Here is a 121,896-nt window from a genome sequence, read left to right as displayed (position 1 = left end):
CCAGGGCCTCCTACTCCTCTTCCTAGTCTGATTATAGCCAGTTTGCGCTGTTCTGTGAAGGGAGGAGTAGACAGCGTTGTACAAGATCTTCAGCTTCTTGCCAATTTCTCGCATGGAATAGCCTTAATTTCTCAGAACAATAGACTGACGAGTTTCAGAAGAAAGGTCTTTGTTTCTATCCATTTTGAGCCTGTAATCGAACGCACAAATACTGATGCTCCAGATACTCAACTAGTCTAAAGAAGGCCAGTTTTATTGCTTCTTTAATCAGAACACCAGTTTTCAGCTGTGCTAACATAACTGCAAAAGTGTTTTGAAATGATCAATTAGCCTTTTAAAATAATAAACTTGGATTAGCTAACACAACGTGCCATTGGAACACAGGAGCGATGGTTGCTGATAATGGGCCTCTGTACACCTATGTAGATATTCCATTAAAAATCGACCGTTTCCAGCTGCAATAGTCATTGACAACATTAACAATGTCTACACTGTATTTCTGATCAATTTGATGTTATTTTAATGGACAAAAAAATTGCTTTTCTTTCAAAAACATGGACATTTTTAAGTGACCCCAAACTGTAGTGTACATTTTAAGTATGGGTGGTCCATGGGAATTGAACACACTATCCTGATGTAGCAAGTGCCATTCTATACCAACTGAGCTACAGAAGACCACTGATTCAAAGAAATAAAGAAACAAACAAACAGAATATTATCTTACAAGTTGTTATAGCAACCCATAGGACTCTTTAGTAGGCCTGCAGTGAGGACAGTTTTGAAGGCAATGCATATATTTACTCTGCTGTCAAGGCCAATTTAACAAGCTAGACCAATATCAAATCCTCAGGCCTCATATATCTCTCAGTTTCTCCTCTCTGCTTGCAAGAGGAGAGTAGAAAAAAAACAACAAAGAGAAATAATATGAAAAGCACAGAAGCCAAACAAGAGTCAGTACTGAATAATAGATTGTGTTTGTCTTTGCAGTTGTATGTGAAGACCGAGGGTTGGACAGAGCTCATGCCCATGAGCTGACCAGACAGGTCCAGTCGATTGCGTCTGGGACTGACCAGGAGCAATGGGGAGGGGTTGGTGGAATGGAGGACTGGGGCAACAGTGAATCCAGAAGGTTTAATTTATCCCTGTGATACTATATTGTGTGTTTTCATTTAGCTGCTCAAGTGACCAGAGGCTTCTTCACTGGGGCACAAAACACTGAATATTGTATACATTAGCCTCCACGAGTATACCGTTCGTCTGTCTCGACATCTAGCTTGAGATTTTAATGGCTCACGAGAATAGCATACCAAGGTGGTTTAACATGATGGTTAAAATTGTCTTGATACTGATCACATGCTTTTTTCTAATTGCTCAACTGTATGGTTTAGTCAAAAAAGGAAAGTATGTTATGAGGCATGGTTGCATTAATAGATAATAGAAACACCTACCTAAGGGAATCGTATGTGTATGCAGTCATGTAGTATGAAAAGATACCCACTGACGGCTATGGAGTGAGACAAGGTTGTTGCTGAGGGGCCTAAGTAACACACAGTAAGCTGTGTTCTAAGAGAAAAACAATGTACATTTACCTTTATTGTGAGTGTGCCAGTAATGAGGCATATTGTTCTGGGGAAAATGGCAACTTCTCCTGAGGCGCCATGTCTACTGAATGTGGCCCTGATCCTTGATAAAACAGAGGGCGCACCAATCAATCTCTCTAGGTTGCCCACAGCCAGAGAATGCCACGACACCACATGTTTGCCTTGCATCATAGTAACAAGTTAACACACAGACAGCAGAGTAACCATCCTCAAGCAGCCTCCAGCTTTCCTTTAATCAATTCCCAAAGGCATGGGGAACTATCGAAGTCAACTATCAAAGAGTTAATGGAGGCGTGGAAAAAAGTCAATACCTCTCGTTATACCTTACAGAGGTGAAGGAACCCCATATGCACGCACACATATGCACGCACACACACACACACATGCACACACACGGACACATAGGCTTTGGAAAAATGAAATCCTGGACTATTATAGAAAACATTATTGCTGCCTTGTATGAAGATGTGAAATTGGTGTTTTTAATTTATGACCCATCAAATGAGTGGAGATTTTTGAGTGAAGAAATCAATTAAAATGACTTAGAATAATGTATCCAAATGTCCACTAGATGTCCCTTGTGCACCATGTAACACAGTGGGCTATATCTCTCCAAAGTGGGACTCAAATTAATAAAATGTTTTGTTTTGATAGGCTTAAAGTAACTGTTCAGTTAAAATATTTTGTTTAAAAGCTCATAATCTGTCAACCCTCATTCTACTAATTTATTTTATATTATCAACTAGGGTCATTTTGACCCCAAGAAAAAACTATGGGAAAACCAACAATTATAGACAAATCCAAACTTAATTCTTATCAAAACGTCATTTGACATGTAAATAATGTTATCAAAAAAATAACAAAAACAGAGTGTTGTTTTAGCAAATATACAGTCAACTTGCATATTCTGTCAAATTAAAATAGAAACGTTTTCCTTCAATAATGTGCAGCTTTTTTCCAAAGTAGGACCCACGCTAGTACTAAAGAGCGGAAATTATTATTATTGTTTTATTTTTATTGTCACATACACCAGATAGATGCAGTGAAATGTACCATCATTTGATTGTAGTATCATTTCGTTTTTAGAATGTTTAAGTAAATATTAATTTTACCTTATTTATGTGGTACAAACACTGTCATTTAAAGGGGCGGTACACTAAAGTTTGAAATATACTTAATTTTATTGGCATTCATCCTGAAAGAGAATTACCAAAAATATGGATTTGTTTTCTTTATTTAGTTACCCTAAAACCAACATTAGCGTTGCTGCTAGTGAAACAATGGGAGTGGTAGGGCCTATGTCAAGAGGCTTCAAAATGCATGCGCAAATCTTCAAAGTTACTTCAAAGCAAATGTTATAGCAACCCAAATACCATATCAACTTGCACATATAGAATATTGGAGGATATTATAGGAAATCTGGTATTTAAATAACATTTTCCATATAATAACAATTTTTCTTTATTTTTACTATTTTCTACATTGTAGAATAATAGTGAAGACATCAAAACTATGAAATAACACATATGGAATCATGTAGTAATCAAAAAGGTGTTAAACAATTCAAAATATATTTCAGATTTTAGATTCTTCAAAGTAGCCACCCTTTGCCTTGATATAAGCTATGCACAATCTTGGCATTCTCTCAACCAGCTTCATGAGGAATGTTTTTCCAACAGTTTTGAAGGAGTTCCCACATATGCTGTGCACGTGGCTGCTTATCCTTCCCCCCTCGGTCTGACTCATCCCAAGCCATCTCAATTGGGTTGAGGTGGGGTGATTGTGGAGGCCAGGTCATCTGATGCAGCACTCCATGGCTCTCCTTCTTGGTAAAATAGCTCTTACACAGCCTGGATGTGTTTTGGGTCATTGTCCTGTTGGAAACGAAATGATAGTCCTACTAAGCGCAAACCAGATGGGATGTCGTATCGCTGCAGAATGCTGTGGTAGCCATGCTGGTTAAGTGTGCCTTGAATTCTAAATATATCCCCAACAGTGTCACCAGCAAACCACCCCGGCAAAATCACACTTCCTCCTCCATGCTTTACTGTGGGAACCACACATGCGGAGAGCATCCGTTCACCTACTCTGCATCTCACAAAGACACGGCGGTTGGAACCAAACATCTCAAATATGGACTCATCAGACCAAAGGACAGGTTTCCACCAGTCTAATGTTCATTGCTTGTGTTTCTTGGCCCAAGCAAGTCTCTTCTTATTATTGGTGTCCTTTAGTAGTGGTTTCTTTGCAGAAATTTGACAATGGAGGCCTGATTCACACAGTCTCCTCTGAACAGTTGATTTTGAGATGTGTCTGTTACTTGAACTCTGTGAAGCATTTATTTGGGCTGTAATCTAAGGAGCAGTTAACGCTAATGAACTTATCCTCTGCAGCAGCGGTAACTCTGGGTCATCCTATCCTGTGGCGCTCCTCATGAGAACCAGTTTCATCATAGCGCTTGATGGTTTTTGCGACTGCACTTGAAGAAACTTTCAAAGTTCTTGAAATTTTCCGCATTGTCTGACCTTCATTTCTTAAAGTCATGATGGACTGTCATTTCCCTTTGCTTATTTCAGCTGTTCTTGCCATAATATGGACTTGGTCTTTTACCAAATAGGGCTATCTTCTGTATACCAACCCTACCTTGTCACAACACACCTGATTGGCTCAAACTTAATAAGAAGGAAATACATTCTACAAATTAACTTTTATCTCACTACATCCCCATATGCCATGTCTTGAAATACGCAGACATACAGATTAAAAGTTTGCATTGTAATACTTCTGGCAGCCAACTTTCTAGCTCCACCCATAACTATTGGACATTATTGAGTCATTGTTAGTTTACACTTAAAACATTACTCTGCCATTGTGCTGTAGAATTTGTGAATTTTGTGTCTTCTGTAATACATTTTGTACATTAGTTTACACTGGATTTAGCGTACATTTTCATTAACTGTACTTTCGTTAGTTAAGCTCCAACATTTCCTCCATCTTGTACCAACATTAGTTATTTTTAAGACTTGGTTCCAATAGTTTATATTCTAAGAGATTGTTGGATATGATCACTGCAAGGTTTTGTATATCTTACCTATCATATGAACATGCTTCTGTGGCGCAAATAAGATTCCCTAAAGTTTGCTCTGATGTCCATAAGATTTCATATTGAAATGTTATGATATTTAACTTTTATGTTGCATGTATTTGAAAATATCTACATTGGTCAGTCCAAAATTGCTTACTAATTCTGTCATGGAAATAAAAGTATTTCCTGTTACCAAGTCATTTACGATTTCCATGCCTTAATTTTCCAAGGATTGTTCCATAGGGTTGTTTTAGGGAGTGATATTGGTTCCTGTAGAATACACTAGTATGGTGTTTAGTATATACAAAAGTATATACTATACATACAAAAGTATGTGGACACACGTTCAAATTAGTAGATTTGGCTATTTCAGCCACACCCGTTGCTGACAGGTGTATAAAATCAAGCAAACAACCATGCAATCTCCATAGACAAACATTGGCAGTAGAATGGCCTTACTGAAGACCTCAGTGACTTTCAACATGGCACCATCATGTCACATCCTCATCTGTTTCACCTGTCTTGTGCTTGTCTCCACCCCCCACCAGGTGTCTCCCATTTCCCCCTGTGTACTTATACCTGCATTTTCTGTTGATCAGTGCCCAGTTTGTCTTGTCAAGTCTTACCAGTGTGTTTTCCAGTATATCTAGGTTCTGTTTTCTAGTCCTCCCGATTCTGACCATTCTACCTGCCCTGAGCCTGCCTGCCGTACTGTCCCATATTGACGCTGTCTTGGATTACCGACCCCTGCCTGCCTCCTGTTTTGTAATAAAGAACTGAGAATCGAACTAAACAACTCCGAATCGAACTGTCTGCCTCCTGTCTCTGCATCTGGGTCTTATCCTGAGTTGCAACAAATTTGCAACCTTTGCAACAAATCAATTCATCAAATTTCTGCCCTGCTAGAGCTGCCACGATCAACTGTTATTGTGCAGTGGAAACGTCTAGGAGCAACAACGGCTCAGCCACGAAGTGGTAGGCCACACAAGCTTACAGAATGGGACCGTCAAGTGCTGAAGCGCGTAGCGTGTAAAAATCGTCTGTCCTCAGTTGCGGCATGATGTGAACAGTACGAACCTGTCACTACCAAAGTCTAATGGTTTTAAATGACTGTTTTGTATTGTCTGGAAACTCACTTGTAGAATTTGCTTGCAGTAGGTCTCTTAAAAAAGAGAAGCCGTGCAAGGTTATTAAACAGAGGTGCCTAGTTATTCTTCTTTTGTTGATATCAGGTAACGTGCAACCTAACCCTGGCCCTGATATGCAATGTCTCCAAACCGACTCCGAATTTAAATCTTGCTCTGGTTTTGGTATTTCTCATTTAAATATATGCAGCCTGTTGTCCAAAATTGATGGGGTTAGGATTTGGGCTAAGTCAACTGATACTGATGTAATTGTGTTTTCTGAAACCTGGCTCAGCAAGCCTGTTCTTGATAAGGATATTTGAATAAATGGTTACAATGTGTTCCGCACTGATCGAGTTAAGGTGGGGGGGTGGCTATATATGTAAAGACTAAATCTCTTGTACGTGTGGCAAAGTCTGAAACTATTTGTCTTCTCTGATGCAACTTATGACTAAACTTTACAGTGAAATGATCTTGATTGGTGGTCTCAACTGGTGTTGGTTAAAGCTGGTGTCTGATGATTTAAAAATGTATTGTAATTCTATGAATCTTACCCAGTTGTTTAACTCACCCAAATCTCAAATGTCCAGAGAAATCTACCCTGATTGATTTGATATTGACAAATGTTCCACATAAATATTCTGCGGTTGGTGTTTTTTGTAATGATTTAAGTGACCGTTGTGCTGTTGCTGCTGTTAGAAATACTAAGGTTCCTAAGACAAACCCACACTTTATTTGTAAGAGAAATTATAAGAGTTTTGATGAGCAGGCTTTCTTTCATGATTTGTTTTATTTTGACTGGAGCAAGATTGAGCTTATCCCTGATGTGGAAACTGCCTGGAAATTCTTTCATTATGTTTTTTTCCAAATAGTAAACATACATGCCCCATTCCGCAGGTTCAGGGTCAAAGGGCGGGATAATCCATGGTTTTCTTATGAGCTGTCTTGTATTATTCACGAAGGTAATCTAGCCTGGGCTAAAGCAAGGAAATCATGTTCTGATGCTGATTGGCTTCTTTTTAGGAAATTACGAAACGAGTGTTATTTTCTTCTCAGGAAGGCCAAGTCTGAATATTTTGTGTCTGTTAATAACCTGAATTACCCTAAAGATTTGGAAGGCTTTAAGTCTATGTCTGGAAACAGTAATGTTATGAATTGCCGTCATGTGTATTGAAGGACTTTGTTGCTGTATATGACAAAACTGAAATGCTGAATTGTTTCAATGAGCACTTTGTATCACCTCATAGGCTGTTTGATTCAGTGTCCTCTGTCTCTGTACAACCCTGTGTGGATGAACCAGCAAGAGCTGGTCAAACTTTTAGCTTTTTGCCATTCTCAGTGCAGGAGGTACATAAAGCCTTGAAATCCTTAGATCAAAGTAAGCCTGCAGGTCCTGATCTTCTTGATCCCTGCTTTTTAAATCTGGCAGCTGATTTCATAGCTGAACCACTTACATATCTGTTCAATCTAACCCTGGAATGTAGTCAAATTCCAAAGATCTGGAAATCAGCATTTGTCATACCACTTTTAAAAGGGGGAGATCCAACTATTTTAAATAAGTATAGGCCGATCTCAAAGCTGTCAACACTGGCAAAAATACTTGAAACCCTTGTTAATGAACAGCTAAAATAGTTTTTATATACTAACTCTATTTTATCAATGTACCAATCAGGCTTCAGGAAGAAGCATATCTCAATTACCACAGCCATGAAGGTTTTACATGATATCAATTAAGCCCTTAACAAAAAACAACACTGTCAAACTTTTTATTGATCTCTAAGGCTTTAGACACAGATGATCATGCTATACTGAGTCAGAGATTGTCGAGCGTAGCTCTTTCAGAGCATGCAGTTGCATGGTTTGCTAACTATTTGCATGATAGTGCACTCAATTTGGCCTCAAGTCTGTTAAATTGTCTGTAATGGTGTGCCCTAGGGCTCTGTATTTGGTCCCCTTTTATTCACTATTTATATACAGTTGAAATAAAGGGCGCCACCCGGCTTCCCACCTGGGCGAGCTGGACTGGCCGGCTGAGGCGTGACAGCCTGACAATCCCGCTGCAGAGTAGAAGTCCCATGGGCCGGGTGACACATGACGTGGGATGGGAACCTGCCGAGCCAACCGGGACAAGGAAACCTCTCGAGCCAGCTAGGGCATGACAGCACGACGAGCCAGCATAGGCACCCCTGGTTCCATCAATGGCGGGCCACGGGTACGATGTCACCAACAAAACAAATGGACCGGCTGAGGCATAAGAGCCCGACGAGCCGGCCGAAGCATGACGTGGGATGGGAACTTGCCGAGTCAATCGGGGCAGGGAAACCTCTCGAGCCAGCTAGGGCATGACAGCCCGACGAGCCAGCTTAGGCACCCCTGGTTCCATCGGTGGCGGCCCCCAAGTCTGACGTCACCATCAACAAAACAAAACCCTAAAAAACGTCCTGATGTTTCTTGTAATGGTAGTAGCTTTCTATAAGGCCCAACGCAGCAGATGAGAAGCAGGTACAGGGAGTGAACCATTTAATACAGATGGACATGCAACGGAACAGGGACAGCGTATGGACATAAACACGACACAACAAACAATGCTACTACAGAGAACAACACAGAGGAGCAGACATATATGCAGGGGCAATCAACAAAGTGAGGGAGTCCAGGTGAGTCCAATGAGCGCAGCTGCGCGTAATGATGGTAACAGGTGCGTATGATGACGGGTAGCCTGGCACCCTCCAGTGCCAGGGAGGGAGAGCGGGAGCAGGAGTGACACTTAACAAAAAATTTAAGCTGAAGTTGGGATTTTACTTTAGAAATAAGGCCTGTTTTTCTTTTGAAGTCAGAAGGAGGCTAGTATCAGCTACATTTATGCCTATACTAGACTATGGGGTATTTTATATATGAATGCTTCCGCTCATGTCACGACTTCTGCCGAAGTCGTTGACTCTCCTTGTTCGGGCGGTGTTCGGCGGTCGATGTCACCGGTCTTCTAGCCATCAACGATCCATTTTTCATTTTCATTGGTTTTGTCTTGTCTTCCCACACACCTGTTTTCAATCCCATCCATTACCTCTTGTGTATTTAACCCTCTGTTTCCCCTCATGTCTTTGTCAGAGATTGTTTCTTGTTAGTATTGTTTTTTATGTGTATAGGTGCGCGACGGGTCTTCGTACCCATATTTGTTTGTTCTTTTCTTATTAGTGTTATGGAGGATGTATTTGGACTTTCATTAAAAGACTCCATTTTACACTCCGTTTGACTCTCCTGCGCCTGACTTCCCTGCCACCTATACACACGACTCTGACAGCTCAGCATTTGAGATCAATTGACACCGTTTACCATGGAGCATTGAGATTTATTTTAAACTACAAAAGCCTTATGAACCACTGCACTTTATATACCAGGGTTGGCTGGCCTTCTCCAGTCAATCATAGGCTCAGTCACTGGTATACTGGTATCACTGGTGTCTTTACAAAGACATTTTACCATTTTATTTGTGCATTTTTATAATCTCCGCATATGTGATTCCCACCGTGAAGCATGGAGAAGGAGGTGTAATGGTGTGCGGGTGCTTTGCTGGTGACACTGTCAGTGATTTATTTAGAATTCAAGGCACATTTAACCAGCATGGCTACCACAGCATTCTGCAGCGATACACTATCCCATCTGATCTGTGCTTACTGGGACTATCATTAGTTTTTCAACAGGACAATAACCCAACACACCTCCAGCCAGTGTAAGGACTAATTGACCAAGAAGGAGAGTGATGGGGTGCTGCATCAGATGACCTGTCCTACACAATCACCCGACCTCAACCTAATTGAGATGGTTTGGGATGAGTTGGACCATAGAGTGAAGGATAAGCAGCCAACAAGTGCTCAGCATACAGTTGAAGTCGGAAGTTTACATACACCGTAGCCAAATAAGGTAAATAAGGTTTAACTTGGGTCAAACGTTTCGAGTAGCCTTCCACAAGCTTCCCACAGTGAGTTGGGTGAATTTTGGCCCATTCCTCCTGACAGAGCTGGTGTAACTGAGTCAGGTTTGTAGGCCTCCTTGCTCGCACATGCATTTTCAGTTCTGCCGACAAATTTTCTCTAGGATTGAGGTCAGGGCGTTGTGATGGCCACTCCAATACCTTGACTTTGTTGTCCATAAGCCATTTTGCCACAACTTTGGAAGTATGCTTGGGGTCATTGTCCATTTGGAAGACCTATTTGCGACCAAACTTTAACTTCCTGACTGATGTCTTGAGATGTTGCTTCAATATATCCACATAATTTCCCTCCTCATGATGCCATATATTTTGTAAAGTGCACCAGTCCCTCCTGCAGCAAAGCACCCCCACAACATCATGCTGCCTCCCCCGTGCTTCATGGTTGGGATGGTGTTCTTCGGCTTGCAAGCCTCCCCCTTTTTCCTCCAAACATAGCGATGGTCATTATGGACAAACAGTTCTATTTTTGTTTCTTCAGACCAGAGGACATTTCTCCAAAAAGTGCGATCTTTGTCCCCATGTGCAGTTGCAAACCATAGTCTGGCTTTTTTTATGGCGGTTTTGGAGCAGTGGTTTCATCCTTGCTGAGCGGCCTTTCAGGTTATGTCTATATAGGACTTGTTTTACTGTGGCTATAGATACTTTTGCATCTGTTTCCTCCAGCATCTTCACATGGTCCTTTGCTGTTGTTCTGGGATTGATTTGCACTTTTCGCACCAAAGTACGTTCATCTCTAGGAGACAGAACGCTTCTCCTTCCTGAGCGGTATGATCGCTGCATGGTCCCATGGTGTTTATACTTGCGTACTTTTGTTTGTAGAGATGAACATGGTACCTTCAGGTGTTTGGAAATTGCTCCCAAGGATGAACCAGACTTGCGGAGGTCTACAATTTCTTTTGATTTTTTGATTTTCCCATGATGTCAAGCAAAGAGGCGCTCAGTTTGAAGGTAGGCCTTGAAATACATCCACAGGTACACCTCCAATTGACTCAAATTATGTCAGTTAGCCTATCAGAAGCTTCTAAAGCCATGACATCATTTTCTGGAATTTTCCAAGCTGTTTAAAGGCACAGTCAACTAAGTGTACGCAAACTTCTGACCCACTGGAATTGTGAAATAATCTGTCTGTAAACAGTTGTTGGAAAGATTACTTGTGCCATGCACAAAATAGATGTCCTAACCAACTTGCCAAACCTATATATATATAACTATATCAACCACTCCAAGCATTTTTTGGAGTGGTTGAAAAACTAGTTTTAATGACTCCAACCTAAGTGTATGTAAACTTCCGACTTGTGATCAATGTTCAATGACTATGTACATACTGTAGGGCAGCATTCTCTAAGAAGCAGGGTTAAGTACAGGGTGGTAGCCGGCTAGTAACAGTGACACGAAAGTTCAGGGCAGTGTACTGGGCGCCTTCTTCATACTGTCTGTGCGGATGGACCGTTTCAGGTTGTCAGTGATGTCCTTTACAGACACTTTTTTACTTGAATTGCATTACAAACACTTTTAAAGGTAGGCCTAGGTTACATTTCAATGTACAACCTTACATTGCACTTCAATTCAGTCATCAACATTAAGTGTGGGATTTTCTGTTGTCTCAATGAAGTTGCAAGGAGTAGGGCCGAGCCTAAATGACTCAAACATAGACAAAACTGTCTACAGTTAGGGATGGATGGATGGGAGGATGGAACTGAGCGAGTGGGAAATGGAGTCCCTTGAGACGGCAAGAACGAGATGTATATCAAGAGAAGTGCACTATTATCATAAGAAGACGTATTTTTTTTATTTTACCTTTATTTTACCAGGTAGGCAAGTTGAGAACAAGTTCTCATTTACGACTGCGACCTGGCCAAGATAAAGCAAAGCAGTTCGACACATATAACAACACAGAGTTACACATGGAGAAAACAAACATACAGTCAATAATACAGTAGAAAAATAAGTCTATACAATGTGAGCAAATGAGGTGAGATAAGGGAGGTAAAGGCAATAAATAGACCATGTGGCGAAGTAAATACAATATAGCAATTAAAACACTGGAATGGTAGATTTGACAGTAGATGAGTGTGCAACGTAGAAATATTGGGGTGCAAAGGAGCAAAATAAATAAATACAGTAGGGGAAGAGGTTGTTGTTTAGGCTATTTATAGATGGGCTATGTACAGGTGCAGTGATCTGTGAGCTGCTCTGACAGCTGGTGCTTAAAGCTAGTGAGGGAGATAAGTGTTTCCAGTTTCAGAGATTTTTGTAGTTCGTTCCAGTCATTGGCAGCAGAAAACTGTAAGGAGAGGCGGCCAAAGGAGGAATTGGCTTTGGGGGTGACAAGTGAGATATACCTGCTGGGACACGTGCTACGGGTGGGTGCAGCTATGGTGACCAGCGAGCAGAGATAAGGCGAGAATTTACCTTGCAGGGTCTTGTAGATGACCTGGAGCCAGTGGGTTTGGCAACGAGTATGAAGCGAGGGCCAGCCAACGAGAGCATACAGGTCGCAGTGGTGGGTAGTATATGGGGCTTTGGTGACAAAACGGATGGCACTGTGATAGACTGCATCCAATTTGTTGAGTAGGGTGTTGGAGGCTATTTTGTAAATGACATCGCCAAAGTCGAGGATTGGTAAGATGGTCAGTTTTACGAGGGTATGTTTGGCAGCATGAGTGAAGGATGCTTTGTTGCGAAATAGGAAGCCAATTCTAGATTTAACTTTGGATTGGAGATGTTTTATGTGAGTCTGGAAGGAGAGTTTGGAAGGAGTTATTTATTTATAGTTAGTATATTTGGATTACGGAGGAGGAATGGAGAGAGAAAGAGAGGCAGAGGAGGTCGAAGCGATAGAGGGAGGAAGAGGGTGAGCTTGAATTGGTTAAAACATTTGGAAAAAATTGAGATGGTTTGTTAGAATAATGGTGGTAGTGGTAAATGTGAAAGTGGACTGGAGGGGGAGATTCTCTGTGTTTGTGATGCTTGTTATTTGGTTCGATGCAGACAGGGTGTCCTGAATGGAGAAACAGAAGAGTCGTTGTGTTTTGTTTTGTGTGATGTTGAGTCGTTGCTCGACAAAGTGATGTTAGGATATATCAGTTATCCCGTACAAGCTTTTGTACCGAATACATAACGTTGTTACAAGGTGTCAAGCTACTGGGCATGTGGCAGCAGTGTTTAGGAGGGAGGTTCCTAGGTGTGAGAAGTATGCAGAAGGGCATGAGACAAAGGTATGTGTAACATTAGGGTAAGAAGCAGTATGTTTTAATTGTAGGGATGCCCATGGGCCTGGGAATCAAAAATGTCTGGTGACAAGAGAGGCAGGTTGAGGCTACCAGGGTTAGAGTAGTGCAAAAGTTACTGCATGCTGAGGCAGTGAATAAAGTAGAGGCAGATGGGTCAAGTGGGAGGGATCCTAAGGGGAATGGTGTGAGTAGTAGATCTGTACCAGTACAAAGGGATTGGCCAACAAGTGATATATAGTTCAGTAAGATTGGATTTTTCTTGTGTTTTATAGCAATGATTATCAACTGTACTACAGGGATGGAACATACAGTAAGTCACAGAAAATTGAGGTTGTGGTGGCAGCTGCAGAGAAGTATTTGGGTGTAAGAGATTTGACGTCTGAAGAGTTACAGGGTGTGTTGAGTGGTGGTGTCCCATCCTTTCAGGTTGTTGGCCTGAGGTATGACTCAATAGATTTAGTGGAGTCGGGTGGTGGGTTTTAATGAGTATGGTAGGGTATTTGTTGGTTTATAAGCAAAGTAAAAGGTGTCTAGTTGGTGGCGGTAATGCAACATTTATTGGATGCCAACCGCTGTTGAACCTCATCAAAGAAGATGGATGGATTGATGGATGGTGGGGGTCTGGATAGATACCTGAAAGATGCTTGGAGGCATGTCGAAATAACGTCATTGTGTCACGCAATGTGCGCCATTTTGGATGGGAAAAAAATCACAGACGATTTCCGTGATCTGATCCCGACTCTTCACCTTGCTTGTGGATGTTGACTATTTTTACCCCACGCAAGTTGCATTGGTTGAATAAGCAGTGTTCAGTAATATCAAACTCTGCTAAATGAAACAATGGCAGGTAAGCTACTTTTGTAGCTAGGAAAGGGTCCCCATACCACTCACTCGTTGCTGTGTGGCCTGAATGCAAGTTTTAACTAGGCTAGCTAACGTTAACTGACAACACATCATTTGACTAAATGGGTTGGTGAACTGGCGCTAATTATTTCAATATTGTTGTTATGCAGGAGTTGCCGGTGGAAATGATTTTCAGTGGTGTTTCTCACAAGTGAAGGGGGCAATAGATGAAGATGTTGCGGAAGGTGAGTAGCTAATGGTAGCTTGCTACACGTTAGCGTTTGAGCTCAAATGTGATACTGTTAGCTAACTTCCGCCAACTACGCCTTTGACTGACTGTCTTTTCAAGAACAAAGATGTCATGACACTGCATGTATATAAGGAGTACTACTGGGCAACGCGGAGTTTGTTTTTCTAACTAACTAGCTAACGTTACCTTAGCTGGCTTCTCTTGCTTACGGTCGGCTAGCATTAGCAAGCTAACGGTATAACTACCCAAACAACTGTCCCCAGTAACTTATGTCCCGCACATTTATGTAACATATAATACGAATTAGGCAGTCAGAGTACGTATTAGATATTGTAATTTTTGTAGGCTAGTAAGATAAATCCCCTGTCGTAAACTAACGAGTTATCTTGCTAGCGTAGTTATTAAGTTAGCTAGTGTGGGTGCGATTTGTCAATGACGTCAAAGGTCTGCGTCGGGAACATGGCAAGTATACCGTTTTTTAAATTCGTTTTTTATTGAATTTCTATACATTTTGAAGGATACAAATGTGTTACAAAAATCTATGCGCCCTTCCTAAAAATTCTAACACGAAACATCACAAACAGATAAACACAAGAACAGAAACACCTACAAGGTTTTTACATTCAAATAAATTTGAATAGCTTAGTGTATCAATTGATTTCATTGCCTTATTGTTACAGAGCATAGTATTCAATGTTGTAAAGCAATTCTTTAAATCTACCTTGAAAAATAGTGAAAATGATGTTGTTTTTTAAAATAAATGTTATGGATGTAATATTTGGCAAGACTTATATTCAAATGAATCTCTACCTTTTTGTTAGTGGATTATCTTATCAAAAAACTAAAAGAACCTCACAAGCTTGCAGATGAATGTCCCTACCAAATCTTTTACCCAAATCCAGCTGAAGATCCACCCAGAACATAGTCACATACACACATTGGAAATACAAATGCCCCAAGTGATTCTGGCCCAGATTGACAAAATTTACATTTCTCATAAACACTTCTAATATATTTACTGATACTATGAGTGTTTCCCTCACTTTGTTAGTGAGCACATATTGTATGATAAAGTACTGGTGCTTTTATGACAACTGTGAACTAGAAGGGGATAAAAACAAGGTCAAATTATTACGTTTGTGATATGCAGGTCCTTAAGTCGGAGCTCTAAAAAAAAGTTTCCGACTTGGAATTCTGAGTTGGATGACCGGTCAAAATGATTTTCCCAGTCGTAGCTAGTTATTTTTTTCTCAAGTTCCCAGTTGTTTTGAACGCGGCATACATTCTGATAGGGAGAGAGTAACATTTGTGTGTTTGATTCTTTCAAAGTAGAGGTAGAAATGTACAAACTGCTCTGTCGACTACATTGCATAGTGTGCACCCATGAAAGTTTCACCATGATTGTTTTTTGTACCAGGTGTTGTCATTTTGCTGATGTGTGTCTAATGTATAAGGATAACCCTTAAATGTATAAGGATAACCCTTATACACTTAATCATGCTCCAGAATCCAGATTTTATGGTACATGTCCTCCTTTCAGCTGATATCATCTCAACGGTTGAATTCAACCATTCTGGAGAGTTTCTAGCAACTGGAGACAAGGGAGGCAGAGTTGTCATATTTCAACATGAACAGGAGGTGAATTTTATAATTACCAACTACATTTATTTTCATAAACACTAGCTAAGTTTCCATCCAATTGGCGACAGATTTTCATGCAAATATTCTAAATCAGCATTTTCCCAACAGGGATGATTCCATCAAATTGACTTGTTGCGGATAAAAGGCTGTGCGTGATGACGTAGTGCACATAAAAATTACTTTTGCGGTTAAATTCCCATGTACCGGTTTGCATCCCATTTTCAACTCTACTGATGTTTTTTTCACACAAAAAAGTTGCGTTTATAGCGAACGTGTCCACTGGTATTGGCACATGCGCTCTACAGCTCGCAGATACTGTGCAGGTATAGCCTAGGCTACATGAGATTAATATTGACAAAAGAGACAGATTCCACCTCCATTTCTTGCGTAATACATTATACCGACACAAAGATCCCACCTTGTCTAGCGTGTTTTGTTGACGTTTGGAAAATTGACCGCCAAATTTGCTGTTTTCGTCAGACCTGTAATGACATTTTTTTTTTTTATCCTTCGTTCTTTACTCGCATAAAAAGGTTGGATGGAAACCTTGTTACTGACATACATTTTGGATTCAGCTATGATAGGTTGTTATGGAAAGAAATTATGAAAATTCTAATTATATTACATGTTTAATATCAACGTTTGACACGCAGTGCACGTCTACTTTTCTCTTTCAGTGTAAAAATAGACCACACCTGCGAGGGGAATACAACGTCTATAGCACATTTCAGAGTCACGAACCTGAATTTGACTACTTGAAAAGTTTAGAAATCGAGGAAAAAATTAACAAAATAAGATGGTTACCCCAACAAAACTCTGCTCACTTTCTGCTCTCAACAAATGGTAAGAACTTTTTGCTTGAACCTACTAAGCTTTTGGTCAGGTTGTCTTCAGCCTGAACATATACGTTTTTGTTTTATACAGATAAAACGATCAAATTGTGGAAAATCAGTGAACGAGACAAGCGGGCTGAGGGTTACAACTTGAAAGACGAAGACGGACGTCTCAGGGATCCCTTTAGAATTACCTCCCTGCGGGTTGGTTTAATGTTGCTTGACCGTTAAGATTTCAGCAAACACTGTACAAGAACAAACACACGCAGCATGCTTATCGCTTCCACCTCTGAATAAATCTGTCCTGTGTTTATAGGTACCAGTGCTGATGCCCATGGATCTCATGGTAGAAGCAAGTCCTCGGAGGGTGTTTGCCAACGCTCATACATATCATATTAATTCCATTTCTGTAAATAGCGATCATCAAACGTACCTCTCCGCTGATGACCTAAGAATTAACCTATGGCATTTGGAAATCACTGACAGAAGCTTTAGTATCCTTTGTCTGGAAAGTTATCTGTCCTGAAGTCTTCAGCATCATGGCTTTTAGATGCAAATGTTAGCTTTGTCCGAACTGCCCTGTATTAGCCTATATGATCCTTTTAGACTCATTTCAGTTAATTTCCTTAACAGTGTGTTCTCAGACATTGTAGACATCAAGCCTGCCAACATGGAGGAACTGACAGAGGTGATCACAGCTGCTGAGTGCCAGCCAAACCAATGCAATGTATTTGTGTACAGCAGTAGCAAAGGCACCATACGCCTCTGTGACATGCGAGCAGCAGCACTCTGCGATAGGCACACTAAGTGTGAGTATCCGTAGAGCCTTGTTCTCTGCATTCTAAATGATGTTCATTCACAGATAAATGAGCTTTGATTGTCTGTCATTTTGAGTATCTCTCCATGTTTGTGATTGTAGTCTTTGAGGAGCCTGAGGATCCAAGCAGCAGGTCGTTCTTCTCTGAGATCATCTCGTCCATTTCTGACGTGAAGTTCAGTCACAGCGGGCGCTACATGATGACACGGGACTACCTCTCCGTCAAGGTGTGGGACCTCAACATGGAGAGCAGGCCAGTCGAGACATATCAGGTACTAGGGCTGGGAATTATCAGGGACCTCAATACAATATCACTATACTTAGGTGCCAATACGATATGTATTGCGATTCGATGTTCCAAACATATTGCTCACCATATGTCTGCTGCATAGAGACGAGAGAGCCATGAGAAAACGAGTTTTGATCAGTCATGAAAATAATAAAGTGCTAAAAAATAAATTCCCTATTTAAAAATAAGATGAAGAACAAGCTATGAAGGACAAATACTGAAGTTTTGGTGCAGGTACAACCAACTAGTGCAAAAATAAACTTGTAAAAAAAATAATATCACGATATGTAACTATCCATTTTTCCCCCAATCACTATAAGATACCTAGCTTGCTCTTCCTAGTGATAACATTACAACTAACATCATTTTCAGTGTGGTCTGCTTACCCACAATTATCGAGTTGGGTATAAGAAAATTGTTGGAAAGACGCAATTATTTTCCAAATACACTAATCAACGTTCTCCCGTCCAGGTTCACGAATACCTTCGCAGCAAGCTCTGTTCGTTGTATGAAAATGACTGCATATTCGACAAGTTTGAGTGCTGCTGGAACGGTAGCGACAGGTGAGAAACCTGAGCACTTTCTCTGTTTTAAGGCAATCTGCAACTACTATGTTGTTCTTTGGACAACTTTTCTGCCAATATGTAAGTTTTAATTATTCATTTCTTTCATTTCTCAGTGCAATCATGACTGGCTCCTACAACAACTTCTTCCGGATGTTTGACCGCAACACCAGGAAGGACATTACACTGGAGGCCTCCAGGGAGAGCAGCAAACCGCGTGGCACACTCAAACCCCGCAAAGTCTCCACTGGAGGCAAGAGGAAGAAAGACGAAATTAGTGTGGACAGCCTGGATTTCAACAAGAAGATCCTGCACACCGCCTGGCACCCCAAAGAAAATGTAATCGCTGTGGCGGCCACCAACAACCTGTACATTTTCCAGGATAAGATCAACTAAAAAAAGAATTGGACTCCATCCTGAGGACAAGGCTTTACTGTTCCTGCGTAGTTAAGCCTAGTGGTTTATTCGTATCAGAAACTAACAGCCCTATCGTCCTCCTGGTGGCACTTTTCTCCTTTTGTTGCTGCAGGAGGTTGATTGGTCTGCCTGTTTTTTATTTTGAGTCAGAGGTTGATTTTGCCTTGGGTGAATCGGTGCCAGGGCATAGATCGGACCCTGAGAGCCCACCTTATGTTGAATCAATGGAACGGCACTCCCAAGAGGTCAAACTCTTGAACATTGGTGTTTGTGTTGACATTTTCAGCCTTTATTTCATAATCTAACAACCAAACTATGGAAAGCCCTGAAAATGACCTCTTGTCATTGTTATAACACCCTCTTTTGGGCCTTTCTAAAACATGATATTTCCTGGGTTTTAGGCCTACCTGTTAACATTCCCCCATTGACCATGCATTCAGGCCAAAGCACTTGCAACAGGTCATGAATTTGGAAAGTGGACCTTTTTCTTTTCTCTACCCACTCCCTCCTATCCCCAATTTATCCCCCAGACATGGTAATCTCACTGACTGTATCTATTCAAGTACACCTTTATGGTGTCATCCACTTAATAAAAGTAACTAAAACTACAGCTATGTGTTTTAATATTTAGAACTGTATTAAATCATGTTCTTAATTGCTTTGCATGTTTTTATGTTGTGGAGGTGGAAAAAAAATTCTGTCACTGCGGTCTTTTGAGTAGTTCTCTCAAGTTATCTTCAAAGGAACTACTCCGAAGTTTCAGAACCACCGTTTGAGACCGATCATGTGCAAGTGTCGAGATATTTATTTGTGTTGCTCTCATTTAAGATACAGGCTGGAAACTTCATGGGAGGAGATGCAAGACAAAGGGAATCTGCAGCCTTAATACCTACGTCTATCAATGACAGCTACTGGTTATGTCCCCAAATGTTTTACAAACCTTATGTGCATTATTTTTAAATTCTATTTTATAGATTTCTCATTACTGCTGCTATTTGTGGCTGTCTGTGAAAACACTAGGTATATAATTAGTCAGAGAAAGAGTACTGCACACCATACCGCTCTATTGATATACAGATTACCTCCAAAACATGGAAAGTTGATAGTTCTTCGTGTAGTAAGAGGACATTCCGACAAGCCTCTTACATGTGCCCTTAAATCAGTTATTGGGATCAAAAGTGCATACTTTGTTTTCCAAGTTATCAATGCAAAAATGAAGGTTGAATTGACATATGTACTGATTACAACATTAAAAACAGGAACAGTGGTAATAAAGCATTTCTCTGTTTAATAATTAACATGGTGGCAATGTATTCACTTGTTTATGTTGACCAAAGTTAAATAAAATAAAATCATGTTCATCTGCATTATGCCTCCATTCATTTAAACAGGTGAAGTGAGTCTGATGGTATACTGTAGATGTCTATTCAGTAAGTTGCAGTGTTCAGAGAAAATTATGGCATGATTTCAAATGCAGCAGGTAGCCTAGCGGTTAAGACCTTTGCTGGTTCAAATCCCGAGACTAGGTGAAAAATCTGTCAATGTGCCCTTGAGCAAGGCACTTAACCCAAATTGCTCCTGTAAGTCACTCTGGCTAAGAGTGTCTGCTAAATAACAAACATAAATGAGTACTGAAAAAGTACAATGTAAGTAGCAAAGCGATCAAGTTCTCAAAGAAAATTAGTGAAGGAAATATTTCACAATTCATTTTCATTCACATGAATCATTCCCTTGAGCATAACAATCAGGCAAACCACAAACTCGACATGCAAAAGAAAATGAGATAAACATGAATGCCGATAATCAGCCATCGATATAAAACAACATTCTAAATACTGCGAGGAACAAGGCAGCACAAGCAGTTCCTGATTCAAGGCATTTCTGGGAGAAAGAAGCAGTACAAAGTATTCACCAAGGTGAAGAAGATAAGATTTGAGGCAATCAGCTAAAATGGAGAATGCTACAACAACCCCTTCTCCCTTGATTCTGAAGTTGTCCCATTTGAAGGCATGCCAGCTGTATGATTCCGAAGTTGTCCCATTTGAAGGCATGCCAGTTGTATGAGTCACAACAGGGGTGACTGGTGTCAGAACGCAGCATCAGCATCAGAAGGTGCTGAGACATCTCCCAATGTATATCCTGAGAAGACAGAATAGCAAAGAAAGGTCATTAAAAATGTTCATTTGATTGAAGTAAAAATTCATCATGGCTGCAAATTTAAACCACCAGAAGACTTTTTTATTTATTATTATTTTTAATGGCTGCTGGGTAATTTCATATGCGTTCGTGGGCATAAAATTGAGCAGATGCTGCACAAGTACACTGATTTGCAAACCAAATGGATGGTCTAGCGCAGTGGTTCCCAAACTTTTTATAGTCCCGTACCCCTTCAAACATTCAAGCTCCAGCTGCGTACCCTATTGCACCAAGGTCAGCGCACTCTCAAATGTTGTTTTTTGCCATCATTGTAAGCCTGCCACACACACATTATACAATACATTTATTACATATAAGAATGGGCACAAATAATAATAATCTATCATTTTGCTCTTTATTTAGCCCTCCTACATATAAAACCTTATTTGTTCATCAAAAATGGTGAATAACTCACCACAGGTTAATGAGAAGGGTGGGCTTGAAAGGATGCACATAACTCTGCAATGTTGGGTTGTATTGGAGAGAGTCTCAGTCTTAAATCATTTTCCACACACAGTCTGTGCCTCTATTTAGATTTCATGCTGGTGAGGGCCGAAAATCCACTCTCAAATAAGTACGTGGTTGCAAAAGACATCAGTGTCTTAACACTGCAAATTGCCAAGGTAGGTTACTCTGAGCGCAGCCCTATCCAGAAATCTGGCAATGGCTTCTGATTAAATAACATTTTCACATAACCGCTTGTTGCAATTTCGATAAGGCTCTCTTGTTCAGATATCGGTAACTGGACTGGAGGCAGGGTATGAAAGGGAAATTGAATATAGTTGCGGAGAGTCCCTGTAATCCTAGATTCAGATCATTCAGGCAATAAAAAACATCACCCAGATGGGCCAATCGTGTGAGAAACTCGTCATCATGCAAGCGGTCAGACAAATGAGAATTATGGTCAGTAAAGCTCGTGTCTCATTTTTTTTTTTTAAACGTGTCAATACTTTGCCCCTTGATAACCAGCGCACTTCTGTATGTTGTAAAAGCGTTACATGGTTGCTGCCCATATCATTGCATAATGTAGAAAATACACGAGAGTTCAGGGGCCTTGCTTTAACAAAGTGAACCATTTTCACTGTACAGTCGTGGCCAAAAGTTTTGGGAATGACACAAATATCAATTTTCACAAAGTCTGCTGCCTCAGTTTGTATGATGGCAATTTTCACACAATCCAGAATGTTATGAAGAGTGATCAGATGAATTGCAATTAATTGCAAAGTCCCTCTTTGCCATGCAAATGAACTGAATTCCAAAAAAACATTTCCACTGCATTTCAGCCCTGCCACAAAAGGACCAGCTGACATCATGTCAGTGATTCTCTCGTTAACACAGGTGTGTGTTGTGAGTGTTGACGAGGACAAGGCTGGAGATCACTCTGTCATAATGATTGAGTTCGAATAACAGACTGGAAGCTTCAAAAGGAGGGTGGTGTTTGGAATCATTGTTCTTCCTCTGTCAACCATGGTTACCTGCAAGGAAACACATGTCGTCATCATTGCTTTGCACAAAAAGGGCTTCACAGGCAAAGATATTGCTGCCAGTAAGATTGCACCTAAATCAACCATTTATCGGATCATCAAGAACTTCAAGGAGAGCGGTTCAATTGTTGTGAAGAAGGCTTCAGGGCGCCCAAGAAAGTCCAGCACGCACCAGGACCGTCTCCTAAAGTTGATTCAGCTGCGGGATCGGGGCACCACCAGTACAGAGCTTGCTCAGGAATGGCAGCAGGCAGGTGTGAGTGCATCTGCACGCACAGTGAGTCGAAGACTTTTGGAGGATGGCCTGATGTCAAGAAGGGCAGCACTTCTCTCCAGGAAAAACATCAGGGACAGACTGATATTCTGCAAAAGGTACAGGGATTGGGCTGAGGACTGGGTTAAAGTCATTTTCTCTGATGAATCCCCTTTCCCATTGTTTGGGGTATCCGGAAAAAAGCTTGTCCGGAGAAGACAAGGTGAGCGCTACCATCAGTCCTGTGTCATGCCAACAGTAAAGCATCCTGAGACCATTCATGTGTGGGGTTGCTTCTCAGCCAAGGGAGTGGGCTCACTCACAATTTTGCCTAAGAACACAGCCATGAATAAAGAATGGTACCAACACATCCTCTGAGAGCAACTTCACCCAACCATCCAGGAACAGTTTGGTAATGAACAATGCCTTTTCCAGCATGATGGAGCACCTTGCCATAAGGCAAAAGTGATAACTAAGTGGCTCGGGGAACAAAACATTGATATTTGGGTCCATGGGCAGGAAACTCCCCAGACCTCAATCCCATTGAGAACTTGTGGTCAATCCTCAACAGGCGGGTGGACAAACAAAAACCAACAAATTCTGACAAACTCCAAGCATTGATTATGCAAGAATGGGCTGCCATCAGTCAGGATGTGGCCCCGAAGTTAACTGACAACATGCCAGGGCGGATTGCAGAGGTCTTGAAAAAGATGGGTCAATACTGCAAATATTGACTCTTTGCATCAACTTCATGTAATTGTCAATAAAGCATTTGACACCTATGAAATGCTTGTTATTATACTTCATTTTTCCATAGTAACATCTGACAAAAATATCTAAAGACACTGAAGCAGCAAACGTTGTGGAAATTAATATTTGTGTCATTCTCAAAACCTTTGGTCACGACTGTAGTGTCCAAAACGTCTTTCAAGCCGTCAGGCATTCCCTTGGCAGCAAGAGCCTCTCGGTGGATGCTGCAGTGCACCCAAGTGGCATCGGGAGCAACTGCTTGCACGTGCCTTACCATTCCACTGTGTCTCCCTGTCATGGCTTTTGCGCCATCAGTACAGATACCAACACGTCTTGACCACCAAAGTCCATTTGATGTCACAAAGCCATCCAGTACTTTAAAAATATCCTCTCATGACGTCCTGGTTTCCAGGGGTTTGCAGAAGAGGATGTCTTCCTTAATTGACCCCCCATAAACGTAACGGTCATATACCAGGAGCTGTGCCAGGCCCGCCACATCTGTTGACTCATCCAGCTGTAACGCAGAGAATTCACTGGTTTGTATATGGAGCAGTAATTGTTTCAAAACTTCTCCTGCCATGTCACTGATGCATCGAGAAACAGTGTTGTTTGATGAAGACAATGTCTGTATAGTTTTTTGGGCCTTTTCCCCCAGCATTGTCCCAGCCATATCCACGGCAGCAGGAATAATTAAATCCTCCACAATAGTATGGGGCTTGCCTGTCCTAGCCACTCGGTAGCCCACCATATAAGATTCTTCTAGCCCTTTCTTATTAATGGTATCTGTTGCTTTTACACATGTCTTACTACTTGAAAGTCGTTTTTATTCTCGCTCAAAAAACTCTATGTGATTGGATGTTCATTTTTTGACTAGGCTACCTGTATTTGACATTGTATTGTCATTTCGCTGAACACTAGATGGTTGAATTTTATTCTTGGCAGTGAAACGAGCTACTCAGGTGAGAAAAAACTTCACCCAAATGTATAGCCCCATTGGAAAATATAAATGTACTGTTTTGTACTCTTATTTTTTACATTTTTTAAAATGTGAATCACATTGCGCGTAGCCCCTGTACCCCAGTTTGGGAATACCTGGTCTAGCGAATCGATTTGTACCCTAATTCTGGGGTAGGGTAGCCTAGAACACTTCTACAAACTATTTAAGTAATAATATGTTAGTAAATACCATTATAGTATTCAATAACATTTGCAATTTTTATATCAAAACCTACGTAAGCATTTGCTGTTTTATTAATTAGTTATTTTGTGGTATGTATTATTGCAAGAAAGAACAATTGATAACAACCCACATTTGATTGTATTTTATATTTCAAATACGGTTTGAACTGTTCGTGACCTAGTAACCTCTATGTGAAAGTCGAGCAATTGGCGTGGGACAGTTGGGACTGGTTTTAGACTGATCTCTGCAATTAATAAGAAAAAATACACTATCTCTCAGCTGCATCTCAAATGACTTTATGGTCTGCTGTGAAACAATACATTTTAATTGCTAAATATTTCCAATAGATGGCAGCATAAGACCATGATCAGCAAGTTATAGCCAACAAGCAGCAATATGATTGACATGAAATAGCATGCAACCAAAGACTATATGTCCCATGATTTTCAAAAAATGGTCATTCATTACTTTACAGTTACACACATACACACACACACACACACACACACACACATACATACATACATATACTACCATTCAAAAGTTTGGGGTTATTTAGAAATGTCCTTGTTTTTGAAAGAAAAGCAAAAATAATTGTCCATTAAAATAAGATCAAATTGATCAGAAATACAGTGTAGACATTGTTAATGTTGTAAATGACTAATGTAGCTGGAAATGGCAGATTGTTATGGAATATCTACATAGGCGTACAGAGGCCCAAAATCAGCAACCATCACTCCTGTGTTTCAATGGCACGTTGTGTTAGCTAATCCAAGTTTCTAATTTTAAAAGGCAAACTGATCATTAGAAAACCATTTTGCAATTATGTTAGCACAGCTGAAAACTGTGTTCTGATTAAAGAAGCAATATAACTGGCCTTCTTCAGACTAATTTAGAATCTAGAGCATCAGCATTTGTGGGTTCAATTACAGGCTCAAAATGGCTAGAAACAAAGGACTTGCTTCTGAAACTCGTCAGTCTATTTCTTGTTCTGAGAAATGAAGGCTATTCCATGCGCGAAATTGCCAAGAAACTGAAGATCTCGTACAACGCTGTGTACTATTCCCTTCACAGAACAGCGCAAACTGGCTATAACCAGAATAGAATGAGGAGTGGGAGGCCCTGGTGCACAATTGAGCAAGAGGACAAGTACATTAGTGTCTAGTTTGAGAAACAGATGCTTCACAAGTCCTCAACTGGCAGCTTCATTAAATAGTACCCGCAAAACACCAGTCTCAACGTCAACAGAGAAGAGGCGACTCCGGGATGCTGGCCTTCTAGGCAGAGTTGCAAAGAAAATGCCATATCTCAGACTGGCCAATAAAAATAAATGATTAAGATGGTTGACAGACACTGGACAGAGGAGCTCTGCCTAGAAGGCCAGCATCCCGGTGTCGCCTCTTCAATGTTGACGTTGAGACTTGTGTTTTGCGGTATTATTTAAGGAAGCTGCCAGTTGAGGACTTGTGAGGCATCTGTTTCTCAAACTAGACACTAATGTACTTGTCCTCTTGCTCAGTTGTGCACCGGGGCCTCCCACTCCTCTTTCTATTCTAGCTAACACAATGTGCCATTGGAACACAGGGGTGGGTGATGGTTGCTGATAATGGGCCTATGTACGCCTATGTAGATATTCCATTATAAAAATCAGCCTTTTCCAGCTACAATAGTCATTTACAACATTAACAATGTCTACACTGTGTTTCTGATCAATGTGATGTTATTTTAATGGACAATTGTTTTTGCTTTTCTTTCAAAAACAAGGACATTTCTAAGTGACCCCAAACTTTTGAACGTCAGTGTACATGTAGGTAGGGGTAAAGTGACCATGCATAGATAATACACAGCGGGTAGCAGCAGCATAAAAAAGGGGTCAAAGCAAATAGTCCAGGTAGCCATTTGAGTAACTAAATGTGCTTCTCTTAAAAAATAAATAAAAATAAAACTGTTTTTGCTTTGTCATTGTTGGCTATTGTGTGTAGATTGATGGGGGGGGGGGGGGGGACAATGTAATACATTTTAGAATAAGGCTTTAACTTAACAAAATGTGAAAAAAGTAAAGGGTTCTGAATACTTTCCGAATGCACTGTAAGGACACTTGGCACCAGAGGTGCGGATGTTTACTTTCTTCATGAGTTGTTATTTTTCAGTTTCGTCCTAAGAACTGATTGTAGTGGTAAAATAAAAGTTTGACATTTTTTGGCGCCATTTAGGGGAAATTGAATTCTTAGCACCACTTTAGTCAGAAGAGACTCTGCGACGGTTCATTTCAATGAATTTGCTGTGGCCTCATGCTAGTGTTCCAACTCAGCCAACGTTCTTTAGCCATTTTTCAGACTTTTATTGTCCAGCCTGCGTCTTTCTTTTTAAGCCAAAACCATGCCCGTTATGCAGAGGGGCGTTCTATGCGTCCAGGCTACTTTTGGCGGTAGGAGGTGGAGATAGGGTATCCACAGGAAAGTGTTGTTTTCCGACTTTTTGTGACGCCGGTACTAGGTTATGTCACTTGTATTTTCAATCTGTTGACACACTGCACAATAATGTAAACAACAGCCAAATGTAATCAACTGAACAGCACGTTTCATAGCAATCAGCTGTTAGTGTTTGCCTTTAGGTTAGTCTCAGCCATATTGTGTTTGACACATGCGAATTGCATCAGTATCGGAAAAAAAAGGATACAAAATATATACTATACAGACCTTCATACTGAAGGTCAGGTTGATAACACTACTCTGTGGATATTTTGTCTCACATCCCTACCTGCAAAAAGGACCAAGCACACGGACAACCGGTAAAGTACCACTTCAGCATTCTGACTTGTAGAGGTCGTGAGAGGAAACGTTCCTAATCCAAACACTCATTTCTGCCCGACATAATTTTAAATATGCAATTCAACGTTAGGTCTTCCTCCTAGTTAGCAAGCTACATATAATTAGATATTAGCTAATGGGATCTCTACGTGGCCATCTGGCAAAACAGCTTTGTTGATGTTAGCTAGCTAACAGGCCACATGACCAAGGAGCTATTGAAATTTAACATTTTGAAAAATTCATGTAAAAACGTGTGAGATAAAAATAGACAAACTAAAGGGTGTGCAATGTGTAGGCCCACTGACTGTGCATTCTGAACATTGTTTGAGTCCAGTAGGTCACATGACCATGGAGCTATTGAAATTAGAAAGTTTGAAAAATTCATGTAAAAACGCGAGAGATGAAAATTGACAAACTAAAGGATGTGCAATGTGTAGGCCAACTGATTGGACATTCTGAACCTTGTTTGAAGTCAGTAGGTCACATGACCAAGGAGCTATTGAAATGAGAAAGTCTGAAAAATGTATGTAAAAACGTGTGAGTGGAAAGTGGACAAACCAAAGGGTATGCAATATAGAAGGGTAGTCAGTGGACATTCTGAACTTTGTAGGTCACATGACCAAGGAGCTATTGAAATTCGAATGTAAAAAAAGTTTGTACTTTGTACTAACTAATTCAACTATGAATACAAAATGCTGCTCACATTTCCAAGTGTTTATTAGCTTTGGAAAGCAAATTAATGTCCACATCGTGAAAATAAGACCTGTGCAATGTTGTGTGCAATTTTTCCAACATCATGACACTTATTTGGAGTCTGTGGCTCAAGTGGTTTGAAAGCTATTGAGGTTTGAATGTGCGAAAATCCGCCGAATATCCAACTTGAAACTGTCTTTACCTCTGTAAGTTATGAGCAACACTAGGCAGCAGGAAAACGATTTAATGTAAGTACCTAACTGATGGGCTGTCATTGATGAACATCACGCATGTGCTGCTCATATGTACAACACAAACAAATCATTTTATAACTGACCTAAGATAGACCACTGCCTGTTGTTTACGATGGGAGCAAATGAATCATAGTGCCTGGGCAGAACAAGCAAGGTGGGCAGAGCCAACACAAAATAGTGAGATCCTATTGGTGTGTTATAGCATGTATTTGCATATTTCCGATAGGGAAGGCCTACTCTGTGAAGTGCGCGTGTGCAATAATCAAGGAAGTGTATAAACCCTGGATGATTCCCTAGGGGAGTTGTATTGGAGACACCGTCCAGCCATCTTGGTACTCCTCAATTGTAAAAAAAAAAAAGATTTAGGAAGCTATAGAAATGCATTTTATTAACGTCTACATTCGTTTTTGACACGTTTATTCTATTACAGACACCTTAATGCATACTTTTAAATTATATTATGTGAGCTAAACATACCTTAAGGAAACATTTTTCATTTTGTATTTCCTGTTGTATTTGTGAGTACTAATGTTACTGTCCCCACTACAAAAAAAAAAAAACTTAAATGAAAGTAATTGTGTCCTTTAATTGAAATACTGTAGAATTCCATTCATTCAGTACTTAGTTAAATAAAATATAAATCATATGAAGGACTGCTCCTACTAGGGAGTGCCAATATGGCCAACCGGTGGCTTCAAAGTCTCTCGATGGCGAATACATAGGATCTGATCCAGGGCTTTTATACTTCATTGGCAATAACTCAATTCGCCCTTGCACTCCTGCTAAAGAACGCATTTTTTTTAAAACTTGGGCAAAGGCTTAAGTCTACAAAAAGTTATCCACTCTGTTCATACAGATTCTAGTTTTGGAAACCGAAAACTGTATTATTTAATTGATGAGAAAATGTGTAGAATGTCAGCCAAATCCATCTCGCTCCATCTTTGACCACTGCTGGGTCATTTGGACTTCCTCTCATCACCATATTTGGCAGTGAGTGGCAGCGGCAGAATGCTTCACATTTATACATCCAGTGAAATATCTGGCTCATTGTTCTATCTGTGGTACAAACTTGAGTCACCACTATAGCGCCACAAATAAGGTAGTTAATTAATTAATTAACTCCTTAGGAAAAGCATTGTGAGCAATGATGTCCATGGTGAAACATGCAGCAACTTTTTTTAGGTCAAATATTCTTATTAGAGAAATAAATACTAATATAAATACTGTATAATAGAGAAGAATGTCACTTCTTTTCATGTCTCTTTGGAGGAGCTCATAGAGAAACTTTTAATTAACAGATTCACAAGTTATATTTATATAAATAGATGAATCCCTATATCTGGAAAAGAGATAGAAGAAGATTAGAAGAACATTGCCATAAGATCCTTGAAAGCAGTTCAGTAGTTTGTCTCTGCAGATGGCAGTGAAGGTCGATATGGTAAAGTGAATTCCTGGTCTCTCTCTCTCTCTCTAAGACAAAGTACCTTTTTATATTTAATGAAAAAATTGTTTAAAATCAATGGTTTCTTTTGCTGAAACCTGAGTGTGCTGTTTACTCACCGCAACCATATTAGTCTGGCTTATTGGTCTATCGAAAATTGGCTTTTTGTTTAAATTTATGTCATTAATGGACAGATAATGTACTTTGCATTTGAAAGGCTCTGGAATGAAGACAAACTTAATTTGAACAACTTGTGAACAGTGGTGGTGTTCTCTAATTCTAGGAGGATAGGTAATATAGGGAGCTGTCATAACAATTATATGCCAGCTACCTCAAGGTACTGGATCTTGGCAGGATAAGTTGGTTGAAGTTGGGCTTTTTGCTTATTGTGAGGACTATTGTATTACAAATTGCCCCCAGATCAAAGCTGTCAAAATCGATAGCCATTTTAATGTATACTTGCTTTGATTGAAATTAAATTAAACTAGCTAATTAATATAGCTTCAAACAATGGGAAACTGATCATGATGCAAAAACTGTCCCTTTGGAATGAGAAGGTTTACACTGGATCATTTTAATTCATTTATAGAAATATATCTTTCAATTCTCTCTGGGTGATAGTAAGATGGATCCTTCAAGGCAGCTCATTAGTTGGTCTGCAGATGGCAGTGAAGGTCCTGTATATATATATATATATATATATATATATATATATATATATATATATATATATATAAGCACTCTGTGTCCTCAACTTGCAGCAGGCAGCCAAGTTTCCTGTAACTCAGTCAGAATGGGGATTTCATTTTTTTCCCTACACTTTCCCATAGCCACGGGAAGTAAGGGGTGCTGATGGTGCTGCAGCACTCCCTGAAAAATATTTATAATATTTTACTGAGTTACAGTTCATATAAGGAAATCAGTCAATTTAAATGAATTAATTAGGCCCTAATCAATTGATTTCACATGACTGGGAATACAGGTATGCATTTGTTGGACACAAATACCTTTACAAATATGGGCCTCACAATGGACCTCAGGATCTCGTCACAGTATCCCTGTGCATTCAAATTTCCATTGATAAAATACAATTGTGTTCGTTGTCCGTAGTTTACGCCTGCCCATACCATAACCCCACCGCCACCATGGGGCACTCTGTTCACAACTTTGACATCAGCAAACCACTCGCCCACACAATGCGGTTGTGAGGCTGGTTGAACGTACTGACAAATTCTATAAAACAAAATTGCTTATGGTAAATAAATTAACATTCAATTATCTGGGAACAGCTCTGGTGGACATTCTTGCAATCAGCATGCCAATTGCACGCTACCTCAACTTGAGACATCTGTAGCATTGTGTTGTGTGATAACTGCATATTTTAGAGTGGCCTTTTATTGTCACTTGCACAAGGTGCACCTGTGTAATGATCATGCTATTTAATTAGCTTCTTGATATGCCACACCTGTTAGGTGGATTTCTGGGATCTTTTATTTTAGCTCATGAAACAAACATGGGACCAACACTTTACATATTGCATTTATATTTTTGTTCAGTATATATAATGAGCACCCAGATGCTGCGTAGGCAACACAATAATATCAGACAGAGACAAACTGGCCCGGGGATACATTTTTGCGGGCCGCCTCTCCGTTGGCTACTATTTTGCAATATTAATATTCTCAGAGCAGTCTTGTTGATACAAAATGTTTCAATATTCTCAGAGCTGCCTGGTTCGTTCGTTGATGCAATAATAATGACACTGTCATAGTACACTGTATGGTGACTTCATATAGCCTATAGTAGGGGGTCTGTAACCTTTTTCATATGAGTGACAATTTACAATTTATCCTACAAATTTCTAAAGATCTGCGTGCCAGTTATGATTTTCATATAAGCATTGTAGGCTACTAATCTGTGCCAAGAAAATGTATAATTTCCCACAAACAGAATAGCCTAATTCTAGCTGGCTACTAGACAGAGACTCTGTCCTTTCAGCCACACCCCACGGAGCTCCACTATGCCTAACTGTACCGAGGCGCTGTCCATTCAGCGGTGCTGAATCATCGGCGCAGCCTTAATGTATAGATTTTTCTTCATTTATCGAGTTTGTTTGTCTTTTTGTTTGTCCTCGTCGATTGTAGGCCTAAGTAATTCCTTTGATGTATGCCTTTTATTTCAATGCATATGTAGGATTCATCTGGCAAAGTTAGCATTAGCAGTCAGCTGTTTTATGCTCCGGTTACTTTCACATTGACGTTGGTATTTGAAGTCAGCCTTGATAGCGTGTACTATGCATCTATTTCATGTTGTACTGTATGTCCTGTTCTTCAAGCAGGCTGAATGAGTCATGTAGCCTATGTATAATGAGGTTGAGTAGTACATTGTACACGCCATTCCACATACCTTTAAACCTAAAATTGGGAGGACATTTTTGTTTGTTCTCCAAATAGCATTTTAGAGTTTTAAAATTGTGTAGAAGTACAGTACAGTAAGTGTATTTCTACACACCCCACTTTGCCATACCACCCCCAAAGTACTTCCTGTGGCTATGCCCTTGCCCAATTTGTTAGATATTATGCACAGCTTGATAGCAAACTTCCTCAACATGTGATTTATCATAGTAGCAGGCAGCAGCAATCGAAATGATCAGATTGAAAACATGCAAGGAAAACTGATTGGGTGAAATCATGAAGCGAGTGGAAGGAGAAATACAGTTTCACTCTATCCAGTCAGAGCAGCAGGATCGACGTACAGCCCACCCTTCTCTTTACAGACAGCCAGTTTAGTTATTTAAACCAGTGGTTCCCAATATGTGGGGCCCGCCCGGATCAGCAGGGGGCACATGTTTCTCTGTTTTCAAAACTAGAATCTGTTACGAACAAAGTGGACAATGTTTTGTAGACTTTACCCTTTGCCCATGTTATAAAAAAATCTGTTCTTTAGAAGGAGTGCAATGGCGAATTGAATTATTGCCAATTAAGTATATAAACCCTGGATTGCTGATGCTATGTATTGGCCATTGAGAGGCTTTGAAGCCACCGGTCGGCCATATTGGCACACCCTAGTAATAGCAGTCCTCCATAGGAATGAATGGAATCCTACAGTATTTCAATTACATGTTTCAAGGACAAAATTACATGTATTAAAGTATTTTTGTTGTTTAAGGTCCCCAAAGCACATACATCCCTGGGTCGCTCCTCTTTTCATTTCGCTGCAACTAGCGACTGGAACGAGCTGCAAAAAAACACTCAAACTGGACAGTTTTATCTCCATCTCTTCATTCAAAGACTCAAACATGGACACTCTTACTGACAGTTGTGGCTGCTTAGCCTGATGTATTGTTGTCTCTACCTTCTTGCCCTTTGTGCTGTTGTCTTTGCCCAATAATGTTTGTACAATGTTTTGTACTGCTACCATGTTGTGTTGCTACTATGTTGTTGTCATGTTGTGTTGCTACTATGCTGGGTTGTCATGTATTGCTGCCATGCTATGTTGTTGTCTTAGGTCTCTCTTTATGTAGTGTTGTGGTGTCTCTTGTCGTAATGTGTGTTTTGTCCTATATTTTTATTTCATTTTTTATTTTTAATCCCAGCCCCCGTCCCCGCAGGAGGCCTTTTGATAGGCCGTCATTGTAAATAAGAATTTCTTCTTAACTGACCTTGTCACGTTCTGACCATAGTTCTTTTGTGTGTTTTCTTGTTTTAGTGTTGATCAGGACGTGAGCTGGGTGGGCATTCTATGTTTTGTGTTTCTATTTTGGGTTTGTTGTTTGGCCTAATATGGTTCTCAATCAGAGGCAGGTGTTTGTCATTGTCTCTGATTGGGAACCATATTAAGGTAGCCTGTTTTGTGTTGGGATTTGTGGGTGGTTGTCTTCTGTCTTTGTGTTCTCTGCACCAGATAGGACTGTTTCGTTTTGCCACGTTTGTTATTTTGTATTTGGATAGTGTTCACGTTATCGTCTCTTTATTAAAACATGTTGAACGCGGAATACGCTGCGTCTTGGTCCGATCTCTGCTACACCTCCTCTTCAGATGAAGAGGAGGAAGGCTGCCGTTACAGACTTGCCTAGTTAAATAAACATTTTAAAAAGTAAAAAAATTGTCATAATACCCATAAAATCTAGCGGTCAAACAAGAAAATGGTTCCAATCATTTTAAGTCCATACATTTTTCACATAGGGGATTTTAGAAACACTTAAATTAAGGGCTGTATTTTGTATAGGCTTACCCTGGCGTGACGTTTTAATAACTGTATAAATCTCTCTAGGTCAAGGTGGCTTTTATCAATATATTCACCTGTATTTACCCCCCCAAAATGAAATGCTTATTAGCTGTTAATGTAGCTATCATAAAGAACTACAAATGCCTTGATGATATGGACGAGACTGCCAAATCAAGGCAAAGGTAACAATCTGTAGATTAATGTTTGCTAAATGAAGTAATGAATCAATTGCCAACATTACTTTAAATTGACAATCCTGTGAACTGTCTTATGCAAGTTTTAAATTGACACAATACCTGTCGGCAAAGGTGTCAGATAGAGATGTGCAGGAGCTTGCATGGATTTGTAGTCTTGCATGATGTCTGCTTTGATACTAATGAGCATTTTCGAATCTAAGAGTAAATAGAGCTGAATATATTGATAAAAGTCACCCTGTCCGAGAGAGGGTGGTTATCAAAATGTCAAACCAGGGTAAGCCTACCGAAACACAGCCCTTATTGGAAGTGTTTCTAAAATTGAATGGTGGAAAAACGATTGGATCCATTGGCCCTGTTTGACAAATAGGTGTTATGGATATTATGACACCTCCGCTGTGGGGCTCTATAGAAAATGACAGAATGTGGTCTATCTTGGGTCAGTTATAACATTCTTAGTATTGTACATGCATGATATTCACCAATGACAGCTCATCAGTTACTAGGCAATCACGTTTCACAACATTTTATCATAATTTTTTCCCTGCTGCCTAGTGTTGCTCATAATTTTTTAGCTTACTCATGTAATCAATTAAAATGAGACCAAACTATTTAATAGTTAATCGACACAGTGCAACAGGTAGATTTGAACGTTTCTGAGATAATAATGGTGTTCCAGAAGGAAAATCCATCTAAGGAGAGATTGCAGGGTAAGTAGCTAATGTTAGCTAGCTAACATCAACAAAGATTTTTTTGCCAGCTGGCCATAGAGACCCTATTAATATCTAATTCTATTTAGCTGGCTAACTAGGCTGAAGACCCGATGTTGAATTGCATAGAATTCTATGTCAGGCAAAAATGAGCGTTTGGATCACAAAAGTTTCCTCTCACGACCTCTACAAGCCAGAATGCTGAATAAAATGAAACTTTGTCTGTTGTACGTGTAGTTGGACCTTTTGCAGGTAACGTTAGGAATGTGAGACAATATATCCAGAGAGTGGTGTTATCAACCCGCCCTTCATTATGCTGGTCTGCATATTGTTTGTATTCGTTTTTTACTTTCAATACTGATGCAATTCGCATGTGACAAGCACTTGCACTATATGGCTGAGCATAATCGAAAGGCAAACACTACCAGCTGATTGCGAGGAAATGTGCTTCGGTTGATTACAATTCTATATATTTTGCCATGTCTAATGAGTATTCATGTGATATTTCAGTGACTCAAACATCACAACAAAATCTATGGGCTAAAAAACTTAGCTGATATGTCCTAGTTCAGGTATTCCCAAACTGGGGTACGCGCAATGCCACTGGGGGTACGCCAAATAAAAATCTGTTATGAAACATTTCTTTCCCATTTCTAACAGCCCATTTCCAATTGGGCTATACATTTGGGTGAGTTTTTTCTCTCGCCTGAGTAGCCTCGTTTCACTGTGATAAATAAAATTAAACCATCTAGTGTTCAGCGAAATAACAACATTAAGTCAAATACAGGTAGCCTATTCAAATAATTCCACTAACGGTGCGCATGTAGCCAAACATAGCTGCTGCTCAATCCGTTTGCTCGAAAATGGATAAATGGTTAAAAAAAAATAACTCCCAGCAGTAGTGCTACTAACAGTAAAAAAGTACTACAACTGCACCTGTCGATGACACAAGTTGTTCTGCTTCCACGAGCACATCCAATACTAGCATCAGTAATTCTACATTTGTTGTTAGCCCAGCTAGCATGGACACTGACAGTTGTGAATCTGATGCAGCCGAAGAGAACAATGGACAGGAACGTTGGACCATCGAAGAGGCGCAAATATGACGAGAACTACATTGATTTGGGGTTCACTTATATTGGGAGTAGTGCCTTTCCTCAGCCACAGTGTGTTATATGTGCAAAAGTAAAACATCTCACAACTCAATGAAACCACTCTTGCGCAGTCATTAGAAACAAAACAAGATGTGTTCATATCTGTACTGATGGCGCAAAAGCCATGACAGGGAGACATAATGTAGTGGAGTGGTAATGTGCATGCAAGCATTTGCTCCGGACGCCACTTGGGTACACAGCAGCATTCACCGAGAGGCTCTTGTTGCCAAGGGAATGCCTGACAGCTTGAATGACGTTTTGGACACTACAGTGAAAATGGTTAACTTAGTTTTTTAAATTGAGAGACGAGCTTAAAGTTTTCTTTACTGACCACAATTTTCACTTGTCTGACCGCTTGCATGATGACGGGTTTCTCACATGACTGGCCTGTCTGGGTGATGTTTTTTCTCGCCTGAATGATCTGAATCTAGAATTACAGGGAAACTCCGTAACTATATTCAATGTGCGGGACAAAATTGAGGCTATGATTAAGAAGTTGGAGCTCTTCTCTGTCTGCATTAACAAGGATAACACACAGGTCTTTCCATCATTGTATGATTTTTGGGTGCAATGAACTCAAGCTTCCGGACAATGTCAAATGTGATATAGCGAAGCACCTGAGTGAGTTGGGTGCGCAATTACGCAGGTACATTCCCAAAACGGATGACACAAACAACTGGATTCGTTATCCCTTTCATGTCCTGCCTCCAGTACACTTAACGATATCTGAACAAGAGAGCCGCATCGAAATTGCAGCAAGCGGTTATGTGAAAATGTAATTTAATCAGAAGCCACTGACAATTTCTGGATAGGGCTGCGCTCAGTGTTTCTTGCCTTGGCAAATCACGCTGTTAAGACACTGACGCCCTTTGCAACCACGTACCTATGTGAGAGTGGATTCTCAGTCCTCACTAGCATGAAAACTAAATACAGGCACAGACTGTGTGGGAAATGATTTAAGACTGAGACTCTCTCCAATACAACCCAACGTTGCAGAGTTATGTGCATCTTTTCAAGCACGCCCTTCTCATTAACCCGTGGTGAGTTATTCACAATTTTTGATCAACAAATAACGTTTTTTTTATGTAAGATGCCTAATAAAGAGCAAAATGATTGATTATTATTTATGCCCTGGTCCTATAAGAGCTCTTTGTCACTTCCCACGAGCCGGGTTGTGACAAAAACTCACAGTCATTCCTATGTTTAATAAACGTATCGTATAGTATGTGTGTGGCAGGCTTACAATGATGGCAAAAAACAAGATTTGAGAGTGCGCTGACCCTGATTCTAGAGGGGGTACGCAGCTTGAGGTTGAATGTTTGAAGGGGTACAGGACTATAAAAAGTTTGGGAACCACTGTCCTAGTTGATCTGGACATTTCTGACAAGTTATAAATAACTCTCTAAAGTAGGCTATGACTGAGATGACAAAAGAAAAACTTGACTCTGAGACTGGTGTTTTGCGGGTACTATTTAATGAAGCTGCCAGTTGAGGACTTGTGAGGCATCTGTTTCTCAAACTAGACACTCTAATGTACTTGTCCTCTTGCTCAGTTGTGCTCCCACTCCTCTATCTATTCTGGTTTTAGACAGTTTGCTCTGTTCTGGGAAGGGAGCAGTACACAGCGTTGTACGAGATCTTCAGTTTCTTGGCAATTTCTGGCATGGAATAGCCTTCATTTCTCAGAACAAGATAGACTGAGTTAAGGGAAGAAAGTTCTTTGGTTCTGGCCATTTTGAGCCTGAACCCACAAATGCTGATGCTCCAGATACTCAACTAGTCTAAAGAAGGCCAGTTTTATTGCTTCTTTAATCATAACAACAGTTTTCAGCTGTGCTAACATAATTCCTATAGGGTTTTCTAATTATCAGTTAGCCTTTTAAAATTAGAAACTTGGATTAGCTAACACAACGTGCCATTGGAACACATGAGTGATGTTTGCTGATAATGGGCCTCTGTACTCCTATGTAGATATTCCATAAAAAAAATATTGTTTCTGGCTACAATAGTCATTTACAACATTAACAATGTCTACATTGAATTTCTGATCAATTTGATGTTATTTTAATGGACAATTTTTGTTGCTTTTCTTTCAAAAACAAGCACATTTCAAGTGTCCCCAAACTTTTGAACGTTAGTGTACGTGTAGGTAGGGGTAAAGGGACTATTCATAGATAATAAACAGGGTTGGGTTCGGTCCGTCAGGATGTCCAGGATCCAGTTTCAGAGGGAGGTATTTAGCTTATGCGCTTTGATGATGAGCTTTGAGGGCAGTATGGTGTTGAACGCTGAGCTGTGGTCCACGAACAGCATTCTCACATAGGTGTTCCTTTTGTCCAGATGGGAAAGGTCAGTGTGGAATGCAATGGAGATTGTGTCATCTGTGGATCTGTTGGGGCGGTATGCGAATTGCAATGGGTCTAGGGTGTCTGGGATGATGCTGTTGATGTGAGCCATGACCAGCCTTTCAAAGTACTTCATGGCTACAGACGTGAGTGCTACGGAGCGGTCGTCATTTAGGCAGGCTACCTTGGTGTTCTTGGGCACAGGGACTATGGTGGTCTGCTTGAATACGTGTCCTGGTAATCTGTCTGGCCCTGTGGCCTTGTGAATGTTAACCTGTTTAAAGGTCTTACTCACATCGGTTATGGAGATCGTGATCACACAGTCATCTGGAACAGCTGGTGCTCTCATGCATGGTTCAGTGTTGCTTGCCTCGAAGAAACCTTAGAAGGCATTTAGCTCATCTGGTAGGCAGGCTTCACTGGGAAGCTCGCGGCTGGGTTTCCCTTTTGTAATCCGTAATAGTTCACAAGCCCTGCCACATCCATCTAGGGTTTATAGAGAATGGTGCAACAAACAAAACAACTTCCAGCCAGTGGCAGTCCTGTGGGCAAAAACAGCTTGATGATGAGAGAGAGTGGAAGGAGAATGGCAAGTGTGACGACCCTGCCACCCTGTCTGCCGTATTCTCTCTTTGTTCTTGTTTCATTATTAGGATGCCGGTGGGCGGAGTTGGGAGGGTCGTCAGCTACATGGGAAACACCTGGGCCCGGTGTCTCCCAGGATAAATACACCACTTCCCCATTCATGGGAGAAGCTCTCTCCAGTCAGACACAGACAGATTTTAGTTGTGGCCTGGTTGTGGTTATTTGGTTTGTTTGTGTTGGCACCCTTCAACACCCCTACTTATCACATGTATACACGCAACCACTCACCTACACTACTGACTACTGACTACACATACCATTGTTAATTGTATTTACTTTACCTTAGTTAATAAATATAGTTTGTTATTCCTTATCTCCATGTGGTCTCCCTTTTGTTACGGGCTTTGAGCCGGTTCGTGACAAGTGGGGGCTCATCCGGGATCTTGAATGTATTGTTTGGGAGAACGTGGAGTTAATGTTAAATTTTGTAGGTGTTTTGTTTGCATGTTTTGTTAGTTTGAGTTTGATAGGCCCAGTATTGGTTGCCTTTGTTGGTTTGGTTTGTCTACTGTGTTGGAGAGAGTACATTGGTTAGTTTCCAGGGCCCTGCCCAGCCTGGAAACTCTTGCTCTACTCGCTGTTGGGACATCGGTCTGAGGAGGTGAGTACAATCTGCTGTGTACCTCAGTGGGAGATTTGGATAGGGTAGTACCATTTACTACCCGGAGCTATAGCCTTTTTTCCCTGATAGGCTTAGCGACGTGTTTCATTTTTGGAATATGTTGGGCATGGATAATGTTTGTTATTTTTGTGTGGTGTCTGTGGACTGAGCAGTTGTCTCGGGGGCACATCCGTGGCTTGGTGGAATCTACCAGCGTGCTGGGGGGTTTATTTCCTTGCCAGCGGGCTACAGTGCGTAAATACCCACCACAAATCCGCACGAAGACTAGGGTTGAGTTATTGTAGGTTTTGGAGAAACTCTGCTTCTCCTCTCTTTTCTGTGGTGCCCAGTGTGATTGTCATTTCTCTGGTTGTGGTCTGGTGTGCTCAGCAGAGGGGAAGAGCGAGATTTTTTTTTTGTAACTATGGCGTCTTATGTAGATGAGTTCATTCGCTTTCCATCAGAGGAATTGTTAGAATTAGGTACTAAAGAACAGCTGTTGAAGGTCGCTGAACACTACAAGGTTAAAATTAGTGATAAACGTCTAAAGAATTCTATTAGGTTGATATTGAAGGCCAATCTGATGGAGAGTGGTATTCTTGAAGTTACCACTGGGCCAGCCTCTGCTGAGGACTCTTCGTCTCCCCGTAACTTTACAATGGCCATTCCATTGGTTAGTCATGGTAGTCTTCTTTTTGAACAGCAGAAATAACTGCTTCTGTTACAGCTGGAGCATGATCGTGGAGATGGCTAAAATCAAGTTGCAACAAGAACGGATAGAGTTGGTTAGGGAAGGCAAGATCTCAGGGGAGAGTTTGCTCTGGGAAGGTGACCCAGATTTACCTAGGGGTCGTTCCTCTTTTGGTCGTGCCCTGGACACATTTGATATTGTTGGGAACTTACGGTTATTGCCTCAGTTTAATGAAAAGGACCCTGAGAGATTATTTTCGTTGTTTGAGCGTGTTGCTGACGCTAGGAGTTGGCCTGATTCTGACTGCACCTTAATGTTGCAGTGTGTGCTGACTGGTAAAGTGCAGGAAGCATATTCCTATTCCATATTCCTGGTAAAGTGCAGGAAGTGTATACGACAGTGCCAGTTATGATAAGGTTAAAACGTCTGTGTTACAGATTTATGAATTGGTCCCTGAGGCTTACCGCCAACGATTTAGAACTTTAAAAAGGGATGATAAACAGACTCATGTTGAGTTTGCACGACAATTATCTTTATAGTTTAATCGCTGGTGTTCCGCCTCTGCAGTTGTGACTTTCCAAGGGCTGTGTGATCTGATTATGTTAGAGCAATTTAAGGACACAATCCCTGATCGTATTGCCACGTATATTAACGAATGAAAAGTAAAGAATGTCGCTGAAGCTGCGGTTTTGGTGGATGAGTATGTGTTGACTCACAAAAGTGTCTTTGCAGAGCCCCGTATTCGGAATGAGTGGGGGCGTTCGGATAGATTTGGGCTTCGCTCACCGAGATACTTTGGTTCACGGGCAGAGTTCTATTCAACTAGGGTTGAGCCTGACTCCCGTGGTAAAGCTGACTTTGGGCTAGAGTGTCACTACTGTCAAGGTTCAGGTCATTGGAAAAACGAATGTCCACTTCTCAGGTCAAAGGGTGCTTACGCTAAATCTAAGCCTACCGCGTTAGCTGCACCTGTTCTACATCAGTTCATTCATGACTCATTGCCTGAGGTCCAGGAGCATGTGAAAGTCCATATTGATCCAGACTATTTACCTTTCATTATGGAAGGTTTTGTGTCTATGTTAGGAAGTAAGGACCTAGTGCCAGTGAAGATCCTGAGAGACACAGGTGCTTCTGAATCATTTGTTTTGGAGTCTGTGTTACCCTTTTCTGCTGAGACCGATTCAGGGAATCGTGTTCTAATTAGGGGAATAGGTTTGAACACTCTGTCAGTTCCATTGCATAAACTGATGTTGGATTGTGGGCTGGTGAAGGGTGAAGTTGTTGTGGGGGTGCGTCCTTCGTTGCCTATTGAGGGTATCGACGTTATCCTTGGGAATAACTTGGCTGGTGATCGGGTATGGCCTGTCGTGTTTCCATCTCTAGTGGTTTCCACTAAGCCGTCATTTGTTAGGATTCCTGATGAGAGTGTAAGTTTTCCAGAGGTGTTCTCTGTGTGTGCAGTGACACGTTCTATGAGCCGTGGCGAACTGGTCACTGCGCCGACTAATAATAATACAAAGAAGTATGTCACTGTTTTCCCTGTTATCCCGTTATCTGTAACCCGCTCAGATCTAATCAATGCACAACGGGATGACTCCACATTAGAAGAGTTGCGTGACCAAATTGTGCCTGTGGAACAGTTGGGAGATGTCGCCCATGGCTATTTTCTCCAAGAGGATGTCCTGATGAGAAAGTGGGTGTCTCATGGTAGTTGTTTTCTGGGGGAGGCAATTAGTCAGGTTGTTGTACCAGTTAAGCTTCGTAAGTTGGTGTTGGAAACTTCTCACAACGACATTGCTGGACATATGGGGGTGAGGAAAACCTACAATTGCATATTAAGACATTTCTTTTGGCCTAGATTCAAGAGGGATGTTTCTGATTTTATCAAAACTTGTCACACCTGTCAATTAACTGGTAAACCTAATCAAGCTATTAAGCCGGTACCATTGTTTCCTATTCATGTACTCAGCCAGCCTTTTGAGTATTTGATTATTGACTGTGTGGGTCCTCTGCCTCGTTCTAAAAAGGGTAGTAGTTACCTGTTCACTGTGATGTGTCAGACCACTAGGTTTCCTGCTGCCTATCCTCTCCGATCTATCACGACTAAGTCTGTGTTAAAAGCTTTGACTCAGTTTCTCTCAATGTTTGGAATCCCTAAGGTCATTCAGAGTGATCAAGAATCTAATATCACCTCTAATCTGTTTGGTCAGGTTCTTCAACAGCTCCATATTAAACACAATTTGTCTAGCGCCTATCACGCGCAAAGTCAAGGAGCACTGGAACGTTTCCATCAAACACTTAAGTCTTTGTTGAGAGCTTATTGTACTGAGATGGATAATGATTGGGAGGAAGGGTTGCCTTGGTTACTGTTAGCCGCTAGGGAGGTTTCACAGGAGAGCATGGGTTTCAGTCCAAATGACCTTGTGTTTGGACATAGGGTGCGTGGACTTTTATCTGTTCTCCAGGATGACTGGAAGTCTCCCGAGCCTCCTCAGTCCCTGTTATCGTATGTGTGTGATTTCCGGCGACGCCTGTACGCCGCTGGTGAAATGGCTAAAGAGAAGTTATCATCTTCACAGGAGAGGATGAAGGGCATATTTGATCGCCGAACTGAGCCTCGTCAGTTTAGTCCGGGTGACCAGGTTCTTGCTCTGCTGCCAATTGTTGGTTCTCCTTTTCAAGCCAAGTTTCAAGGTCCATATACAGTGGTGCGTCAGTACACTGAGCAAAATTACCTAGTTGCCACTCCAGAACGGAGGAAAGCACACCAGCTGTGCCATGTAAATTTGTTAAAACCCTATTATGCACGTTCCTCTGAGACTGAACAGTGGGAGTCTACAGAGGACGGTAAACCTGTTCTTTTGGCTGATACCGATGTTTCCTTGGGTTCTTGTCATGCTAGATCTGTGCATGAGGAGGACGATGTGCCTGGTCCTGATGATTGTATATTGCAGGGTAGATTGAAAAATTCAGAGACAATGGATATTTTAGACAGTCTTCTCACTCACCTACCTGTTGATGGGAGGAAAGAGATGGTTGGTCTGATTCGGAGATTTCCAGGTCTATTTTCTGATACACCTACGCGTACAAACTTAATAGAACATGATATTGACATTGGAGATGCTGACCCCATTCGTCAGCGGTTCTATAGAGTTTCTTTAGAGAAACTGCGTTGTCTGGATGCTGAGGTCAGGTACATGCTAGAGAGTAAGATAGCAGAGCCTTCGTTTTCCAGTTGGGCTTCTCCCTGTATCTTGGTCAGTAAACCGGATGGAACAAACCGATTTTGTACGGACTACCGTAAGGTAAGCAGTGTCACAAAGCCAGATTCATTTCCTCTTCCTCGGATGGAGTACTGCGTTGATCAAGTCGGAGCAGCTAGGTTTGTGAGCAAATTTGACCTGTTAAAAGGCTATTGGCAGGTGCCACTGACGACTAGGGCACGTGAAATCTCTGCCTTTATTACACCCTTTGGACTGTACTCGTATTCGGTTATGTGTTTCGGTCTGCGTAATGCACCTGACACTTTTCAGCGACTTATGAACAGGGTTGTCGCCGGTCTGACCGGGTGCGCTGTTTATTTGGATGATGTAGTGATATATGCAGATACTTGGGAAGAACATCTGTCCCGTATTCAAGCCTTGTTCGAACGTCTGGCTGCGGGTCACCTCACGATCAATCTGGCTAAATGTGAGTTTGCTCAGGTGACCGTTACATACCTTGGAAAGGTGGTTGGGCAGGGTGAGGTGCGGCCTGTTCGGGCTAAAGAGGTAGCTATTGATGCTTTTCCACCACCAACTACTAAAAAGGAACTGATGCGTTTCTTGGGCATGATTGGTAATTACCGTAGTTTTTGTAATAACTTCTCTACTGTGGTCGCTCCCTTGACAGATATGCTGAAAGTAAGGCTGTTTACGTTTGGTCTACTCGTTGTCACGACGCTTTTGAAGATGCAAAGAGGTTGCTTACCTCAACTCCGGTGCTGGCTGCTCCTGGCGTGGATTTGTCATTTACCTTGCAGGTGGATGCTAGTCATGTGGGAGCAGGTGCAGTTTTGCTGCAAGCAGATGTGTCCGGGGTTGAGAGGCCTGTTAGTTTCTTTTCCAAAAAGTTTAACGATTATCAGTTGAACTATTTGGTTATTGAAAAGGAAGCGCTAGCACTCATCTGGGCGCTACAACACTTCGAAGTGTATGTCGGGTCGGGGGTAGTACCTATTGTGGTCTACACCGACCATAACCCTCTCACTTTTTTGAGGTCCATGATGTGTCCGAACCAGAGGATAATGAGATGGTTTTTATTTTTTACAATCATTCCATCTCGATGTGCGGCACATCCGTGGGACTGAAAATGTGATTGCTGATGCGCTCTCTCGTGCGCCCTGTTCCTAAATGGTTACGTGACTGACCATTGTTTCGTATTGTCATGTTCTCTCTGTCCTGTCTGTTCCCTCATGGTTTTTTCTTCTTTCCTCTTAAATGTTGCTTCCTGTGCGACGGTTGCTGAGGTCTGGGGAGGAGGTTGCCTGGGGCAAGGCTGGTATGTTGTTCCGGGGTCCTTGTTGGTCCCCGGTTTTATGGGAGGGAATGTGACGACCCTCCCACTCTGTCTGCCGTATTCTCTCTTTGTTCTTGTTTCCTTATTAGGATGCCGTTGGGCGGAGTTGGGAGGGTCGTCAGCTACATGGGAAACACCTGGGCCCGGTGTCTCCCAGGATAAATACAGCACTTCCCCATTCATGGGAGAGACTCTCTCCAGTCAGACACAGACAGATTTTGGTTGTGGCCTGGTTGTGGTTATTTGGTTTGTTTGTGTTGGCACCCTTCAACACCCCTACTTATCACATGTATACACGCAACCACTCACCTACACTACTGACTACTGACTACACACATACCATTGTTAATTGTATTTACTTTACCTTAGTTAATAAATATAGTTTGTTATTTCTTATCTCCATGTGGTCTCCCTTTTGTTACGGGCTTTGAACCGGTTCGTGACACAAGAATCATGCAAGCCAATAGACGGGCCACAAGCAAACAAATAACCGCGCAGTACAACAGTGGTGCGCAGAACGGCATCTCGGAACTCACAACTCGTCGATCCTTGTCACGGATGGGCTATTGCAGCAGACAACCATACCGGGTTCCATTCCTATCAGCTAAAAACAAGAAGAAGCGGCTACAGTGGGCACACGATCACCAACACTGGACGATTGAGGAACGGAAAAACATTGCCTGGTCCGACTAATCCCGGTTCCTGCGTCATGCTGATGGCTGAGTCCATGGACACATCCTGCCTGGTTCAGATTGGTGTCGGTGGTGTACTGGTGTGGGGAATGCTTTCCTGGCACACGTTAGGTCCCTTGATGCTAATTGAGCAGCAAACCTTTACAACACCTCCAGGCTGTTCCACAGTATATATTATAATTCAGAAATGTTCACAAGTTGTTCACTGTTTTCACAAGAGACAGACTGACACACATTTTCTGTTTTGACTGAGTTTGAATAGCTCTCACTTTAGATTTGGGACTGCAGAAATACTTTACTAATGCTTTATTAGTGTGGGAGTAATGATTAATAAATGGTGAACACAATTAATAAATGCCTTATAATTGGTTTATTACAGACTCCATCCAGAACCATCCTAGTTGTAAATGAATAAACACATTGTATATTAGAAAAAGAAGAAAAGCACAAAATAAATGCCTTATAGACGAACATTGGCTTATATAATATCTTAGAACAGCCTAACTACATATTTCAAATTAGTGCATTTCAAGTGTTCCTCCTTGTCAACTTCAGATAAGTGTTTAAATATTAGATTGCATATAATTCTATAGAAGAAAACAGAGAAAAAAGGAGAGAGAGAGAGAGACTGCCAGTTCCTTAATGTTTAGACTGTAGCCAATGGCTACATTAAGGACCCGGCAGTCTCTTTTTTCCCTCTCTCTCTGTTTTCTTCTACTGAATTCAAAATACAGTACAACATTCTGTGTTTGTCAATGAATAATGCCGGGACTAGTGTTGTGCTTCGTTTGACAGTGCCGTGCGCATATACGTATATTTCTGCCAGGAAGTGACAGGCCTTTCAGCGAATGAAATAAGTGGGAGACAGGAGGGACTTTCCAGCCTTCAGTGCAGTGGCAATGTAATGTAATCCAATACTATAGTCACTTGTTACTACAGATCATAAACTCACTCGCTGAGTTAAAGAGACTGAGACTCAGAAGCGAATAAACATTGATAAAACAAATACATAGACAGTCCACGAATGGACCTTTATTGTAATACACGATGACGTGTGTTTAGTAAAAAGCACTGTATAAATGTCTAGTAGATGGCTATTGCCTTACCTATGTTTTATAAAAGCCAATCGAAAGACTTGTTATTGCAAGTGTACCACAGCAGATGATCTGTCATTTCTCACAGACACAGCACTCGGCCCAGCAGAACCAGAACTTTTACTAAATAAATGTGTTAATTTCATACATTTAGCAACGTTGGCCTCTAACTTTTTCAGCACCACCCTTCTGTTTTTCTGTTTCGACTGAGTGACTGACAGAGTCAGAGCGGGTCTCACTCTCTCTGATGAAGAGTGTTTGACTTTGAATATGAATTTGTGCCAGCTCAGCCAATCAGAAAAGCGGGCTGCCAAAAATGCTGTTATTTAGGTCAGAGGTCACCTTGTGGGAGAAGTTGGAGCTCAAGGATGATCGACAAGTTTCCCACTAGTAATTACCAGTTGGTGGGCCATTCAAATAGATTTTTCGCAGTCATATTTGGTAAACAGAGAGAATGATAGAGATATCATCTATATATACTGTCACACCCTGATCTGTTTCACCTGCCTTTGTGCTTGTCTCCACCCCCTCCAGGTGTCACCCATCTTCCCCATTATCCCCTGGGTATTTAAACCTATGTTTTCTGTCTGTCTGTGCCAGTTCGTCTTGTATATTCCAAGTCAACCAGCATGGTTTTCCTGTGCTCCTGCCTTTTCTATTCTCTTTTGCTAGTCCTCCCGGTTTTGACCCTTGCCTGTTTTCTGGACTCTGTACCCGCCTGCCTGACCATTCTGCCGGCCCTGACCTTGAGGCTGCCTGCCACACTGTACCTCCTGGACTCTGAACTGGTTTTGACCTTTTGCCTGTCCACGACCATTCTCTTGCCTACCCCTTTTGGATTATTAAGAAATATCAAAGACTCAAACCATCTGCCTCCTGTGTCTGCATCTGGGTCTCGCCTTGTGCCCTTATATATACTGAGTGTACAAAACATAATATTCAGTTGCACCCCCTTTTTGCCCTCAGCACACATTCAATTCATCAGGGCATGGACTCTACAAGGTGTTAAAAGCATTCCAGAGGGCTGCTGGCCCATGTAGACTCCAATGCTTCCCACAGTTGTGTCAAGTTGGGTGGTGGATTGTTCTTGATACACAGGGGAAACTGTTGAGTGTGAAAAACCCAGCAGCGTTGCTGTTCTTGACACCCTCAAACCGGTGCGCCTGGTACCTACTACCATACCCGGTTCAAAAGCACTTAAATCTTTTGTCTTGCCCATTCATCCTCTCAATTGCACACATAAACAATCCATGTCTCTATTGTCTCAATGCTTAACAATCCTTCTTTAACATGTCCTCCCCTTCAACTACTCTGATTGAAGCAGATTTAAAAGGTGACATCAATAAGGGATCATGGCTGTCACCTGGATTAACCTGGTCAGTCTATGTCATGGAAAGAGCAGGTGTTCTTAATGTTTTGTACACTCAGTGTATGTCACATTATGGCATCTGTGAGCGCACGGGCAGTGCCATTGAGGCTATCTCCATTGTGGCCATCTCCATATTTTTCTACTACATCTAGTTGGCAAACGGAAAGGGTGCATACTGCCAGCTAATGTTGTTCAAACATGTATAAAGCCAAGGTTTGTGATTTACTGCCACCTACAGGAATGTTTGCTCACGAGTACCACAGTATGAGTCATAATACCCATAAAACCTACACAGGGTAGTGTGTACTGCCCAGTACATCACTGGGGCCAAGCTTCCTGCCATCCAGGACCTCTATACCTGTGTCAGAGGAAGGCCCTAAAAATTGACAAAGACTCCAGCCACCATAGTCATAGACTGTTCTCTCTGCTCCCACACGGCAAGCGGGACCTGAGCGCCATGTCTAGGTCCAAAAGACTTCTTAACAGCTTCTACCCCCATGCTATAAGACTGCTGAACAGCTAATCAAATGGCTACCTGGGAATTTGCATTGACCCCCCCCCCCCCTTTTTTTTTACACCGCTGCTACTCGCTGTTTATTATCTATGCATAGTCACTTTACCCCTACCTACATGTAGACATTACCTCGACTAACCTGAACCCCCGCACATTGACTCTGTACCGGTACCCTCTGTATATAGCCTCGTTATTGTTATTTTATTGTTTCTCTTTTATTTTTTACTTCAGCGCATGTGACAAATACAATTTAATTTGATTTAGTAGTGCTCTTTTTCATTCTATCAAGCAGTCACACAGCAGAGAAGCAGATGGATGAGCACTTCAATAGTAGAAACTATGCTTGGCAGCTCATTTGCAGATTGGACTATCCAATTCCCAATACCGTAATGCTACCTAATATACTGTATGCATTGGTTCTATGTAGAACTGTCCCCTGAGGTGGGTGCTGTGCTGCAGAGATAAAAAATATAATTAACCATTGTATCACATTCAGATAAAATCTGAAGGGAATGCCAAGATACAAACATTAAGTTCTTCAACTTACTATGCTATTACAGTGGTAGAATTTTTTATCTCCACTGTGTATAATAAGTTTGTCATCAATGAGGTAGAGGCGTAGAAAATGGTTAATGTACCATATGTTATATCTGCTAAATCTCAAGAATATTGGAAATGAACTCTAGTACATAAACACACAATCAACGTGCTGTTGCTATTTCATTAATTTTGGCAGTGATACGGTACTGTTTGGCAATAGAGGTACTTTTGCTGTATGTCCTTACATTAAAACAAATACTGCAATAGCCCCAACACAATATAGCCTATCCTACTGCATACAAAGAAAAGACTGAAATGAATAAATCTATGTGCCCATCAAATCAAATGTACACTAATCTACTTATGTGCACTCAAGGATCAGGAATCATCTCTTTTCAGAGATGGTCCATAGATGAGTATTTGATTTTTCAATATTTTCGGTATTTTCAATTCATTATCAATATTTTTTTATTCATGATATATATTGGCACAACTCTGCTCAGTGTATACAACAATGTGTATTGGCTTAATTAAGCCTTCATCAGGGTGTCCGAAACTCTGATGAAGGCGTGAGCCGATATATGTTGGTGTATTTTATTTTTTAAATTGCTTGGCCCACACATGAAGTGTTTTTTAACTTTCAAACTCACACAAGTGCCTCAAATTTCTCTTTAGCTTTTCTAGTACTATTCCCCGCCAAGAGCACCTGTACTTGTTTTGGAATACCTAAAGCGCTCCTGCTACTTATTTTTCTTCTGCTCAGTATATGCTGATGATAATCCACCTCTCTTCTCATGGCATTCATATCAATATGTTGACCTTTCCAAGCCATTTCAATTATGATAGCAGCTACACTTTGTTTTGGTCTTGCAGGTTCTTTGTTTGATTCGATACACTGCTTTACCCTCTCAGTATTCCTGGCATGTGTTCTGACACTTTTTGCCTTGGTTTCATACTTTTTCAAAATTTTACAGGCGCTCCTCCCCTAAACCTGTTCAGTATTGTGTTTGACCCTCTCCTCAGTGCGTGAAACCCCCTCCAGCACTGACTACACCAGCAATGTTTCAGACACAGTACAGTCGACTTTTCCAGAATCACTGTGACTTAATGTGGCTTAGGGAGTTAAATGGGGAGAGGCAGACTTGAGATCAATGTGAAAATCGTGGGAACTACTGCCATACACAGCTTATAAAGCATACAAGCCTGGGTGTCATAGCCATAAATTGCGGCCCTGTTCGAGGGAAATAAATAATTGACGGAAACCCAGAAGAAAAAGTGTATGTGTGTGAAAGTGTGGCAATGAGGATAGTGCTACAGTGCTAGCGTAACCAGGAAGAATAAAAACTCAGTGTTGAAATTATGCTAAATCAAAGTGATTTTAGGTTAAAAGGCCATAATTGTTTTGCAAATACATGTTTAAAAGAGCATAACTTATCTGTGATGACCGCATTACTTTTATCAACTGTAGGAAGAACTGCTTCATCTAGTCAAAGGTTCAACAAATACTGTCTTTGTTTCCACAATTTCCTCTTACTACTTTGAGCAATTGAGATTAATATACATGCATTCACATTCAACCTTTTTATTATCTGTTAAAAACTGCTCAACCAAAACGTTTAATTGTAATGTATGCACAGCTGGCAATGCATGGCACATGCCTTCATTATTCTCCTGGTTGTTATTTTGATTAAAAGAACTAAGAACATCCAGAAGCTAAACACGATGAATGCTAATGACTTCGGATATATTCCATATCCTCTGCAGATTTTGGGAAGTCAAGCAAATTACATCTTTAGAGGATCTGAGTTTCTCAGGCAACATATTCATTATGTCTCTCCATCTGTCTCTCGCTCTCTCTCTCCTGCCCTCTCCCTTGGTCCTTTACTCTGATAGGAGGCAATCTATTGTGTTAACTGAATGGGCTTTTAACATTAGAGGCAAAAAAGTCATGAGTGATCCATTTCCTGCAGATCTGACACCTGCCTCAGGAGGATGATGATGGAGGATGATGGAACAGAATGGGGAGAGGGGTGCAAACTACAGACTACACAAATCTTCCCTCTAATCTGATGGGAAAGTGTGACCACTTCCGTTTCAAATGTGTTTTTGTTTTTAATGGTCTTCAAGCGCAAAACGCACAAAAACAGTAGCTATATCCCAATGCAATGTCACAATATGATGACAAATTACATTGAAACAATGTTGATTCAACCAGTTTGTGCCCAGTGGGTTTTGTTGTGTACATTTGACATGTCAGATGGTTCGTGGGAATCCATCAAAGATGGGTCTAGAGTTTAACATCTGCGGTGACTGGTGAGTAATAGTTGTTGTATTTTAAGACTGGCTACATGGCTAAACCCAAGTATGTGTACCACAGGAATGTTAAACAGCAGAACTGCTGTAGCTGAGGCATATTCTATCTATTGGAATAAGAAAGGACTGTTGGAGCTGAGTTATGATAATCCCTAATGGTGTGTATTTTACTGTGTGCCTTCCTTCACTGGCAAAAACATTCAAATGAAATAACACATATTTAAACTGATAATGAGAATGCCACCATAATTCTGTTGTACAGTATAACACTAGAAGAACCAGTGCAAACGGATTTCAAAGGGAAAAACATTGACTAGGCTCTAATGTTTCCACAGAAGAAAAGATAATCCTAATCAAAGAAACTGTCTGACGTCAAGGCCGGCCTAAATAAGTCTGTGAATATTACATCACAATGCAATTACACGCACCTTAATGTTTGGAGTGCAGGGCCAATAACATTTGGCTCTTGATATGTTTCTTGTTTGACTTGGGGGAAGGATTTAATGATATCTGCAACTGTAGCATTATCATTTCTGCTGAGCTGAACTGAGCTGTGTTCAATATTGTTGTGCCAGCCATTACCTTGTAGGCATACTTTCCCTCTCATTTCATTTGCATTGTTCTCACTGGTAGTTTGGTGGGGGGAGGCTCTTTGAAGGCAATGCAATTTGTTTTAATGAGAGTTTCATCACCCACTTGAGAGAAGACGATGAAACACAAGGAGATAATGGCTCCTCAGAATACACTTATGTTCCAATGGCCCTCCTGAATAGGGCTTTATGTAATGTTCATGTTCATGTTGATTCTCTGCCATTTCGTGTTGATTTCAGTGCTATATTCCCCTGCTCGTGTTCATAATATGTCATTCTCAAATAAGTTTTTATACAAAGGCTTATTTCATACAGAGACCATTTCTAGTCCGATTAGCCTGATGAGCAACAGAACATGTTGTGTGATGAATTTATGGAGAGTTCCACAGCATGTTGCATAATTCTCACTTATGTGATAATGTAAGCAGAACAATTACTGTTATAGTATGGGAAACCCGTTTTATTTCAGTCACATCGATAAGGCGATAGAGTTCCTCTATTGTTTTTTCAAGATCCCTGAAATGGTGGCGATAAAGTAAATGCAAGACCCCAGAAAGAGGGAAGTGAAGGCAACTGCATGCACATTTTGATTTATGAGCAATAGAGTTAATTTTGCTATGGCTCATCGACAGGGGTTGCAGTGACTCATGTGCATCACTAACATAATTAACTTCTCTCTGATGGCAGAAATCCAACATCCATCACTTAATGTACTGTTTAACTTTAAAAAAGTGATAACCTCTTTTTCTTTTGTGTGCATCATGAATATTGGCAGGCTGTGCGTGAAAGATTATAAAAAAGAATACACTGTATACAGTATACACCATAAAATCTGTTGATCGTGGGTGGATTATTGGCATGGTGTTTCTTCTCTACTGATAAGGACACGGTAGATGATTCAGTTTATCTTGCCCTGTGGGAACCCAGGTTATCTCTTTCTGTTGGATCCTCTGGGTCTGTGCCTCTGTGCAATATGGTACATGAAGGAAACGCAGTTGTGGTTGAAACATGATTGTCCTTATTCAATAAGTAGAATGCAATGAAAACGATTAGAGTGCAGTGTTGTAAGTTTGAGTATTTGTTTTCTGGAACATTTACTTAATGTACAACAATACCCCTAAAACTCAATGGGTACCCCAACGAACATACACTGATAGAACATACTGTAAAATTGAATACACGTTTAAATATGTTTATTCATTATACATACATATGCTCCTTGTTAATCTGCACAGCTAATCGATTATGCATGACTGAATTATAGCCTACATAATAACATTAAGCATCCTCCATGGAGATACAAGCCAGCTGCCTCACTACATAAGCATGAAGTAATAAACATGGAATGTCAAATACATGTAAATGTATGTGGTGGGATTAAAGATTGTAATGATCTCAAAACTGTTGTACATTGACACACGTGTACAAAATTGATGAAACAAGTATTTCCCAATAGGTATATTTTCTTTCCATGAGAAACTGTACATGACTCCAACTTGTAAACAATTAAATCTGTATTCAGACAAGAAACAGTAGCTAGTCCAAAACAAGTATATTCATAGCCCTCGTCTATCCTTCTTGCAAAGGATTTTTTTGAAAGACCTCCTAAAGTCATTGTTGAAAATAGTGTAAATGACTGGATTCAGCGAGCTATTGCAGTATCCGAACCAGAAGAAGAAATTGAACAATGTCTCAGGGACACAGCAGGACTCACATATGGCGGTGAGTGTGTACGTGAAGAAGAAGGGGAACCAGCAGACAACAAACACTCCCATGACCACAGCCAGAACAAAGGTGAAGCGCTTCTCTCTGTTCTGCCTTCCTTTCCACCGGCTCACTTTCACACACTGGTGTGCATCATAATCTTTAGGGGACGGGTCTTCTAGTTTCACCTGACTCACTTTGGTCTTTCCCTTTCTCAGCTTCATTTTGATGGAGCACTGGTTCTCATTCCCATCAGACGAGGAGCACTCTTCCTCCACGTCGATTCCATTGACCTCCTCACCCTCCTCCCCTCCATCTCTACGTCCTTCTCTGTTCCTTCTCTCCAGGGGGTCCTGCTGAACTAAGCCATACTGACTTTTATCTGGATTATTGTTTTCCCTTCTCCTTTCACCCGCAGGGGCCCTAGTTCTATTCTTTGCAACCTGGTAAATTCGAACGTACACCAGAATCATGATCACACAGGGGGCGAAGAATGAGGCGGTGCTGGAGAATATGATGTACCACTTCTCCTCATTGATCTTACATGTGGGACCCTCCTCTTTGGCTCCTTCCTTCTCCATTGAAATGAGAGGTGGGAATGATATAATAGCAGCCAGCACCCACACGAATAAAACTATACATTTGATCCTGCGTGGTGTCCTTTTCGAGTTGTACTCAATGGCTTGAGTGACTGACCAGTATCTGTCCAGACTTATGGCACACAGATGCGTGATGGACGAGGTGCAGAACAGAACATCCAGGGCCAGGTATATCTCACACCACACTTGACCAAAGTACCAATATCCCATCAGTTCATTAGCCAGAGAAAAGGGCATCACCAGAGTGGCCACTAGAATGTCTGCACATGCTAAGGACACTAAAAACAAGTTCTGAGGGGCTCTTAGGGCCCGGCTGGTGAACACAGCAATGACCACTAGGACATTACCGAACACTGTGAGAAGAATAAGGATACCCACCAGTATTGTCAGAGGCACAGAAGTCTGCACAGTATAAGGGAGCCTGCCAGGCAAAGTCTTGTTGCTGTTGGTCAAGTTATCACACCCCATAAGGATGAAGCTGGGGTCCTTACAAGATAAGTCAACCAATCCACTATTATGGCACATTCGTTAATTAAGCGTCCCACAATAACGTAGCCTTTAATTTTTGCCCACTGGGGAGAATGTCATATCAACAATCTCACATACAAATGATCTCAAAATGTGGTTTTACTCCTTTTTTTTCCAGCATCCAAAAACGTAGTTTTCTCCATTTACACATTCAGGAAAAAAGTGGTAATTCGTTATCCTCTGCCTTCGAGCTTCAAACACTTAAAATTGTCCCACGTTGTGCATGGAATAGCATCGACAGGATTATATTTCTCTACCACTGAAACAGTAGTTGGTGAAGCAGATATGTATGTGGCAGAGGAGGGGATTGCCGCTTTTTATATGGTGTTGAGCCTCATCTCCCTAGTCAGTATATCTTAGTGGGAATAATGGGCGGGGTCCAATTACTATCGGAGCTACAGAAGAGTTTCATTGTTGCTTTCCCAATTGTACATTGACAAAATACCTTGTCATTCCAAATATTCTGCAGATATATCTATATATTTTGTATTTTGTGACTATGTCTAGGCTAGTGTTTATTAATGAACCACATGAGATATTAGTAATCTTATTTCATAATCTCAGGTAGCCTAGTTGTTGAGCCAGTAACCAAAAGGTCGCTGGTTCCAATATATACCTTTTTTAAATGTAACCTTTATTTTAACAGGGAAGACATATTGAGACCTGGGTCACTTTTACAAATGCACCCTGTATATACAACGCAAATATACACATTGAACCCAAACTATATATATATATATATATATATATATATATATATATATATATATATATATATATATATATACACAGTGCTTTCGGAAAGTATTCAGATACTTCACTTTTTCTACATTTTTTTAAGTTACAGCCTCATTCTAAAATGTATTACATTTTTCCCCCCTCATCAACCTACACACCATACCCCATAATGACAAAGCGAAAATAGGTTTTTAGACATTTTTGCTAATTTATTCAAAACAAAAAACTAAATGCCTTGGGGATGCTGTGGGGATGTTTTTCATCAGCAGGGACTGGAAGACTAGTCAGGATCGAGGGAAAGATGAACAGAGCCAAGTAAAGACATATCCTTGATGAAAACCTGCTTCAGAGCGAAGGTTAATCTTCCAACAGGACAACGGCCCTAAGCACACAGCCAAGACAACGCAGAAGTGGCTTCGGGACAAGTCTTTCAAGGTCCTTGAGTCGGCCTGCCATAACCTGGACTTGAACCCGATCAAACATCTCTGGAGAGACCTGAAAAATAGCTGTGCAGCAACACTCCCCATCCAACCTGACAGAGCTTGAGAGGATCTGCAGAAAAGAATGGAAGAATCTCCCCAAATACAGGTGTGCCAAGCTTGTAGCGTCATACTCAAGAAGACTCAAGGCTGTAATCACTGCCGAAGGTGCTTCAACAAAGTACTGAGTAAAGGGTCTGAAAACGTATGTAAATATGATAAACGTGTCTAAAAACCTGTTTTTGCTTTGCGATTATGGGGTATTGTGTGTAGATTCAAAAACTATTGAATACATTTTAGAATAAGGCTGTAACGTAACAAAATGTGGAAAAAGTCAAGGGGTCTGAATACTCTCCGAATGCACTGTATATACACATTAAAATACAAAAACACAGTCATGGGAAGCACAAATAAACCATCACAAATCACCCAGAAAAACAGTTACATTACTCCACAAATAAGTCACCAATCAATACTTGAAATTTCCTGAAAGGACACCAGAACATTAAGATGAAATGCATTTTGAATTTTGTTCCAGTAATACGGTGCATTAAAACTAAAAGCAGATTTACCTGGCTCGGCGGAGACGCTAGGAACCTTGAGTTAATCCAAGATTCCCAGAGCCAACTAGGTGAAAGATCTGTTGATTTTCCCTTGAGCAAGGCACTTAACCCTAATGGCTCCTGCAAGGCTCTCTGGATAAGAGCGTCTTGTAAATGACTTATTTTCATGTTAAAAAAAATGGTAATGACAGCAAGTAGCCTAAGTTAATTGCTGCAAACAGTAGGCCTAAATAATAGCTTCATATATTATTATGCACTCTAATCTACTCCAATTTCAGAGCACTCTCTTCTGAGTGTGCCAAGAGCACAGAATAACTGATTCATTTACGAAGGTGCAACACCCATTGAATATGACTTGTGTCAGTAAACCATTCTCCTCAGCCAGAGCGTCCAGTGTGCGCTCTGAACACTATGAGAGCAAAACACTCTGAATTTATGAACAGACAATCTGACAATGCTCTGAATTTACTTTACGTAACAGACACACTGGAGGCAATTTACGAACACATCCTTATATGACTTGTTGAAGACATACTGACGGCTCTTATTTAATGATGCGTTTGTAAATTCATTCTGGCTATCTACTGTGACTTTAGAGTACTCTCGTCTAAGTGTGCCACAGTGCAGGATAACTTATGAATTTACGAACCTGCAACACTGGACAAATATGACCGGTGTCAGTAAACGTTGGCAAAAAAACAGCACAGTTAACACCAACGCTCTAGATAACATGAAAACAGCCTAACCAGCTCTGCTAGTGGAGTAAAATGGTCAGAGTAAGGTGCTCTCTCATTTGTTTCTGGAGGTAGCTACTAGCAAGCTAGCCAAATTTAGCCAGTTAGATTGGGTGCTCCTGGAGCGAAACACTCTGAATCTACAAATGGACAATCTGACAATGCTCTGAATTTACAAACGGACAATCTGGCAACGCTCTGAATTCCTAACGCCCAGAGCGCACTCTGGCACTCCAAATGGAAGTTACGAATGCACCCAACATATTATAGAATAACTGTGCTTTCGTAAATTCACTCTGGCTATCTACTCCGACTTCTGAGCACTCTTGTCTGAATGTGCCATAGCGCAGAATAACTGATGAATTTACATACACACAACACCGCTGAATATGATCGGTGTCCATAGTCAGCAAAAAAAAAAAAACGTCATTCAGCTGCGGTTACAGTCACCAATGCTCTAGGTAAAATGAAAACAGCCTGACCACCTCTGCTAGTGTAAGTACAATGGTCAGCGTGAGGTGTTCTCTCGTTGTGTTGCTCATTTGTGTCTGGACGTAGCTAGCAAGCTAGCCAAATTTAGCCGACTGCCGTTGTGAGGTCAGAACGCTCTGATCAACCCTACTCCTCCACCAGAGCGTCCAGTGTGTACACCGAGAGTGAATCACTCTTAATTTACGAACGGGAAAAGATTGAATTTACGACCAACCCAGAGCGCACTCTGACACACTGGAGACAATTTACGAACACACCCTATGAGTTACAGTCAGAGTTAACCTTTTACAGTGAATTCGTTAGAGTGTCGATTCAAATACCAATTGTCCATTTTAAGTACCATGGACAGAATTTATTGGGATAAAGCCCCATCTGCTGACAAAGAGCGATATTACACTTTGGCAGACTACTATCGCGAGAATAACATGTTATAAGAAATAATCGACATTTCCGGTTTATTTTTAAGATATTTATTTTTGCTGATTTCTGAGAACCTATTTCAGTAAAATCTGAATATCCTTATTTATTCAGTTGAAACATACAGAAAGGTAAGATTATTAATGAACATTTAGCCGTTTTAAATGTGTTTTCTTTTGCAAAAATGTCACTGTGTTGTGATGATGGCCTACAAATTAACTAACGTTAGCTATCTAGCGGTAACGTTAGTTAGCTGACATTCTTGCTAGCGATGCCTATTTGAAATGTATTTGAAAGTTGATAACTAGATTTGATACCTATCAGAGTAAGAAAATAAAGAGAACTAACGTTAGTTACCTGAGAAACGAGTGCTGTAAATGTGTTAACCCTCCACCGAAATTTAACTAGTTACGCCAGATAGCCAATTAAGCTAACTAGCCAGCTGGAATTTGTGTAGCTACACATGGCCAAAAGTATGCAGACACCCCTTCAAATTAGTTTATTCGACTATTTCAGCCACACCCGTTGCTGACCGGCGTATAAAATCGAGCACACAGCCATGCAATCTCCACAGTCAAACATTGTCAGTAGCCCATACTGAAGAGCTCAGTGACTGTAAAATGGCATAGTCATTGGATGCCACCTTTCCAACAAGTCAGATTGTAAAAGTTCTACCCTGCTAGAGCTGCCCCGGTCAACTGTAAGTGCTGTTATTGTGAAGTGGAAACATCTGAGAGCAACAGACGAGAAGTGGTAGGCCACACAAACTCACATAATGGGAGTGCTGAAGTGCGTAACACCTAAAAGTCATCTGTCTTCGGTTGCAACACTCTACCGAAGCAACATCAGCACAAAAACTGTTAATGAAATGGGTCTCCATGGCCAAGCAGCTGCACACAAGCCTAAGATCACCATGTGCAATGCCAAGCCTTGGCTGGAGTGGTCTAAAGCTCGCCACCATTGGACTCTGGAGCAGTGGGAACTTGTTCACTGGAGTGAGGAATCTTGCTTCGCCTTCTGGCAGTCTGACGGACAAATCTGGGTTTGGCGGATGCCAGGAGAGTGCTACCTGCCTGACTGGAAAGTTTGGTGGAGGAGGAATAATGGTCTGGCGCTGTTTTTCATAGTTCGTGTGAGGCCCCTTAGTTCCGGTGAAGGGAAATTTTAACGCTACAGCATACAATGATCTTTTAGACTATTCTGTGCTTCCAACATTGTGGCAACAGTTTGGGGAAGGCCCTTTCCTATATCAAATCTTATTTGTCACATGTGCCAAATACAACAGGCCTTACCATTAAATGCTTCCTTACAAGCCCATAACCAACAATGCAGTTCGAGAAATAAAGTAAAATAATCAAGTCAAAAAGTATCACAAGAAAATTACATAACAATAATGAGGCTATATACAGGGGGTACCGGTACAGAGTCAATATGCAGGGGTACAGGTTAATCGAGGTAATTTGTGACTATGCATAGATGTAATGTGACTATGCATCAATGTAAATTGTCTGGGTGAACATTTGATTAATTGTTCACCAGTCTAATTGCTTGGGAGTAGAAACTGTTAAGGAGCCTTTTGATCCTAGACTTAGCGTCTTGTTACTGCTTGCTGGGCGGTAGTGGAGAGAATAATCACTTGGGTGACTGGAGTCTTTGATGATTTTTTTGGGCCTTCCTCTGATACCCATTGCCTAGTATGTAGGTCCTGGATGTTAGGAAGCTTGTCCCCAGTGATGTACTGGGCTGTACTCACTACCATCTAGCGCCTTTACGTTCAGATGCCGAGGAGTTGCCATATCAGGCGGTGATGCAACAGGTCAGGATGCTCTCGATGGTGCAGCTGTAGAACCTTTTGAGGATCTGGGGACCCATTCCAAATCTTCTCAGGCCTGAGTGGGAAAAGGTGTTGTCGTGCCCTCTTCACAACTGCCTTGGTGTGTTTGGACCATGATAGTTTGTTGGTGATGTGGAGACCAAGGACTTTGAAACTCTCGACACGTTCCACTTCAGTCTCGTCGATGTTCGGCCCTCGACGCGTTCCACTTCATTCTCGTCCATGTTAATGGGGGCCTGTTCGGCCCTCCTTTTCTTATATTCCACAATCAGCTCCTTTGTCTGTATCACATTGAGGGAGAGGTTGTTGTCCTCGCACCACACTGCCAGGTCTCTGACCTCCTCCCTATAGGCTGTCTCATCGTTGTCGGTGATCAGGCCTACCACTGTTGTCGTCAGCAAAGTTGATGGTGTTGGGAGTCGTGCTTGGCTATGCAGTTGTGGGTGAACAGGGATTACAGGACTAAGCGTGGACCCCTGAGAGGCCCCAGTGTTGCGGAGCAGCTTGGCAGATGTGTTGTTGCCTAACCTTACCACCTGGGGCTGCCCGTCAGGAAGTCCAGGATCCAGTTGCAAAGTGAGGTGTTTAGTCCCAGGGTCTTTAGCTTGATGAGCTTTGTAGGCACTATGGTGTTGAACGCTGAGCTGTAGTCAATGAACAGCATTCTCACATAGGTATTCCCTTTGTCCAGGTGGGAAAGGGCTGTTTATCTGTTGGGGCGGTATGCGAATTGTAGTGGGTCTAGGGTTTCTGGGTTGATGGTGTTGATGTGAGCCATGACCAGCCTATCAAAGCACTTCATATCTACTGAGGGCTATGGGGCGGTAATCATTTAGGCATGTTACCTTCGCTTTCTTTGGTACAGGGACTATGGTGGTCTGTTTGAAACATGTAGGTGTTACAGACTCAGTCAGGGAGAGGTTGACGATGTCAGTGAAGACACTTGCCAGTTGGCCCGCGCATATCTTGGTAATCCGTCTGGCCCTGCAGCTTCATGGATGTTGACCTGCTTAAAGGTCTTGCTCACATTTGCTACGGACAGCTTGATCACACAGCTAGTATGAAAGCTAAACAGATTTTATCCACAGAGCCCTTTTGCCCTTTGTTAGGTAACGTAACAGTTAGAGGTCGGCCGATTTCACATTTTCATAATAATCGGTAATCGGCCTTTTTGGACGCCGATTATGGCCGATTACATTGCAATCCATGAGGAAACTGTGGCAGGCTGGCCACCTGTTACGTGAGTGCAGCGTCAAAAGGACCTTGTGGCTGCAAGAAGCCAAGATACTTTGCTAGCTAGCATTAAACTTATCTTATAAAAAAAACAATCAATCTTCACATAATCACTAGTTAACTACACATGGTTGATGATATTACTAAGTTAACTAGCTTGTCCTGCGTTGCATATAATCAATGCGCTGCCTGTTAATTTATCATCGAATCACAGCCTACTTCAACTTCGCCAAACAGGTGATGATTTAACAAAAGCGCATTCGTGAAAAAAGCACAGTCGTTGCACAAATGTCTGACCATAAACATCAATGCCTTTTCTTAAAGTCAATACACAGAAGTATATTTTTTAAACCTGCATATTTAGTTAAAAGAAATTCATGTTAGTAGGCAATATTAACTAGGGAAATTGTCATGGTATATGCAACAGTTCGGGCCACCTGGATCGTTGTGAACTATGTGACCGTAATTCATTTGCCAGAATTGTACATAATTATGACATAACATTGAAGGTTGTGTAATGTAACAGCAATATTTAGACTTGGGGTTGCCACCTGTTCGATAAAATACGGAACGGTTCTGTATTTCACTGAAAGAATAAATGTATTGTTTCCGTTTTTGACCATATTATTTTTTATTTTTTATAGTTTCCGTTTTTGACCATATTAATGACCTAAGGCTCATATTTCTGTGTGTTTATTATATTATAATTAAGTCTTTGATTTGATATTTGATAGAGCAGTCTGACTGAGCAATGGTAGGTAGCAGCAGGCTCGTAAGCATTCATTGAAACAGCACTTTACTGCGTTTGCCAGCAGCTCTTAGCAATGCTTGAAGCACAGCGCTGTTTATGACTTCAAGCCTATCAACTCCCGAGATTAGGCTGGCAATACTAAAGTGCCTATAAGAACATCCAATAGTCAAAGGTATATGAAATACAAATGGTATAAAGAGAAATAGTTGACATGTTATAATTCCTAAAATAACTACAACCTAAAACTATTTAACTGGGTGTATTGAAGAACTGGGAATATTGAGCCACCAGCTTTCATATGTTCTCATGTTCTGAGCAAGGAACTTAAACGTTAGCTTTTTTACATGGCACATATTGCACTTTTACTTTCTTCTCCAACACTGTTTTTGCATTATTTAAACCAAATTGAACATGTTTCATTATTTATTTTAGACTAAATATATGTAATTTATGTATTATATTAAGTTAAAATAAAAGTGTTCATTCAGTATTGTTGTAATTGTCATTATTACAAATATATATTATATTATTACAAATATCAGCTTTTTTTGGTCCTCCAATAATCGGTATCGGCGGTGAAAAATCATAATCGGTCGACCTCTAGTAACAATTCTCTATGATGTGCAACACTTAATGATGTTATTAGGCTATGTGTGCTTGTTATTTGCTACCATTGCTTTGTTTCAATTGTATCGTTTTACCCCCCTGCCCTCTCTTTCATTGTGAATTTTCAGATGTCAGAGGATTTGTTGAAACAGTTGGGCAGCTACAAAGCACAGTTGCAACAAGTGGAAGCCGCCTTATCAACCGACCCTGAAAATGAAGACCTTCTCAAATTACAGAAAGACTTATCGGTAACTAGTCAGCCATCTGTCACCTGTATTGGCCATGAACATTTGAGATTTTACATCATTAAGTGTCAATATGTTTCTTAGTCTGTCTGTTGTCTAATGTGATTATTATCCAGGAATTGAATGACCTCAATTACGTATCCTTCACAGGAAGTCATAGACTTAACAAAAGACCTCCTGACGTCGCAGCCCTCCGAAGGTACTGCTAGTGCCAACAGCTCAGATGCAGCCCCCCTGAAACATAGGTGGAGCGTTGGGGACAGGTGTATGACTGCGTGGAGTAAGGATGGACAGTGAGTATCACCCAGAAGCTCCTCAGTCCATAGTCAACCTGAATATTCAACTGTTTCGTTACCAATTTTACAATGTCGTCTTTGTTCGTCTTGCTTGCACATATAGGGTCTTGACTTCATTTGACCTACACTATTCAGATGTATTTGTTCAGTGAAGCAGTGGTATACATGACAAGACTATTTTGCAAGAAGGGCCTAGCCCATGAATAAGAACAATAACAGAAACTCTTAGAATCTGTAATTCTTTATAATTGTGTAGAAGGGCTTGAGTCTTGCTTGTACTCACCTGCTTACAGCCGGGATTCTTTGACAGGGTGTATGAAGCTGAGATTGAGGAGATAGATGGTGAGAATGGCACGGCGGCCATCACATTCTCCGGCTACGGGAACGCAGAGGTGGTGCCACTGCAGAACCTCAAGCCTGCCGAGGAGGGCAAGCACTCTGAGGATGACGGGAAATCCAAGTCTAGGTAGGAGAGACGGCGAATATGTTAATTAAATAGGTCCTGTGTTGGGTCAGGAGTTTCACTTGTTTCCAGTTCTTGATGTCCAGAAGAGTCCATGGCTGATCTAAAATGTACATTTTGTGTTTGGGTGTGTGCGCCATGACAGGAAGGAGCAGATAGCAGACCAGAGGGAGTACAAGAAGAAGAAGGCCCAGAAGAAGGTGCTGAGGATGAAGGAGCTGGAACAGGAGCGAGAAGACCAGAAATCCAAGTGGCAGAGTTTTAACAACAAGGCCTATAACAAGAACAAGAAAGGACAGGTATATTCATCTACTTTACACACTAGAAATGCCGGGCCCTGAGCCAATAACATCCTAACAGTCTAATAAATACATTTCATACATTCTATTGCAAAAATAGTGCTTTGGTTGTATTTATGAAGATCTTAGGTAACATTGGAATATGCATCCCCCCCCCCCCCCCCCCAAAGAATACAAAAGCATTTTCATTAGTTTGTTCTAAATCAAATCAAAGGTTATTGGTCGCATTCACATATTTAGCATATGTTATTGAGGGTGTAGCGAAATACAGTGCAGTAATAGCTAACAATACACAATAATACACACAAATCGAAATAGTAAAAGAATGGAATTAAGCAATATTAGGAAGAGCAATGCTGTAGTGTTAGTGGTTATGGGATGAAGAGACAATATGGATAGAATATGTAGTACATCTGAAGAATAGTATATGTACAGCAATAGTTAAATAGGATAGGCCTTGACTAGAATACAGTATATACATATGAAGTGGGTAAAACAGTATGTAAACATTTTTTTAAATGACCAGTGTTCCATGACTATGTACAAAGGGCAGCAGCCTCTAAGGTGCATGGTAGAGTGCCCAGGTGGTAGCCGTCTAGTGATGGTGACTAAAAATAAAGTTTTTCCAGTCTCTCAGCCCCAGCTTTGATGCACCTGTACTGACCTTGCCTTCTGGATGGTAACGGGGTGAACAGGCCATGGCTTGGTTGGCTGAGGTCCTTGATGATTTCCTTGGTCTTTCTGTGACACCGGGTGCTGTAAATGTCCTGGAGCGCAGGTAGTGTGCCCCTGGTGCTCTATTTGGTAGACTGCATACCAGACGGTGATCTCATGGTGCATTTGTAAAAGTTTGTGAGGATCTTAGGGGCCAAGCCAAATTTCTTCAGCCGCCTGAAGAAATTCACCACACTATCTGTGTGGACCATTTCAGATTGTCAGTGACGTGTACGCCGAGGAACTTGAAGCTTTTCACCTCCTCCACTGTGGCCCCGTGGATGGGGGCGTGCTCCCTCTGCTATCTCCTGAAGTCCACGATCAGCTCCTTCGTTTTGTTGAAGGGAGGATATTTTCCTGGCACCACTCCGCCAGGGCCCTCACCTCCTCCCTGTATGCTGTCTTGTATTTGTTGGTAATCAGGCCTACCACTGGTGTGTCGTCAACTTGATTTTTGAGTTGGAACAGGAGGGGGCTGAGTACGCACCCTTGTGGAGGCCCTGGTGTTGAGGATCAGTGTAGTGGCAATGTTGTTGCCTACCTTCACCACCTGGGGGCTGCCTGTCAAAGTCCAGGACCCAGTTGCACAGGGTGGGGTACAGACCCAGGGCCCCGAGCTTAATGATGAGCTTGGAGGGTACTATGTTGTTGAATGCTGAGCTGTAGTTTATGAACAGCATTCTTACATAGGTATTCCTCTTGTCCAGATGGGATAGGGCAGTGTGCAGTGCGATGGTGATTGCGTCATCTGTGGGTCTATTGGGGCGATATGCAAATTGCAGTGGGTCTAGGGTGTTGGTTAAGGTGGGGATATGATCCTTAACTAGCCTCTCTAAGCACTTCAAGATGACAGAAGTGAGTGCAGCGGGGTAATAATCATTTAGTTACCTTTGCTTTCTTGGTAACAAGAACAATGGTGGACGTCTTGAAGCAAGTGGAGACAACAGACTGGGATAGGGAGATATTGAATATGTCTGTAAACATTCCAGCCAGCTGGTCTGTGCATGCTCTGTGGACGCGGCTAGGGATGCCGCCTGGGCCAGCAGCCTTGCGAGGGTTAACATGCTTAAATGTCTTACTCACATCGGCCATGGAGAACGAGAGCTCACAGTCCACAGGAGCAGTGGTGACCCACTGTGTTTCCCTCGAAGCGGGTGAAGAAGGTGTTTAGCATGTACGGGAGCAAGACGTCAGTGTCTTGCCATCTAACCACGGTTTTTGGTTTGAATAGGTTTTAATTGTCAGTGGGAACAACATGCCCTATACACTTCCTGACGGACTCAGTCACTGTGTCAATGTTATTCTCAGAGACAACCTGGAACATATCCCAGTCCATGTGATCAAAACAATCTTGAAGCATGGATTCTGATTGGTCAGACTAGCATTGAACAGACCTTACCACTGGTACTTCCTGTTTGAGTTTCTGCCTATAGGAAGGGAGGAGCAGGATGTAGGTGTGATCTGATTTGCCGAAGGGAGGGTGGGGCAGGACTTGTAGCTTACCCCGAAGGGAGAGTAGCAATGGTCGATAGTTTTTGAAGCACGATTGGAGTGGGCGACGTGTTGATAGAACTTTGCTAGTGTTTTCCTCAGATTCGCTTTATAAATGCAGCTACAATAAATGCGGTCTCAGGATATGCGGTTTCCAGTTTGCACAAAGTCCAGTGCAGTTCCTTGAGAGCCATCATGGTATCGGCTTGAGGGGGAATATACACGGCTGTGACGATGACCGAAGAGAATTCTCTCAGGAGGTAATGCGGTCGGCATTTGATTGAGGTATTCTAGGTCGGGTGAACAAACAGACTTGAGTTCCTGTACATTAAAAACGAAAACACAAACACCACAATTCAGTGGTATATCCATCGCAAAGAAATCAATTTTTTTTGGCATGTCTGAAAGGTCCAATGCAGCCGTTTTTACCTCCAATGTCAAATAATTAATTAACGATATTACTGTGATTTCAGTTAAAATTGTCAAAAATAGTGTCTTAGCAAAGGGCAATTTCTCAAGAAAGAATTTTGCTAGGTATGTCTGAGTGGGAGGGGAACACTAGAAATGAGCTGTTATTGGCAGAGAGGTTTGGAACTCTTTCGTATTGGTTGATTAACTCATTTACTGCCTGTTGATGTCACCAGGCAGGCCAAAACTCCATCCCACCAAAACAATCTGAAATTTCAGGTGGTCTTTTCAAACAGCTCTTACGCTAAAAGGGCATTATGATTTTCACAGTATTATTCCATCCTCATAGTTCAGAAATGTATATAAAACAAAGGAAAAGCACTTTTGACTGCACTGGGCCTTTAAGATCCTAAGACAATGCATTTTAAAAGAACAGAATAGCATATTTTAAGTGTCATGTCATTGCATGTCATTGCTTTGTAGCCTAGGCAATATGTTGCAGGGAGTGCTCACATGTTGAAAGCATGGATTTCTAGTTATTCATGGGAAAAGTTATCTTTAGAAATACAGCCCATCCACTCAAATTTGAGTTTTGTGAAAAGTTTTTTTTTTTTTAAAGCATAGATATGCTCTCTGATGGGTAATATTAATCTGAGCTGCATGAACCTCTCTGTAAGATTTGGAAAAGTAGCTTTTTGGTAAGCTCTGTTCTCTTTGTCAATTACACATTTCTCGCTGTTCATCAGTTTCTTCTTTGACAATTGATAATATGGTCACCCATCAGACTTCTGTCAATTTAATCTTGTCTTTAGGTTACATCCAGGCTGTATCACAACCGGCCATGATTGGGAGTCCCATAGGGCGGCACACAATTGTCCGTGTTTGGCCGGTGTAGGTCGTCATTGTAAATAAGAATTTGTTCTTAACTGACTTGCCTAGTTAAGTAAAATAAAATGTCTGTGTGAAGTTGGTTTAGCTGTAGTTTCGATGGGCTATAATCAGATGGGCAGCGAACTCTCATGTGAAGGAAGGGCAGGGGAGAAAGTGACATGTCTTCCATTTTCTCCCCAATTTTTCGTGGTATCCAATCGCTAGTAATTACTACCTTGTCTCATCGCTACAACTCCCGTACGGGCTCGGGAGAGACGAAGGTCGAAAGCCATGCGTCCTCCGAAGCACAACCCAACCAGCCGTACTGCTTCTTAACACAGCGCGCCTCCAACCCGGAAGCCAGCCGCACCAATGTGTCGGAGGAAACACCGTGTACCTGGCCCCCTTGGCTGGCGCGCACTGCGCCCGGCCCGCCACAGGAGTCGCTGGAGCGCGATGAGACAAGGATATCCCTACCGGCCAAACCCTCCCTACCCCGGACGACGCTATGCCAATTGTGCGTCGCCCCACGGACCTCCCGGTCGCGGCCGGCTGCGACAGAGCCTGGGCGTGAACCCAGAGACTCTGGTGGCGCAGTTAGCACTGCGATGCAGTGCCCTAGACCACTGCGCCACCCGGGAGGCCCCTTCCAAAGACTTCTTATAACACGATCGGTTTGTAATCAAAATTCTAACAACGTCATTGTGTTGAATATTCCTAAATAAGTCTATTTAAGGATGGAGGGGGACATGACTTAAAAAATTGCAGAGGTATTACCATCTTAAATTCATATGAAATCAAAATGACTGTGCGCTTCGTGTTAAACGAAGTAACTTTTCAAATGTTATTTGCACATTTTCAGCTGTTGCTTTTTCGCAGGAGAAGTATGATCATATGTACCATTATATGGTTTTATATTGTTTATGTTGTCATTTATCTTTTTATGTTTAGAGATGTAACAATTTACTGAGATTTCCATTGTCTGTTGCAGGTGAAGAGGAGTATATTTGCATCGCCGGAGAGTGTAGACGGAAAGGTGGGAGTAGGAACATGTGGCATTGCAGACAAACCTATGACCACGTATCACGACACATCCAAATATAACGTCAGGCATCTAATGCCACAGTGACCGAACATTTTATCTTGGTGTAAAAGTATCCTATTGTATAGTAGCAAGATCATTGCTTACCGTTGTGTTTTTATGGTTTGGGTTACCCCAGTAAAGGAGATTTGAAACAAATTGCTTGCTCGCCATTGGTTGTCTCATTGGGAAATTGTCCTTACCAGTATATCACATAGAACAGCAGAATTCTTAATAAAATAAATGACCACTGTAATGGAGTTGCAGCACAAATAATGGTTGTGGTGAAATGAGTCTGGGTTGCTGTGTCCTTCTGAATGCAACAAAGGCCAAAAAACTATTTCCATGTTTTCAATGTTAAATCTATAATAAATATGTATCAGGTTGAACTAGACTATAATATACATTTTTACAATTTAGTAATAAGACCCTTTTTTTAAAGCAAGTCATAAAGCTAATTTTACATCTCAGTTTTGTACATTTACAGGGAAACAAATAGTGTTTTTTGTTTAGAGGTAAGATGTTCCTCTCATTTTTCCCTGAACTTGGGCCTTAACTTAAGTCTGAAGAATGTTTCATATTGGTACTGAATGTTGTTTAACACAGGTCCTCCAGATGGCACTAATGTATTTTTTACCATCTTTGTTCTGTGATGTATGTCAATGACCTTATGCCACTGCTGGTGATATAAGCTTTTTTTTAAAAATTTAAATCAGGGATAAGTTGTGGATTCTCCTATTAAACCTTCATGTTTGTGTGATTTATTGTGAGGTTGTGTCTATGGTGCTTGTGCATAAGTGTGCAATCTGCAGATCTAAATGTTTTGTATAGAGAATACATGATTTCAATCATGAAGAGTATGTATCTTATAGCTTTGGATACCACAATAACAAGGAATAACGGAACACTGTATAGGTACATATGGTGGTAGAGGTTTATTGATCAAGTTTTCAAGGGACCATTACCATGAACCACACAAAATAGTAGCAGGGGACCAGCAATATATTCTTTGTAAAAGTCACCTTTGATGGCTGATTTAGCACAGGAGAGTGTTCAGAGACACTTTCTTAGTCCAAGTCTTTTTCAAAATGCATTTGACAAATTACCCAAAACTGACATTGAATAAATTCCTGGAACTAAGAAACCTGTGCAAGAGTCAATTTAGCCACGTTAAGACACAGTTGGTGGTGATAATCTTTTTAGTTGTACCACAAAAATATGGGTATGGTCATAAGATGAAATGTCCAATTTGGTTAGTGGAATAGTCTTGCAGTGTGGTTTTTGTAGACAAATACTCAAAATATACAGCTTCAGGGTTTTAACTTTGGAATGCTTCTCAACTACAATACAAAAAATAAGTTACTAAATGACGATGTGATTCAAAACTCAAATTACATTCTGCCATGTGCTATTGTTCATGCTACAAAGACATGAGCTCTCAAAATGGGTCAATCCAAAGCACATGACAATACAATTGAAAGTTACATTCAATACACATGCACCATTACTTTTTAGTTCCAACTTTTACAGCCATTTTATCTTACCATTGATTACTATTTGTAATTAATACATCTATTGAAGTTGCATACAAAACAAGCAAGTGGTGTTGGACGGACAAAATTGTGTGCCAAAAACAGCCAACTTAAGAGTTGACATAACTGTCAATAAGTGTTATTGCTTCAGAATTGTGCTTGGGAAGTGCGGGATAGCTTATAGCTGCCTACCGTGTACAAACAATATTACTTTTGAAATCTCAAGGGGGATTGATGTCAATCATCTCACAAAAGAGGCCACTGAGTGATACTTTTAGCCTGTCCTGTACCATTGCACTAGCTTTTGTCTGGGATAACTTGTCAAACAATGCTCAGTTCAAAACCACAACAGACTTAACTTTACATTTGTCAACACATCTAAATAATAATTCAAGTGTGACCAAGACATACAGTACAACACAATAAATATTGGAAAAATAAATACTACATTTCTCAATTATATTCTAATAAATTAGGAATAACATTGGTGACTTGTGTCAAAGATTTCAGGTGTAATTGTGGTTTATTCAACCTGTAGGTACCGTATTAGAGAACCGGTTTGGAGTGCAGATATATAAGCGCGACTGACCTGCTTGGTGATTGATGAGAATAGTTTTTTTATTAGAGGGTCATCTGCTAGAGGTTTCCAAAGTGGGGGGGAAAGTGGCACTGGTGAGCTTCTGGCTGGTTTTGTGGTTTTTGTGCTGGTTTTAGGAGGATACAGGTAACATTAGACTGTAAGTGCAGTCGCCCACATCAGTGGCAAGATTTACAGTTGTTGTAGTAGGATTAGTCCACTTTAAAACTGCAGGTGGGGTTTAGCTTTAAACTACTGGTTCTTGGGAGGAGAAGGCTAGTTTAGACTGCAGGTGGTTGATTTTTAGGCTGATTAATAAGAGTGGTCCAGTTTTAAACTTCAAGAGGAATTGAACTTCAGGCTGGTTCTTTGTACAGTACCAGTTATAGACTGCAGGTGGAGTGGAGTTTTAGGCTGGTTCTTAGTAGAAGGCCAGTTTAGACTGCAGCTGTGGATGAGGAGCTTCAGGCTGGTTCTTAGGAGGAAAAGGTCTGTTTAAGACTGCAGGTGGAGTAGCCCTCGTCGCTGGCCAAGCTCTGCCGACTGCTGTGGTCATCCAAGTCACTGCAGCCACTGGTGCTGATACTGTCCAACTCTCCATGGGAGAACTCAGTGCTTTCCACGTCCACCTCGATCTCTTCTACAGAAATTGGGGTGAGATACATTTTTTATTATGATCATCCCACACTTAGTAATCAGATAATCTTATTGATTGACAACTAATGCTTGATGACACCAAATGCTACATTATAGACTGTAACAAATGTAAATTATATTTACTGGTTTGAAATGGAACTGAACCAAACATTTTCTTAGTATAATATACAGTGCCTTCAGTAACTATTCATACCCCTTGACTTATTCCACATTTTGTGTTACAGACTGAATTCAAAAAGGGTTACATTGATTTTGTAGGTTAGCCTGCCCTCTTGTGGATTCATGAATAACTACATGTATGAAACATATTTCTCTACATAAATTAAGTCTAAAGGCCACCGCATGCTTCCCATCCGAAACAGTTCGGAACAGTTTCTGCGTATATTATGATGACATTTTGTGACATTTTTCTTAATTTTGGTCTTCACCAAAGGATCTCTCTGTACTTTGCTCCATTTGTCTTTCCCTCGATCCTGACTAGTATCCCAGTCCCTGCTGCTGAAAAACATCCCCACAGCATGATGCTGCCACCACCATGCTTCAACGTAGGGATGGTGCCAGGTTTCCTCCAGACGTGACGCTTGGCATTCAGGCCAAAGAGTTCAATCTTGGTTTCATCAGACCAGAGAATCTTGTTTCTCGTGCATTTTAGAATCTTGTTTCTCGTGCATTTTACTGAGGAGTGGCTTCCGCCACTCTACCATAAAGGCCTGATTGGTGGGGTGCTGCAAAGATGGTTGTTCTTCTGGAAGGTTCTCCCATCTCCACAGAAGAACTTTGGAGCTCTGTCAGAGGTACCATCGGGTACTTGATCACCTCCCTGACAAAGGCCCTTCTCCCCGGTTTACTCAGTTTGGCCGGGAGACCAGCTCTAGGAAGAGTCTTGGTGGTTCCAAACTTCTTCCATTTAAGAAAGATGGAGGCCACTCTGTTCTTGGGTACCTTCAATGTTGCAGATATTTTTTGGTATTTTTCTGTGCCTCAACACAATCCTGTCTTGGTGCTCTACGGACAATTCCTTCGACCTCATGGCTTGGTTTTTGCTCTGACATGTACTGTGAACTGTGCGACCTTATATAGACAGGTGTGTGTCTTTTCAAATCATGTCCAATCAATTGAATTTACCACAGGTGGACTCCAATCAAGTTGTAGAAACACCTCAAGGATGATCAATGGAAACAGGATGCACCTGAGCTCAATTTCGAGTCTCATAGCGAAGGGTCTGAATACTTATGTAAATAAGGTGTTTCTGTTTTTTATTTATAATGCATTCTCAAAAAGAATATTAAAACCTGTTTTCGCTTTGTTATTATGGAGTATTGTGTGTAGATTGATGAGCATTTTTTATTGATTTAATCCATTTTAGAATAAGGCTGTAATGTAACAAAATGTGGAAAAAGTCAAGGGGTCTGAATACTTTCCGAATGCACTGTACATGTACATATTACATTATCTCGACTATCCCGTACCCCTGCACATTGAGTTGGTAGCGGTACCCCTTGTATATATCCTCGTTATTGTTATTTTTATTGTGCTACTATTTTTCCTTATGTATATTCAGCAAATTTTTCTTATTAACTTTTTAAAAACTGGTTATGGCTCGTAAGTAAGCCTTTCACAGTAAGGTCGGCGCATGTGATAAATACAATTTATTTGAACAATAGGGATTGTTCAATGAAGTGTTTGTTGATAATGAGACACATCATTGTAATGCAATTTCTTTACATGAGAAATACTGCACCAAACATCTAAGTTAGATTTGAAATTTCACTACTAAGACCTCGGGCAAAAACGTCAATATTACTGACAGATTTCTTGAGTTATCTTAGATTAATCCTGACTATTTTGAGGAAGTGTACAGTGCCTTAAAAAAATATGCACTTCCCTTGACTTTTCCCCCATTTTTTTGGTGATACAGCCTGAATTCAAAATGGATTCAATTGATTTTGAAATAAAGAAATATCTAATTTCCATAAGTATTCACACCCCTTAGTCAATATTTTGTAGATGCATACCTTCTGGGTATGTCTCTATGTGCTTTCCACACCTGGATTGGGCATAATTTACCCATTATTCTTTTCAAAATTCTTCAAGTTCTGTCAAATTGGTTGTTGATCATTGCTAGACAACCATTTTCAGGTCTTGCCATATATTTTCATTTAGATTTAAGTCAAAACTGTAACTCGGCCACTCAGGAACAGTCACTGTCTTCTTGGTAAGCAACTCCAATGTAGATGGACTTGTGTGTGGCGCAGTGGTCTAAGGCACTGCATTTCAGTGCAAGATGTGTCACTACAGTCCCTGGTTCAAATCCAGGCTGTATCACATCCGGCCGTGATTGGGAGTTGCATAGGGCGGCACACAATTGGCCCAGCATCATCCAGGTTTGGCCGGGGTAGGCCGTCATTGTAAATAATAATTTGTTATTAACTGACTTGCCTAGTTAAATAAAGGTTAAAAAAAAACATGTAAATTAAATAAATTGTCCTGCTGAAAAGTGAATTAATATCCCGGTGCTGGTGGAAAGCAGACTGAACCAGGTTTTCCTCTAGGATTGTGCCTGTGCTTAGCTCCATTCTGTAAAAACAAATGTATCCTGAAAAACTCCCTAGTCCTTAACGATTACAAGGACACCCATAACATGATGCAGCCACCACTATGCTTGAAAATATGGAGAGTGGTACTCAGTATTGTGTTGTATTGGATTTGCCCCAAACATAACACTTTGTATTCAGGACAAAAAGTTAATTGCTTTGCCACATTTTTTGCATTATTACTTTAGTGCCTCGTTGCAAACAGGATGCATGTTTTGGAATATTTGTATTCTGTACAGGCTTCCTTCTATTCCCTCCGTCAGTTAGGTTAGTATTGTAGAGTAACTACAATATTGTTGATCCATCATCAGTTTTCTCCTATCACAGCCATTAAACTCTGTAACTGTTTTAAAGTCACCGTTGACCTCATGTTGAAATCCCTGAGCCGTTTCCTTCCTCTCCGGTAACTGAGTTAGGAACGACACTTGTATCTTTGTAGTGATTGGGTGTATTGACACGCCATCCAAAGTGTAATTAATAACTTCACCATGCTCAAATTAATATTCAATGTCTGTTTTGTATGTTGACCTATGTACCACCCTTCTTTGTGAGGCATTGGAAAACCTCCCTGATCTTTGTGGTTGAATCTGTCTTTGAAATTCACTGCTCGACTGAGGGACCTTACATATAATTCTATGGGTATGAGGTAGTCAATCAAAAATCATTTTAAACACTATTATTGCACACAGAGTGAGTCCATGCACGTTATTATGTGAGTTAAGCACATTTTTACTAATGAAGTTATTTAGGCTTGCCATAATATTTCAGCTTTGAATTTTTATGAATTTGTAAAAATCGCAAAAACATAATTCCACTTTGACATTATGGGGTATTGTGTGTAGGCCTATGACCAAATAAATCTCAATGTAATCAATTTTAAATTCAGGTTGTAACACAACATAATGTGGAAAAAGTAAAGGGGTCTGAATATTTTCTGAAGGCACTGTAACATTGCCACTGTCAGCCGAAATATGCTGGGAGTAACTAAGCTCTGTGGAATGGTTGGCTCACCTTGGTCCGAGTGTTCTAAGGCCAAAGGGGAACCTACGCTGTCCATACGAACTCTGTCCCTGTCTCCGCCTCCAGGGGTCTGCAGGTGGACCAGCTGCCTCTGCAGGTGCCTCTGCTCACGCTCCAGGCTCTCCAGCTGGTGCTGACTCCTCCGGTCCATCTCCTCTAGTTTCTACACACAAACAGAGGAGAGTTAATCAACCTTAGAATTTTTTGGTATTTTATGGTGGTGGAAAAAGTATTCAATTGTCATACTTGAGTAAAAGTAAAGATACCTTAATAGAAAATTACTCAAGTAAAAGTGTAAGTAACCCAGTAAAATACTACTGAGTGAAAGTCTAAAAGTATTTGGTTTTAAATATACTTAAATATCAAAAGTAAATGGAATTGCTAAAAGTAAAAGTATAAATCATTTAAAATTCTTTATATTAAGCAAACCAGACGGCACAATATATATATATTTTTTTAATTTATGGATAGCCAGGGGCACAATTGAACACTCAGACATCATTTACAAATGAAGCATTTGTGTTTAGTGAGTCTACCAGATCAGAGGCAGTAGGGATGACCAAGGATGTTTTCTTGATAAGTGCGTGAATTGAACCATTTTTCTGTCAAAATGTAACGAGTACTTTTGGGTGTCAGGGAAAATGTATGGAGTAAAAAGTACATTATTTTGGGGGGGAATGTAGTGAAGTAAAAGTAAAAGTTGTCAAAATATAAATAGTAAAGTACAGATACCCCCAAAACGACTTAAGTATTTTTACTTAAGTACTTTACACCACTGGTATTTTATGAATAATAATTGCATATAAATAAATTGTGTAGGATAAGGAGCAGCTATTTATCACATTTTGTGATCACATCTGCACATAGTATGACAAAGATATTCAGTTTTACTGTACAAATTATAGAATCTTCAACAGCTGCCATTTGCAAACATATTTAAAATCGAATCATGTTTTTATTTTTGTTTTACAAATTCTGCCCATTCAAGATTGAGGGACAGACTGTGTGTGTTCTTCTGAGCCTGAATAATTATATGTGAATTTATCCACATCAGACCAGGCTAAAAATACCAACAGATCCAAACAGCTGTAGTGGCAAAGTAATTCCTGACATTTTTGTACAATGGCCAAATGTAGAGCTGGATTTGCTGCTTGCAGGAAAACAAGGGCAACGGCTGGGTTGGTTCAGGCTAAGCATACAAGTCACACTTTCTTTCACTTTTTATTTTCTTTCTGAAACACAGCAATGTACCAAACATTTCTCAGATCAATTGGACATTTTTTTCAAAGTTCACAAGGGGGTGACAAATAGGTCCCAGACTATATCTACACCTGGATAAAATGGGAAAATTCAAGCTTTCTAACCAATCATGTTTGATAAATCAGTTATACCCATTAAAGGTATATCCTCATTTCTGTTGCATTTGCTTGAGTTTCCAGGCCCACAAGTGTGCAGCCAGGAATAGCAAGTGATTTGTAGGCTGAGGAAGTAGACCACATTGTGTTTGTGTGCCGCAGTGCTGTGGCAGGTCATGGGAGCACACAGCTTCTCTATCCATATGCAAGGGGCTTCCATTGAACCATTCACTATTCACCAAATCCCATAACACCATGGTCCCCATGACACCACCACGGTGGCATTGTTGACTACAGTACCTTAATGTGCCCCTTGGCCTTGTTGAGCAACCCCAGGGTAGTGTGCCGACTGCAGTCTGGTCCCAGTGGGATCAGTGTCTTCAACCTCTCCAAACACAGGCGGAGATGTGCTCGTCTAAGAGGGCGAAGAAACAACAGACTACTCTTTAGTGAAACCAATAATAGGAATCTCTACATCCAGACGAAATTCCTGGATTTGAATGACATGATCCCGCTCCACATCGATTGATGAATATCTTTGGACGTAATTAGTTATTGATCTGGTTATTATACTGAACAAAAATACAAACACAACATGCAACAATTTTAACGATTTTACTAAGTTACAGTTCACATGAGGAAATCATTTAATTTAAATACATTCACTAAGCCCTATTCTATGGATTTCACATGACTGGGAAAACACATACATTTTGCATCTGTTGGTCACAGTTACCTTAAAAAAAATGGGCCTCACAATGGGCCTCAGGATTTCATCACGGTATTTTTGTGCATTCAAATTGCCATTGGTAAAATGCAATTGTGTTTATTGTCTGTAGTTTATGCTTGCCCATACCATAACCCCACAGCCACCATGGGGCACTCTGTTCACAACGTTGACATCAGCAAAACCCTCGCCCACACGACGCCATACACATGGTCTACGGTTCTGAAGCCGGTTGGACGTAATGCCAAATTCTCTAAAACGACGTTAGAGGTGGCTTATGGTAGAGAAATTAACATTAAATTATCTGGCAACAGCTCTGGTAGACATTCCTGCAGTCAGCATGCCAATTGCACGCTACCTGAAAACTTGAGACGTCTGTGCCATTGTGTTGTGTGACAAAACTGCACATTTTAGGGTGGCCTTTTAAATCTCCCCAACTTCTTAATATGCAACACCTATCAGGTGGATGGATTATCTTGCCAAAGGGAAAATGCTCACTAACAGGGATGTAAACAAATCTGTGCACAACATTTGAGAAAAATGTGTTTTTTGTGCATATGGAACATTTCTGGGATCATTTATTTCAGCTCATGAAACATGGTACCAACACTTTACATGTTGCATTTCTATTTTTGTTCAGTATAGTAATAGATTGACCTACAAAAGCAGACCATTTATGTTATTTTCCATTTTGTTGGATAGAAAGATTTAATAGTCTGGGCCCAGAGCTGCTGAGGTCAGCCAAACTGACAGGCATACAGACAATCTTGTTTTAAGGTCATGGCCTTTGCTCCATAAGAACTGAACATTCTAGTGTCTAGAAAACCCCTGTGTAGTGCAATCTGAGATTAAGCTATTATCATCCAGAGGCCTGGGCCTTCCCTCTTCTGTGTTCAATGATGATTCCCACACTGGCAGCTCTCTACATATTAGCTCTCATCACTGCACAGAAAAGCATCGTTTACGGGGAGGGAAGCACACTGTCTGAAACAAGCAGTTCCAGTTCCAACTGTGAAAACATTGTATGGTTGTCTTCCAAGAACAACCTGTACTGGACTGCACTCCCTGATTTGCCTTGCAAAACAGACATCTCTGTTCTACCACCAGGATGCTAGCATGCTAATGTACAAACAAACTTGAAATTGTGAAGGTGTTGATAAAATAAGTCCAGCTGTAAAATATGCCGCTTTATTAGCCAGTATTACATTTTCAAATTCTGGGTCAATATATTTAGAATAACATCAGGATATGCTAAATAAATCTAGCCTTCACAGTATTTTGGATTATCAGCTTGAAGTTCCATTTTGAAAAGACAGTTGGAGATAAAGTCCCCGGATATAACGATTTGCCACACCACATAACATGTTACGAAATTTGCAGCATAACAACATCCCTGTATACGTATTTATTATGGATCCCCATTCGCTGCTGCACTCTTCCTAGGGTTCAGCAAAATTAGGCAGTTATACATATTTTTTGAAACATTAAAATACATTCACAACAGATTTCACAACATATTAAGTGTTACTTGTGTACTATCAAACCATGTATCAGTCTGCACAGTTGAATGATTATGTGGATATGATGTTTGATATGCACCAAGACAGGTTATGCACCATCAGATAAATTAGGCCTATATCTCTTTGACTAATTAATTATTGTGTAACTCAAGTGTTTTACACCATGTTACACAGTTATGGACCAAATCACAGTCGGGTGGGGAATCAGAGTAGAGAAGAAAATGGTAGATGAGTGCACATTCAGTACTTGCAGAGATCTTCAATTGATCAACAATAACTACTGTCAATGGAAATACTCGCAATGGCCTCTAACACAGAATGACAGTCACAACCCCTTCTGACTCACCTATTTTTTTCCAGCTCATTGTGTGCTGATCTGGGTGTAAAACAAAATGGACAGATTATAGACCATAGACTTAGATAGACATTGCATCATTGTATATATGTTATTATGGCATCTGTGAGAGCATGGGCAGTGCCATTGAGGCCATTTACATTTTGAAGTTGTCCATTTTCTTCTACTACATCTATGAGTTAGCAAACAAACTGAAACGGTGCATACTACCACCTAGAGTGTGCTGTTTGAACAGGTATAAGGCCAAGGTTTGCGGTTTACTGCCAGCTGCAGTTATGGAATGTTTGCTCACAAGTATAAATCATTGGCTGATCCCTCCTGATGACCCGGATGGAATCATGTGATCCTTTCTTAACCCATAGGACAACCCACCCAGTTTACTACTTCAAAATGGTGACAGTGGCGCTGCCCATGCTAAAACTGGCTTTTGGGCACTAGATTCTTCTATCTATTTCTATGTTATAGACAGAAATCTAAGGACAAGATATATGTTAACAATAATCTTTATAAAATACTAGTTTGACAGTTTCTGTCTTGGTGTACTTTGTTTCTTCCAAGTCCAATAATGAAGAAGGGGTAAAAACGAAATGTTATCAAATCAAAATGTATTGGTCATGTCCAAATATTTGCAGGTGTTACAGCAGATGCAGTGAAATGCTTATGTTACTCCAACAGTGCAGTAAACTGTCTCGTCAATACAATACAAATACACAAATAATCAAAGAGTGAGCATGCAACTGTAATAACATGGGTATTTGTAATATCACAGTTATAAATAATTTTGACAAGATTAATTTACCTGTTGTGAATATTGTCAATTTTCTTATTCTTTAATTTCCGTTGTCTCTGATAATGCTTGTTCTGAGTTGCAGGGCATGTTGAGGCATATCCATGTTCACATTCTGTTGATGAAATGTATATTTTTAACACATTAGGCCTTACATTATAAATCTGTAATTTCTGTCAGACAAATACTTTTTTTGTTTTGGTCTGTAACATTTGTGACAATAAGCTAGTCCCAAAACAACAGGGAATGAATAAACATCTCATATAGCCTACCACTCCCTCCTGTCTATATGCTGCAGCTTCCAATAATCTTACAATGTTGGCAAACAGTAATGTAGTCATACTGTTGATTATTGTAAAAAAATATATATATAAAGAAAAAAGTTGTATTTTTAAGTTTAGTAAAACTTGGGGAAATGCTTATAGCTTCACCCAACACTGTCTTTTACTTTCTCAACAGTATGGTTTATTGGTTTATTGGAAAATACCAACAAACCTTTTTCAAGACATAGGCCTATTCATTCATTACCAATTTTGAAATCTCACTTAGTAGGATATATTAGGCTACATTAGACAATAAAATGCATATAGAAAACTATAATATGTAAAATAGGCGAACATAGGCTATACACGTTTTTACCTATTTCTAAGTATAATAAAATGTCCAATATGAGATTGATGACAACAGAATTGTTTTAATGTGATATATTTTTTGATCTAATCCTAAATTGTGTATACACCTACAAATCCCACAGAATACATGTGACGTCAAAGTTTAACCTGGGTTTGATTGGGTATCTGCAAGGACTCTAGACGGGAACATGGGTTTAGTCCAATCAAAACGGACAATTTTGCTCCATGTGGAAACCATGTGAGCAACAGTGAAGATACGAGGAAGCGCAATTGATTGAAATAAAGAAAGAATAGGGCTGGCATTATAGAGCTTCTCCATTCAGCCTCTGCACAACATGCCGACTTTTCAACAATTTTTTAAAAGGGTTTATTTGCCTCATTTCACAGTTGGACGGTCTGAGATAAATAAGCATAGGCCTACGAATTATTTGCTTTTCTTCGGCCTGCAGGCGTCCATAACCACTGCCAGAAATGTAATGAAAACCTATGCTCAGTGTTGAGTAGGCTAGGCTAGGTTTAAAAATAAGGTGAGTGAGAGTTTGATAAATCGACAAGCTTATTATGTAGCCTAAATATTTTAATAAGTAGCCTACATTTTATGAAGACATAGCTCAAAGGAAGACAGTCCAACGCACACAGGGCAACCTTCATGGATACCATTAGGATATGTTTAGTTTAGACATATTCATGTCTAAGAAAATGAATTAATGGGGCCATAGTCAAGTTTCATCCAATTGAAAAATGCGCACTTGAATAGCCATTTAAATTATGCTACCATTCGTAGAAAATGCCATAACGGGTGAGAGCATAATTCTGTCACGGGTTTGCTTTTGATCATGGATTGTTTTTTTTGTAGGCTATATCTCATTCATAAACCAATCAAAATATGTTCAGTCCAAGTGATTCATTTGAAAAACTTACTGGCATTATCTCAACAAATGTGCATTGGCAGAATAGGTTGAAATATTAGGCCCATTCACAATCAGACAAATGGAAGCAGGGGAGTCAGACAGTTGCCTCTCATGTTTACGCGTCTTTTGTCGCCCTAACCATCTCGGTCCATTGTTGTCTGCCTTGGCGAGTCTGCCTCTGAAATCACCAGAATAGCCTACATTACTTACTTCCGTTGTTCTTTTCATTGTTCTCAATGTAATTTGCTGCATCCAGCAACACCTGAACGTTTTTCATAAAAGTGTCGATTTGGTCCATTGCGGAACATTCGGAATATAGAATGTCGGAATATCCAGACATATCGCTAAAATCCTGTTGGTCCATGGACGCACCCGACTCCAAAAGGATCTCGTCTGATTTCAACTCGATCTGCTGTCTCATATATTTAACCATTTTATTTTATGAGAACTGCCAGCAGTCTGAATTTGGTCTCCTTGTCCAAACTGTGCAATGTGCAGAGTGAGGAAGATACTGCAATGAACTGGAGTAGATGGAATTGTGCAGTCCTTGAGCCACTTGCCCTAGTTGGCGGTTAATCCCTCCCACCAACGCATGCACATTGCATTCACCATAGTCAACTGTATGCAAGCCTTGTCTTCAACATATTGCAGGAAAGCAACATGTATATATATATATATGTATAGTTTTACACAGCACCACATCAGTATTCACAATATAGCTAATCCTGATTATAACTCCCCAAAATGGACTGAACTTTTGGCTCACATAATGTGTAATGCATGAATGTAATTTGTTTTAGACTAGTTTAAATAATTTCTCTACTCGTACAGTATATTGTTACTCTGCTTATGACTAGCATCTGCATCAAAGCATTTACTAGTGATGGGGTGAAAACAAATGAGACTGGGGTGCATGTGATCATATCAGTTTGAAGAAAATCCATAGTGTGACCTGCTTAACAAGGACAGAGGTATTTAACCTATTGAAAATGTCTTCCTCTACCTATCACATCAAGTCCTCACATAAAGTGCATTGTCATCCGGCCTCAATCGCTTTAATGTATTGAAGTAGGATGCTCTGCAGGGCCTTGATATGATTGGGAATGCACCTCCAAAGTCATAGTTCAGAGTTTAAATGATTTCCCAATAGACAACGTTAAATAGAATGCATTTATGAGTGTACACTGTGGAAGCACTTGGTATTTAAGTGATAATACCCGAAAAGCCTGTTTTTGGAGGATATAGTGGCACAGGTGTGTTGTTAGGCCCGAGACGAAGTACAGTCATTCAGTCTTTTTGTTCTGTATCTATGGACACAACCCAGTCATTCGTTCTAAATGTCCCATTGCCATACTGACTGGCAACGTTCTTATCCCTTGCTTGCTAGCTAGCCAACTATGGCTAACTTACATTCACGAATACGGCTAACTTGCAGCCAAAATAACAGCAAAATAGCTGCATTTGCATTTGTTTAAGCTGTTTTCTAGTGACATATATTTGTGTACATCCATAACAATAAGCTAATGATGCACGATTTTGCCTGGCATAGAAAATGGGCTCACTTGTCAGGACACTGTTCGGAGTGGTTAGACAACAACACAGCTAACACAATCACTTCAAACTGAAGCTGGAAAGACTGCAAACTAGCTTCACTTTGTTTCGTTTTACCTTTTTTCAATGGACATTTCTTTGTATATATCCATAAAAATTAGGCCAGCTGATTCATGATTTCCACTGGCTGAGAAACGCTGCCTGGCTGCCTCGTCCTGACTCACGACACGTTCATTACTATGGGACAGCTGGAGATCAAATTTGAATATTGAAATTTTGTTGCAAATGTCGGAGAGACAGACACTGCAAGGTTTATACAAATCTCCGCTGTTGAAAACGAAATGTTAGTCTAAAAGAAATGTGCAATAATGGTGGATATAGTGGAAATCATGTTTATAAAGTGCCTGGCTGGGCTGATGAGACAGTGGATTGCGCAATCAGATGGAACAGAGTAAATAGGCATTTTAATGTTACAGATTTAGCCGGTGGTCATTTGTGGAATAGACACTGGCTAGAATGCGGTTTTAACCAATCAGCATGCAGGATTACACCCACCCGTTTTATAATATATAATATCCCACATTCCTTCCACAAGGTTTAGTCACTTTAGCACCCCCTGTTGCTACTTTGAATACATAAACATACCATTTTCTGGAGACAAGCATTATTTTCGATGTTAACATTTTGTATTTGTATGTTTGACTTACAATAACCTACTTCAATAGACTTGACTTCTGAAAGAGTCATCTCTAAATAAATTAATCCATTGTGTGACCACTTCAAATGAACTATACAATAATCTTTATTGCTCCGTATAAAGCAAGGGTGTCAAACTCATTCCACGGAGGGCCGAGTGTCTGTAGGTTTTTCCTTTCAATTAAGGCCTAGACAACCAGATGAAGGGAGTTCCATCCTTATTATTGACCTTAATTCATCAATCAAGTACAAGGGTAGAGTGAAAACCCACAGACACTCGGCCCACCATGGAATGAGTTTGACACGTGATATAAAGGATACCATGAAGTCACCATATTTCATCATCTGATGTGAAAGCCCCAGAGCTATACAATAAAGCTTACCTTGAAATTGAATGAATTTCTAGTTGGACGGTCTATTACTATTGTGCCTTTGATTGATTAAGAAGTCATTTTTTCCTTGGCAGAGAAGGAGGGAGGAGGACAGAGGGTAGAGGGGCTGCCTTTAGGGGGGCAGTCATGCGTGTGAGCCTGTGTTGTGCCTCTGAGACAATGGGTGCAGATGGCTGCCTTACTGCAGATGTGGCCATGGCTGTAACGGACGCCTGGGAGAGAGAACACCCTCCCATGGCGTCTATTTCAGCTGCTTGGCAAGGAGCGATACACACACACACACACACACACACATACACACACATACAAACACATAATTAGAGAAAGAAAGCGAGACAGATGCTCATGTTGAAAGCATATGAGGACTGGGTTTAGATATCTGTCCATATTACATACTGGGCTCGTGGACAGACTGTCAGCTCTCTGCTTTGACACAGACAACATAGAAGGCTGACCCATTGTAGGATAGTGTAGAGTGTGACCCCAACTGGAGTAATCTGAAAAGCCTGAGGATTATACCAGTCGGCTCAGCTGTCACAGAGGAGGCAAAGTCACACGTTGTGTGTGTGTGTCAGTCAAACCATGTGGCAGCAGTGCCTATGGTTACCCTCAGTAGGGAGTGTATTGCATGTAATGTTCTGAACAGCAAGATTTGTATTCTTAAAGAGGAAGAAAACTGTGGATAATAGGCGTGTGCAAATCCGATTTCTGTCTCCAGACATTTTATCATCAGATAGTCACCAAAAATAACATATTATATGATTCAAACATACTGTCTCCTGACTGGCTGTTCTGAAGACTGGTACATGAAGTAAAATGTTGTGTAAGAGTGTTCTAAGATATTGTATTTTACTTTGAAGAGTAAGATATTTCCTATATAACCTTATTGTAACATATTGTCTACTCTATATGACTATGTTATTACATACCATGGTGGTCATCTGCTCCGAGATGCTATCTATATCTGTTTGCAGTTAGGTATTGTGCAGTTGTGCCTAACACAATGGTTGTTCGTAACCCTGAGGTCACATCATGCGGTCACTCCACCAGACCAGAGTGTGTCACCTGTTCCTTAAAGCAAGCCCCCACTGACTCCTCCTCTCATTAACACTCATTAACACAGGCAGGAGATGGAAGAGCTGCTGAACACTAAGCTTTGTACTCCACAGACACAGCGAGGGTTCTTGATCAGAAAACCTTAGGAGGTTTATCACCTACCTTTTCTAGTGGGAATAAAACATGAATCATGTAGGCTACTGCTTAATACAGGGTCATCCCAGTCCCAATTATAGTCAGTCGTCTAATGTCACCTCCTGAGAAGAGATGGGGTGGTGGTATGATCGTCTCACATCCCTGACAGGAACACCTGTTGGACGGCAAATCCCCTCTTTGTCTCCACAGCCCTTCTCATTCGATTACCATGGCAACCTCTATTCACAGACAATGGCAATAGACCTACTGAATATTACATTTTATATTTACATATAGAGGGGCAATTAGATAGACAATTATCAATCAGGAAGATGCATTGTTTTTAGGTGACACCACCGTTTTCTAGTCGACTACAGTGTAAATACACGTTTTAAAAGAAAGCCTTATTCCCTGTGTGTGGGTGTTTTTAAGGAGAACGCCTGCCAGGATGATTCTACCTGGAGCCTGTTGATAGGAGGATGCAACGTTACAGAATGGTTAGCTCTTAATGTATGGTGTAGAACCTATATGATTTTCTGCCAAGTAGAATAGGCAGCTCTATTCATTACAATTCAATTTGCCTTGTATTAAATGCATTATGAAGAAAATGGTGTAATGTAGGCTCCATAAATTATGAAACACCGTATGAAGAAAATTGTGTAGGCCTACTGTTGAGTACACGGAAAAAAGGGCCTTTCTGACAAGAAGCTCACAAGTATCCCAAAGTATTAAGCGAAAACTTGCATAGAAAACAGCATTGGCATGAATAGAAAATAAAAAAACGTAAGGCTACTATTCTATTATAAGTATTTCGGTGACAACCTGGTTGATTAACAATATTGGTTTCGTTCGTTTTTTAATATAAATACACGTGGACACAAAAAGCAGCCTAGAACACCATTTCCCAAGATGCATTGCTCAAATAGCTTTCAAAAGACTGATTCGCAGTTTGCCCCCCAGAAAATGATTTTCTGTTGAATGACGTCGCACAAAAATGTGTCCTTTTTCCTACGAATTAAGTGGCACAAAAATGTGTGTCTTCACACAAATTAAGGCACACAAAAACTGCTGAAATTCTTTCTGTACATATTTGCACGAATTGAGTGTAAGATTGTGATGATGTATGCCATGGGCTCTCCAGCCTTGTTCCTGCAGCTACCCAGTGCTTAATTTGGGAATCCATGTGAAATATGTTCGGGAACATACATAGTAACATGTTTTCTTAACGAAACACATTTCACTAAACTGTTGACAATCCGTCTGCGCGTTCGAGAAAGGAATAAAAAAGAGAGAAGGAGATGGAAACGCATGGTGGTGAGATATTCTGTATAACTACAGGTAATGTCACCCAATTCATTATGAAAATACAAAAACAAATCCGTTACTAGGCTATTCAAAATCATATCCAAATCCAATAATTGTAGGCCAACTGTAAGCCGCCCTGCACAATCAATGAACCAACAGCATCGCTAAAGGCTATACGTTCTCCCAAACTCATGGATAGACATTTTGGAGTGTAGCATAAGGTAACCAGTCCATCCAGTATGCATAATAATACAGTCCACACTCAAAGGTTAGACCAATTGTATCAAAGACATCTTAAATCAGTTTTGTTTTATGTTTTCTGCCATGCACACAATGCGGTAGGCTACATTATCTGCTGTATAATGGCACAATCAGAATTTTAATACAGTTTTTTTGGGGGGTCGGGGGGGGGGCTCATAAGCCTATGTATAAGCTAATATGCGTATGGGTGTTTTGAATTAATCGTCACATTAGAAAGCGCTGTCGTTGAGTTAGGCTTTGAAACAACATCCACAACAACCATGTTTTACAGTTTCAACCTGTTGAACTTCTTTCTTCAAATTGATCATCACAGTGAGGTGTTTTAAAAGTACGATATGCCTACTGTTTTGATAAGTGTTTGATGTGATTTTCGGTTAGATTTGCAGACCTGTTAGACCTGTTGGTAGTTAACAAGTTGGGCACTACCAAAGCATGTCCGGAGTGCATAAAAGGATATTACAGTGGAATAGTACTGTGGTCATGACTGCCGCAACAGCCCTATCTGAGACCAGGTTGCTTAATGGGGTGTTGGGCCACCACAACAGCTTCAATGCACCATGGCATAGATTCTACAAGTGTTTGTAACTCTATTGGAGGGTTGTGACACCATTTTTTCATGAGAAATTCCATAATTTTGTGTTTTGTTGATGGTGGTGGAAAACGTTGACTCTGGCGCCGCTCCAGAATCTCCCATAAGTGTACAATTGGTTTGAGATCTGGTTACTAAGACAGCCATGGCATATGGCAGGGGTATTCAACTCTTACCCTACGAGATTCAGAACCTGCTGGTTCTCTGTTCTACCTGATAATTAATTGCACACACCTGGTGTCCCAAGTCTAAATCAGTCCCTGATTAGAGGAACAATAAAAAAAAGCAGTGAAACTGGCTTTTAGGTCCAGAGTTGAGTTTAAGAGCAAAATGGTTTACATCAGTTTCATGCTTATCAAACCATTCAGTGACAACTCGTGCCCTGTGGATGGGGCCATAGCCATGTAGCCAAAATAATGGCCTGCCCAGCATTGTTTTACATGACCCTAAACGTGAATGGATGTTAATTGCTTAATTAACTCAGGAACCACACCTGTGTGGAAGCACCTGCTTTCAATATACTTTGTATCCCTCGTTTACTCAAGTGTTTCCATTATTTTGGCAGTTACATGTATGTCAATGTTTGTTGCATGATTTAATGACATAAGAATGCAAAAAGATTGTAAGCGACACTGTTTCAATCAACCTTGGTAAAATAATACAATCATGTAAACACACTGTTTTTATTACATATGGTGAAATGTAATCTCATAAGGAATGTAATGAAATGCTATGAAGCTGCTATACAGAGCACACGTTACAAAAGCTCAGTCAATATAAAAGCAATTCAAACAAAATAAGCATTAGTAATACAAGTTAACTGGGACTGTGAACATGATATACTGCGTATATTCAATTCAGTTAGCTTGTGATACTTAATTTCTTGTATTTTACCCCCCTTTTTTCTCCTCAATTTCGATCTTGTCTCATCGCTGCAACTCCCCAACGGGCTCGGGAGGCGAGGGTCAAGTCATTTAAAAAAAAATTCCCTTTATTTAACTAGGCAAGTCAGTTAAGAACAAGTTCTTATTTACAATGACGGCCTAGCCCGGCCAAAAATGTACGACGCTGGGCCAATTGTGCGCCGCCTTTTGGGACTACCGATCACAGCCGGTTGTGATACCGCCCGGGATCGAACCCAGGTCTGTAGTGACACCTCTAGCACCGCGATGCAGTGCCTTAGACCGCTGCGCCACTCGGGAGGCCTGCTTGTAATACTTTAACAGAGCATAAACTGACAAGCATCAAAACATACAACATAAATGTTAAAGCAACCGTTGCAAATTAATCAACCTTAATTTCAGTATTGCATTTAAAACTGCTTCACAAAATGTAGTATCTACAAAGGAAACCATGTTTCTCCCTTTGGATCGAAGAAAATCATTCACATTGCTAACTGGGATAAATCCTCGATTTATATCGTCTCTGGATGTTTGACTTTGTCTTCAGTTTAACTCCGGTCCAGAAAACAGCTTTCTATAACAAATTGCTATTAATCTGCCGTAAGGCCATACAAATGTAATTGAATGTTTTTGAAAAGTGAGACGAGTGAGCGAACCTTACTAAGCAATCTTAGTTCAACACATAATCAATAAATGTAAGCCTCTTGGGGAGGCAAAAAGAGGCATAGTTCAGCCATAACCTGAGAGGAAGTTGTTTTCTCCATAATCTTGCATTTCTTTCTTAATTTATGGGGAAATGGTAACAATAAACATTTTGTTACTTTTGTATGGCCAACTTTCAAATTATCTATCAAAATACTGTCTCAACAAATCTTTAACATACACAACACATTCATATTACATTTTATAGTCTGATATAAGCCTATTTTATATCTTTACATTTGCAATTTAGCATTCAATAGTAATATCCATGCCAAGATATCAGTGAATGCGGTAAAAAAAGAAGAGGATTCAGCAGTATTGAGCTCATAGAGATTGGAGATTTTTCAAATCTTCACACTTTCCGTTCATTTTGTCACAATAATGAATAAGTAGCAACCACTAAAATAATCACTGGCATAAATAAAGGTTTCTGCAAAACATGCCCAGCTAAAATTGCCTTCTCTGTCTTACATTGTTAAAAGTATTACGTATAGTACAATTATTATTAAGAAGACATGTAGTGTATATCAAAAAGTTAACCGAATACTGAATAATTATAAACACTACTACCACCCATACTTTAGCCTACTTTTAATCAACTAAAACTAAGACTATTATGAATAGGTCCAGATAAAAACCAACCACACTCCTTAAGGCTTGACCTCATATACAGTTGAAGTCGGAAGTTTACATACACTTTAGCTAAATACATTTAAACTCAGTTTTTCACAATTCCTGACATTTAGACAGTGAATCTTTACTAGGTTCAAGGTCAGTTAGGATCACCACTTTATTTTAAGAATGTGAAATGTTATTTCTTTCATCACATTCCCAGTGGGGTAGAAGTTTACATACACTCAATTAGTATTTGGTAGCATTGCCTTTAAATTGTTTAACTTGGGTCAAACGTTTAGTGTAGCCTTCCACAAGCTTCCCACAATAAGTTGGGTGAATTTTGGCCCATTCCTCCTGACAGAGCTGGTATAACTGAGTCAGGTTTGTAGGCCTCCTTGCTCGCACACGCTTTTTCAGTTCTGCCCACAATCCCCTTCTATAGGATTGAGGTCAGGGCTTTGTGATGGCCACTCCAATACCTTGACTTTATTGTCCTTAAGCCATTTTGCCATAACTTTGGAAGTATGCTTGGGGTCATTGTCCATTTGGAAGACCCATTTGCGACCAAGCTTTAACTTCCTGACTGATGTCTTGATGTTGCTTCAATATATCCACATAATTTTCTTCCCTCACGATGCCATCTATTTTGTGAAGTGAACCAGTCCCTCCTGCAGCAAAGCACCCCCACAACATAATGCTGCCACCCCCGTGCTTCACGGTTGGAATGGTGGTCTTTGGCTTGCAAGCATCCCCCTTTTCCCCCCAAACATAATGATGGTCATTATGGACAAACAGTTCTATTTTTGTTTATCAGACCAGAGGACATTTCTCCATAAAGTACGATCTTTGTCCCCATGTGCAGTTGCAAACCGTAGTCTGGCTTTTTTATGGCAGTTTTGGAGCAGTGGCTTCTTCCTTGCTGAGCGGCCTTTCAGGTTATGTCGATATAGGACTCGTTTTACTGTGGATATAGATACTTTTCCTCCAACATCTTTACAAGGTCCTTTGCTGTAGTTCTGGGATTGATTTGCACTTTTCACATCAAAGTACGTTAATCTCTAGGAGACAGAACGCGTCTCCTTTCTGAGCGGTATGATGGCTGCGTGGTCGCATGGTGTTTATACTTGCGTACTATATTGTACAGGTGAACATGGTACCTTGAGGCGTTTGGAAATTGCTCCCAAGGACGAACCAGACTTGTGGAGGTCTACAAATTTTGATTTTCCCATGATGTCAAGCAAAGAGGCATTGAGTTTGAAGGTAGGCCTTGAAATACATCCACAGGTACACCTCCAATTGAAATACATCCACAGGTACACCTCCAACCTCCTGACTGATGTCTTGAGATGTTGCTTCAATATATCCACATAATTTTCTTTCCTCATGATGTGATCTATTTTGTGAAGTGCACCAGTCCCTCCTGCAGCAAAGCACCCCCACAAAATAATGCTGCCACCCCCGTGCTTCACGGTTGGGATGGTGTTCTTCGGCTTGCAAGCCTCCCCCTTTTTCCCGCAAACATAACGATGTTCATTTTGGCCAAACAGTTCTATTTTTGTTTCATCAGACCAGAGGCCTTGAAATTCATCCACATGTACACCTCCAATTGACAAAAATTATGTCAATTAGACTATCAGAAGCTTCTAAAGGCATGACATAATTTTCTGGAATTTTCCAAGCTGTTTAAAGGCACAGTCAACTTAGTGTATGTAAACTTCTGACCCACTGGAATTGTGATCCAGTGAATTATAAGTGAAATAATCTGTCTGTGAACAATTGTTGGGAAAATTACTTCTGTCATGCACAACGTAGATGGCGTTTATATGTCTCACCTTCATCTATGGCCTACTGTTCAATGATGAGCTGAATGGAAAAAGTATCTGACCACAAATACATAGCAGGCAATGTGGTATTTTATCTTTTAAAGAATGAGGTTCTGTATCTGCACAGTATATTATTATTGTTTTTGGATTACAGAATAGCGAATTGGCTATAGTAGATACTAAGAACAATGCAGCTGATATACTACATGTTTAACCCATCATGCATGGAGCCCTATTCATGTGTGGAGCCCTCAGAGGAAGTGATTGAGGAGATTGTAATAACAGGCTTATTGTCACAGTTGCTCCTTCCCAAAAGCTGGAGATCTATTAAGATCTTAGTGACTCATACATTTCCTCTCTAAGGAACACATCTCATCCCATGAGCTCATCTCATACCATATAAGCTGACCTGTCACTCTTCAGTGTCTCTCCCTCTAGGCCTCAGCCTTCTCCTTTTTTAAATTCATTTTAAGGAAGGAGGGAGTGCGAAACTTATTTTTCTTCTTGGGGGACTTGGTTTGGATGTCAGGGGTCTTGTCTCCCCCTGATTTCTCTGAGGTTATGGATATTTCAACCGTTTCTGTGGTGCTTATACTGAGCTTGGATACTTTGATGTTTAGTTTCTCTTCCAGTTCTTCCATATAATCTTTCCCATTGGGTATGATCTCTGTTAATGGGAAGAAACCAAGTCAGTGAGGAAAGATGGGGGCTTGTAGAAAAGTGTATAACTGCAGGAAGAATGAAGATTACCATTTTGTCTATAGTGCACCCTCTCCATAACTCCAAAAATTTGAACGAATAAAATCTTTAAGAAGGAATGCCCTGATTTAGGAATTCATCTTCTCATGGAAACTTCATTGGACACACCGGTCTTGCTCCTTTCTTATGAAATACTACCTTTGGCAGGAGACACGAGTGGAGACAGGGACAGTGAGATGGTGGACTCGTCAAATGTTGTCATCTCATCTGCGTCTGTGACATCAGCATCTGCAAGTTCAAGGGTTATCAATAGGGCCTGGAGTTTTCCTGACCATGTGACCTGGCCAGATAAAACATTGGTCCCTAGTCATCACAGATTCAGCAACACAAATACAGTAGCAATACTGTAGATAACAGAGGTGAGAATGAAATGAAATGTTGATGAAGTGAGTGATTTACATCATGATGACAGTGTTGATATTTGTATGGGATAGGGGAGTATCGTACCATCCAGGCCCAACTGCCTTCGCTCCACAACGCTCTTATACTCTTCTAGCACCTTCTCTGTCAGCTCACTGAAGGGGTTGGGAGGAAGAGAGCGCATCTGCTCCTCATCCTCAATGATAAAGGCCTGAGGGGAGCGAGAGATACAGAACAATGGGGTTAAACTTAACTTCTATACATACTGCTTAGTGACTAATGAGCTCCACAAATGCCCAGTCAAACCTTAAACCAATGGGAAGGTCCATACCAGTGAGCTCCAACCCAACTATGTCACTGAACACAATATAAGGATGGACCAATGAAGACCCACATTACAGTCTTCTGATCATGACAGTCATGGAACTCACCACCATATCATGTTAGTGTTGTGTGGTGTGAACCTGACCCAAGTACTTACTGGTCCTGGTATGGTGTCCACAACGATGCTAGCTAGAAGATGGGACTTTGGTCCTGGAGTCATGTGATCAACAGTGTTCTGTTGCCTTATCTAAAATACAGATTTCCATTACAAATTATTGTAAGTTCTGTTAAGCATCCATAAAAATGTATACAAATGCTTTATGACTGATTGGACCACCCAGTTGTCATGCCAGAGGGAGACAGGCTGCATCCTATAGGTCACTGCAATCAACACTTATTTGCTTGGGAGGAGAGTTCAATAGTACCTCCTTTACAATGTGTGTAGCAAATGGTCAAGCTGTTGAACTCAATATGTATCCCAGCCCAATATGTCTGAACATGTCAATAAGGAACATGATTAGAGAACATGATGTTCTAGCTCACCCGGTTCCTCTTCTCCATAACATCAGTTGGGTTTGTATTAAGGGGAACAAACTGGTTGGGATCCTCGATCTTTATGGAGGTGCCAGTGCCATTGCTGGTCTCTTCAGATTTCATCCACTAAAAGGAAAGATACTGGTTTAATAAAGATATTTCAGTCTGGAGCTCATTAAATCCTTTTTGCTGAAAGGTGAATTTATTTCCTAGTGTCTGGTGGAAAGCATACTGAACCAGGTTTTCCTCTAGGATTTTGCCTGTGCTTAGCTCCATTCCGTTTATAATTTATCCTGAAAAGGATAAATTGAGTGGTACTCAGTAATGTGTTCTATTGGATTTGCCTCAAACAACACTTTCTATTCAAGACAAAAAGATAATTCCTTTGACACATTTTTTTGCTGTATTACTTTAGTACCTTGTTGCAAACAGAATGCATGTTTGGAATATTTTTATTCTGTACAGTCTTCTTCTTTTCACTCTGTCAATTAGGTTAGTATTGTGGAGTAACTACAATGTTGTTGATCCATCCTCAGTTCTCTTATCACAGCCATTAAATTATTTAACTGTCACCATTGGCCTCATGGTGAAATCCCTGAGCCATTTCCTTCCTCTCCGACCACTGAGTTAGGAAGGATGCCTGTATCTTTGTAGTGACTGGGTGTTTTGATACACCATCCAAAGTGTAATTAGTAACTTCATGCTCAAATGGATATTCAATGTATGTTTTTTTACCCATCTACCAATAAGTTCAAATTTTTGCAAGGCATTGGTAAACCTCCCTGGTCTTTGTGGTTGAATCTGTGTTTGAAACTCATTGCTCGACTGAGAGACCTTACATATAATTGTATGTGTGGGGTACAGAGACGAGTTAGTCATTCAAAAATAATTTTAAACACTATTATTGCACACCGAGTGAGTCCATGCAACGTATTATTCAACTTGTTTTTACTCCTGAACTTATTTCAATACTTATTGATTCAAGACATTTCAGCTTTTAATTTCTTATGAATTTGTAAACATTTCTCAAAACATAATTCCACTTTGACATTTATCTGGTATTGTGTGTAGGCCAGTGACCAACAATCTAAATGAAATCCATTTGAAATTCGGCCTGTAACACAACAAAATGGGGAAAAAAAGGGATGGGAATACTTTCTGAAGGCACTATACACCTCCTCAAAATAATCAGAATTTATCCAAGATCACTCGAGGAATGTCCTTAATTTTGACATTTTTGCAGAGGTCAGTCGCAAATGTTTGGTGGAGTATTTCTCAAGTGAAAAAATGTGTATGAAAATGCGTAATCTCTGGGTGAATGGCAGCAAACACTTCATTAAATAATACTGTTCAAATAAAATTTGTCACATACGTCAAATACAACAGGTGTAGTAGACCTTACCGTGAAATGCTTACGAGCCCTTAACCAACAATGCCATTTTTTTTTTAAGTAAGACAAATTTGCTAAATAAACGAAAGGAAAAATGGTAACACAAAAATAACAATAACGAGGATATATACAAAGGGTACCGGGTCAATGTGCAGGGGTACTGGGTAGTTTATTGTTTACTCCATGTGTAACTCTGTGTTGTTGTCTGTTCACACTGCTATGCTTTATCTTGGCCAGGTCACAGTTGCAAATGAGAACTTGTTCTCAACTAGCCTACCTGGTTAAATAAAGGTGAAATAAAATAAAAAATAAATAAAATAAAAAGTTGAGGTAATGGAGGTAATATGTACATGTAGGTAAGGGTAAAGTGACTATGCATAGATAATAAACAAAGAGTAGCAGCAGCTTGACCAATTGTTGACCAATCACAAAACGAACAAAAACGTCACAAAACGCCTTCATAATATATGCACAAACTATTCCGGGTGGGAAGCATGCGGACACCTTTAGAAGATGTTATGTAGGGAAATATGTTTCATACATGTAGTTATACAAGATTCCACAAGAGGGCAGGCTAACCTACAACATGTGATATTTCATCTCTGCTATAGGAAGACATATTGTCAGGTGGAAGCAATAGAGGTGCAATACTGCATGTACACAATGTATTCTACCGGTGTACAAGGTAGATTGAAGAAGACTGGTTTATAGCAGCTCACCATGGTCTTGGTTCTGGGGCTACACTCTCCACTGAGTGAGCGTTCAGGCACATTGACCTTCAGGTAGCTGTTGGGAGAGTTGAGCCAGCGCGCCCTCTCCCTCTGCTGTTTCTGCACCAGGAAGTTAAAGGGGTTTCTCTGACCCAGATCACTGTCCTGCAAAGGGACAGTGTAGACCGTGGCAGGAATCTCCACATCATTTTTGGTCCGAATCTTTTCCCTCACTATGGGGTGGTGGTACATATAGCCTGTACGGTAACCCTAGCAACACAGAGAAACAATGTTTCAGTCCACCTGTCAAAATGGATTCCACGAAAACTCGGACACCTGTTATCCATCAACTGGAAAGTCTCTGTTAGTGTTGAGAATGTTTATTAGATTTTCAAGGAAAAGGTTTGTGCAACTTAATTATGCTCAGAACCAACACAAGGTGTTCTCTGTTAAGTGAATGGCCCTCGACAGCATATAAAACAATCTCCCAAGGACACGTTTTCAAACATTGGTCCTGCAGTTTCCCATCACAAATTTGTAAGATTATTTTCATCTTTAACAATGTGAACATACACTTCATATCAGTGACTAAAGCCTGTGGTTTAAGGGGATCCTAGACCACCCAATGTTTAGCCTACATTGTTGGAACACTTTGTACAGTACATTTAAACAACACTTTCAGAAGTGCCTGATTTCATAGGGAATAGATTACGCCTGGTAACACAGGGCAGTTGGCAGGGGAACTGTTGTTAGGGACACATCAAAGAAAAGGGGGCACCGCAAACCCCAAACCCAACCATGTTGAGCGGAACCCAGGGAGTGTGTTGCGTTTTCCAGTCAATTAACTCTGAAGGATTGTGTGGTCTGTGCTCTTAACTCCACACAGCATGGCCTGGCATCTGGAATCCATGATGGGGGAGGCGGGCTATGATCACACAGAGCTGTACAAGCTAACACAGCTGTAGCCAACACCAGCCCCAGTCCCCAGCAAGTGGCATGTCTTTAGTAGATTCAATAGAGAGATCAGGCTTGCTCATTGTCTGCTGTGCCCACAGAATGTGTCTGGCCCTAGTCATTAGCAGTGTTGTTGAGATAGTATTGTTTAAAGGGGAAGCCCTTTGAACATCACACAGTTATCTACAGTGGATGCTAAACACAGACCCATCGCTAACAAACAGCCTGATAGCTACAGGCTAAGATTAGATGCTCATCTTTGATAAACACGCAACGGTCTTTAATAAGGCACATTGGGACAATAATTGTGCATTTGTTCAAGGAGCTACAGCTGGCCTTGATGATCTCCCATGTTTGATTCACGAGTTAAAAATACTACTTTCCGGTTGGGATTATGATGTCAATATATTCACACACATCCTCAGGATGTGCATGGGAGAGGAAACCCAAAGCATTGTGGGAAAGGTCAGATATAATGGTCAGGTCACCTACCAGGTTGTCCAGCATCCTCATGAGCGACTCAAACTCTGCCTCGCCCACTTTCCACTTGACTTCGCTGTCCACGGTGACCCCAGCAGCAGCCACTCCGTGGGTCAGGGGCTTGAGCCTCTCCCTGTCCAGGAGCACCAGGTTCTCTACTCCTGCAGAGCACCGCAGAGCACTGACCTGAATGACCACATCAAAAACACATATAGTCAAGGTCAGGAATTTTTCCTGAACATTTGAATTCACCAGGTTAGCCGAATAATGGAGTAAAGTCTAAAACTAGCTATTATAGTGAAAATATGAGGTAAAATGTGTCACGAGGCATCACTAGAGTATAGTAAAGAAAACACAGAGGAATCCCAGACTGACCACACATGGAATGACCTGCTCAATGGAAAAACCAACACTATCCCAGACACATTTTTATTTTACTAGGCACGTCAGTTAAGAACCAATTCTTATTTACAATGGCGGCCTACCCTGGCCAAGCCCTCCCCTAACTCGGACGATGCTGGGTCAATTGCGTGCCGCCCTATGGGACTCCCAATCACGGCCGGTTGTGATACAGCCCGGGATCGAACCAGGGTCTGTAGCGACGCCTCTAGCTCTGAGATGCAGTGCCTTAGACCGCTGCGCCACTCATATGATGATAAGAGAACATATTATCTGTCTGCTCCACATAGAGCTATGAGTTACATGGGGACTCCCAAGTCCTAGAACACTAAACTCCACCTGGTGCTGTTTGAGAACAGTGGTTTTAATCACACAGAGTATTTGATTTAGCTTTGTTTTAACAGATGTTTGACTTCTTACTTGTTTCTCTCTCACGCAGGGAATGTAACACAATATCATTCAATTGAAAAATGACCAACACCAAGTTTGATTTGTTTCCAAAAACCTGGGACCATTTTTATTCACATGTAATACATGCTGGTGGGTTTAGACCACACACGTTTACTGAGGCAAAGTAAACACACATACATCTTGGATTGCAGCACGCCAACATTCTATTTCCAAGGTAAGAAAAAAGAAATAGCAGTGAACTATTCCATGACCTATACAATAATGTGGTAGAAAAGGTGTGGCTGATGAATTCAAGTGTTACCTGGATTTCACAAGCTTGCTGTGAGTGGTAAATGTAGTGGAACGCCTCCTCAATAGTCTCCCCCAGAGCAACCAGGCCATGGTTCCTCAGAACAAGCACCTGCAAAACGATTAAGTGTGGGATAACAACATCTAAAAAGGTCATATGAATGCATAAGTAAATACAAAGACATGAAAGGTAAAGCAGTTTAGCAAGTGGATACAACTTCCTGTAATGTGAAAATGCATGTTAAATGCTCTTATACCTGTGTAGAAAGAGCAATTACTACAGTAACAGAACAGTTTGATTAAATGCACTGTGTTCTGTTTCTATGTTTGGCACACACTACAGTGAGCCTGTTGTTGTTAAGGAAACCCATCATTCTGCGTTACCTTGGCAGTGGGCCCTAGGGCTTTCTGGAACTCCACCTTCTCTTCTTGATCATCCAGACAGCCTTGGTAACCGAAGTAGGCAACATCGCCCAGAACCAGAGCCTCTTGGGAAATGGGCAGGATGCCACATTTCATCGAGGACACCTGTGAGTTCAGGATAAAAGCAACCGTGGTTATGCTGTGTCAACAACAACTAACACAAGTTATTTCCGGCTAGTAAAACATCAGACATATAGCAACTATAAACTAGTAACTATAAACTTTAGAAGGCAACAGGACAATTACATTAGGTACACTTACTGTACATACAATAATGAAACAAAGATGAGATGGTAAATACACTTTCAGAGGTTGCTCTTAATTCAGTCATGAAGGGACATGGCCACTCACTGAGCTTTAGTTTAAAGTGTACTCACAGCAGCAGTGGCAGATGTGTGGATGTGTATGATACACCTGACGTCAGGGCGCATGGAATAGACAGCAGCGTGAGGGCTGAAGCCAGAGTGGTCCACCTCCAGGTAGGTGGATCCCTGGTCGACAACATCACCAATCATGTTCACTTTCACCTGGAAAAAGACCAGGACACAATATCTCTAGGTCTACTATGGCAGCAAGATACTGAGTCGGATACAAAGTCACACTAATGTATTGGGTATTATTCCAACTCATTGTGCTGTTACTCACTGTATTCAGTTATTATGATGAAGATGAATCTAGTTATCATTCTATTGGGACTTCCATCAATACTGTATTAAGGCATCTACATGCTGACAACAAGCTAGAAAGCATCCATTCAACACAATTGTCAATTCTCCTTGACCCCTTGCTGAAGTAGTGAGGCATGTCTCTCAGCACAGCCAGAGGTTGTTTGAGTGGCTGGCTATTGATTATGAGGCTCTGTCAATAGTCTGAACACATATTCTGCACAATTCACACATCTGAATAGGGTTGTTTTGTATTGTTAATGATTGTGTTGTTCACCCACTGGAGATAAGCACAAACTTTTATTTTCTAGGGTAGTTCTAAGCCATGTGTATCTGGAATATGAAAACGCATGGACCATTATACCTACCAGACTGCCAGCCGTCACTTCAGTGAAAGAGAGCCCTTGTGGGATGATAAGAACATGGTCTTGTTCTTTGCTAACCCGGACCTGTACAAGGAAAAGGAAAACGTATATAACAAGCAAATGTCAAAAGGCATGCATTGCCAAGAGCAACATTGTACCAGCTATATAATTTGCTACTGCATATAGACAATTATCCAGATAAAAATTTCTAGACTATTTATACTTTAACAATGCTTGCCAATTGCAAAAATAGAATGTGTATTGGGTGACTGAGAACTCCATGTGTCATTTTGACATGCCTACAGTAATCGAAATTCATACTGTGCTTATGAGTCTAGTGGTTAGGGCGTTGGGCCAGTAATCAAGAGGTTGCTGGATCGAATCCCCAAGCTGACAAGGTAAAAATCTGTCCTGCCCCTGAGCAAGGCAGTTAACCCACTGTTCCCCAGGCGCCGAAGACGTGGATGTCGATTATGGCAGCCCCCCCGCTCCTCTCTGATTCAGAGACTTTATACTTTATAAAGGGCATTCAACAATACTGAACCCTAATATTTTACAACCACTTCAACAGTGACTGTTGGTTTATAAAGAGACAGTGCTGCCTCCATCACCTCAAAGCCATAGGAGACAACCGTTATGTTTACATTTCCTAACAGTTTCAGTAAACATTCCTAGTGTTTTTAAAACACTATACTATGGTATAAATACTATAGTATTCACTGTAGTATACTGTAGCCCCCCCGCACCTCTCTGATTCAGAGGGGTTGGGTTAAATGCGGAAGACACATTTCAGTTGAATGCATTCAGTTGTACAACTGACTAGGTATCCCCCTTTCCCTAATGCTACATTAAGTTGGTATAATACGTTTTTTTAATGTGGGTTCTACTCACAGTAATGTATGAGCTGGTGAAATGGGCCCAGCTGAAAAGGTCCACCAGTCTGTAGACACTGGCTAGCTTACAGCGACACTGTTTCTCCCCTTTGGTAAAGGATGGAGACTCTACCCCATAGAGGTCATTGACTGGGGCGACCATCCCTGGGCCTGGAGAGAAAACGCATTGCATTCATGGTGAACTGATGTGACCGAGAGCACAGACACTGACACCCTACAGCCTTCGTGACAAGCACCACAAATTTCTAAACGGCCATCTTTGTTAAAACTAAACAAGCTAAACCATTCATAATACTTCAGAGATATAACATTTATGAATGTTCATGAAACAAGAGCTTTCTTTATGTTCATGTTGCATTATAACATGGTCAATGGAATTAGCTTTCTCTTTCTCCATGACTACTTATTCAACATGAACAGCTCTTAAAATGTTCTGCCTCTCTCTTTTCAAGTTCCTCCAACAACATTTAGCTCAAACGATTGCTATAAAAAATGACTTTCTCATTAAATCACTACATCTCAGCATCCCTTGCTTAACTTTTGGATCATAATAGTGGCTGTTCTCAGAACTTCTCATGAGTTCTGAGTAGTATATCTTTTTTGACTTTATACTTTATAAAGGGCATTCGACAAACCGGAACCCTAATCTTTTACAACCACTTCAACGGTGACTGTTGGTTTATAAAGAGAAAGTGCTGCCTCCATCACCTCAAAGCCATAGGAGACAACCGTTATGTTTACATTTCCTAACAGTTTCAGTAAACATTCCTAGTGTTTTTAAAATACTATACTATGGTATAAATACTATAGTATTCACTGTAGTGTTTTTACGGACTAAAGTCAGCAAAAACACTACAGGCAATACTGTAGTATTTACTGTTGTATACTGTAGTATTTACAGTTAAAGATGCACTATGCAGAAATGGCTCTGGTTGTTAAAATTCTAATAGTTTGCCAAATTTCAGTTCATGTGACAAAACAAGCAAGTATAGTGTAGAGAATCACTGTACCATCTAAACCGCTGTGAAATATATTTTCCATAACCAAAAATATAGTATTTTCACATGTTTGAAGCCGGGGGTTAAAAACTGAAAGTAAATAAGGCAAAAACGAAACTTAAGACCGGGAAGCATAAATATAGCGCACATAGAACAGATCTACCACTTCTTAGACTTGCTTTTAATGAGTGACAGATCTATTAATACATTTCTATGTGGATTTTGTCAAGTTGCTCAAAAAGTTGCATATTGCAGCTTTAACAATAGTATATTATATAGTATAGTATATTCTGAAAATATTCAGACGCCTTGACTTTTTATTGCCTAATTCTAAAATGGATTAAATTAGGTATTTTCCTCATCAATCGACACACAATACCCCATAATGTCATAGCAAAAACAGTTTTTTTGATTTATGTAAATTTATCAAATAAAAACTGAAATATTACATTTACATAAGTATTCAGACCCTTTACTCAGTACTTTGTTGAAGCACCTTTGGCAGCGATTACAGCCTTGAGTCTTCTTGGGTATGACGCTACAATCTTGGCACACCAGTATTTGGGGAGTTTCTCCCATTCTTCTCTGAAGATCCTCTCAAACTCTGTCAGGTTGGATGGGGAGCATCGCTGCACAGCTATTTTCAGGTCTCTACAGAGATGTTCGGGTTCAATTCTGGGCTCTGGCTGGGCAACTCGGACATTCAGAGACTTGTCCCGAAGCCACTCCAGCGTTGTCTTGACTGTGTGCTTAGGGTCATTGTCCTATTGGATGGTGAACCTTCTCCCCAGTCTGAGGTCCTGAGCGCTCTGGAGCAGGTTTTCATCAAGGATCTCTCTGTACTTTGCTACGGTCATCTTTCCCTTGATCCTGACTAGAGGTCGACCGATTAATCGGCATGGCCGATAAATTAGGGCCAATTTCAAGTTTTCATAATAGTCGGTAATCAGCCTTTTTGGACGCCGATTATGGCCGATTACATTGCAATCCACAAGGAAACTGCGTGGCAGGCTGATCACCTGTTAAGCGAGTGCAGCAAGGAGCCAAGGTAAGTTGCTAGCTAGCATTAAACTTATCTTATAGAAACAATCAATCAATCTTCACATAATCACTAGTTAACTACACATGGTTGATGATATTACTAGGTTAACTAGCTTGTCCTGCGTTGCATATAATCAATGCGGTGGCTGTTAATTTATCATCGAATCACAGCCTACTTAAACTTCACCAAATGGGTGATAATTTAACATTGCCGAAAAAAGCACAATCTTTGCACAAATGTACCTAACCATAAACATCAATGCCTTTCTTAAATTAATACACAGAAGTATATATTTTTAAACCTGCATATTTTGTTAAAAGAAACGCATGTTAGCAGGCAATATTAATTAGGGAAATTTGTGTCACTTCTCTTGTGTTCAGTGCAAGCAGAGTCAGGGTATATGCAACAGTTTGGGCCGGCAGGCTCGTTGCGAACTAATTTCCCAGAATTTTACATAATTATGACATAACATTGAAGGTTGTGCAATGTAACAGCAATATTTATACGTCAGGTTGCCACCCGTCCGATAAAATACGGAACGGTTCCGTATTTTACTGAAAGAATAAACGTTTTGTGTTCAAAATTAAAGTTTCCGGATTTTACCATATTAATGACCAAAGGCTTGTATTTATGTGTTTATTATATGATAATTAAGTCTATGATTTGATGTTTTATAGAGCAGTCTGACTGAGCAGTGGTAGACAGCAGCAGGTTCGTAAGCATTCATTCAAACTTGACTGATTTTGCCAGCAGCTCTTAGCAATGCTTGAAGCACAGCGCTGTTTGACTTCAAGCCTATCAACTCCTGAAATTAGGTTGGCAATACTAAAGTGCCAATTAGAACATCCAATAGTCAAAGGTATATGAAATACAAAATGGTATAGAGAGAAATAGTCAACGCGTAATAATTCCTGTAATAACTACAACCTAAAACTTCCTAACTGGGAATATTGAAAAACTGGGAATATTGAACCACCAGCTTTCATATGTTCTGAGCAAGGAACTTAAACGTTAACTTTTTTACATGGCACATATTGCACTTTTACTTTCTTCTCCAACACTGTGTTTTTGCAATATTTAAACCAAATTGAGCACGTTTCATTATTTATTTGAGACTAAATAGATTTTATTTATGTGTTATATTAAGTTAAAATAAGTGTTCATTGTTCATTCAGTATTGTTGTAATTGTCATTATTACAAATATATATATATATATACTGTATATATATATAAAAATCGTCCGATTAATCGGTATCGTCTTTTTTTGGTCCTCCAATAATCAGTATCGGCGTTGTAAAATCATAATTGGTCAACCTCTAATCCTGACTAGTCTCCCAGTCCCTGCCGCCGAAAAACATCCCAACAGCATGATGCTGCCACCACCATGCTTCACCGTAGGGATGGTGCCAGGTTTCATCCCAATGTGTCGCTTGGCGTTCAAGCCAAAGAGTTTAAACTTGTTTTCATCAGACCAGAGAATCTTGTTTCTCATGGTCTGAGAGTCCTTTAGGGTCCTTTTGGCAAACTCCAAGCAGGCTGTCATGTGCGATTTACTGAGGAGTGCTTTCCATCTGGCCACTCTACCATAAAGGCCTGATAGGTGAAGTGATGCAGAGATGGTTGTTGTTCTGGAAGATTCTCCCATCTCCACAGAGGAACTCCGAAGCTCTGTCAGAGTGACCATCGGGTTCTTGGTCACCTACCTGACCAAGGCCCTTCTCCCCCGAATTCCTGGTTTGGCCGGGGAGACAGTTCTAGGAAAAGTCTTGGTGGTTCCAAACTTCTTCCATTTAAGAACAATGGAGGCCATCATGTTCTTGGGGACCTTCAATGCTGCAGAAATGTTTTGGTACCCTTCACCAGATCTGTTCCTTAACACAATCCTGTCTCGGTGCTCTAAGGACAATTCCTTTGAGCTCATGGCTTGGTTTTGGCTCTGACATGCACTGTCAACTGTGGGACCTTATATAGTCAGGTGTGTGCTTTTCCAGATCATGTCCAAACAATTGAATTCACCACAGGTGGACAACAATCAAGTTGTAGAAACATCTCAAGGATGATCAATGGAAACAGGATGCACCAGAGCTCAATTTCGAGTCTCATTGCAAAGGGTCTGAATACTTACAGTTGAAGTCGGAAGTTTACATATACCTAGGTTGGATTAAAACTAGTTTTTCAACCACTCCACAAATTTCTTGTTAACAAACTATAGATTTGGCAAGTCGGTTAGGACATCTACGTTGTGCATGACAGAAGTAATTTTTCCAACAATGGTTTACAGACAGATTATTTCACTTATAATTCACTGTATCACAATTCCAGTGGGTCAGAAGTTTATATACACTAAGTTGACTGTGCCTTTAAACAGCGTGGAAAATTCCAGAAAACGATGTCATGCCTTTAGAAGCCTCTAATAGGCTAATTGACATAATTTGAGTCATTTGGAGGTGAACATGTGGATGAATTTCAAGGCTTTTGGTCTGATGAAACAAAAATAGAACTATTTGGCCATAATGAACATCGTTATGTTTGCGGGAAAAAGGGGGATGCTTGCAAGCCGAAGAACACCATCCCAACCGTGAAGCACGGTGGTGGCAGCATTATGTTGTGGGGGTGCTTTGCTGCAGGAGGGACTGGTGCACTTCACAAAATAGATCACATCATGAGGAAAGAAAATTATGTGGATATATTGAAGCAACATCAAGACATCAGTCAGGAAGTTAAAGCTTGGTTGCAAATGGGTCTTCCAAATGGACAATGACCCCAAGCATACTTCCAAAGTTGTGGCAAAATGGCTTAAAGACAACGAAGTCAAGGTATTGGAGTGGCCATCACAAAGCTCTGACCTCAATCCTATAGAAAATGTGTGGGCAGAACTGAAAAAGCATGTGCGAGCAAGGAGACCTACAAACTTGACTCAGTTACACCAGCTTTGTCAGGAGGAATGGGCCAACATTCAGCCTACTTATTGTGGGAAGCTTGTGGAAGGCTACCCGAAACGTTTGACCCAAGTTAAACAATTTAAAGGCAATGCTACCAAATACAAATTGAGTGTATGTAAACTTCTGACCCATTGGGAATGTGATGAAAGAAATAAAAGCTGAAATAAATCATTCTCTACTATTCTCTACTATTACTTTTCACATTCTTAAAATAAAGTGGTGATCCTAACTGACCTAAGACAGGGAATTATTATTAGTATTAAATGTCAGAAATTGTGAAAAACTGAGTTTAAATGTATTTGGCTAAGGTGTATGTAAACTTCCGACTTCAACTGTATGTAAATAAGGTATTTCTGTTTTTTATTTATAATGCATGTGCAAAAATGTCTAAAAACCTGTTTTCACTTTGTCATTATGGGGTATTGTGTGTAGATTGACAAGGACATTTTTTATTTAATACATTTTAGAATAAGTCTGTAACGTAACAAAATGTGGAAAAACGGAAGGGGTCTAAATACTTTCCGAATGCACTGTAATTACTGTCGTAAAAAAACTGTAGTGTATATACTACAGTAATTAATTAAGTGTCTTTGCAGATTGTAGTATACTGGTAGTAAAATGTGGAGTAGACACCGGCTGGAATGCGGTTTTAACCAATCAACATCCAGGATTAGACCCACTCGTTTTGTAATATTCTACAGTATACTACATTTTACTACAGAATTCTATAATAAGTACTGTAGTATTCTATAGTAAACTGTAGTATTTGTTTGATGTGGACGACCTCCATTGAAAGACGGAGGGAAACATAATTGACACTCCAGACAGCTGTAATTCATTATAAAGTCCAGGACATGTGGACAACTTATTAGAAACATTTGGAATGTGGAATGTTGTCAACAAGTACTTGAGCAGAATTTTGCTGCATAAGGGCTCTCAATGTCACAGGTTTTTGTGATTTCCGTGTTCCAAAACATTGACAATGCAGAGAATCAGGATGCATCACTGAAAGACTATGCAGACCCACATGTACTCTCTCACATGTATGCGCACACTGCTACTTACTGAGAGGAGATGTGAAGGAGCCTGTCCCTCCCACAGAACTGGCCATGATCAGATCAGCTACCTGCCTAAGAGCCAGCAGTCCTGTTGGATTACTGCCCTTAGTCATCTGATCCTGGATCAGGCCTTCCAGCTCATCCTTAAACACCTGCAAACCAAACAATGACATGTTAAAATGACTGAGTGAAAATAGTCCCAATAGTCACTGCCTTACATCTATTAATCTTTACCAGTCCAGGATAGTGGTCACTGATCACAAAGAATAAGATGAGGGAAGGAAGTAGAGCGGAAGGTAGCCTAGTGGTTAGAAAGGTGAACCAGCAACCGGAGGGTTGCTTGGTAAAATCCCGGGTCTGCTGGGAAAAATCTCCTGGGAAGTGGGCTAGCAACTGGAGGGTTGCTGGTTTCAAATCCTAGATGGCATTGAGCAGGACCCTTAATGTCCCACAACAGCTTCCTGGGCGCCCAGTGTGGCAGCCCCTGCACCTCTCCAAAAACCTGTATGTGTGTCTTTCAGAAGGGTTGGGTTTAAAGTGGACGTCTTGTGTACAATTGACCAATAAAGTTATCTTAATCTTACAACTCCTGGGATGGTCTACTGTATGTGTAGTTATGCAATTCTTCTCACCTTGACCCTGTTCCAACTCCCTGTCTATTCAGCCGTTCACATTAGGACTATGTATTTCCAGTGTACTCTCAGTCCTAAAGAAGCCTCCCTGAAATAAATCACATTAGATTCTTCTAAAACCCTCTTTGTGCCAATGTCACTAGAGGTAACTGGGAAGTGTCCTTCTCATTAAGCCAGCCTATTAATCTATACCCACAGTGTCGTTGGATATCTTGGGTATTCTTCCCAAAAAGACGATTCTCCTGCAAGCCTCTTTGGTGGAACGCCAGCATTCCGCCCCATCTCAGTGCGGTTCCCATGGTGATGAGCTAAGTTCCACTTGTTGGGGTCTGTTATGCAATCACAGACATGCGTGGGCTCATCTTATTTCCATGCACTTTACGGGCATGTGTTTGTTGCACCTCCTAACAGCATCTCGAACCACATTTTACTGCTCGATTATCTATGCCTCCGATTCACAATTGCATATATGCATTTATCATGGGTGCATATAGGCAACATTTACTGCTTATACTACAAAAATAGAAGTATATATATATATATATATATATGTGTACATACAGTGGATGCCCAAAATTACGTTCATGCCTATATTGTTCTGTCTCTCAAGAATTCAATTTGACAAAAAATGTTTCATGAGCTAAGCTGTGAACTTGACAAGGACATTTGGCAGGCAATGTATAATAAGGCTAAAATCTATTCGGACTGGTTCATATTTAAAACCACAGCAGTGGAGCTTGGCTGTTTCCTCTGACAGTAGCACATTGTACTGCATTGCAACAAAGATGTACACTGTACAAATACCTTACTACTTAATATGACTGAGTTGCCTAACTTGTCTTACCTAGCTACCTCAAGATGAATGCACTAACTGTAAGTCACTCTGGGTAAGAGCATCTGCTAAATGTCTAAAATGTAAAAGTAATAGCCTCTTTATTTGCAGATCAGTTCAAATGTAGCCATCAGAATGAAAACTGATGACATCAATGATGTAGTGTATCTACAAGAGCCAATGACATAGGCCTGGACCTCGAAGATAACAACTTTTCAGGCCTTTTGATGGTCTGCAGCCAGATAATGAAAATGGCTGTACTGTGTACACACATTAACATAGACATAAAGAACAAGAGACATACTGGACTCTGTAGGATCTGAGTGACTCTCTTCTTTTGCTCCATCATGTTGAAGTCCTGCTGTATTTCAGGTGACATGTTCCTGCTGCGGAGGTACTCAGGGTCGCTCTCGTCCACCCGGTCAAAGTACCTCTCCTTGGAGTCTGTGCTGGATAAGGACAGGGTCATGGACCCAACCGTATGTCTGATCTCCACCAAACTCATACTGTCCAAGTCTTCACAACAACCTCACTCTCTCTGATCCTCACCTGCCACACTCCAGGACTGCTGGCTCTGGGAATCTGTTGGGGACAGACCAAAACTTTAGTTTTCCTACAGTGCCGATGATGCAACAAGTATGGCCAGATGTTAGACATAAAAAAATGTTCCACAGGAAACTCGATTCATACTAAATCAATTATTTTATTGCTGAGGTAAACTAACAGGCTTGCATAAAGTTGTAAACAAACACACAGGGAAGGAAAAATACACAGGACCCCATAAAGAGTAGCTGCTGCTTTTGCAAAAGCTTATGGGGATCCTAATAATTTTTTATTTTTTTTAAAGTAGACCATAACCACCTCTATCTCTGCAGACAAACAGAGAATCCCCTGTGTGTCTACTGTAATCTGTGGGGTGGGGGAAGGGAACATCAATCACCAATGTTTACTGTCATGCAAACAGCCAGAAAGCATGTCAATAGAATATCACAGGGGGCCTTTGCATTATCGCCTCATATAAAATCAACTAGTTTGGGAGAGCATTTAGCACCTATTGTGTACATCTTTGGGGGGGGGGGGGGGGGGGGGTCTACAGAGGGTAAGTAAAGGGTTAAAACAGTCTGTAACCTGGATTTATTTTGCTCTATTATGCCTGTTCAATATCTCACCAAGTTCTTATCAACACAACTACAAATTGGTCTACATGTGATGGAGGCTAGACAAATAAATTATAACAGATATTCTACCCATTTTAAGGTGTCAAAAGTGGTCTATTCAATGTGCCTTTTCTGCAGTGAAAAGCCAGATACAGATAACTTAAGAAACATGTTATCTGAAGATAATATACAGAAAAGGCACACTACAGAAAACATCAGCAGAGCATTTTCTGTATTACACAAATATAATAACTACTGTCCAGAAAATCGGTAAACTTTCTTATTTCTATACAGACATCTAATCAAAATAAATAGTAGGGCTAGGCTACAAGAATTCAACCATATGTTCAAAGAGTCGAATATATCGCGGTCTGCTAATACGAACCGCAAGGAGCACAAAAAAAAGGCACCCAGGTCCCGTAAATATACCATTACGTAAGAGTTAACCCTTTAAAATCAGATCCAACAATGTGATATGATGAAAGGAACAACAGAAGAAGAGGAAAAATGTGCTGCATGATGCATCTTACGCTTTAATCAAAGGAGATACTCAACTCACCGATGAAATAGGATACTCCATTGAGGAGCACCACGACAAAAAAGTTGAGCATGTACAGTATATGCCATCATTGAATTGACCATCGACTCGTAACTGTAAACCTCCATGAATATTATCAAGACGCTGTGCTACAAAGTAACCTTAAAACCTTTGCACTAAACCAGTCCACAGGAAATAGGCAACATTGTATACAGTAACTATTTGAAACATCAAACCTTTTTTGGCAGTGATCGTATCTCCGTAGCCTATCTAAAGACAGAAACTCCCCACAAGTCCTGGACAGAATTCAAAGATCGAGACTAAAACTGTTAAATGTATTCCAGATTTCGATGTATTCTGCAAACGTGTAAAACATGACTCCGTATGTGCGCCCTATGGCATTGCAGTAAGCATGTAAACAGCTGTGTGTGTTTCAAAATTTGCAGGGGCGAATTCATTAAGCCGATTATGTTGCAAAACGTTTCTTAAACGGAAACAAACAGAACGTACCGTGGTGAGACCTACTTGCATTTGTCCAATAGCAGCTCTCGTTTGGACTAATGAAGATTACATCCCTGAACGCAAGCAAGTCCGCATGTTGTGAGTGGGTGTGTTTGTGTGGGAAAAAGTGAGACCATGTGACTTCTCATATCCCCCCAATACATCCATATATGCTAAGGTCAAACAGATCATGACTACATCCATTTGTATTGCTGATTAACTGATTTCCTAAACACTTTCATACCAATGGGAACACAGGAATAATGTCACTGTTTTCTGGAGAAGTGTGTGAGCTGTGTGTGGGGGGAATACATAAGTGTATGACGATCTTGAAAACATGTTGATGTGTTACAGCCCGAGTTTACAATGGATTAAATTGAGATTTTTTTTATCACTGGCCTGCACACAATAACCCACAATGTCAAAGTGGAATGATGTTTTTGGAAATTTTTACAAATTCATTAAGAATGAAAAGCTGATGTGTCTTAAGTGTCAATAAGTATTCAACCCCTTAGTTATGGCAAGCCTAATTAACTTCAGGAGTAAACATTTGTGTAACAAGTCACATAATTAATGACATGGACTCACTCGGTGTGCAATAATAAGGTTTAACATGATGAATGACTACCTCATCTCTGTACTCTATATATACAAATATCTGTAAGGTCCCACAGTCGAGCAGTGAATTTCAAACAAAGATTCAACCACAAAGAACAGGGAGGTTTTTCAATGCCTCGCAAAGAAGATAACCTATTGGTAGTTTTTTTTACACTGAATATCCCTTTGAGTATGGTGAAGTTCTTAATGACACTTTGGATGGTGCATCAATACACCCACTCACTACAAAGATACAGGTGTCCTTCCTTGTCGGAGAGGAAGGAAATGGTTCAGGGATTTCACCATGAGGCCAATAGGGACTTTAAAACAGTTACAGAGTTTAATGGCTGTGATATGAGATAACTGAGGATGGATCAACAACATTGTAGTTACTTCACAATACTAACCTAACTGACAGAGGGAATAGAAGGAAGCCTGTACAGAATACAAATATTCCAAAACATGCATCCTGTTTGCAGCAATGCACTAAAGTAATACAGAAAATAATGTGGAAAATAAACTTTTTGTCCTGAATACAAAGTGTTATGCTTGGGGCAAATCCAATACAACACATTACTGAGTACCACTCTCCATATATTCAAGCATAGTGGTGGCTGAATCATGTTATGGGTATGCTTGTAATCAGAAAGGACTGGGTTTTTCAGAATAAAAAATAAATGGAATGGGGCTAAGCACAGGCAATAACCGAGAGGAAAACCTGGTTCAGTCTGCTTTCCACCAGACACTGGGAGATGAATTCACATTTCATCATGACAATAACCTAAAACACAAGGCCAAATCTACACTGGAGTTGCTACACTGGAGTTGCTTTCCAAGAAGACAGTGAATGATGCCAAGTGGCCAAATTACAGTTTTGACGTAAATCTGCTTGAAAATCAATGGCAAGACTTGAAAAGGGTTGTCTAGCAAAGATCAAAAACCAATTTGACAGAGCTTGAAGAATTTTTAAGAGAATAATGGGGAAATATTGTACAATCCAGGTGCGCAAAGCTCTTAGAGACTTGCCCAGAAAGACTAACAGCTGTAATCACTGTTCAAATGTGATTCTAACATTTATTGACTCAGGTGTATGAATACTTATGTAAATTAGATATTTCTGTATTTCATTTGCAATAAATTAGCAACGTTTTCTAAAAACATGTTTTCAATTTGTCATTATGGGGTATTGTGTGTAGATGGGTGAGAAACAAAAATAATCCATTTTGAATTCAGGCTGTAACACCACAAAATGTGGAATAAGTCAAGGGGTATGAATACTTTCTGAAGGCACTGTACATCACATTTCGAACAGCAACATTGTGATAAGCCCCTAAAGCACTGGTGTGCTTGTGCACATCTCATGCTTAGTTGATTAGCCTACAGACACAGTCAAATTTATTCTAGTTCTAGCCAAGGGTTGAATTAATGAAAGAGATTTTCCGATACTTTGTATACTTTTTAGCATGTCGTTTTGAAAGTAGAGGTCACGAGCCGAAAGTGGTCACCAAAAATTGCGTACTACATCACCTATGTGCAGATATGTGCACCATGTCATTGCTTTCTCTCACTCGCTCTGCTGTGTGTGCATCTCTTTCTAGCTGTCACTCAAATGGCGAGGGGCTGCATGCTCGTTGGCTAGAACTCAAATTGCTAGGTGGCTGGCACATGTGGGGAAAATGTATGGAAAATGGCGCAGCACAGCTTCCAGAAAAACAGCTGCTTTCAAACTAGGAATTCCGTGGCTAATTGAGGTAAGACAGTAATTCTGCTCACAGATTATGCATTCATGAACTACACATTGACACATCCAGCTCAAAGAGGGAGGTTTAAAAAATATTTAGTAGTCACCAAAGTTCCAGAGAATGTTTTTAAAGAAAATAAAAAAAACTAGAAATGACAGTTTATTACGTATTCAGATTCATGTCAAAATTTAATTCCTTACTTGAATGAAATGTAATAGTAAATGCTGGCATCCGTTTAAAACTGTTATGTGATTAAATGTGTATCTCTGTCCCCCGTTTTGGTCACTTGGGAATGTGATTCACTAGTCTATTCAGGAAATAATAATATTGAACTGTTAACTCTCTTAATGGAATCCCACTGTGGGTTGTGTCCAAACCACTCATTATCAGGAATCAAGGTAAGACCCAGATGCAGACACGTCGAATAGACAATGGTTTAATATTCCAACAGGGGCAGGCAATAGACAGGTCAAGGCAGGCAGGGGTCAGGAAACCAGAGGTGGGGCAATGGTACCGGACGGCAGGCAGGCTCAGGGTCAGGGTAGGCAGAGGTCAACAATGCAGAGGTGGGGCAAATGTACAGGTCGACAGGCTCAGGGCCAGGGGCAGGCAGAGGTCAACAATGCAGAGGTGGGGCAAATGTACAGGTCGACAGGCTCAGGGCCAGGGGCAGGCAGAGGTCAACAATGCAGAGGTGGGGCAAATGTACAGGTCGACAGGCTCAGGGCCAGGGGCAGGCAGAGTGGTCAGGCAGGCGGGCTCAGAGTCAGAACAGGCAAGAGTCAAAAACCAGGAGGGTGAGAAAAGAGAGACTGGGAAAAGCAGGAGCTGAGGACAAAAACGCTGGTTGACCTGACAAACAAGACGAACTGGCAACGGACAGAGAACACAGATATAAATACACAGGGGATAATGGGGAAGATGGGCGACACCTGGAGGAGGGTGGAGACAATCACAAGGACAGGTGAAACAGATCAGGGTGTGACACTCCCAAAATGTTTTTGTTTTGAAACATGAAATTGGCTTTATTGCAGAAAACTAGAGATCAATCCGTTCAACACAAAGACAGAGACACAGAATTCCAACAAATCCCACCATGAACTCATGCCAACTTTTAAGAGCAGTTAATAACATAAACTTACCATATGAATGCAGATGCAATAACTTCCGTGCAAACACACAGAACATTTATAGTAAAATTTGGTCTCCCAATGAACCAAATGTAAACATTTCTTGCTGCCCCAAGGACCTCTAACTGATCGGTCCTGTAAGATGTCACACACACACACACACACACACACACACACACACACACACACACACACACACACACACACACACACACACACACACACACACACACACACACACACACACACACACACACACAAACACACACACACACACAAACACACACACACACACACACACACACACACACACACACACACACACACACACACTTGGAGAGAGAGAGAGATTAGTTCAGTGACTGACATAACAATTCCAGGATGTAATGAAAAGCAGAACTTTCTCAATTTAAGAGCTGAATGACCCTTCAACTCCCCACTGCTACCCTAGCTGCAACCCTACGGGGACTGGCAGAGTTCCTATGGAACCACACACTAAACATATGCACTCACAAAAAAAATGTGGTGCACATACACACACACATACTTTCAACATACTCTTACTGAACCCCTACATTCTCTGTAACTCTATTTGGATATTTTTTGGAAGGGCAGTCCTTCTTGTGTAACATTGACCAGATGTCTGGTGTTATTACTAGAGACCTAATTTATATGGTGCACGGTAAGATACAGTACATACAGTACCAGTCCAAAGTTTTAGAACACCTACTCATTCAAGGGTTTTTCTTAATTTTTTCTATTTTCTACACTGTAGAATAATAGTGAAGACATCACAACTATGAAATACCACATATGGAATCATGTAGTAACCGTTTTCTGGATTGACTGACCATCATGTCTTAAAGTAAAAATGGACTGTCATTTCTCTTTGCTTATTTGAGCTGTTCTTGCCATAATATGAACTTGATCTTTTACCAAATAGGGCTATCTTCTGTATACCACCCTTACTTTGTCACAACACAACTGATTGGCTCAAATGCATTAAGAAGGAAAGAAATTCCACAAATGAACTTTTTACAAGGCACACCTGTTAATTGAAATGCATTCCAGGTGACTACTTCATGAAGCTGGTTGAGAGCATGCCAAGAGTGTGCAAAGCTGTCATCAAGGCAAAGGGTGGCTACTTTGAAGAATATAAAATAGAAAATATATTTTGATTTGTTTAACACTTTTTTGGTTACTACATGATTCCATAGGTGTTATTTCATAGTTTTGATGTCTTCACTATTATTTTACAATGTAGAAAATAGTAAAAATAAAGAAAAACCCATGAATGAGTAGGTGTGTCCAAAATTTTAACTGGTACTGTATTTTTATAGTATATCAGAAAAACAAGCACACCTTTCTTATGATTGATTTATAAGCGCCTAAATACAATACCCCAAAGCACTTGATTAATAGTTAATAGACATGAAGAATACCACACTATCTTAGGACAACACCTAGAGTGATAACAGCAAAAGTGTTCATGAGATCCTACGTCATCAATGGCATAAACTTGACCTCACTCCTTGGCAGAGCGAACCATATAAAAGGCTGCTTTATATAAAAGGATGGGTTTACAGAAATAAGTCCTGCTGCTCTTCCAAAGGCTTCCAATGACCTTCCAAAATGTCCACTCTAAGAATAATAACAAGTAGACTAGACTCATGGCCAGGTTATGTATTTACATCCACTCCAGAGGATGCAATATGCTGCATGCTGTTTGGATCAGTTACAGTATGTCGTTTTCCTTTTTCTCTTCTCATTACTACCCGACAGTATATTGTTACAACTCAAAAAGTCATTGTGAAACAGAAAGTTAAGCTGGAATTTAATTCGATTTAATGAGCTACTGTACCAGAGCTCTGGCAGGCAAGACATAGTGCTATAGTACATACTATATCATGATAAAATGACTGTAATGGTAACTAAAATCATGAATTCATATATTTTTCTACATTTGGTTTTGTCACAATGTGTTCATTTTCCCTTTTATTTTCCTTAGCTGTTTTTCCATCAGAGACCATCTACTGTAAATCAACACAAACAGGAATACTTTTATTTTGGTCAGTAATTGTTCGTTTGTCAGAAGCACCCTTAGTTATTTTTTGTTCTTCAATTTTAGTGTTCAAATTGAATTTTCATCAATCTCTAATGGATTTGACTTTTATTTCTCAAGCTATAGTAATTGTAATTTCTGTACCAATCTGAAATGTAACACAACATTAATTATCACTGAAGCTAATCATAGAATCTCCTTCACCACTCTGCCAAATATTTCCAGTTGACAAGACTTCTGGTTCGTTGGAGGGAGGCCTTTAGAGTTTACAGGTATCATTATGAAGTCTGTTGCTCGAACACAGGAAATAATTTCTGCATCATAGTGCCTTTCTAATGAAGGGATAAAGAGAAAAACTCTTCACAGGAAGTCCAATAGTGAAGTCCGGACTTCCAGACAGAAAAATAATCTGTTTGTCATCTCAGAGAAAGGGAGAAGAGAGAGAGTGAGAGAAAAATAATCATCTGCAGATCAGCAATATCTTACCCCAAACTTCCCTTTTCAGGGGGAGTCTAGGAGGTGAACACATCCTATTCTCATCAGACAAAATTATAGGTTATATTGCCTTCTTGACTGATTATTCCTTCTGTCAGAGCAAAATGTTAAAGGTCACATCCTCTCATCAGCCAATCGCAATCACTCTACATCAGATCTGTTGATTTTCTCGTGTCTAGTTGACTATTTAAAGATTGAAAGGGGAACTGTTCTCTCCAGGGTCTATGAAATATTGCCAGACACTTTTACATCCATGTCTGTCCCCTCCCATGCCTACATTTATGTTAATTTTCCTGTGGCCTCTGTGATGGGGAACCCCATATTTTATTATCAACAAAATTACTTTTGACCCTAACCCCAACGAATTGATACCAACTGTTTAGAACCAACAGAACCAAAGTCCTCTTGTGAGAATAAAAACATGTGTTGTTTATGAGTTTATTCGATACAGTAAAATATCCTACCACATAGTTTCAGAGTTTGAGGAAATGGATACCTCATCTAATTTCACCAACAGTGCCTTCAAGTCAGTTCCACTGAGAAAAAACATCAATCAAGAGCAGTTCTTTGAAGAGAATACAGCCATGGACAAATGTTTAACAAATTCACATCACTTCCCAACTCCCTAGATATGCATAAAAATGTAACTTTAGAAACATTTGCTTTGATACAGCGTCTTAGCCACTGAATGTTTTACCCACATCGAGGCTTTTTGTATGTAATGAAATACTCTGTAATCGTGATTAAATTGGTTCCTCACTGTAAAGGGGCGGTGCACAGCTTTCTCATATCATGGACATTTAGGTAATTTTCCCTGAGAGCCTAATGTAATAACCAAGTCTGTGTCAAAGGCCTGAGAAACGTCTATTTCTGAAGCCCTATTTCAGGATTTTGAATGCTGCAGAGCTTTACTGAAGGCTTCTGCCTTTGGGCTGAGCTCTTCTTTTCCCTTGCAGTGTTCTAAGTTTACTGATGTCGAATGTGCAAAAAAGAGGACCACTGTTTTGAACAGTTACATCTATGCAAAACTTTCTATAAAATGAAGAACATGCTATATGACGAACATAATCATATGGAGTTTCTAAATCACAAACCCTCTGACGGCAAGTCCAAAGTGGAGAAATGTTTATCTTTTCAATACTATCACAATACGTATGAACATGCTCGGCTATTCACTTTAGCAGTGTGGGTGGTAAGTAACACTACATGTACAGGCAACTAGGGACCTGGAACAATTTACATTGTTGCAGTAAAAACAGTATTTTCACAGCTTTATATAGAATTTGAAACTTGCAGAGATTAATATTGAATCAACACATAAACTGAACAAAAATATTAACGCAACATGCAACAATTTCAAATATTTTACTGAGATACAGTTCATAGAAGGAAATAATTAAGTTTAAATAAAAAAATTAGGCCCTAGGCTATGGATTTCACATGACTGGGCAGGGGTGCAGCCATGGGTGGGCCTGGGAGGGCATAGGCCCACCCACTTAGGAGCCAGGTCCACCCACTGGGAAATTCTCTAAAACAGCGTTGGAGGTCGGCTTATTGTAGAGAAATTAACATTCAATTATCTGGCAACAGCTCTGGTGGACATTGCTGCAGTCATCATGCCAATTGTACGCTCACTCAAAACTTGAGACATCTGTGAAATTGTGTTGTGGGACAAAACTACACATTTTAAAGTGGCCTTTTATTGTCCCCAGCACAAGGTGCACCTGTATAATGGTCATGCTGTTTAATCAGCTTCTTGATATGCTACACCTGTCAGGTGGATGGATTACCTTGGCAAAGGAGAAATTCTCACTAATAGGGATGTAAACAAATCTGTGCACAAAATATGAGAGAAATAATATTTTTGTGCATATTGAACATTTCTGGGATCTTTATTTCAGCTCATTAAAAATAGGACCAACTCTAAAAACGTTATATATTTTTGTTCAGTATACATAACGGCTAGGAGAGAGGACTGAGCTGCACGAAGAAGAATTACAAGAGTGGTCAAACTTTGTTCATCTACAGTACATGGAGGACCTGGCCGAGACTGTTTTGTGGTTTTCTTTTGATTGCCTCCACCCTAAGATGTGGTTTAGGGTGCGGTTGACTATGAGGCTGGAGTAAGAGTCTAGCCAAATTTAACTCGTGCTGGGTTTATCATATAAACATAGGCAATGAGAAGACAAAGCTGAGGATATACTGTACACTGAGTATGCAAAACTGAACACCTGCTCTTTCCATGACAAACTGTACACTGACCAGGTGAATCCAGGTGAAAGCTATAATCCCCCTGTTAAATCCACTTCAATCAGTGTAGATGAAGGGGAGGAGACAGGCTGAAGAAGGATTTTTAATCCTTGAGACAATTGAGACATGGATTGTGTATGTGTGCTATTCAGAAGGTGAATTGTCAAGACAAAAGATTTAAGTGCCTTTGAACAAGGTAAGGTAGTAGGTGCCAAACGCACCGGTTTGTCCCAAGAACTGCAACGCTGCTGGGTTTTTCCACGCTCAACATTTTCCCATGTCTATCAAGAATGGTTCACCACCCAAAGGACATCCAGCCAACTTGACACAACCGTGGAGCCAGCATCCCTGTGGAACAGGGATACCTTGTAGAGTTCATGCCCCGAATAATTGAGGCTGTTCTAAGGGCAAAAGGGGGTGCAACGCAATATTAGGAAGGTGTTCCTGTATACCTAAATAAGGTGTATACCTAAATAACTTTACTTTTAAGAACATGGCAACTATTTGAGTTAAATTCATGGCTAAAATAGACTTGTTTTGTGTAGAAAATATCCAATATGTTCCAAGTAATCACTTAAACATGACAAATTAATTGCTAACGCTCAATTACATGGTTAAAATGGTTTGGGTCACCACCCACTGCATGTGACCTTGATGGGTTTCTGAAAACCTACATTAAAGTACCCAGTTACCTATGAAATCTTGTATGCCTCAATTCCACATCTAAGGTAAACATACGCTTACCCAGTGTATAATGTTTCTAGAGAGAGAGACATTAATTGAAAGCAGCTGTTCGTGACAACTCAGCATCTGGAACTGATGTAGTTCTGGTCTATTACAGCCAAACAATAAAAATATATCTCGACAACATTGTAAAAAAAGGACTCACTATCCTAAGAAAGGGTACTATAGCATACACAAGACTATACACACAGTATTGCTGTATAGAGTAATACAGAATAAGATAACACATCGGGTAAGTGAAAGCTTTATCAGTCCAACATTTCCTTCTAAACAGACTCATAGGTGATTCACTCCATCCACCCATGAAAGGGATTTTCATTTTGATACATCATTGAGCAAGTCCTTATAAAGTCCAAAGTAACTGCTTAAAATGAGAAGCTATTTTCAAAACATTTCCTGATTCACTGATATTACATAAAATATCAAGTACCTTGCCCTGTTTGCAGTTACAAACGACTATTCTAGTTCAATTGACTTGTCTCAACAACCACCATTGCAAAAACGTAAAAAATGCTGCTCCACTCACCTTTTGAGGTCAAACTCGCACAGTTCTGCCAGTTGCCAGTCTGCTGTTTACATTATCACAATAGGAAGGGTCATCATCTAGCTCCAACTAGGATGAGTGACTGATGCTTTGCCTATCATCTCCTACTCCCTCTGTTCCTCAATGTCATGTGATGCACATTGCACAGCTTGCTGGGAAAAACTTCCAAACTTGTCAGAGGCGGTTGTGGAGACAACAATCTGTTGTATGGGACTGTATTGTCCAAAAGTGGGAGGAGCAAAACAGTCACACACCCACCAGATATGTTCTGGCATACATGTATATAGATTACTCGAAAATAAATATTCAGTTTTTGGAGAGCGGGATTTTAACTACTAAATACTCCATATCAAATTAGAGAAATTGTAGTGGAGTGTTGCACATAGGGATCTATGAAATTACAATAAAGAGGGATTACCAATGGACTAAATCATCTTATCAATTTATACGTTATGGCTATATCCACTTTCAGTTGTCTAGATGAGATATTTTCAACCTTTTCTGCGTGCAGATATTTTGTACATTTATTGTGCAGCTCGGAGGACATTGCAGAGAGTGCTTACCCACTATCACTTTACACTCCCACACATTTCAAGAGTGGATGAGTAAGAGAGTACTGCTTCCCCTCTCCACTGTGCTGCCTGCTTGAATACATCAGTCACATGGTGGAGAATAATAATCATCATGACATATAGCACATTTTACTCAGTACATTGTGGCATAGAGAAGTAGTATAACAATGCAGACAGTAACAAAAAAACAATAGTAGAGAGAGAGAGAGAGAGAGAGAGAGAGCGAGAGAGAGAGAGAGAGAGAGAGAGAGAGAGAGAGAGAGAGAGAGAGAGAGAGAGAGAGAGAGAGAGAGAGAGAGAGAGAGAGAGAGAGAGAGAGAGAGAAATGGTCAAAAAGTATGTTAGTGTGGGAGGAAACCGAGAGATAGAGACAGAAATGTTATTTTTGACATAAGAGACATGAACACCTATCATATAGGGTACTGGGTATCCTCACACTGTTAAAAGGGAAGCCAGTACTGTAGATATTGTGTGGACAGTGTCTATTACAAATTACGAAGACAATAGAATACATGTAAATATAGCATAAACAAGCATAGACAATACAACTTTAACACAAAGAACCAACATTGATAATGAATCACAATCTGTAAGGAGAGAAAACAGGAATTGTATAAGTAGTGATTTTCTTTCAATTGTGTTAAATTTAGATTTGGAAACTCCAGCACCTGCAAAAAGTAACTGGATGTCAAATCAAATGCGCCACATGCGCCGAATACAACAGGTGTAGACTTTACAGTGTAATGCTTACTTGCAAACCCTTAACCAACAATGCAGTTTTAAGAAAAATAAGTGTTAAGTACATTTTTTTAATAAAAATAACAAATAATAAAAGAGCAGCAGTAAAAGAGCAGCAGCGAGGTTATATACAGGGGGTACTGGTACAGAGTCAGTGTGCGGTGGCACAGGTTAGTCGAGGTAATTGAGGTAATATGTACATGTAGGTAGAGTTAAAGTGACTATGCAGAGATAATAAACAGAGAGTAGCAGCAGCGTAAAAGACGGGGTGTGGGACAATGCAAATAGTCTGGGTAGCCATTCGATTAGCTGTTCTGGAGTCTTATGGCTTGGGTGTAGAAGCTGTTAAAACTTCTACAGGATTGGTGTCCCCCCTGTGGGGCGGTTTAGCTAACGTGCGCTAATGTGATTAGCATAAGGTTGTAAGTAACAAGAACATTTCCCAGGACATAGACGTATCTGATATGGGCAGAAAGCTTAAATTCTTGTTAATCGAAATGCACTGTCCAATTTACAGTAGCTATTACAGTGAAATAATACCATGCTATTGTTTGAGGAGAGTGCACAGTTATGAACTTTAAAATGTATTAATAAACCAATTAGGCACATTTGGGCAGACTTGATACAACATTTTGAACAGAAACGCAATGGTACATAGGATCAGTCTAAAACTTTGCACATACACTGCTGCCATCTAGTGGCCAAATTCTAAATTGTGCCTAAACTGTGGCCTTTCTATTGCATTTCAAAGACTATAAAATAAGAAAATAAAAATGTCTTTGTATTATCTTTTACCAGATCTAATGTGTTATATTCTCCTACATTCATTTCACATTTCCACAAACTTCAAAGCATTTCCTTTCAAATGGTATCAAGAGTATGCATATCCTTGCTTCAGGTCCTGAGCTACAGGCAGCTAGATTTGGGCATGTCTTTTAGGTGAAAATTGAAAAAAAGGGTCAGATCCTTAATAAGAAGCCTTTTGGACCTAGACTCCAGCACCCCTTGCCGTGCGGTAGCAGAGAGAATAGTCTATGACTTGGGTGGCTGGAGTCTTGGATGGCAGGAAGCTTGGCCCCAGTGATGTACTGGGCCGTACACACTACCCTCTGTATTGCCTTAAGGTCGGAGGCCGAGCAATTA

General features: G+C 40.5%; 5 protein-coding genes and 1 long non-coding RNA gene across 15 annotated transcripts; 2 read left to right on the top strand and 4 right to left on the bottom strand.

Moving 5' to 3' along the window:
• The first annotated feature begins 13,710 nt into the window (after positions 1-13,710).
• LOC129857510 (serine/threonine-protein phosphatase 2A 55 kDa regulatory subunit B delta isoform-like) lies at positions 13,711-20,048 on the top strand. Its single transcript, XM_055925837.1, has 10 exons — positions 13,711-13,881; positions 14,048-14,122; positions 15,668-15,765; positions 16,446-16,611; positions 16,693-16,805; positions 16,918-17,095; positions 17,246-17,410; positions 17,521-17,690; positions 18,179-18,270; positions 18,387-20,048. Exons 1-10 carry the CDS (start codon positions 13,875-13,877, stop codon positions 18,664-18,666), a joined length of 1,344 nt encoding a protein of 447 aa, XP_055781812.1. The 5' UTR covers positions 13,711-13,874; the 3' UTR covers positions 18,667-20,048.
• LOC129857521 (uncharacterized) lies at positions 19,956-27,557 on the bottom strand. The gene is made up of 2 exons (XR_008759913.1): positions 27,311-27,557; positions 19,956-20,826 (listed from the first exon to the last, which is right to left on the bottom strand). It is a non-coding gene; the product is annotated as an uncharacterized LOC129857521 (long non-coding RNA).
• A 25,605-nt stretch (positions 27,558-53,162) lies between these two features.
• On the bottom strand, positions 53,163-55,522 carry LOC129857501 (alpha-2A adrenergic receptor-like). The gene has a single exon (XM_055925828.1). It carries the CDS (start codon positions 54,810-54,812, stop codon positions 53,541-53,543), a length of 1,272 nt encoding a protein of 423 aa, XP_055781803.1. The 5' UTR covers positions 54,813-55,522; the 3' UTR covers positions 53,163-53,540.
• A 2,681-nt stretch (positions 55,523-58,203) lies between these two features.
• LOC129857494 (survival of motor neuron-related-splicing factor 30-like) lies at positions 58,204-69,289 on the top strand. The gene is made up of 6 exons (XM_055925817.1): positions 58,204-58,369; positions 62,791-62,910; positions 63,058-63,200; positions 63,514-63,669; positions 63,812-63,965; positions 68,440-69,289. Exons 2-6 carry the CDS (start codon positions 62,791-62,793, stop codon positions 68,575-68,577), a joined length of 711 nt encoding a protein of 236 aa, XP_055781792.1. The 5' UTR covers positions 58,204-58,369; the 3' UTR covers positions 68,578-69,289.
• Positions 69,290-69,441: 152 nt separating this feature from the next.
• Positions 69,442-81,765, bottom strand: LOC129857491 (max-interacting protein 1-like). The gene is made up of 6 exons (XM_055925803.1): positions 81,407-81,765; positions 79,666-79,768; positions 78,858-78,887; positions 76,565-76,679; positions 74,901-75,072; positions 69,442-71,278 (listed from the first exon to the last, which is right to left on the bottom strand). Exons 1-6 carry the CDS (start codon positions 81,627-81,629, stop codon positions 71,115-71,117), a joined length of 807 nt encoding a protein of 268 aa, XP_055781778.1. The 5' UTR covers positions 81,630-81,765; the 3' UTR covers positions 69,442-71,114.
• Positions 81,766-87,850: 6,085 nt separating this feature from the next.
• LOC129857449 (gamma-adducin-like) lies at positions 87,851-119,608 on the bottom strand. Of its 10 annotated transcripts, none has more exons than XM_055925752.1 (16): positions 119,426-119,607; positions 108,233-108,265; positions 107,988-108,132; positions 106,227-106,371; positions 100,177-100,328; positions 99,289-99,369; positions 98,633-98,782; positions 98,217-98,360; positions 97,846-97,944; positions 96,747-96,920; positions 95,310-95,570; positions 93,210-93,326; positions 92,824-92,913; positions 92,430-92,553; positions 92,121-92,210; positions 87,851-91,890 (listed from the first exon to the last, which is right to left on the bottom strand). In XM_055925752.1, exons 3-16 carry the CDS (start codon positions 108,060-108,062, stop codon positions 91,658-91,660), a joined length of 1,935 nt encoding a protein of 644 aa, XP_055781727.1. In that variant the 5' UTR covers positions 108,063-108,132; positions 108,233-108,265; positions 119,426-119,607; the 3' UTR covers positions 87,851-91,657. The 10 variants fall into 10 exon arrangements, with proteins under 10 accessions (XP_055781727.1, XP_055781719.1, XP_055781756.1 ...); XM_055925744.1 differs by lacking the exon at positions 119,426-119,607 and adding an exon at positions 109,615-109,876; XM_055925781.1 differs by lacking the exon at positions 107,988-108,132 and having other exon boundaries at positions 119,426-119,608.
• Between the last annotated feature and the right edge of the window lie 2,288 nt (positions 119,609-121,896).

Source organism: Salvelinus fontinalis, chromosome 1, assembly GCF_029448725.1.
Source record: "Salvelinus fontinalis isolate EN_2023a chromosome 1, ASM2944872v1, whole genome shotgun sequence".
Lineage (NCBI taxonomy): Eukaryota > Metazoa > Chordata > Actinopteri > Salmoniformes > Salmonidae > Salvelinus > Salvelinus fontinalis.
This window is presented reverse-complemented; position numbering and strand designations above follow the sequence as displayed.

Coding starts and splice junctions, on each gene's coding strand:
- LOC129857510 (XM_055925837.1), top strand. Junction 16,806..16,917: donor TTAGAATTACCTCCCTGCGG/GTTGGTTTAATG, acceptor CTGTGTTTATAG/GTACCAGTGCTGATGCCCAT. Junction 17,691..18,178: donor GGCCAGTCGAGACATATCAG/GTACTAGGGCTG, acceptor TCTCCCGTCCAG/GTTCACGAATACCTTCGCAG.
- LOC129857501 (XM_055925828.1), bottom strand. CDS start 54,812: ATGTGCCATAATAGTGGATTGGTTGACTTATCTTGTAAGGACCCCAGC.
- LOC129857494 (XM_055925817.1), top strand. CDS start 62,791: ATGTCAGAGGATTTGTTGAAACAGTTGGGCAGCTACAAAGCACAGTTG. Junction 63,201..63,513: donor GCGTGGAGTAAGGATGGACA/GTGAGTATCACC, acceptor ATTCTTTGACAG/GGTGTATGAAGCTGAGATTG. Junction 63,966..68,439: donor ACAAGAACAAGAAAGGACAG/GTATATTCATCT, acceptor TGTCTGTTGCAG/GTGAAGAGGAGTATATTTGC.
- LOC129857491 (XM_055925803.1), bottom strand. CDS start 81,629: ATGGTTAAATATATGAGACAGCAGATCGAGTTGAAATCAGACGAGATC. Junction 79,769..81,406: donor CAATGAAAAGAACAACGGAA/GTAAGTAATGTA, acceptor TTTCATCAACAG/AATGTGAACATGGATATGCC. Junction 78,888..79,665: donor ATTGACAATATTCACAACAG/GTAAATTAATCT, acceptor TTTTACACCCAG/ATCAGCACACAATGAGCTGG.
- LOC129857449 (XM_055925724.1), bottom strand. CDS start 108,188: ATGAGTTTGGTGGAGATCAGACATACGGTTGGGTCCATGACCCTGTCC. Junction 98,361..98,632: donor ACACATCTGCCACTGCTGCT/GTGAGTACACTT, acceptor CTGAACTCACAG/GTGTCCTCGATGAAATGTGG. Junction 95,571..96,746: donor TGAGGATGCTGGACAACCTG/GTAGGTGACCTG, acceptor CTGTGTTGCTAG/GGTTACCGTACAGGCTATAT.